Source organism: Salvelinus namaycush, chromosome 3, assembly GCF_016432855.1.
Source record: "Salvelinus namaycush isolate Seneca chromosome 3, SaNama_1.0, whole genome shotgun sequence".
NCBI classification, from domain to species: domain Eukaryota; kingdom Metazoa; phylum Chordata; class Actinopteri; order Salmoniformes; family Salmonidae; genus Salvelinus; species Salvelinus namaycush.
This window is the reverse complement of record NC_052309.1, coordinates 97,143,666-97,279,786: the sequence shown is the minus strand read 5'-3', so window position 1 is coordinate 97,279,786 and position 136,121 is coordinate 97,143,666. Positions and strand designations below refer to the sequence as shown.

At 41.9% G+C, this 136,121-nt stretch overlaps 8 protein-coding genes across 9 annotated transcripts; 5 read left to right on the top strand and 3 right to left on the bottom strand.

Moving 5' to 3' along the window:
* Positions 1 to 9,634: 9,634 nt before the first annotated feature.
* On the bottom strand, positions 9,635 to 14,139 carry LOC120044161 (proton channel OTOP2-like). Its single transcript, XM_038988742.1, has 6 exons — positions 13,737 to 14,139; positions 12,670 to 12,806; positions 12,486 to 12,544; positions 12,151 to 12,278; positions 10,984 to 11,855; positions 9,635 to 9,805 (listed from the first exon to the last, which is right to left on the bottom strand). Exons 1-6 carry the CDS (start codon positions 14,137 to 14,139, stop codon positions 9,635 to 9,637), a joined length of 1,770 nt encoding a protein of 589 aa, XP_038844670.1.
* An 11,690-nt stretch (positions 14,140 to 25,829) lies between these two features.
* Positions 25,830 to 28,962, bottom strand: LOC120044160 (proton channel OTOP2-like). Its single transcript, XM_038988741.1, has 6 exons — positions 28,572 to 28,962; positions 28,107 to 28,243; positions 27,923 to 27,981; positions 27,556 to 27,683; positions 26,425 to 27,287; positions 25,830 to 26,000 (listed from the first exon to the last, which is right to left on the bottom strand). Exons 1-6 carry the CDS (start codon positions 28,960 to 28,962, stop codon positions 25,830 to 25,832), a joined length of 1,749 nt encoding a protein of 582 aa, XP_038844669.1.
* Positions 28,963 to 33,226: 4,264 nt separating this feature from the next.
* Positions 33,227 to 54,603, top strand: LOC120044727 (Usher syndrome type-1G protein homolog). Its single transcript, XM_038989405.1, has 3 exons — positions 33,227 to 33,390; positions 51,323 to 51,779; positions 53,770 to 54,603. The coding sequence occupies exons 1-3, from the start codon at positions 33,227 to 33,229 to the stop codon at positions 54,601 to 54,603; spliced, it is 1,455 nt and encodes a 484-aa protein (XP_038845333.1).
* A 6,047-nt stretch (positions 54,604 to 60,650) lies between these two features.
* Positions 60,651 to 67,921, top strand: LOC120043818 (tripartite motif-containing protein 16-like). The gene is made up of 6 exons (XM_038988414.1): positions 60,651 to 61,961; positions 63,601 to 63,696; positions 64,001 to 64,234; positions 66,181 to 66,352; positions 66,661 to 66,750; positions 67,011 to 67,921. The coding sequence occupies exons 1-6, from the start codon at positions 61,077 to 61,079 to the stop codon at positions 67,634 to 67,636; spliced, it is 2,103 nt and encodes a 700-aa protein (XP_038844342.1). The 5' UTR covers positions 60,651 to 61,076; the 3' UTR covers positions 67,637 to 67,921.
* Positions 67,922 to 68,581: 660 nt separating this feature from the next.
* On the bottom strand, positions 68,582 to 70,196 carry LOC120044726 (protein amnionless-like). The gene has a single exon (XM_038989404.1). The coding sequence runs from the start codon at positions 70,194 to 70,196 to the stop codon at positions 68,760 to 68,762; it is 1,437 nt and encodes a 478-aa protein (XP_038845332.1). The 3' UTR covers positions 68,582 to 68,759.
* Positions 70,197 to 71,052: 856 nt separating this feature from the next.
* On the top strand, positions 71,053 to 84,330 carry LOC120043816 (Golgi apparatus membrane protein TVP23 homolog B-like). 2 transcript variants are annotated; one of them, XM_038988412.1, is made up of 8 exons: positions 71,054 to 71,243; positions 71,435 to 71,552; positions 71,964 to 72,049; positions 72,339 to 72,483; positions 72,722 to 72,811; positions 83,281 to 83,406; positions 83,601 to 83,729; positions 83,949 to 84,330. In XM_038988412.1, the coding sequence occupies exons 2-8, from the start codon at positions 71,541 to 71,543 to the stop codon at positions 83,970 to 83,972; spliced, it is 612 nt and encodes a 203-aa protein (XP_038844340.1). In that variant the 5' UTR covers positions 71,054 to 71,243; positions 71,435 to 71,540; the 3' UTR covers positions 83,973 to 84,330. The 2 variants fall into 2 exon arrangements, with proteins under 2 accessions (XP_038844341.1, XP_038844340.1); XM_038988413.1 differs by lacking the exon at positions 71,435 to 71,552 and having other exon boundaries at positions 71,053 to 71,243.
* Positions 84,331 to 84,459: 129 nt separating this feature from the next.
* Positions 84,460 to 89,941, top strand: LOC120044159 (exocyst complex component 7-like). The gene is made up of 3 exons (XM_038988740.1): positions 84,460 to 85,554; positions 88,355 to 88,460; positions 89,690 to 89,941. Exons 1-3 carry the CDS (start codon positions 85,430 to 85,432, stop codon positions 89,939 to 89,941), a joined length of 483 nt encoding a protein of 160 aa, XP_038844668.1. The 5' UTR covers positions 84,460 to 85,429.
* A 1,566-nt stretch (positions 89,942 to 91,507) lies between these two features.
* Positions 91,508 to 107,678, top strand: LOC120044157 (exocyst complex component 7-like). The gene is made up of 12 exons (XM_038988739.1): positions 91,508 to 91,574; positions 91,761 to 91,859; positions 92,223 to 92,369; positions 94,303 to 94,439; positions 94,996 to 95,148; positions 97,167 to 97,265; positions 97,525 to 97,584; positions 97,856 to 97,991; positions 99,829 to 99,949; positions 103,434 to 103,497; positions 103,648 to 103,689; positions 104,583 to 107,678. The coding sequence occupies exons 1-12, from the start codon at positions 91,508 to 91,510 to the stop codon at positions 104,787 to 104,789; spliced, it is 1,332 nt and encodes a 443-aa protein (XP_038844667.1). The 3' UTR covers positions 104,790 to 107,678.
* Positions 107,679 to 136,121: the final 28,443 nt, after the last annotated feature.

Sequence of the window (136,121 nt, the reverse complement as noted above, 5' to 3'; positions counted from 1 at the left end):
ACCATCAGTAATTTGTGTAAGCGCTGTGCTTGTTGAACGTCCTTCCCTTTAAGCGTGCTTCCCTAAAGTTTACTAAGGGTTGGTAACAGGCTGATTGGTCGGCTATTTGAGCCAGTACAGGGGGCTTTATTTTTCTTGGGTAGCAGAATTACTTTTGCTTCCCTCCTGGCCTGGGGGCACACACTTTCTAGTAGGCTTAGATTGAAGGAATGGCAAATAGGAGTGGCAATATCGTCTGCTATTATTCTGTCATTTTCCATCCAAGTTGTCAGACCCCGTTGGCTTGTCATTGTTGATAGACATTACAATCATATTGCATTTGAAGGGACCATAAGATGTCATATAGAATATTCTGATATCGAGCTTACTTAAGCCTGTCGCATGCTTCCCATTCAACAACTCGTGCACATTTCTATTTAAATTCTGTGACTTTTTTTATTAGTTGCATTTTGAGCACCCACATTTTTTTTCTTGAGGCAAGTCGAAATTCGGTAGCCGAAGTCTACACCCCCTTTGTCGGTGATTGGTCAACAGTACTACTCCTAGTAGGAATGGGAACTATGGACGGGATTCATTCAACGAGACACAACTATTTTTTTATTAACTTACTTCACCAAACATCTTCGTTTAGATGTGCAGCTGCATGACTGAGACCTCCTCGGCAAAAAATGTCAAAATGAATTACAGATTTCTGGATTTATCTTAGAATAATTCAGACTATTTTGAGGAAGTGTATACTGGCTATGTTGTTACGGCATCTCAAGAGTTTTTTTTTATCCCTTTGTTTTTCAAGTTAAGTTCTTTAAAGGGAGTATGTGAGGAACAGATGTTTGCTTTGCCTAGCCGAGGTCTGCTAGGAGTATACCGAACCTCCTGTGGTATATCTTTACACAGTAGTTTTTTCTGCTGTTCATTATTTAGTCCATAGGTGGAAGTGTGACATTATTGATCATAGTCTTCTGCTGGAAAAACGTATGTGTTATGGCTTTACACCCCCTCATGTGTATCACATGAGGGAGCCAACCATAGGCCCTATTCAAATTCCATATAAGTTTCCTTCCTCCCTTCCTTGAAGTAATCACTGACAAAAAAAACATGACTGAACAGGTGAAAGCCTTGTGGGAATCAACCCAATGACCTCACTTTTAATAATGTCATGTAGATCATTCACAGTTTTACACAGCCTTATCGGTGTCTTGGGGAAATAAATTGTAGTGTCACAAAACATCACCTATATCAGCACAACTATACACATTTTGTCTGGTGCAGATAGTTGAGAGAAGAAACTAGCGCAGGTCGTTTCAGGAGGATGTGATGTTCAGTCCTAGCCTGGCTCCAGATCTTGTTTGTGTTGTCTTGCCAACCTGGCAAGGCTGTGTGAATTGTCTATCTGCCACTAACTTTGTCAAGACAGCACAAACATTGCCTACTTGGCACGACAACACAAACACTGTCAACTTGGCAAGACACAAACAGATCTGGGACCAGGTTAGTTGAGTTATGTAACACAAATACTGCTTCTCAATCCACCACATCTGCCGATTTTGCACTTCCGCATCTGCAGTGAAAGGTGGCAGACCATGAGACATCCTGAAAATTGGTCTTCAAACTAATATGACCACTTTATGGAAAGATGAGACTCTCACGACTACGACCCCCACAAGTGTCACTGGAATCGTCTGAAGGTAACCGGTTTTAAAAAATGAATGGAAGTATGGAGGTAGTTTTGTTCCTACCCCAAAAAAGTATTAAATATGTTTTCAAAACACATACAAATATTTCCTGAGGTTTCTTATACGTATGTCCTAGATATAGGACAGACACATCAAAACCTTATTCCTTATGATCCATTTTTTGACTGTCTTTTTCAATGTGTTTTGATAGGCTATAGTAGTAAAGGCCAAATTCAATATTTTATCAAATATTTTTTTAAATATTTGTTAAATATATATTTTAATTCTTAATCAAACAGCTAAATGATCCATGGTATGACCTTCTTAATTTATTATTAGAGTTTAAATTGTTTCCTTTTACTATATAACAACAATGCAATTTAATTACATTTGGCATTAAACAATAACTTGACAGATATGAATATACAGAGCACACGGAAAGCACCCAGACTCCCCGCCCACACGCCGCCACGCCACAGCCCCACTCCAAGACGGACCACATAAAAAACAACCTAATCCATTTTATAACAAGGCTCCAATTCAACAAAATGCAGAAAAAGTCAGGGGGCGTGAACGCCCCCCAAACGCACCGCGCCCACAATGATAGAAAAGGAAACAAACTTTTCATTTTTCACCCACAACCCCCCACCTCCCCCATAACAACTATTACAACAAAAGGAAAAGAGTTTAAAAAATGTAAATAATAATAATAAAATAAATCCCTACCCCTACCACTCATCTATGTATGTCTGTAGTCCATCAGGTCATTACATATTGTTTTCACTTTCTATCTCTGAGAGAAAATGTCCCCAGATGTCAGAAAAGGAAGCGAGTTTACCATTCATTTTATAAATCAATCTTTCATATGAAGCTGTTTCTGCCAAGGCCACATACCATTTACCATTTTTCCGTATTGACTGACCTTCATGTCTGAAAAGTAATGATGGACTGTTGTTTCTCTTTGCTTATTTCAGCTGTTCTTGCAATAATATGGACTTGGTCTTTTACCAAATAGTGCTGTCTTCTGTTTCCCCCCTACCTTGTCACAACACAACTGATTGGCTCAAACGCATTAGGAAGGAAAGAAATTCCACAAATGAACTTTTAACAAGGCACACCTGATAATTGAAATGCATTCCAGGTGACTACCTCATGAACCTGGTTGAGAGAATGCCAAGAGTGTACAAAGCTGTCATCAAGGCAAAGGGGTGCTATTGGAATAATCTCAAATATAAAATATATTTTGATTTGTTTAACACTTTTTTGGTTACTACATGATTCCTTATGTGTTATTTAATAGTTTTGATGTCTTCACTACTATTCTACAATGTAGAAAATAAGAAAAAATTAAGAAAAACCCTTGAATTAGTAGGTGTTCTTAAACTTTTGACAGGTAGTGTATGTCACTCAATTCAGTACGTCCTAGTTCCATGTATCAAACTGTTATTTCAGTTATATTTAAACTAGGAAAATCTAGGTCCTCCCGAGTGGTGCAGTGGTCTAAGGCACTGCATTGATCTCTAGCTGTGGTTCGAGTCCAGGCTTTGACTTAGCTGGCCGCGACCTGAAGACGGGTGGGGGGATGCACAATTGGCTCCGGGTTAGGGTAGGGTTTGGCCGGCAGGGATGTCCTTGTCCCATTGTGCTCTAGTGGCGGGCCGGGCACAATGCGCGCTTACATGGTCGGCTCTCCCGAGTCCGTACTGGAGTTGCAGCAATGAGACAAGACTGTAACTACCAATTGGATACCATGAAAACATTACTGGAAAATCTGAAGAGTCCCCTGCTAATTAAAAACCCAGAAGTTTAATAAATTGTGACAATAAAATAATAACAAAGGTTATAATACCAATATTAAAAACTCAATGCCCCCTTTTCTAAAAATATTTTCAGAATACTTTAAAATCTCAAAAACATCTGGGAAAAAATGTAATAATGGCAATAGGAAAAATAATAACTCCTGATCTACAGCAATTATTTAACCTTTCTCGCCCAGGTGTTCCGCTAGCGGAACACCCACAACATTCCGCTGAAAAGGCAGTGCGCGAAATTCAAAAATATTTTTTTGAAATATTTAACTTTCACACATTATCAAGTCCAATACAGCAAATGAAAGATAAACATCTTGTGAGTCCAGCCAACGTGTCCGATTTTTTAAATGTTTTACAGCGAAAACACAACATATATTTATGTTAGCTCACCACCAAATCCAAAAAAGCACAGACATTTTTTCACAGCAAATATAGCTTTCACAAAACCCACAAATAGAGATAAAATGAATCACTAACCTTTGAACATCTTCATCAGATGAGTCATATGACATCATGTTACACAATACATTTATGTTTTGTTCGATAATGTGCATATATTTAAAAAAATCTCAGTCTAAATTGGCGCGTTACGTGCAGTAATGTTTTGATTCCAAAACATCTGGTGATTTTGCAAAAATACTCATAATAAACATTGATAAAAGATGCAAGTGTTATTCACAAAATTAAAGATAAACTTATCCTCTATACAACCGCTGTGTCAGATTTCAAAATAAACTTTACGGAAAAAGAATAATCTGAGAACGGCGCTCAGAGCACAATCCAGCCAAAGAAATAGTCGCCATTTTGGCGTCAACAGAAGCTACAAAAACACTATAAATATGCACTTACCTTCGAATAACTTCATCAGAAGGCACTCCCAGGATTCCCAGTTCGACAATAAATGACTGAAAAGTTCCATAAAGCCCATCATTTAGCCACTTGTTGTTAGCATGTTCAGCCCACGAATCGATTTTCATGACGCACGAGCAAAAACTCAAAAAGTTCCGTTACAGGTCGTAGAAACAAGTCAAATGATGTATGCAATCCATATCTAGGATGTGTTTAACATTAATCATCAATAAGGATCCAACCGGAGAATTTCATTGTCTGAAGAAAGAGCATTGGAACGAGAGCACTCTCTCTCGCGCGCAAAATGAGACTGAGAATTTCTGAAGACCACTCAGTAAAATAGCTCCTATGAGCCCCTCCTTTATAGTAGAATCATATAACCAAAATCTAAAGACGGTGACATCTAGTGGAAGCCCTAGGAAGTGTTTACTTATCCATAACTATATGGGGTATCATTTAGCACTGTTTTGAAAATCGAGTTCTCACTTCCTGTTTGGAAGTCTTCTCAGGTTTTTGTCTGCCAAATGAGTTCTGTTATACTTACAGACATAATTCAAACAGTTTTAGAAACTTCAGAGTGTTTTCCATACAATAGTAATAATAATATGCATGTATTACCTTCTGGGGCAGAGTAGGAGGAAATTCCGTTTGGGTACACAATTCGTTCAAAGTGGAAACACTGCCCCCTGTCCATAACAGTTTTTTTTTACTTAGGCTGCTTAATAAGTGACAACGAACAACAAATGTATAAAGATAACTTTATTCCATTACTCAACAATATGAAAGCAGATCTAATTAAATGGAACAATCTTCCCATACAGTTTACAGGTAGAATAAACCTCTTCAAAATGCCATGGCTCCCAAAGTTTTTGTATTTATTTTTGGTAATACCAATTACCGTGGCGAATACATATTTTTTTAACTATACTCGGTCATTACAGACTTTATGGGCAAATAAAATTCATAGAATAGAAAGGAAAGTTTTACATCTTCCTAAGTTTGAGGGTGGTTTTAACCTTTCAAACTTGGAATTGTATCAACTCGCTACGCAAGGCTTTTACTTGCGACATATAGTTAAATACACTAAAGGTGAACAATGGGTAAATATTGAAGATGCGCATGCTCATCCCCAAAATCTTTCTACGTGTTTATGTTCAAAGGATAAAGATAAGAGCATTAACAACTTCACAGATAAGAACAATATAACAATATGGAAGAAAATGTAACGTATTCTACAAGAACCAACATCACTTCCTAGAAATACAACCCTATGGAACAATCCTTGGATAGCTTTTCACAATTAACTGATAAATTGGTACACATGGAAAACTAAAGGCATAGAAACTGTAAATTACTTGGTAACAGGAAATAAATGACTTAAAAGTTACATATAAAAAAAATGCAATTTGAAATCGTTTGGACATCAGAGCAACCTTTTTTTTTAAATGTATTCAGAAAATTATGTTCATATGATAGGAAAGATATACAAAACCTTGCAGAGAGCCTATCCAACTGACTATCTCTTAGAACAAAGATATAAGCTCTAGGAACCAAGACTTAAAAATAATTGATGTTGACACAAAAAGGAGGGGAAGTTGGAGCATAGCTAATGAAATGATGCTTAATCCAGTACAAATTAACGTAAAGATATTTTTGATACAAGAGACAGAATTCACAAATTCTTCAGCACAAGGGCAGAGTCATGTCTAATGTGTAAAATTAATAATAACTCAATAATCCATGCTTTCTGGGAATGCTATAATGTCCAAAAGTTATGTACGGAGCTAGAAGATTGGCTGTCAGAAGTATTACAATGTAAAATTACTTTTAATCCATCTGTCTGGACATTTCAAGACATGGCATATGGGAAGGTAGTGAGATACCCAATGGGCTGGAAGATTCTCTTCTCATCACTCATCTTGAAAATATGTATACTAAAAGCTTGGAAATCAATCCGCCATCACTAACACCTTGGAAAAATCGAATGATGTATTATTGAAATGTTGAAATAGCATGGGCTACCGAGAAAAACAAATTGGTACAATTTAAGGCCAAGTGGCAAACAATAATGCAGGCACTAGGGATGGGGAGGTGAGCATGCAGGTCTGGGCAGATGAGATGTAGCTGTTGTTCTAGGGATGGGCATGTGAGCATGCAGGTCTGAGCAGATGAGATGTAGCTGGTTGTTCTAGGGATGGGCATGTGAGCATGCAGGTCTGAGCAGATGAGATGTAGCTGGTTGTTCTAGGGATGGGCATGTGAGCATGCAGGTCTGGGCATATGAGATGTAGCTGTTGTTCTAGGGATGGGCATGTGAGCATGCAGGTCTGGTAGAGGAGATGTAGCTGGTGTTCTAGGGATGGGCATGTGAGCATGCAGGTCTGGGCATATGAGATGTAGCTGTTGCTCTAGGGATGGGCATGTGAGCATGCAGGTCTGGTAGAGGAGATGTAGCTGGTGTTCTAGGGATGGGCATGTGAGCATGCAGGTCTGAGCAGATGAGATGTAGCTGTTGTTCTAGGGATGGTGGTGTGAGCATGCAGGTCTGGCAGATGAGATGTAGCTGGTGTTCTAGGGATGGTGGTGTGAGCATGCAGGTCTGGGCAGGTGAGATGTAGCTGGTGTTCTAGGGATGGGCATGTGAGCATGCAGGTCTGGTAGAGGAGATGTAGCTGGTGTTCTAGGGATGGGCATGTGAGCATGCTGGTCTGGTAGAGGAGATGTAGCTGGTGTTCTAGGGATGGGCATGTGAGCATGCAGGTCTGGTAGAGGAGATGTAGCTGTTGTTCTAGGGATGGGCATGTGAGCATGCAGGTCTGGTAGAGGAGATGTAGCTGTTGTTCTAGGGATGGGCATGTGAGCATGCAGGTCTGAGCAGATGAGATGTAGCTGGTTGTTCTAGGGATGGGCATGTGAGCATGCAGGTCTGAGCAGATGAGATGTAGCTGGTTGTTCTAGGGATGGGCATGTGAGCATGCAGGTCTGGGCATATGAGATGTAGCTGTTGTTCTAGGGATGGGCATGTGAGCATGCAGGTCTGGTAGAGGAGATGTAGCTGGTGTTCTAGGGATGGGCATGTGAGCATGCAGGTCTGGGCATATGAGATGTAGCTGTTGCTCTAGGGATGGGCATGTGAGCATGCAGGTCTGGTAGAGGAGATGTAGCTGGTGTTCTAGGGATGGGCATGTGAGCATGCAGGTCTGAGCAGATGAGATGTAGCTGTTGTTCTAGGGATGGTGGTGTGAGCATGCAGGTCTGGCAGATGAGATGTAGCTGGTGTTCTAGGGATGGTGGTGTGAGCATGCAGGTCTGGGCAGGTGAGATGTAGCTGGTGTTCTAGGGATGGGCATGTGAGCATGCAGGTCTGGTAGAGGAGATGTAGCTGGTGTTCTAGGGATGGGCATGTGAGCATGCTGGTCTGGTAGAGGAGATGTAGCTGGTGTTCTAGGGATGGGCATGTGAGCATGCAGGTCTGGTAGAGGAGATGTAGCTGTTGTTCTAGGGATGGGCATGTGAGCATGCAGGTCTGGTAGAGGAGATGTAGCTGTTGTTCTAGGGATGGGCATGTGAGCAGGGCAGGTCTGAGCAGATGAGATGTAGCTGTTGTTCTAGGGATGGTGGTGTGAGCATGCAGGTCTGGTAGAGGAGATGTAGCTGGTGTTCTAGGGATGGTGGTGTGAGCATGCAGGTCTGGCAGATGAGATGTAGCTGGTGTTCTAGGGATGGGCATGTGAGCATGCAGGTCTGGCAGATGAGATGTAGCTGGTGTTCTAGGGATGGGCATGTGAGCATGCAGGTCTGGTAGAGGAGATGTAGCTGCTGTTCTAGGGATGGTGGTGTGAGCATGCAGGTCTGAGCAGGTGAGATGTAGCTGGTGTTCTAGGGATGGGCATGTGAGCATGCAGGTCTGGTAGAGGAGATGTAGCTGGTGTTCTAGGGATGGGCAGGTGAGATGTAGCTGGTGTTCTAGGGATGGGCATGTGAGCATGCAGGTCTGGGCAGATGAGATGTAGCTGGTGTTCTAGGGATGGGCATGTGAGCATGCAGGTCTGGGCAGATGAGATGTAGCTGTTGTTCTAGGGATGGTGGTGTGAGCATGCAGGTCTGAGCAGATGAGATGTAGCTGGTGTTCTAGGGATGGGCATGTGAGCATGCAGGTCTGAGCAGATGAGATGTAGCTGGTTGTTCTAGGGATGGGCATGTGAGCATGCAGGTCTGGTAGAGGAGATGTAGCTGGTGTTCTAGGGATGGGCATGTGAGCATGCAGGTCTGGGCAGGTGAGATGTAGCTGTTGATCTAGGGATGGGCATGTGAGCATGCAGGTCTGGTAGAGGAGATGTAGCTGGTGTTCTAGGGATGGGCATGTGAGCATGCAGGTCTGGGCAGGTGAGATGTAGCTGTTGATCTAGGGATGGGCATGTGAGCATGCAGGTCTGGTAGAGGAGATGTAGCTGGTGTTCTAGGGATGGGCATGTGAGCATGCAGGTCTGGGCATATGAGATGTAGCTGTTGCTCTAGGGATGGGCATGTGAGCATGCAGGTCTGGTAGAGGAGATGTAGCTGGTGTTCTAGGGATGGGCATGTGAGCATGCAGGTCTGGTAGAGGAGATGTAGCTGGTGTTCTAGGGATGGGCATGTGAGCATGCAGGTCTGGTAGAGGAGATGTAGCTGGTGTTCTAGGGATGGGCATGTGAGCATGCAGGTCTGGGCAGGTGAGATGTAGCTGGTGTTCTAGGGATGGTGGTGTGAGCATGCAGGTCTGAGCAGAGGAGATGTAGCTGGTGTCCTAGGGATGGTGGTGTGAGCATGCAGGTCTGGGCAGAGGAGATGTAGTTGGTGTTCTAGGGATGGGCATGTGAGCATGCAGGTCTGGTAGAGGAGATGTAGCTGGTGTTCTAGGGATGGGCATGTGAGCATGCAGGTCTGGTAGAGGAGATGTAGCTGGTGTTCTAGGGATGGGCATGTGAGCATGCAGGTCTGGTAGAGGAGATGTAGCTGGTGTTCTAGGGATGGGCATGTGAGCATGCAGGTCTGAGCAGAGGAGATGTAGCTGGTGTTCTAGGGATGGGCATGTGAGCATGCTGGTTTGGTAGAGGAGGTGTAGATGGTGTTCTAGGGATGGGCATGTGAGCATGCAGGTCTGAGCAGAGGAGATGTAGTTGTTGTTTGTGTGCGTCTGTAAATGGTTGTTCATATGTATACGTTTGTATTTGTTGTGGGAATAAAATCTATATTTTAATCATATTTAATAAAAAATATGATACAAAAAATAGTTCAGAATTGTTCCTGTAATTCACCTGCTTAGGAGGTTAGGAAGACCTCAAAGAGGCTGGCGACTGAGTGCATACGGTAGAAGATTCCGAAAGGAAGTCCGATATTCACAACAGCCACCCACATGGTGAACTCGTAAAACTCTGCTCCAATCGTGTTGTCAAACTGAGGGCGGGCGCCAAACGCCGGCATGATCCAGAGCTGTCAATGGAAACAGAGTAAGGATGTTCAGTCCAATCTTTCACCTTAAACATACAAGTTACCATCATACTCTACTGTGATGTAGTGTACTGCACAAATAACCAGTAACCCCGTTTGGCTCATGAGCAAGTTATGAAAACATATATTTGTTTTACTTTAAATGATGATTCAGCAGTTTCATCTTATTTTCGACGTACCTAGGGTGTTGAAGTTTTATCCAAATGTTTCTCCCCAATTTCGTGGTATCCAATTGGCAGTTCCAGTCTTGTCCCATCGCTGCAACTCCCGTGCGGACTCGGGAGAGGCGAAGAACGAGAGCCGTACTGTCACGACTCCTACCGAAGGTGGCTCCCCTTCCTGTTCGGGTGGCGCTCGGCGGTCGTTGTCACCAGCCTACTAGCTGCTACTGACTTTTTCCTCGCCCTCCTTATTTGTTTAGTGGTTACACCTGTTTGTGGTTAGGGTGATTAGTGGGGCTTTATTACCCAGCAGCCCGGCCTGCTGGGTGTGCGGGATTGTTTTGTGTACAGGTTGTACATGCTTGTGTGTCACGGATAGTGTACGTTGTCTTTTGGATTATTTTGTTCTCGTTAATGTGTTGGAGCATTTACTTGGAGTGGCGTCGTGTTCACCTACGTGTGATTAAATTAGTACGCTACTCTGAACTCTCTGTCTCCTGCGTCTGCCTCCTTCCTCCACTACACCCCGGGCATTACACGTACGTCCTCCAAAACACAACCCAGCCAAGCAACACTGCCTCTTGACACAACGCCCGCTTAACCCGGAAGCCAGCCGCACCAATGTGTCGGAGGAAACACCGTACACCTGGCGACCGTGTCAGCGTGCACTGCACCCAGCCCGCCACAGGAGTCGCTAGTGCGCGATGGGACAAGAGCTCCCTGCCGGCCAAACCCAGACAACGCTGGGCCAATTGTGCGCAGCCCTATTAGTCTCCTGGTCGCGGCCAGCTGCCACAGAGCCTGGACACAAACCAGGATCTCTAGTAGCACAGCTAGCACTGTGATGCAGTGACTTAGACCACTGCACCCCTCAGGAGGCCCTAGTTTATCCAAACTTAATAAAAACTGTTTTGGATGAAAGGACAACATCCTAGGTTAACAAGCCCTTTAAAAGAGCCATTTTGAAAAGGACTGGTGGGTACTCAGTAGGCTACTCACAAGGATGTTGCAGAGCAGCAGAAATGCACAGATCTCCTTCAGGGCTCTCCTCTTCCATGTCAGCCTATGGCGTTGAGGCAGGGGGGAACCAGAAGGAGCAGAAGGAGCAACATGCATACTGTGAACTGTGAGGGCCGGGGACGTCTTGGTCTCCATGAATGTCCCTGGGAGGTTGTGTATGTCTCTATGGGCTTGGGCTTGAAGGACGTATGGGTTTGTGAATACAGAGGCCTGGTGCATGTCTTCGTGGAAGGGCTCGCGATGCAGGCCCTCGATGATGAAGATGTTCTGCAGGCAGAGCTGGATCACAGTGAGCAGGGAGACAGCCAGGTTGAGAGCGTTGAGGTGGCCCTCGGCCCCCGTTGCCACCACAGCCACGATGGTGAAATAACAGATGGTGAACTGTCCGATTGAGGCGCCGATCAGCAAGCCTACATCCAGGCTCCGTGTGGGGTTCTTCCCCGACACGTGGTCCCTCTGGTCCAGCCGGTAGATGGCGCAACCAGCCACGGTCGAGACGGTCATGAGCGTCACAGCCACCGTGTTCATCACGTAGTGTATCATCAGCACCGTGTCACGTTTCTCCGGGTCCCCCTTCTCCACGTCCACCTCGTAGATGATGAAGGTTCCCAGGCCCGCCCCCAGCATGACCAGCCCGACCGCAGGCCCCACCAGCACGTCCTTCAAGCGGAAATGGAGCGAGTGGTGGTTGTGCTCATCTACCAGGCGGCCCACGTTCTTCCACATGACGTAGGCCATGGCCGAGGCAAACAGGCTGTACTCGATGTTGAAGGGGTACAGGTAGTAATAGGCCTTCTCTAAGACTGCACAGGCAGAGTGGCTGCAGTTACAGCTGCTGTATCCGCCAGGGGCTGAAATTAAATGAAAGATGAGCTTTATTGTTTGACTTGTGAGGTGATGTTTTATTATGTTGGTTTGTTTGTTTTGTTCTTACAGTATTTCATGGTTGGGGGCAATTCTATTTCAATTCAGTAAATTCAGAATATAAACTGTACATTTCTATGTATTTTATTTTTGTGAACCTTCATTTAAACAAGGAATTCCCATTTCAGTTTACATACTGAATTGAAATGGAATTGAACCCAACCCTGCAGTATTTTCATTCGATTTTCTAGAGAGAAGATTCAACAACACAATATTCTCCACCTCTGATGTCATAGGAATGTGTGCTGTTGCCGTCCTCTGGTGGAACAACAGTCTGGTGTAGGGACTCCTCTGTGACTGCTGCCATCCACAACATCAGATTGGTAGACAGAGTCAACATCAGCCCACAGCTTCAAGAGGGAAACACAGGAGTTCAGAACAGAATAGAATACTTTCTATGTTTATATCCTACTTAATTCTGTAAGAATAGAATATAACAGAATATAATAGAATAGACTTTATGCTTTCCAAGGGGAATGTTAAATGTTCAACCATCAATTTACATAATTAAATCGTAATAAATCATCAGTTATACAGTAGCAGTTAGTGACGCTCACCGAGTTATGTTCCGTTGTAGCTGTACACAGTCTTTAGCGTGGAGCCAGAGGAAGTATGTCTGAAAAAGATACAATTATCACCTATACTTGCATTTTTCTCACCAGCCAAATCCCTCAGTGGTTTCCTTAATGTCATATCACCTAATGGAAGGTCCATTTGAGATGTCTGAACTTGTGTTCTTACCTGGACAAGTATGAACACAGCTTGTAGGACAGGGAACACTATCTTCACAGCAGAGTCACAATGCAGGTAGCCTACGTAGTTAGCAATCTTAAACACGTCCATAATCAGACTGCATATGCCAAACAGCACCAGTCCACCTAGAGAGAAAACACAATGAAATCCAATTAGGAACACTCATTCAATAATCACACTCATTCAAGACAATGGGTGAATGTAAAACTTTGTCTAGTTATAGTAAATTATATCCTACTGGAATAGAACTCTTCCCCAATCAAAAGAGAGATGATTTATGTCCAGTGACTTTAACAGAAAGAAATATTATTAAATGGATACTCCGGCATTTTGGCAATGAGGCCCTTTATCTACTTCAATCAATCAATCACATGTATTTATAAAGCCCTCTTTACATCAGCAGATGTCACAAAGTGCTGAACAGAAAACCAGTCTAAAACCCCAAACAGCAAGCAATGCAGATGTAGAAGCACATGGCTAGGAAAAACTCCCTAGCAAGGCAGGAACCTAGGAAGAAATCTGGAGTGGAACCAGGCTCTGAGGGGTGGCCAGTCCTCTTCTGGCTGTGCTGGGTGGAGATTATAAGAGTACATGGCCATGAATGATAGATTGTTCTTCAACATGTTAAAACGTTCATAGATGACCAGCATGGTCAAATAATATTCACAGTGGTTGTAAAGGGTGCAACAGGTCAGTACCTCAGGAGTAAATGTCAGTTGGCGTTTCATAGCCGAACATTCAGAGTTCGAGACAGCAGGTGCGGTAGAGAGAGAGAGAGAGAGAGAGAGAGAGAGAGAGAGAGAGAGAGAGAGAGAGAGAGAGAGAGAGAGAGAGAGAGAGAGAGAGAGAGAGAGAGTGTGAGTGAGTGAGTTGAAAGCAGCAGGCCAGGGCCAACTACTTCCCCGGAGTCAGATGAACTCTTGGATACCATGTCCAGTGATTTTAACAGAAAGAGAGATTATTAATTTCCAGTGATTTTCAGGGAAAAAACTAAAACTGTGAAAATGTAGCAGCTGTAGAACCAGAAGATCAGAAAAACATGTGTCTTCTCTTACCCCTGAGCCACACAGGCCCGGCATGGCTATCCTTGTAGAGCACGGCGTGATTTTCCCTGGATGTGTAGATGGTGTAGTACAGCATCCAGGCAGTGGTGAGGATGACGAGGACGATGAGGAAGATCTGCAGGTTGATGGTGTTGATCTTGACGTTGTTGAAGACACTGCCACTGACCAGAGCAATACCTAGGATCAGGACGTTGACCGTGATGATGCTAGAGAGTAGCCAGCTGCGGTTACGGCCCCTCTCCCTCACCGTGCCCCTGCTGGTCGAGAGGACGTCGCTCCCCCTCCTCATACTCCCCGCCTGGACTCCCAAGTGGATGGAACACCGGGTGGAGGGGAGGGTGGGCGGGGGGGATATGTAGCCCTCCTCAACCGCCATCTCAGCTTCAGATGTCATCTTGCTGGATTCACATGAAAAGAAGCCAAAGGTCAAGTGAATGATGTTTCTCATTCTGTAAAGATCTAGTCCACAGTTTGTTTGTGGTTTATTACAATCCAAGCTCGCTCTGTTCAAAATGTCCTATCCTATCCAAAAGGTAGAAGATCTAATGAGTTCAGAAAGTATGTCTGTACTGATCAGAGTTGTGTGAACACCTAACCGTCCACTCAAAGGCTCTGCCTGTATAAGGAGGTCCCTCCTTCCCGTAACCCAGCTTCTAACCTCATTTCATCATCAATGTCAACCCCATCAGTGATATGACATTGTTTATCATCAGAAGCAGTGCCCGCCCATCATGCTCCTGCTGTAACGATAGACCACGAGGGATACGAACGATAGACCACAATGGGGGGTAATTTCCAATTACACATTAACACAGGAACCAGCATCACCCTTCCTGTCCTGGAGTGGTTTAACAGAGCTGGAATGTCGGCTTCATTATATGATGGGGCCATAAAGGCCGCTAGGGACAATAGCTCATCTGTTCACCCCCTTTCTTTACGACTCTGAATGGCCCTGAGGTTGACAGGAAATCTAAGACAGACACCTTAGGCAAATCAGCTGACCACCTTGATTATCCCTATAAATTACATAACTTGTTTAGAGACGTCAGATCAAGTTTTTGCGAGGCACGGCCACACCCGTTAAATGAATGATCCTGAGTGGGGCAGTGGTCTAAAGCACTGCATCTCAGTGCAAGAGGTGTAACTACAGTCCCTGGTTTGAATCCAGGCTGTCACATCCTTCTGTGATTGGGAGTCCCATAGGGTGGTGCACAATTGGCCCAGTGTCGTCCAGGTTTGGCCGGGATAGGCCGTCATCGTAAATAAGAATTGGTTGCTAACTGACTTGCCTAGTTAAATAAAACAAACAAATAAAAAGTGGGCAGTTCAGTCATCTGCTGTCACGTTCTGACCTTAGTTCCTTTTTTATGTCTTTATTTTGGTTTGGTCAGGGCGTGAGTTGGGGTGGGCATTCTATGTTGTTTTTCTATGTTTTCCATTTCTATGTGTTTGGCCTGGTATGGTTCCCAATCAGAGGCAGCTGTTTATCGTTGTCTCTGATTGAGAACCATACTTAGGTAGCCTGTTCCCACCTGTGTGGTGTGGATCGTTAATTTCTGTTTAGTGTGTGTTGCACCTGATGGAGCTGTTTCGGTTGTCTCTTTGTTGTTTTTGCATTTTAGTGTTCAGTTTCGAATAAACATGACGAACACGTACCACGCTGCGCTTTGGTCTTCACCTTCTTCCACCAACGGCCGTGACATCTGCACCCAATACAGCTAGCCTTCAACATGTTCTCATAGCCTACATATTCTTACCTCCTTGTTGATTGATATCCATTGAATTGTGTCTATTTTCTGTTTTAGAAAGATTTGCACACATATGAAAAGATAGATGGTATCATCTTAAAATGAATGAAGTGGTGAATAAAGAGCTCAGCCATGTGCTCCTTGTCAGTAACAACCACATCATCAACATTTAGGTCAGGTTCCTGCAAGAACCCTCACCAACTAAGGAGGTTCCTCGATGAACCCCACCTCCTATAGGGTTCTTCAAAGAACTTTGAGGATCTTAGAAGAACCCTTGTTGAACCCATCATTTTTAGAGTATACTTATAAATTGTTTACTGTTGCTTATTCATGAAAGTTACTATAACATGTTGCAGAGACATCAAAATTACACTTTTAGACAGCAGCCTAAAATATTATTGGATGGCATTGCTATTTAACATGAATTGTATTTCATGTTTGTATTTGTATTTCATGTTGTGAAATTGCACTCTTCCAACGAGACCTTACTGCTGGGTTCTTTGTAAAGTGGCAATGTGACAAGGTACTGTATCTCTACAGGAACTTGAAAAGGACACTATTGTCTGTTCCAGACTGAAAGAAACAAATATCCAAACCAATTTTATAATACTGCCTCAAAGTCAACGGCTATATCTTACATGTACATGTTATATTTGTCTGCATATTATTCTGCAATCAGCATTGTCCACTGTAAATACTGTGCTTGATGTCTAAAGTAGTATTTTTTTCTTGAATTATACTGTATAATACTATATTATAAATGTTTGATAAAGCAAACCGGTAAAGCCGTTTAATTCCTTTATTTCAGTACAGTCATACTGCATTTGAAAGGACCAGAAGAATCATTTTCTGATCCAGAGCGTAGTTGTACTTTCTTTTCTCTGTTCTTCATTTGGACCATAGATGGCAGTGCTGTCTAACCATCTGCCCCAATCATGTTCCTTAAACGTGCATCCTCCTTTACCTTATTTCACCTGGATTTAACCAGGTAGGCCAGTTGTGAACACCTGTATTTAACCAGGTAGGCCAGTTGAGAACACCTGTATTTAACCAGGTAGGCCAGTTGAGAACACCTGTATTTAACCAGGTAGGCCAGTTGAGAACAAGTTCTCATTTACAACTGCGACCTGGCCAAGATAAAGCAAAGCAGTGCGACACAAACAACAGCACAGAGTTACACATGGAATTAACAAGCGTACAGTCAATAACACAATAGAGGAAAAAGAAAGTCGATATACAGTGTGTGCAAATGGCGTGAGGAGGTAAGGCAATAAATAGGCCGTAGTAGCGAAGTAATTACAATTTAGCAGATTAACACTGGAGTGATAGACGTGCAGATGATGATGTGCAAGTATGATGTGCAAGTCCTCCCTTCCTTGAAGTAATCACTGACGAAACATGACTGGAAAGGTGAAAAACATGGGAATCAACTCAATTGTTGCTGTTAATAATAGCACATAGATATTTCAGTATTTCACAGAGCCTTACGGGTGGCTTCTGAAATAAAGATGGAGCTGTTGCTGCTGTTTAGCGAACTCCGACCCAACTCTGCTATTTTGTGTTTCTTTTGGCATTTATCTTAATTTATTTTCACAAAATGTATACACTATCATTTGTTATAACCGACAAGAACTTCTGAACATCAGATCTGTAGTTACTTACCTCAATTCTGGCTTCAACTTTAACTTCGACTTCGACTCATCTGCCCTGGGCTCTTTCTGTAATTCCAACCCAAAATAAACACCAGCGCAATAGAGGCAGGAGAGGGGGATTCCTGACGAGATCAAGGTGAAGGTAAAACCGGCCACCTCCTCCCTCCATTTTATTGCCCAATGTACAGTCACTTGATAATAAGATGTATGACCTCTATACGCGGATTTGCTACCAACGGGACTTTCGTAACTGAAATATTCAATGCTTTTCTGAAACATGGCTTTCGGACAAGATACCTGCCATGGCTATCCAACTCGATGGATTATCCATTCAACGAGCATATAAGACAGTAGAGTCAGGGAATCGAGAGGGGGAGGAGTTTGCCTCTTCATCAACAACAAATGATGTGCTGACTCATGTGCAGGGGTAGTCTCGACTCATTGCTCACCTGTCTTGGAATACCTGATGGTCAAATGCCAACCCTTCCACCTCCTGAATGAGTGTTCAGCTGTTATCATGACTGTTGTAAACATTCCACCTCAGGACAGGAAATATAACAAGATGGCACTTAACAAACTGTACTAGGCTATAAACAAGCAGGATAACGTACATCCGGAGGCTGCCTTCCTTGTCGCCGGTGATTTAATTCAGTGTCACTATGACACGTTATGCTCAACTTCCATCAACACATCTCCTAGACCACTGTTACTCTACCAACTAGCAAGCATACAAGGCCCTTCCTTGTCCGCCATTCGTCAAATCAGATCATTACTCCGTACTCCTGCTTCCTGTTTTCAAGCAGAAGCTCAAACAGGAAGTACCTGTGACTCGCACCGTTGAGAAATGGTAATCAGAATCAGAGATTATGCTACAGGACTGCTTTGTTTGCACTGATTGAAATATGTTCAGATACTCCGCCGACAACATCGACGAGCTCCTCCGTCACCGGCTTCATAAGGAAATGCATCTGCGACACACAATGTTCCCATTGTGAAGGTTTGTTGCTTCCCCGATCAGAAGCCTTGTATTAACTCTGAGGTTGGCGCTAAGCTAAAGGACAGGGCTACTGCACACAAGGCTTTCGCAGGCAACCCTGAGGCTACGGCTGAGGACAGGAACAAGAAGTCCCGCTACGACCTCCACAGAGTCATTAAACTAACAAAATAAAAATATAGGTATAAGGTGGAATCATACTACACAGGCTCCGATGCCCACCGCGTTTGGCAGGGGCTACAGTCCATTACAAATTACAAATAAAGACCCAGCCATGTTCTACCCAATGATGTCTCTCTTCCAGACAAACTCAATGCATTTCATGCACGCTTTGACAATAACAACACCGTACTATGCTTGAGGGCCCTATGGCACCGTGAGAGGCATGGGCATAGGTGTGGCTGAAGGACTCCCAGTGCAGCACCATGGACAGAGCCACCCACCTCAGCATAGTAGATAGGCGCACTCAATTCAGCACCATGGATAGAAAACACTGGCTGCAGCACTGTGGACAGCGGCACTAAGTTCCGCACTGTGGAACAGTGGTAGGTCATAGGTCATCAGTTTGTGCCGCAGAACTTAGTGCCGCTGCACTACCTTTCAGCACCAGGCCAGCCGAAGACAGCGCCAAAACTCTGCACACCCAACACAGCTGTGCAGGATTACTAATCAGCACACCTGTAAGGCATTCCCTAACCAACTGACTGGCACAAGAGTGCAAGCTGGACCTCCCAGTCCAGTTAGGTTAGGAAGCGCTCTCTCTCTATCTATTTATTTTTTTCTTAATTCAATTCAATTTGCTTTATTGGCATGACGTAACAATGTACATCTTGCCAAAGCTTATTTTGGATATTTACAATATAAAAATAAAAATGAGAATCAAAATTGTCAACAGGACAACAGTAACAACATTAACCAAGTGTCAAAATAACCATACATTCAACAATAACAATAAGCATACAGTAGAGTACATGTGCAGGTTGATTGGTCGGTCAGACACTGTCCCTCAACTTATGGCAGGCAGCAATGTAGTGCACTGCCAACCCACAGCTTTCTGCGTCCTCCCCCAACAGGATGGGTAGCCTACTCTCATCAGAGAGGTCTTTGAAACCTTGAATAAGAGTTTCAAATTTGGGGAAATGTCACTCTCTAATTGTTTTATATTTTTGACATTTTGTCAGGAAATGCATCTCCATCTCAGGTTCTGCTGTTGTGCAGTGGTTGCGCAGCCTTTCCTCTACAGGGAGCCAGGTTTTCCTGTGTCTACCCTTCTCAATGGCAAGGCTGTGCTCACTGAGCCTGTACTTTGTCAAGGTTTTTCTAAGGTTTTGATCAGTAACCATGGTCAAATATTTAGCCATAGTGTACTGTCGATTTAGGGCTGGATAGCACTGCATTTTGCTTTGTGTTTGTGCTTGTGTTTCCCACAAGCACAAATTATTGTGTTTCCCAATAAGCAATGTAGTTTTGTTTTGACTGTGTTGTAATTTGGTTATCCTGATTGATTGGATGTTCTGGTCCTGAGGCTTCAGTGTGTTAGTAGAACAGGTTTGTGAGCCCCAGGACCAGCTGGATGAGGGGACTCTTTTCTTTGCTCAGCTCTTGGCATTGCAGGTCTTGGTAGTGATATGAGAGGGGGTCACTGTATTTTAGATGTTTCCAAAACTTAATTGCTCTTTTTTGAGTTTTTATTATTAGTGGATATTGGCCTAATTCTGCCCTGCATGCATTGTTTGTAGTTTTCCTCTGGACATGTAGGATAATCTTACAGAACTCTGCATGCAGGGTTTCAATGGGGTGTTTGTCCCATTTGATGAAATCTTGTTTTGCAAGTGGACCCCACACCTCGCTGCCAAAAGTGCAATTGGTTCAATGACATATTCAATTAGTTTTAGCCAAATTTTAATAGGTATACCAATTTGAATTTGCTTTTTAATGGCGTAGAATGCCCTGCGTGCTTTCTCTCTCAGTTCAGTCACTGCCTCATTAAGGTGTCCAGTTTAGCTTATTTTTAAACCTAAGTAATTGTAGTGTGTGCAGTACTCTATATATTTTGTACCAATTGAGAACTTTGGTCTAATTCCCTGAGATCTGGATATTCTCTGGAAAATCATTATTTTAGTTTTTTGGGGGTTTTACTGCCAGGGCCCAGGTCTGGCAGTACTGCTCTAGCAGGTCCAGGCTCTGCTGTAGGCCATGTGCTGTGGGTGACAGCAGGCATAGGTCATCTGCGAAGAGTAGGCATTTAACCTCTGAATTGTGGAGACTAACACCAGGGGCTGAGGATTTTTCTAAATATTGAAGAGTGCAGGGCTCAGATTACAATCCTGACGAAGGCCCCGCCCCTGGTTAAAGAATTAAGTTATTTTCTTGCCAATTTTAATGCTGCACGTATTGCCAGTTTACATTGATTTAATTATGTCATTTGTTTACCCCCTACACCACTTTCAATAACTTTGTAGAACAGTCCTGTATGCCGAATAGAATCAAATGCTTTTTGGAAGTCGATAAAGCAAGCGTATATTTTGGTATTATTTTGGTGGACATGTTTATCTATCAGGGTGTGTAGGGTGTAAATATGATCAGTTGTGTGATGTTTTGGTATAAATCCAATTTGGCTTTTACTCAAGACATTGTGCTTATTAAGGAAGTTTAGAACTCTTACATTTATAATACTACAGAAAACCTCCCCTGGGTTACTGTTCACACAAATGCCTCTGTAATTGTTAAGGTCAAATTTGTCTACGTTTATAAAGATTGGGGTTATGAATCCTTGATTCCAGATGTCAGGGAAATAACCTACACTCAGGATCAAATTAAACAGTTTTAATATAGCCAATTGAAATTGTGCACCAGTGAGTTTGAGCATCTCATTTAGGATGCCATCAGTTCTGCATGCTTTTTTAAATTTGAGAGCCTGAAGTTTCTTATAGAGCTCCTGGTCAGTAATTGGGGAGTCCAATGGATTTTGATTGTCCTTTATAGCTTTTTCTAATCCATTCAACTTCTCATGTATTTGGCGTTGTTCTGCATTTGTGTCAATTTGAACAGTGTTGTAGAGTGTTTTAAAATGGGTTGTCCATATGTCACCATTTTGTATCGCTAATTCCTCTTGTTTAGATTTTTTTAGTTTTTTCCAATTTCAAGTTCCTTTCTGGTATTCTTCTGTGCTGTTTTGGGCCCATCTGTATGAATTTCTGATGTTGTACAGCTTACTGGGCTGTAAATGTGTGGTTGTTTCCATGTCTGTTCTTTTGAGGAACAACGTAATTTGGCTGTGATCAGACAGAGGTGTTAGTGGCTTGACAGTGAATGAGCTGAGAGAGAAGGGGTCAATGTCTGTGATCATATAGTCTACTGTACTATGGCCAAGAGGTGAGCAGTAGGTGAATCTCCCCAAAGAGTCCCCCCGTAACCTACCATTGACAAAGTACAGACCCAGGCTTCTACAGAGCTTCTACAGTGCAGATAGTTGAGAAGAGGAACTAATGCAGGTTGTTGTCTGGTGCAGATAGTTGAGAAGAGGAACTAATGCAGGTTGTTGTCTGCCGCAGATAGTTGAGAAGAGGAACTAATGCAGGTTGATGTCTGGTGCAGATAGTTGAGAAGAGGAACTAATGCAGGTTGATGTCTGGTGCAGATAGTTGAATAGAGGAACTAATGCAGGTTGTTGTCTGGTGCAGATAGTTGAGAAGAGGAACTAATGCAGGTTGTTGTCTGGTGCAGATAGTTGAGAAGAGGAACTGATGCAGGTTGTTGTCTGGTGCAGATAGTTGAGAGGAGGAACTAATGCAGGTTGATGTCTGGTGCAGATAGTTGAGAGGAGGAACTAATGCAGGTTGATGTCTGGTGCAGATAGTTGAGAAGAGGAACTAATGCAGGTTGATGTCTGGTGCAGATAGTTGAGAGGAGGAACTAATGCAGGTTGATGTCTGGTGCAGATAGTTGAGAGGAGGAACTAATGCAGGTTGATGTCTGGTGCAGATAGTTGAGAGGAGGAACTAATGCAGGTTGATGTCTGGTGCAGATAGTTGAGAAGATAGTTGCCAACTTGGCAAAGCTGTGTGAATTGTCTATCTGCCGCTTTGCCACTAACTTTGACAAGATCTGGGACCAGGCTAGTTGAGCTATATAACCCAAACAGATCTGGGACCAGGCTAGTTGAGCTATATAACCCAAACAGATCTGGGACCAGGCTAGTTGAGATATATAACCCAAACAGATCTGGGACCAGGCTAGTTGAGCTATATAACCCAAACAGATCTGTGACCAGGCTAGTTGAGCTATATAACCCAAACAGATCTGGGACCAGGCAAGTTGAGCTATATATCCCAAACAGATCTGGGACCAGGCTAGTTGAGCTATATAACCCAAACAGATCTGAGACCAGGCTAGTTGAGCTATATAACCCAAACAGATCTGGGACCAAGCTAGTTGAGCTATATAACCCAAACAGATCTGGGACCAGGCAAGTTGAGCTATATAACCCAAACAGATCTGGGACCAGGCAAGTTGAGCTATATAACCCAAACAGATCTGGGACCAGGCTAGTTGACCTATGTAACCCAAACAGATCTGGGACCAGGCAAGTTGAGCTATATAACCCAAACAGATCTGGGACCAGGCTAGTTGAGCTATATAACCCAAATAGATCTGGGACCAGGCTAGTTGAGCTATATAACCCAAACAGATCTGGCACCAGGCAAGTTGAGCTATATAACCCAAACAGATCTGGGACCAGGCTAGTTGAGCTATATAACCCAAACAGATCTGGGACCAGGCTAGTTGAGCTATATAACCCAAACAGATCTGGGACCAGGCTAGTTGAGCTATATAACCCAAACAGATCTGGGACCAGGCAAGTTGAGCTATATAACCCAAACAGATCTGGGACCAGGCAAGTTGAGATATATAACCCAAACAGATCTGGAACCAGGCAAGTTGAGCTATATAACCCAAACAGATCTGGGACCAGGCAAATTGAGCTATATAACCCAAACAGATCTGGGACCAGGCAAGTTGAGCTATATAACCCAAACAGATCTGGGATCAGGCAAGTTGAGCTATGTAACACAGTGGAATCTGGAGTAGACAGAACAGAAAGAGGAAGCCAGACCAGAATAACTTTGATAATACAGACAAGGGAACACTGGTTAAATATTGTTTTGGGTGTACTGGTTAAATACTGTTTTGGGTGTACTGGTTAAATATTGTTTTGGGTGTACTGGTTAAATATTGTTTTGGGTGTACTGGTTAAATATTGTTTTGTGTGCACTGGTTAAATATTGTTTTGGGTGTACTGGTTAAATACTGTTTTGGGTGCACTGGTTAAATATTGTTTTGGGTGTACTGGTTAAATACTGTTTTGGGTGCACTGGTTAAATATTGTTTTGGGTGTACTGGTTAAATATTGTTTTGGGTGTACTGGTTAAATATTGTTTTGGGTGCACTGGTTAAATATTGTTTTGGGTGTACTGGTTAAATACTGTTTTGGGTGCACTGGTTAAATATTGTTTTGGGTGCACTGGTTAAATATTGTTTTGGGTGTACTGGTTAAATATTGTTTTGGGTGTACTGGTTAAATATTGTTTTGGGTGCACTGGTTAAATATTGTTTTGGGTGTACTGGTTAAATACTGTTTTGGGTGTACTGGTTAAATACTGTTTTGGGTGCACTGGTTAAATATTGTTTTGGGTGCACTGGTTAAATATTGTTTTGGGTGTACTGGTTAAATATTGTTTTGGGTGTACTGGTTAAATATTGTTTTGGGTGCACTGGTTAAATATTGTTTTGGGTGCACTGGTTAAATATTGTTTTGGGAACACTGGTTAAATATTGTTTTGGGTGCACTGGTTAAATATTGTTTTGGGTGCACTGGTTAAATATTGTTTTGGGTGCACTGGTTAAATACTGTTTTGGGTGTACTGGTTAAATACTGTTTTGGGTGTACTGGTTAAATATTGTTTTGGGTGCACTGGTTAAATATTGTTTTGGGTGTACTGGTTAAATATTGTTTTGGGTGCACTGGTTAAATATTGTTTTGGGTGTACTGGTTAAATACTGTTTTGGGTGCACTGGTTAAATATTGTTTTGGGTGCACTGGTTAAATATTGTTTTGGGTGCACTGGTTAAATATTGTTTTGGGTGTACTGGTTAAATACTGTTTTGGGAACACTGGTTAAATATTGTTTTGGGTGTACTGGTTAAATATTGTTTTGGGTGCACTGGTTAAATATTGTTTTGGGTGTACTGGTTAAATATTGTTTTGGGTGTACTGGTTAAATATTGTTTTGGGAACACTGGTTAAATATTGTTTTGGGTGTACTGGTTAAATATTGTTTTGGGTGTACTGGTTAAATATTGTTTTGGGTGTACTGGTTAAATACTGTTTTGGGAACACTGGTTAAATATTGTTTTGGGTGTACTGGTTAAATATTGTTTTGGGTGTACTGGTTAAATATTGTTTTGGGAACACTGGTTAAATATTGTTTTGGGTGTACTGGTTAAATACTGTTTTGGGAACACTGGTTAAATATTGTTTTGGGTGCACTGGTTAAATATTGTTTTGGGTGTACTGGTTAAATATTGTTTTGGGTGTACTGGTTAAATATTGTTTTGGGAACACTGGTTAAATATTGTTTTGGGTGTACTGGTTAAATATTGTTTTGGGAACACTGGTTAAATATTGTTTTGGGTGTACTGGTTAAATATTGTTTTGGGTGTACTGGTTAAATATTGTTTTGGGTGTACTGGTTAAATATTGTTTTGGGTGTACTGGTTAAATACTGTTTTGGGAACACTGGTTAAATATTGTTTTGGGTGCACTGGTTAAATATTGTTTTGGGTGTACTGGTTAAATATTGTTTTGGGAACACTGGTTAAATATTGTTTTGGGTGTACTGGTTAAATATTGTTTTGGGAACACTGGTTAAATATTGTTTTGGGTGTACTGGTTAAATATTGTTTTGGGTGTACTGGTTAAATATTGTTTTGGGTGTACTGGTTAAATATTGTTTTGGGTGTACTGGTTAAATATTGTTTTGGGAACACTGGTTAAATATTGTTTTGGGTGTACTGGTTAAATATTGTTTTGGGTGTACTGGTTAAATATTGTTTTGGGTGTACTGGTTAAATATTGTTTTGGGTGTACTGTACATAATATTAAAGGGGCAACCTGGGATTCAAACAAGAACTCGGTCGTTCCCCCACTTGCTTTGCTAAACACTTGAGGGACGGGGGTGGAGAAATATGCATCCATCAGACTAAAATGATAGTTTTAACCATGTTTGTAATCAATGGGGTAATAAAAGGTTATATGTTGTGTGGTAGGTAAGACAGTTGTTGTAAACTCATGAGATAGTTAAAATAAGTAGTGCCAGTGATTGGTCTGTGTTGTATTACAGTGTGCCACAAAGAAGAATGACTCATATCCCAGAAAATGTATGTGCAATTTATTACAAAGTCATCATCAATTATAATTTAATATACAACTATTTATACAGTTTACTAGATACAGTTTAATAGCTCACTGATATTGACATATTTCATTAAAAATGAAATTGTATTATATAATGTTATCCTTTATATATGTTTCAGTGCTCAGGACAGAACAAAGTAAAACAATAAGAAAATAGATTGTAAAAAAAATAATCTTTATACATTTTCAGAATTGTTTCTGTAATTCGCCTGCTTAGGAGGTTAGGAAGACCTCAAAGAGGCTGGCGACTGAGTGCATACGGTAAAAGATTCCGAAAGGAAGTCCGATATTCACAACAGCCGCCCACATGGTGAACTCGTAAAACTCTGCTCCAATCGTGTTGTCAAACTGAGGGCGGGCGCCAAACGCCGGCATGATCCAGAGCTGTCAATGGAAACAGAGTAAAGATATTCAGTCCAATCTTTCACCTTAAACATACAAGTTACCATCATACTCTACTATGATGTAGTGTACTGCACGAATCCTAGGGAGCCTTTTGGCTCATGAGCAAGTTAGGCAAACAGGGAAAAAAGTGAATTTAAAAGGATGGTTCAGTAATTTCCGTTTATTTTCGACCTACTGTACCTACCCACTGGCACAGACGTCAATTCAACATCTATTTCATGTTGGTTCAATGTAATTTCATTGAAACAACGTTGATTCAACCAGTGAGTGCCCTGTGGGTAGGGCGTTTCATCCAAACTTAATACAAACGGTTTTGGATGAAAGGACAACATCCTAGGTTAACAAGCCCTTTAAAAGAGCCATTTTGAAAATGACAGTGGTGGGTACTCAGTAGGCTACTCACAAGGATGTTGCAGAGCAGCAGAAATGCACAGATCTCCTTCAGGGCCCTCCTTTTCCATGTCAGCCTATGGCGTTGAGGCAGGGGGGAGCCAGAAGGAGCAACATGCATACTGTGAACTGTGAGGGCCGGGGACATCTTGGTCTCCATGAATGTCCCTGGTAAGTTGTGTATGTCTCTATGGGCTTGGGCTTGAAGGACGTATGGGTTTGTGAATACAGAGGCCTGGTGCATGTCTTCGTGGAAGGGCTCGCGATGCAGGCCCTCGATGATGAAGATGTTCTGCAGGCAGAGCTGGATCACAGTGAGCAGGGAGACAGCCAGGTTGAGAGCGTTGAGGTGGCCCTCGGCCCCCGTTGCCACCACAGCCACGATGGTGAAATAACAGATGGTGAACTGTCCGATTGAGGCGCCGATCAGCAAGCCTACATCCAGGCTCCGTGTGGGGTTCTTCCCCGACACGTGGTCCCTCTGGTCCAGCCGGTAGATGGCGCAACCAGCCACGGTCGAGACGGACATGAGCGTCACAGCCACCGTGTTCATCACGTAGTGTATCATCAGCACCGTGTCACGTTTCCCCGGGTCCCCCTTCTTCACGTCCACCTCGTAGATGACAAAGGTTCCCAGGCCCGCCACCAGCATGACCAGCCCGACCGCAGGCCCCACCAGCACGTCCTTCAAGCGGAAATGGAGCGAGTGGTGGTTGTGCTCGTCTACCAGGCGGCCCACGTTCTTCCACATGACGTAGGCCATGGCCGAGGCAAACAGGCTGTACTCGATGTTGAAGGGGTACAGGTAGTAATAGGCCTTCTCTAAGACGGCACAGGCAGAGTGGCTGCAGTTACAGCTGCTGTATCCGCCAGAGGCTGAAATTAAATGAAAGATGAGCTTTATTGTTTGACTTGTGAGGTGATGTTTTGTTATGTTGGTTGGTTGTATTTCATAGTCGGGGGCAATTCTATTTAAATACAGTAAATTCAGAAAGTAAACTGAAAATGTATTTTATTTTATTGATCCTTCATTTAAACAAGGAATTCCCATTTCAGTTTACATACTGAATTGAAATGGAATTGACCCTAACCATTTTTCATTAGATTTTCTAGAGAGAAGATTTGACAACCCAATATTCACTACCTCTGATGTCATAGGAATGTGTGCTGTTGCCGTCCTCTGGTGGAACAACAGTCTGGTGTAGGGACTCCTCTGTGACTGCTGCCATCCACAACATCAGATTGGTAGACAGAGTCAACATCAGCCCACAGCTTCAAGAGGGAAACACAGGAGTTCAGAACAGAATAAAATACTAACTATTTTTAAATACTATTTAATTCTGTAAGAATAGAAGAGAACAGAACAGAATTTAATAGAATAGAGTAGACTTAAGGTCTACAAAATTTAAGGTCAACCGGCAATGTTTAAATGTCCAACCATCAATCAAACATCAATTTACAACATCAATAAATAAATCATCAGTGATACAGTAGCAGTTAGTGACGCTCACCGAGTTATGTTCCGTTGTAGCTGTACACAGTCTTTAGCGTGGAGCCAGAGGAAGTATGTCTGAAAAAGATACAATGATCACCTATACTTGCATTTTTCTCACCAGCCAAATCCCACAGTGGTTTCCTTAATGTCATATCACCTAATGGAAGCTCCATTTGAGATGTCTGAACTTGTGTTCTTACCTGGACAAGTATGAACACAGCTTGTAGGACAGGGAACACTATCTTCACAGCAGAGTCACAGTGCAGGTAGCCTACGTAGTTAGCAATCTTAAACACGTCCATAATCAGACTGCATAAGCCAAACAGCACCAGTCCACCTAGAGAGAAAAACACAATGAAATCCAATTAGGAATAATCACACTCATTCAATCACTCACACTCATTCAATAATCACACTCATTAAAGACAATGGGTGAATGTAAAACTTTGTCTAGTTATAGTAAATTATATCCTACTGGAATAGAACTCTTCCCCAATCAAAAGAGAGATTATTCATATCCAGTGGTATTAACAGACAGTGAATCCTACAGGGTAAGGTTGCAAAATTCCACAAACTTCCCAGATTCAGGGATAAAAACAAACACCTGGGAACTATGGAATTTAGCAGCTGTAGACCCAGAAGATCAGAAAAGTGTCTTCTCTTACCCCTGAGCCACACAGGCCCGGCATGGCTATCCTTGTAGAGCACGGCGTGATCTTCCCTGGATGTGTAGATGGTGTAGTACAGCATCCAGGCAGTGGTGAGGATGATGAGGACGATGAGGAAGATCTGCAGGTTGATGGCGTTAATCTTGACGTTGTTGAAGACACTGCCACTGACCAAAGCAATACCTAGGATCAGGACGTTGACCGTGATGATGCTAGAGAGTAGCCAGCTGCGGTTACGGCCCCTCTCCCTCACCGTGCCCCTGCTGGTCGAGAGGACGTCGCTCCCCCTCCTCATACTCCCCGCCTGGACGGAACACCGGGTGGAGGGGAGGGTGGGCGGGGGGGATATGTAGCCCTCCTCAACCTCCATCTCAGCTTCAGATGTCATCTTGCTGGATTCACATGAAAAGAAGCCAAAGGTCAAGTGAATGATGTTTCTCATTCTGTAAAGAGCTAGTCCACAGTTTGTTTGTGGTTTATTACAATCCAAGCTCGCTCTGTTCAAAATGTCATATCCTATCCAAAAGGTAGAAGATCTAATGAGTTCAGAAAGTATGTCTGTACTGATCAGAGTTGTGTGAACACCTAACCGTCCACTCAAAGGCTCTGCCTGTATAAGGAGGTCCCTCCTACCCGTAACCCAGCTTCTAACCTCATTTCATCATCAATGTCAACCCCATCAGTGATATGACAATATAAAGGTTTCTTATCATTTCCCTGTTTATCATCAGAAGCAGGGCCAGTCTACCATGCTTCAACGAATATGAGTTTATCTTGCTTGATTCGGGTCAATGCCAGTGTTTGATTAAATTGAAATTAACAAAGAAATCCTCACAGTTCATATTTACGAACACACATTGGTATTTTATCTACATGGAGGTCAGGTATGTTTTGTTTCTTGGAAACCAACTTATTATTTTTTTATAAAAAATTGTAGATTTTCAGTTTCTGTCTAATAAGACTGTTTCTACAGCAGCACTGACTGTTCCTTAGAACAACAGTAGGCTACTCCCAACGCCAAAACTGAGGTCTGAAAACACAGTGAATCATAATGTAAACTGGAAATACCATACTGGATCCCCGAATTTCCTCATAATATATTAATCATTACACAGGTGAGCTGGTTCAAAAGTGGTTTTTCAAAATGCCTGTGACGCAGCACTGACAAACTGTCTCGCAGCGGCAAGTTTGTTTGCAATCTAACAATAACCTAGCCAATGTAATGAAATGAAATATGTGGATGACATTTCTGAAATATTTCACATGACGGTGTAGTTATTACATCCACTTTGCAGTTCATAAACATTTATTTTTAATCAGCCCAACTGTAAATGCTGAGAAAAGTCCAGTTTAAATAGTATTTTGTATTTATTTATCACAATACTTTCTTTTACAATGTGTTGACAGGACTTGATATAGCCTAGTTCTCTGTACTTTTAAGATGAAACTGTAATTAGTTGGGTGTACTTATTATAATGCATTGATGGATGTATTAGCATATACATTGTTGTGGAAAATGTAACATTTTATGGATTTTGTGGGTACACGTCTCTTTAGCTAATCCACTCCTTGTACTCCATGTCATGTACAAGAGACTGGCCTTTCTTCCAACTTCAAATTCAGACCTTCTATCAATAATGAGAGGATTTGATCCTGATTCGTTCAACCTCACAGCTATCCTCCAATCACAATGATTATGCAAATATTGGAACTCCACAGAACATGTTGGTATAGCAACCGTTTTTTATTTGTCCAGACTAAAACAGTATGTTCAAAGTTGCTAGCTGAAGTCTAAATTCTCATACTAAATACATACTGCAATTCCAGCCACAAAATGTCGAAATACAACAACTTACCTAGCTAACAGCTAAATGTTGGTTTTTGACTATTTCCAAGGCACCACGTGTTGTCATGGAAAATATGAATGTTATTTCCAACAACCAATGAGCAACTCCACCATAAATCCAGCGAACGTTGAGATTGTGTAACCTAGTAGTCTGGGACTCAGACTACTAGGTTACTTGTGATAGTATCAATTTAATTGGATGCTTATGAATGGGGTTCCAATTGGTCAGTTTGACATTCTATGATTTGATTACAGCCATCCACACAATCTCAATACAAACGCATTAGAGTGGCAGTCTGGTAAACACACTAATGGTGGAAAAAGGCTGCAGTGCCCAGTATTATTTGCTCAGTTTATCAAAAGCAATTGGTTTCCTGAACTTGACAGAATTATTTATCTAACAGGTCAATAAGAGTGCCAGACATAAATGAAGTAACTCAGTAACTCATTAAGTACACACAAATGAAAAATAAATATCCAAGACAAAGGAGATGATTGTGGACTACAGGAAAAGGAGGACCGAGTACGCCCCCATTCTCATCGACGGGGCTGGAGTGGAGCAGGTTGAGAGCTTCAAGTTCCTTGGTGTCCACATCACCAACAAACTAACACGGTCCAAGCACACCAAGACAGTCGTGAAGAGGGCACAACAAAACCTATTCCCCCTCAGGAGACTGAAAAGATATGGCATGGGTCCTCAGATCCTCAAAAGGTTCTACAGCTGCACCATCGAGAGCATCCTGACGGGTTGCATCACTGCCTGGTATGGCAACTGCTCGGCCTCCGACCACAAGGCACTACAGAGGGCAGTGCGTACGGCCCAGTACATCACTGGGGCCAAGCTTCCTGCCATCCAGGACCTCGATACCAGGCAGTGTCAGAGGAAGGCCCTAAAAATTGTCAAAGACTCCAGCCACCCTAGTCATAGACTGTTCTTTCTGCTACCGCACGGCAAGCGGTTACCAGAGCGTCATGTCTAGGTCTAAGAGGCTTCTAAACAGCTTCTACCCCCAAGCCATAAGACTCCTGAACATCTAATCAAATGCCTACCCAGACTATTTGCATTGCCCCCCCCCATTTTATGCTGCTGCTACTCTCTGTTATTGCATAGTCACTTTAATAACTCTACCTACATGTACATATTACCTCAATTACCTTGACTAACCGGTGCCCGCGCACATTGACTCAACCGGTACCCCCCTGTATATAGCCTTGCTATTGTTATTTTACTGCTGCTCTTTAATTATTTGTTACTTTTATTATTATATTTTTTTTTAGTTAGGTATTCTCAAAACTGCATTGTTGGTTAAGGTCTTGTAAGTAAGCATTTCACTGTAAGGTCTACATATTTCGTATCAAATACAATTTGATTTGATAAAGCATGTTTTTGAGTTCAATGAACAACATAAAAATCAGAGTTAATTAGACTCAGGATTAAGTTCATTCAGTCAATCTTATACCTATAGATCAATACATTGATGATCAATATGAGGATGCCTGAGCAGCTGCTTACCTTGTGTGAGGTGTGTGTGATCAGGTTCAGAGTGCCTGGGGGAGCCGTGTCCCTCATGGCTTTTATAGCCGTCCCCAGCCACAGCCTGATTTACAGACAACAACACCAATGTACAGACAGTCATAAATGTCAAACATCTATGAGAAACAACATGCTTTGTTATATGTCCACACACAGGGAGTGTTTTTAATTATTTATCAAAAGAACACTCATGTGTGGACGTATAACAAGCTTCTGCTTAGAAAGACACCTTTTAACATTTTAGTATTTCACTGTCACAACATGGCTCATCATATTGTGTTGTGCTCATCAAAACTCAAATCATACCATCACACCTTTAATGATGAGTCAGTGGATATGATGGTCTGTTCAGGAACACTGGCAGACTGCTGTTATAATGAGGTATAACTTCTTATAAGCGTGCATGAGCCTTTATAATGGCGTATGAAATGTTTAAAAGCATATCGAATGTTATGTTGTTCTATGCATGAATCAACATTTCAACGGACTCTAAATGGCTATTGGAAATGAATACCTACACTCCTAAGCACTATCTAGAACACCAAATGGTACTTTGGCTGTCCCAATAGGAGAACCCTCCGAAGAACCCTTTTTGGTTCCAGGTTGAACCCTTTTTGGTTCCATGTAGAACCCTTTTTGGTTCCATGTAGAAACCTTTTTGGTTCCATGTAGAACCCTTTTTGGTTCCATGTAGAACCCTTTCCACAGAGGGTTCTACATGGAACCCAAAAGGGTTCTACCTGGAACCCAAATGGGTTCTACCTGGAACCAAAAATTGTTCTACTGGGACACAAAAAGGGCTCTGCCATGGCGACAGCCAAAGAACCCTTTTGGAACCCTTTTTCTAAGAGTGTATAGGCTGCATCTGTAGAATATGAATATTGAACTTGAAGTTATTTTTAAAGAAGGCCTATATATTCCAAGCTTTTTTCTTTATTTCTCTATATTCATTCACATTTATATTAGGCTCCGTGCATTTTGTGCACATCATGTAGACCAGAACAATTATATTACTGTGGGACCAGACAAACTAATAACAGCCCCGCCGCGATAGCCCCTGGATACCAAATGCGCGTTCCTTCTCGGCTCGCGCGGCCGTCACTGCAACAGCGTACGCCACAATAACATTTCGGACCAGAGGCACCGCACTTGCTTACAATGAAACACAGGTGGAGGCTGGCAGTAGAACTCTAGCCTGTGGTGCCTTCCATTTAGACCGAGGGATGGGTAGATGACGACCGAGAGCAATGGAGTCGAGGGCCCGTTGATACCATGAATGACAGGTATCACAAGGCGGCCCGGGATGGCTACCTGGACCTGCTGAAAGAGGCTACGCGGAAGGACTTGAACGCGCCGGATGAAGATGGCATGACACCGACGTTATGGGCCGCTTATCATGGCAACTTGGAGGCTCTACGACTTATCGTGGGCAGAGGGTAAGTAGGCTTTTAAGAACTGAAAATGTACTTTTCGTCACGTGTGGAATCTTGTATTCCTTTGCTCAACTCGTGCAGTAGTTAAGGATAGATAGTGTCCATATCTCGTGTGGTTAATAATATTGTGTTTGGTAGACATTGAAGTATTAATGCGCACTCTTATTATGGATAGATACGATAGGTAAAGTTCCCCCTGTGGAAAATAGTTAGTCTATTCTATAGCCAACCTATACTAGCTAGCCTACCCCTTCATGCAGTGCTCTGTGTAGTTTATGTATATTCTCCTAGGGAACGCAACACCTCTGTAGGAATTAGTTCCGGTCTAGTAAGATCTGTAGCGTTAGGTAAGGTCTGTAACATTAGGTAGGGCTAGTATTAAAGGTTTGTAACATTAGGTCAGGTCTGTAACATTAGGTCAGGTCTGTAACATTAGGTCAGGTCTGTAACATTAGGTAGGGCTAGTATTAAAGGTTTGTAACATTAGGTCAGGTCTGTAACATTAGGTACGGTCTGTAACATTAGGTAAGGTCTGTAACATTAGGTACGGTCTGTAACATTAGGTAGGGCTAGTAAGGTCAGTAGCAAGGTGCAGCACCAGTAGTGCTAGAGGGGTGTGCCATAATAACACATGAAAGAGGAGGTCATAGCCTACTGACTGATTCAGGATGCAGGATAAATAAAGTAACAGTAGCCTACTGACTGATTCAGGATGCAGGATAAATAAAGTAACAGTAGCCTACTGACTGATGCAGGATAAATAAAGTAACAGTAGCCTACTGACTGATGCAGGATAAATAAAGTAACAGTAGCCTACTGACTGATGCAGGATAAATAAAGTAACAGTAGCCTACTGGCCGATGCAGGATAAATAAAGTAACAGTAGCCTACTGGCCGATGCAGGATAAATAAAGTAACAGTAGCCTACTGACTGATGCAGGATAAATAAAGTAACAGTAGCCTACTGACTGATGCAGGATAAATAAAGTAACAGTAGCCTACTGACTGATGCAGGATAAATAAAGTAACAGTAGCCTACTGACTGATGCAGGATAAATAAAGTAACAGTAGCCTACTGGCTGATGCAGGATACATAAAGTAACAGTAGTCTACTGACTGATTCAGGATAAATAAAGTAACAGTAGCCTACTGACTGATTCAGGATGCAGGATAAATAAAGTAACAGTAGCCTACTGACTGATTCAGGATGCAGGATAAATAAAGTAACAGGATTTATTGAAGTCATGTATGTTTGTTCCATTGGAATGAACTGTTTTGGCTCGGGGTAAACAAGTAAAAGGTCACCAATACAACCACCACACTAATAGTGTATACTGTAGAGAGGCCTACCTACTGTGAACATTTCCTGTAGTTTTATTGGACAGTATATCTTTTGTGTTTTCGAATACCATAGAATAGAATATCACATCATAGAATATCACATCATAGAATAGAATATCATATAACAGAATATCACGGAATAGAATATCATGGAATAGAATATCATGGAATAGAATATCATGGAATAGAATAGAATATCATGGAATAGAATAGAATATCATGGAATATAATAGAATATCATGGAATAGAATATCATGGAATAGAATATCATAGAATAGAATATCATATAACAGAATAGAATATCATGGAATAGAATATCATAGAATAGAAAATAATATATCTATTGTTCATTTGGATAGAACAAAAATTGCCTTCTCCTTTTCCCCAAATACCCCCAGACATATGTTGACTGGCACAGCTAGGGTCAGCCACGAGGATACAGCCTAGCTGTGTAGACCAGTTTGAACCTTTCCATTGATAGACTATTAACTGAGTAGGTTGATTGTTCCAGACTTTGTGCCATTTAAAGTCACATAGGGCACTGCCAGGGGCCCTGAGGCAGCGGTTCAATCCCCCGTTCTACCAGTCACTCTGTACACTACTGTATCACTCATCTCATAATCTATATCTGTCAATAAAACTTCCAAATACCCCCCCAAAATATCACAATGGATCTGATAAATGTTTTGTTGACGTGATGATGTGCAGTGATTGATATGGCCTCTCCCTACTTTCTTTGTGGAGGGACTACTGGCTCCAACTATAGACTAACCAATGAGCAAGCTACTGCTTAGTTATTATGTCACTGTTTTTCAATTAACCATAAAAAGTGTCATCATGCTCTAATCATATCCTAGCAACATAAATGTTTGCCAAAAAAGGAAGTCTAGCATGATCAGTTAAGGCTGTTGTTGTATCCTCTCCTCAGCTTAACATTGCTTCTTGAAAAAACATCAGAGCATCAGAGAGGGTGAGATTAGAATTCTAGATGTAGAATGCTACTTTACTGGTTATTGTGCAGGTCAGAGTTATGTGATGCAACAATGGACAACTCATCACACATGTCATCATGATAGTTCTTCTTTCAGTAAAAACATGTCAAGTGTAATGCATTTCTATAGACAGACAATGTCACTTCGTTTCCATGTATGTCATTTGTCAGTAGCTATAAATTAATTCAGATCATACATTCTATTCAGGATTAAAAATGAATACATCTAATTTGGGACAATCAGTGCAAATGACCAGTGGCCAATGAGCCTGTTTAGATAACATCAGGTTCAAAACTTATGGCATCCTTGATAAAGACTTTTTTAAACTGTATGAAATAATACAACTGAGATATATTGTATGCAAAAAAAAAAGGGAAAATTATATTATTTTATATACTAATACAATTGATCAGAGAAATAGATTGTGTAGAAAATAAAAAATTGTGATAAACTCTGTGATAAAAAAAGATGTGTAAACATTTCCCAATTTTATTGAGCGTACAATCAAATCATATTTGATTGAGCATACAACAACTCAGTATTTGTATTATTTATTTTATACAGTCTTTTTTGCTTATCTTTATCAAGGATTGCCAATAACTTTGGACCTGAATGTATGTTCGTTTTAGATTAGGAAGCACCAGTAAACTGGAGTACACAAAGCTCTCTTCAGCGTGTTTCTGGCTGACCTGGTTTCCCTTCCTGTCCAGAGAAAGAAGCCCATTAGCAAAGTAGTTAATTGGCAAAAGTTTGGGGGATTCTCTCTCTCTCTCTCTCTCTCTAATCTCTATTTCTCTCTCTTTCTGTCTCTCTTTCTCTCCATAAATGTGTATGCACCTAATATGGGTTGGGAGAGGGGGGGGGGGGGGTCCTGTTTGGGTGTTTAGGACAGGGGCTTTCACACATACCTTGTGTTGGGGGGAGATTGTAACGACAGTGGACACATTGAGAACTAAGTATCCCACCACAAAGTAGTATAGGTGGGTGAAGGTGGTTGGGGGTAGGGTGAGGATCGTATTTATACGATCAACTGACAGAGCAATAGGCTGGTGAGGGCCTCCTCCCCAGCAATAGGCTGGGGTTTCGGACCCTTATCTTTCCATGGCTCAGTTATCTGTTTCACCAGGGCCCTGTCAGGCATCCTATTGGAAATGACACGTAAAGCTCTTACAAGATGCCACCTTTTCTCAAGCGTCCAAGGCTTTTGGTAGAGGTGGGGACAGCGGAAAGGGGAGTCTCTCAGTCAGTGGTGGGACATAGGGAAAGCCCAGATTCAGCCGTTCTGTCAGCAGTATCCAGCTTTCAGAGTCCAGGAGAGAACTGGGGAGCTTGAGAGGTTCATAAGTGAGGTGGAGGCTGAGCTGGTGGGGCAAGGTAGGGCCGGGCTGCTAGATCATCTGAACTACGCTGGGTGTTTTCTTTCAGATGAAAGCAAAAGGAGCACTTGTATGAGCTACATGTTCCATGTTGAGAGGGATGGATGCTCCCAGCTCTTTCTGCTTTGGGTTGAAAAAACAGAGTTTGTCTGATGGTGTAATTTGTTGTGGGGAGATGAGGGAGCCTGACGGGTGTGGAACTCCTGTGTGTTCTCAGGTTCTGCTCACGGACGTTCCCAAACTCAGAGAAATTACATTGATTTTCCCCGGACGTTTCACAAACTCTCGGCTGCCATCTCTAAGATGGCCCCTGACTGCCCCCGCTGGTCGATGGTCTGCCTGTGGACTTTTATAAAAAGTGAATTGGACAGGACTTGTTTTATGTGTTGCGTGAGTGCGTCAGAGGAGTTGCAACTAAGCAGTTGGTGGGTGGCTTGAGTGACCTAAAGAACTGGAGGCCTGTAGCGTTGTTCTGTGGGGACTATAAGGTCTTTGCCAAGGTCCTCTCTAACAGACTGAAGTCCAACTGGGACTCTATTGTAAACAAGGACCAAATGTACTGTGTACCAGGATGCTCAATCACAGACAATCTGTTCAGAACCAGGGACATGCTGGGCCTGTCAAGCCTTTAGAATGTGATCTTTGGACCTTCTTCCTTAGAAAGCCTTTGATAGGATGGACCATGACTATCTGTTCAATCTGTTGTCTGCTTTTGGTTGTGGGGAGAATTTTGTGGCCTGTGTTAAAATGTATGCTGGGGCTTCATGTATGGTGAAGGTGGGCGGGGGGCTAAGTAGGCCAGTCTGGGTAGGCCAGTCTGGGTAGGGCGGGACATTTGCCAGGGATGTCCTCTATCGGGGCAGCTATGCACGCTTACTATTGAGGAACTTTTGGGCCTGCTACACAGGAGGCTGTGGGCAGTGTGTGTGCCAGACAGGGTTGAGGACAGGTGTAGCAGTATCGGCATACGCTGCTGACGTCTCAGAGATGATTAGGGATGAGCAGAACCTACGGGGTCTAGTTTGAGAGGCTCTGTTATGTGGGGCATGGAGGGACAGGGCAGCTTCCAGGGGGGGGTTGCAGTGGGTCTGTGAAGGGCTCAATATTCTTGGGATGTATCTGGGCTTGGAGGGGTGGGTCAGGAAGAACTGCGAGGGAGTGTCACAAGTGGTGGTGTCGAAGCCAGGCGAAGTGGAGGTGGCTCCTCTACCAAGTGTCATACAGAGTGAGGGTGCTGATCAACAACTTGGTGGCATCGTCCCTATGACATAAATTGACCCCGGCGGTCTGCTGCCTGTCCAGGAGGGGGGACAAGGCCTCATGGACCTGGAGAGCAGGGTGGCAGGCTTCCAACTCAGTGGCACAGAGACTATACCACACTGATGATGGCTGGACTGACTTTTAACACTCCGATCCTGGGGAAGTTTGCGGAGGTGGGGGGCAATGCACTGTACACCCTCAGTGTCAAGGAAGTGAGGCACATCAGGAGCTTAGCGGTTGTGAAGGGGCATCAGTGGCAGGGGGTTGTGGGGGCTGAGAGCATGGCAGGGTATAGGTGGAGGGTGCTCAATAAGCTCCCATTGCCGAAAAGGTCAGGTGACCGAGGTATTCCAGCAGTGAAAGGGCCAAATGTGTTGGGTTTAATTTTTTGTCTCTCTCTGTCTCCCTCTCTCTTTCCCCTTCTCTGTCATTTCTCACTCTCTCTGTCAGTGTGTCTGCTTTTGCCAGGCATAGTCCGATCTCTCGTTCGCTCACACAGACTAAGTGGGCCTTGTGTGCATTTCAGAAACACAATTATACTGTAAGCAAACACCAAATTAGGTTTGATGTGGTTCATTAGTCCTCTGTGCATTCCACCATTTTGTTCAGGGTAAATGTACACAAGGTAACACAGTGGCGTGTCCACTTAGACAGTGTGGTGATAAAGTAACTGATAACAACCCTAGTTCTAGGAATTCCCACGGTATACAGCTTATAAAACATTTACTACACTAAATGTGCACTGTACCCATCTCTCACTGATTATGATAAACAGCCATTCTAACACCATGAAGAAGTCTGCGTGACATTTGGTACTAAAAATACTTTCATAGTCACCATAGTTTCTCACAACACCAGTGACTACTAGACGGCAGCACCCTTGAGATCCAGGGAGATCATTTCAATGATGTCTGACAACTTTATTGGGTTTGCTGCTGAAATACAGACCTGGCAGATTTACAGTGGATTTATAGTGGATTTATAGTGAATTTATAGTGGATAGTGAAACAGTAGCAGTAGGGAGCAACAATCTGTCATTCTATGATGTAACACCAAGCATAGTCAGGACACTGAGGACAGTGGAGTCCTTTTCAATTCCATTCCATTCTTATCATATGTTAAGTGAACAGGGGTTATCATGTGTTATTATTGGGCTATGACCTGCAGTAAAAGGTGCCCAGAGAAGAGTGAGGGATGTGTAAAATCATGTAATGTCTAACAACTGGAGCTGTAATTGCATAACAGCCATTATGTATCATCAAATAGCTGGTCATCTGTAGCTCAGTTGGTAGAGCATGATGTGTGCAATGCCATGATGGTGAGTTGGATTCCTGGGACCAGACGTAAAATGTATGCATCAATGTAAGTGGCTTTGGATAAAGTGTCTGGTAATTGGCAGATATTATATAATAGCACTGATATTTAGATTTATTTGAGATTCGTCTGCCCAGAGGCCCGGGCATTTGTGACACAGTCCTTTAAAGCACTTTTTTGAGTCCCCTTTGCACATACATTTGCACCCCAAAACATTTACCAGGAGAGTGGACAAAATAGGAGCCCCAAAAGACGCTGATAATCAAAAATGAGAAGAAAAAAAAATCTTTAAAATCTTTATTTGTCAAAATGCAAATAATGAAGAAAAGTACTCTTGTAACTCAGTTAAACTGTGATACATATTCTTAACCTGTTACGGCTAGACGATCCGCTAGCGGACCCCTCGACAACATCCGGTGAAATTGCAGAGCGCCCAATTCAAATTACTATAAATATTAAACTTTCATGAAATCACAAGTGCAATACATCAAAATAAAGCTTAACTTCTTGTTAATCCAGCCGCCGTGTCAGATTTCAAAAAGGCTTTACGGCGAAAGCAAACCATGCGATTATCAGAGGACAGCGCCCCATCATACAAATGCATGACAAACATATTTTAACCAGGGAGGTGCGACACAAAAGTCAGAAATAACGATATAATTCATGCCTTACCTTTGAAGAGCTTCTTCTGTTGGCACTCAAATGTCCCAGAAACATCACAAATGGTCCTTTTGTTCGATAAATTCCTTCTTTATATCCCCAAAATGTCCATTTATTTGGCACGTTTGATTTAGAAATACACCGGTTCCAACTCGCCCAACATGACAAATTATCTAATAAGTTACCTGTAAACTTGGTCCAAACAACTTTCCTAATCCAACCTTGGGTATCCTAAAACATAAATAATCTATCAAATTTAAGACAGAATATACTGTGTTCAATAGCGGATAAATTCAACGTGGAGCGAGCTCCAGGTCGTGCGCAACAAACAATAAAGTCCACTTGGCTTGACACTCACAACGAACAACTGTACTTCTTAATTTCTCAAAAGAAAAACATCAACCAATTTCTAAAGACTGTTGACATCTAGTGGAAGCCATAGGAACTGTAACCAGGTGTCTCATTAATATACACTGCTCAAAAAAATAAAGGGAACACTTAAACAACACAATGTAACTCCAAGTCAATCACACTTCTGTGAAATCAAACTGTACACTTAGGAAGCAACACTGATTGACAATAAATTTCACATGCTGTTGTGCAAATGGAATAGACAAAAGGTGGAAATTATAGGCAATTAGCAAGACACCCCCAAAAAAGGAGTGATTCTGCAGGTGGTGACCACAGACCACTTCTCAGTTCCTATGCTTCCTGGCTGATGTTTTGGTCACTTTTGAATGCTGGCGGTGCTCTCACTCTAGTGGTAGCATGAGACGGAGTCTACAACCCACACAAGTGGCTCAGGTAGTGCAGTTCATCCAGGATGGCACATCAATGCGAGCTGTGGCAAAAAGGTTTGCTGTGTCTGTCAGCGTAGTGTCCAGAGCATGGAGGCGCTACCAGGAGACAGGCCAGTACATCAGGAGACGTGGAGGAGGCCGTAGGAGGGCAACAACCCAGCAGCAGGACCGCTACCTCCGCCTTTGTGCAAGGAGGTGCACTGCCAGCGCCCTGCAAAATGACCTCCAGCAGGCCACAAATGTGCATGTGTCAGCATATGGTCTCACAAGGGGTCTGAGGATCTCATCTCGGTACCTAATGGCAGTCAGGCTACCTCTGGCGAGCACATGGAGGGCTGTGCGGCCCCACAAAGAAATGCCACCCCACACCATGACTGACCCATCGCCAAACCGGTCATGCTGGAGGATGTTGCAGGCAGCAGAACGTTCTCCACGGCGTCTCCAGACTCTGTCACGTCTGTCACATGTGCTCATGTGCTCAGTGTGAACCTGCTTTCATCTGTGAAGAGCACAGGGCGCCAGTGGCGAATTTGCCAATCTTGGTGTTCTCTGGCAAATGCCAAACGTCCTGCACGGTGTTGGGCTGTAAGCACAACCCCCACCTGTGGACGTCGGGCCCTCATACCACCCTCATGGAGTCTGTTTCTGACCGTTTGAGCAGACACATGCACATTTGTGGCCTGCTGGAGGTCATTTTGCAGGGCGCTGGCAGTGCACCTCCTTGCACAAAGGCGGAGGTAGCGGTCCTGCTGCTGGGTTGTTGCCCTCCTACGGCCTCCTCCACGTCTCCTGATGTACTGGCCTGTCTCCTGGTAGCGCCTCCATGCTCTGGACACTACGCTGACAGACACAGCAAACCTTTTTGCCACAGCTCGCATTGATGTGCCATCCTGGATGAACTGCACTACCTGAGCCACTTGTGTGGGTTGTAGACTCCGTCTCATGCTACCACTAGAGTGAGAGCACCGCCAGCATTCAAAAGTGACCAAAACATCAGCCAGGAAGCATAGGAACTGAGAAGTGGTCTGTGGTCACCACCTGCAGAATCACTCCTTTTTTGGGGGTGTCTTGCTAATTGCCTATAATTTCCACCTTTTGTCTATTCCATTTGCACAACAGCATGTGAAATTTATTGTCAATCAGTGTTGCTTCCTAAGTGTACAGTTTGATTTCACAGAAGTGTGATTGACTTGGAGTTACATTGTGTTGTTTAAGTGTTCCCTTTATTTTTTTGAGCAGTGTAGTTTCCCATAGAAAACGAATTGAAAACACAGTGAACTCAACAACAACAAAAAATCCTGGATGGTTTGTCCTCGGGGTTTCGCCTGCCAAATAAGTTATGTTATACTCAGACATTATTTTAACCGTTTTAAAAACTAGTGTGTTTTCTAACCAAATCGACCAATTATATGCATATCCTAGCTTCTGGGCCTGAGTAACAGGCAGTTTACTTTGGGCACGCTTTTCATCTGGACGTGAAAATAGTGCCCCCTAGCCCGAAGAAGTTTTAATAGAACAGAATGACCCTAGCCCTACCTGATCCTAAACCTACCTGACCCTAACTGATCCTAAACCTAGCCCTAACTGACCCTAACCCAACCCTAGCTCTAGCCCTACCTGACCCTAACATACCCTAACCCTACCTGATCCTAGCCTAGCCCTACCTGATCCTAACCCTACATGATCCTAAACCTAGCCCTACACCTATCTAACCCTACCGGACCCTATACAAGTACAATACGCCCTACCTAACCCTGACCATACCTGTACAGTAGAATAAGCAGGTCAGATGAAGTCAAGGATGTTTCATGTATACAGAATAGTAGAGACCAATATAAAGTATATTTTTTAATTGTTCTGTTATTTTGTATGCGTCTGTGACCCCTCAGTTCCTAGAAGATTTAGACCGTGACCCCTCAGTTCCTAGAAGATTTAGACCGTGACCCCTCAGTTCCTAGAAGATTTAGACCGTGACCCCTCAGCTCCTAGAAGATTTAGACCGTGACCCCTCAGTTCCTAGAAGATTTAGACCGTGACCCCTCAGTTCCTAGAAGATTTAGACCGTGACCCCTCAGTTCCTAGAAGATTTAGACCGTGACCCCTCAGTTCCTAGAAGATTTAGACCGTGACCCCTCAGTTCCTAGAAGATTTAGACCGTGACCCCTCAGTTCCTAAAAGATTTAGACCGTGACCCCTCAGTTCCTAAAAGATTTAGACCGTGACCCCTCAGTTCCTAAAAGATTTAGACTGTGACCCCTCAGTTCCTAAAAGATTTAGACTGTGACCCCTCAGTTCCTAAAAGATTTAGACTGTGACCCCTCAGTTCCTAAATCTTCTAGGCTGTGACCCCTCAGTTCCTAAATGATTTAGACTGTGACCCCTCAGTTCCTAGAAGGTTTAGACCGTGACCTCTCAGTTCCTAGAAGGTTTAGACGGTGACCCCTCAGTTCTTAGAAGATTTAGACTTCCCAGACCACCGTTGTCTTATGTCCCAGACAAGACGACACATGCAAAACAAGACACTAAAATTGGCAGACAAGAGAGACAGCAAATATATTCCGGCGACCCAGTTTGAACCCTTGTAGGTAACACTAGACAGTGAGAAACCAGGGTTGGGCAGGTGATATTTTAATAATTTGGCTGCCCGAGCTAATGCAGAGGCTTTAGCTCAGAAGGCTAAGTAACACAGTAATGTGTTAAAACCCTGCACTCTGAGAAAAAAGGTGCTATCTAGGACCAAAAAGGGTTCTTCAGCTGTCCCCATAGGGGAACCCTCTGAAGAACCCCTTTTGATTCCAGGTAGAACCCTTTTGGTTCTAGTTATAACCCTTTTGGGTTCCATGTAAAACCCTTTCCACAGAGGGTTCTACCTGGAACCCAAAAGGGTTCTACCTGGAACCAAAAAGGTTTATCCTATGGGTACAGTCGAAGAACCCTTTTGGAACGTTTTTTTCTAAGAGTGTGGATTGTCAGATCAGGGCAGGAAGAAATTAAAGTCAGGCAAGTTAGGAGTTGGTTAATCCTATGGCTCTCCTAGCTAATACCTAGGTTTTAGCTCAGTGGGCTAAGACAGCCATATGGCGCGTAGCAGACCTGGGTTTGAATTTTGATCGTTCTCACAGTGGGGGGAAATCAGGATCAGGCAGGTGGGGTGTTAATCTGCTGGCGTTCCTAGTTAATGCCTTTAACTCATTGGGCTAAAACTGTTGTGTTGTGCGCAAGACCCTGGTCGGTCACACAAGAAATCAAGGTCAGGCTGGTGCAAGGTGCTAATCCTGGCTCTGGTTGGGACTAGCGTGGCAGGCACACAGCTTCTCCGCTGTCTGTGAAAACCTTGCAGCTTTGTCCATCAATAATGTATCCCTAGCCTCTGTGACCAGTGCAATGCTAGCTGCACCTGCAGCTCATCAAATATTGATCAAGCCTGTTGGAGGACTAATGCTACAGTATATAGGGATACTACGACTGAGGTCAAATTTTGTCTGTTCAAGCATTTATGTTGGAAAGTCAACTGAAATCAACTCAATTATTGCTTTAAGGTCATCTGGAACTTTTAAAAAAAAACAGTTTACGGTTGCCCCTATCACTTCCATTGATTGTTAGCTAGCTAGCCAGCTGTGGCTAATGTTAGTGAAGGTCCTAATGGATTTTCAAAGAAAACTGGAAAATGACAGACTTGGGTTTTTATATCAGGTAAATCCATTTGAATTCAACCACTTTTTGACAGCATCCCTTTAGATTTATACAGCACTTTCCATACATTAGAAATCCAAGGCTTAAAAACAAAGGTGTCCATGTATGCCGATGACTCAAGTTTTATATTAAGTCCACAAGCTAGATCCCTGCAATGTCTCATTGAAGATCTAGATAACTCTTCTGGACTCTCTGGACTAAAACCTAATTATGATAAGTGTACAATATTACGTATTGGATCTTTAAAACAAAACTTATACATTAACCTGCAGTTTACCTTTAAAATGGGCTTACGGTGAAGTAGACATACTTGGTATTCATATCACAAAATATATAAATGAGCTCGCCACAGTGAATTTCAATAGAAAACATTTGTAAAAATAGACAAGATCCTGCAACCAAGGAGGTAAATACCTGTCTATTTATGGACAGATTGCCCTGATTAACTTAGTCGTATCTCAGTTTACTCACTTATGGCGCTGCCTACTCCTGATGATTCGTTTCTCAAATCATATGAGAAAGAAATATTTCGCTAGCTGTGGAAAGAGGGTTAGCTAGCTAACAATTTTCTGTGCTAACATAATTGCAAAAGGGTTTTCTAATGATCAATTAGCCTTTTAAAATGGTAAACTTGGATTAGCTAACACAACGTGCCATTGGAACACAGGAGTGATGGTTGCTGATAGTGGGCCTCTGTTCGCCTATGTAGATATTCCATAAAAATCTGCCGTTTCCAGCTACAATAGTCATTTACAACATTAACAATGTCTACACTGTATTTCTAATCAATTGATGTTATTTTAAAAATGGACACATTTCTTTGCTTTTCCTTCAAAAACAAGGACATTTCTAAGTGACCAAAACTTTTGAATGGTAGTGTGTGTGTGTGTGTGTATATATATATATATATATATATATATATATATATATGCTACTGCTCGACTAAAATAATCTTGGTTGACCAACAGCCTATCAACCAAACAATCAACCATCGACTAATTGGGTCAGCCCTACTAGCCTTGCCCCACTTGTTAGATATTATGCACATTAATAGCTTGAGAGCAAACGTCCTCGCCATGTGATTTATCATAGTAATAGGCAGCAGCAATCTAAAGGATCAGATGGAAAACATGCCAGGAAAAGTGATTGGCTGAAATGATGAAGTAAGTGGATGAAGAAATGCAGTTGTCAAACAGTTGTCATTTTTTTTGTCTTAATTTAACGTTAAATGTAAAAATAAAACGTTTTATTTTCGTATATGTTGTAACTTAGACCCTACTTTACATCATCTGAGGTTGTGTTGTGCCCGCCATCGGTTGAGACAACATGCATTAAGGTTTAAAAATTATACTTTATAAAAAACATGATTATTTTCAAGAAATGATCAAATAGTTTGACAACCCTGTTTGTAAGCTTTTAAAAGATATCAATCTCAAGCGTTTATCTTTTCCAGTGATGAAGACATGATGTCTCATGGTATGGTAGGTATGCAACATGGGTCAACTTTGAGCACCTTTATCTCTTGAATGTTTTGGTATTCAAGTCAAAAGAGTCACTTTCTGATCACTTCTACAATGGGAAAATATGTATGGAAGGTTTACTTCAAATCAAAAGGGGAGTTGTCAAAAAGTGATTGAATTCAAATGGATTGACCCTGTCGTAACAGGACCTCTTTCACCCCCTCTGCCCGGTTGACACTAATACAGATGATCTTCCATGCTTGACTATGGGGATGTCATCTACAGTTCAACATGCAAGGGATCCCCAGAGAAGCAAGATGGGCTTCATCATTCCACCATTTTGTTCAGGGTAAATGTACACAAGGTAACACAGTGGCGTGTCCACTTAGACAGTGTGGTGATAAAGTAACTGATAACAACCCTAGTTCTAGGAATTCCCACGGTATACAGCTTATAAAACATTTACTACACTAAATGTGCACTGTACCCATCTCTCACTGATTATGATAAACAGCACACATTCACATTTCCACCAATCAGCCTGTCAACGTATCCTCAAGCAATAGAACAGTGCTGAATAATACCTAACCTCTACTGTACAAGTAGAATACACTCTACCTAACCCTATCTGACCCTAACCTGACCCCCTTATGGGCTACCGAGTGGCACAGCGGTCTAAGGCACTGCATCTCAGTGCTAGAGGCATCACTACATACCCTGGTTTGATCCCGGGCTGTATCACAACCGGCCATGATCAGGAGTCCCATAGGACGGCGCTTGGTAGGCCGTCATTATAAAATAAGAATTTGTTCTTAACTGATTTGCCTAGTTAAATTAAGGTTCAATAATAAATAAAACCCTACCAGACCCTAACCAATATAAAGTACACTGCTCAAAAAAATAAAGGGAACACTTAAACAACACAATGTAACTCCAAGTCAATCACACTTCTGTGAAATCAAACTGTCCACTTAGGAAGCAACACTGATTGACAATAAATTTAACATGCTGTTGTGCAAATGGAATAGACAAAAGGTGGAAATTATAGGCAATTAGCAAGACACCCCCAAAAAAGGAGTGATTCTGCAGGTGGTGACCACAGACCACTTCTCAGTTCCTATGCTTCCTGGCTGATGTTTTGGTCACTTTTGAATGCTGGCGGTGCTCTCACTCTAGTGGTAGCATGAGACGGAGTCTACAACCCACACAAGTGGCTCAGGTAGTGCAGTTCATCCAGGATGGCACATCAATGCGAGCTGTGGCAAAAAGGTTTGCTGTGTCTGTCAGCGTAGTGTCCAGAGCATGGAGGCGCTACCAGGAGACAGGCCAGTACATCAGGAGACGTGGAGGAGGCCGTAGGAGGGCAACAACCCAGCAGCAGGACCGCTACCTCCGCCTTTGTGCAAGGAGGTGCACTGCCAGCGCCCTGCAAAATGACCTCCAGCAGGCCACAAATGTGCATGTGTCTGCTCAAACGGTCAGAAACAGACTCCATGAGGGTGGTATGAGGGCCCGACGTCCACAGGTGGGGGTTGTGCTTACAGCCCAACACCGTGCAGGACGTTTGGCATTTGCCAGAGAACACCAAGATTGGCAAATTCGCCACTGGCGCCCTGTGCTCTTCACAGATGAAAGCAGGTTCACACTGAGCACATGAGCACATGTGACAGACGTGACAGAGTCTGGAGACGCCGTGGAGAACGTTCTGCTGCCTGCAACATCCTCCAGCATGACCGGTTTGGCGATGGGTCAGTCATGGTGTGGGGTGGCATTTCTTTGTGGGGCCGCACAGCCCTCCATGTGCTCGCCAGAGGTAGCCTGACTGCCATTAGGTACCGAGATGAGATCCTCAGACCCCTTGTGAGACCATATACTGACACATGCACATTTGTGGCCTGCTGGAGGTCATTTTGCAGGGCGCTGGCAGTGCACCTCCTTGCACAAAGGCGGAGGTAGCGGTCCTGCTGCTGGGTTGTTGCCCTCCTACGGCCTCCTCCACGTCTCCTGATGTACTGGCCTGTCTCCTGGTAGCGCCTCCATGCTCTGGACACTACGCTGACAGACACAGCAAACCTTTTTGCCACAGCTCGCATTGATGTGCCATCCTGGATGAACTGCACTACCTGAGCCACTTGTGTGGGTTGTAGACTCCGTCTCATGCTACCACTAGAGTGAGAGCACCGCCAGCATTCAAAAGTGACCAAAACATCAGCCAGGAAGCATAGGAACTGAGAAGTGGTCTGTGGTCACCACCTGCAGAATCACTCCTTTTTTGGGGGTGTCTTGCTAATTGCCTATAATTTCCACCTTTTGTCTATTCCATTTGCACAACAGAATGTGAAATTTATTGTCAATCAGTGTTGCTTCCTAAGTGGACAGTTTGATTTCACAGAAGTGTGATTGACTTGGAGTTACATTGTGTTGTTTAAGTGTTCCCTTTATTTTTTTGAGCAGTGTATATTTGTTTCATTGTTCTCTATTATTCTGTGTACATCAGTGACCCCTCAGTTCCTAGAAGATTTAGACTGTGAACCTGTCCTTCTGTGTTGTCACATGCCCCTGTCCTTCTGTGTTGTCATGTCTGTCTTGTCCTGTGATTTCAATGTTTTGTTGTTATTTGATTTATTGCACCGCACTTCCTAGTCGTCACTGGCCAGGCCGTCATTGTAAATAAGAATTTGTTTGTAGTCCTTTACAGGCAGCTTTGAACTCTGATAAGGGCCTATATTGTAAGGCAGGGGCTGTATACATGTGCACTTCACATTTCCATATCATAAAACTCATGTAATATAAAGTGTCAACGTTTATGAACACTGATGTACAGTTACAAGATGACATGGTGTCATACCTTGGGTTTGTTCTGAACACAGACAGTGTTTGTTGTATTGGGATAAAGATTTGCCGTGGACCACGCATCTGAACGCACTCATGACTCCATTCTATGTGCAAAATAATTACCATCTGCTGCTCTGAATTGCCCTGTTAAAGCCTTAACACTAATGTCATATTTTATAATTGAGCTTCTCATGTTGGCTATAGAACATACAAAAACACCTTATAGTTGAAGACTCTTCTTTGAGTCATAAAAGTGCATTTAAATGACTTAGGAACTGTGCACACTTTGGAGAGGTGTGTGGCCACTTGGAAACACCAGTTAGACCTCACTCAAACCCTTGTCATTCTTTTGTCTTATGTTGCACCTAGCCCACATTTTCCAAGAATATTCTTATCATGTTACTGAATGTATCCAGAGTATTTTCTGATTTAGTTATCAACAAATGCAGTAAAAAGTGCTGTAAATGTAAAAAGAAAAGTCACATTAAATCAACAGTGTGTCAGGTGAACTGTTGTCCTCACCTTTAGTCTAATAATTGTCCCATAAATCTCCAAACTGTTCCCTTTTAATTGCTAACATGATTATGTATATGCTTTCCATATTTCCTCAGAGGAAAACATTTCATTTAGCCCTATAGGCCAATGCCCACCAGTGTAAGGGATTTTAACTGACTCACCTGGATAAATAAAGGTTAAATAAAATATATACATTTAAAAAAGAACCATGGATTAATGTTTCTCCAGGCCCATAGACTACTTTCAGGGTGAGGAACCATCTAACATCAAGTTGTAAAATCCTGAACTTCCCCTTTAAGATCAGCAATAGGGTTAGTGTACCACCATCCGGAACCATTCCAAATCTGACAGCTGTTTATACACTGCCTCTAAATAAAGAGGAACTTCCTGTTAATATTTAAACCTCTGAAAGGATAAATTGAAGTACAATCTGGCGGTAAACAGGATTTCACCTTTGATGTAATTCCTGTAAAGAATTCCCTTTTCCTGGGAATAGAACTGAAATAGGAATCACGTTGTGATATGTTATCAATGTTTTATGGAACCCATTAGAACTCAAATCTGCCCTCCACCCTAAACAAATATTAGTGACGTTAAGTCATCTGCACTGTCACTACATTGGGAAAATTCAGCGCCAATGCTGCGCGACTGAAGGAATTGAGCATGACGTCACCAGGTATGCACGCCCCGGTAGTACGCTCCTGAGTCAGGGGCAGCCCGACCGGCCCGGGCCTCCCGTGAAACAAGACACTGGTTAGTGTAGTGGTGTTGACAAGCCGGTGTGTTGTGTTACAGGGTGACTGTAGTGTAGAGGTGTTGGTCCTAGTGGAGGCGGAGGTGCCCATGGGGTCATGGGCACCTCCGCCCATGATGGTAGGGGAATGGAAAGCATGGAGAAGCCAGAGAAATCCTCTACACGTAATGACAGCAGGTTCAAACAGTGGTATTGTTCATCTCATAACTTGTGTATCTGCCATCTGTTTGGTGTCATTAAGAATTACTTTACTGTGTTGTTGTTGCTGGTGCTGCGGAGATTTACCAGTGCTAAAGGGTACTGTGATGTAAGGTTAAACATGATTTATGAAGATTCGATGAACAGCCCATGGATGAGATCTCAGTGCTGAAATCATGATTTAAAAAATCTTGGGCTTTATCACAAGGTACCTGCTATGTTTAGGAGTATCTGAGAGTGGGTTATCCTTCTCCTGGTTCATATTACTCACAGATAGCACTTACTGAATTGAATGCCTTTGGAACAGAACAGCAAGACTTGTTGTAACAGCATCATCACCTCTGTCTTGGCACGGGTCTTCGTTGGCACTGTAAATAGTTGGGGATGATCTTGACATCGTTGCAAAATGTATGTTTCAAGTTCAGGTAAGAGTGAAAAAAAGAAAGTATCTTGTTTACTAAGAGCACGTATTTGTGGTGCATTAGATTCAGCTTGATATTTTCACATTTGGGACTACTCCATTGGTTCTGGGGGGAAAAAACGAAATCAGGCACAGTTCAAGTATTTGAAATACTTTTACATAGTCCTATGTTCGTCCCAGGTCTATGTGTACAACATCCATAGTAGGATGAAGACTTCCTAATATGGAGGCCATGTGTGCTATATGCCCGTTGCTTCTTTCAGCCTCTCTGGATCAAAATTCTAGCTGATGTCTGTACTTCCTCTTGTTCTGCAGAGGCAACCCTGATAAGTGTGACATATGGGGGAACACACCTCTCCACCTGGCAGCCGCCAACGGCCACCACAACTGCCTGTCCTTCCTGGTGTCCTTCGGTGCCAACATGTGGTGCCTGGACAACGACTACCACACGCCCCTGGACATGGCCGCCACCAAAAGCCACATGGACTGTGTCCGCTACCTGGACTCGATTGCCGCCAAGCAGTCGGCCCTTAACCCCAAGCTGGTGGGGAAGCTGAAGGAGCGGGCTTTCCGCGAGGCCGAGAGGAGGATTAAGGAGTGTGTGAAGCTGCAGCGGAAGCACCACAAGCGCATGGAGCGCAAGTTCCACAAAGAGGCGGCGTCGGAGCAGTCCATGTCAGACGCCATGAGCTTCTCCAGCTACACAAGCAGCTCAGTGAGCCGCAAGCTGCACCACCTAAACACCACCACTGTCAGTGTGCCATACTCTCAGGTCAGTACAAGCTGCCTCACCTAAACACCACCACTGTCAGTGTGCCATACTCTCAGGTCAGTACAAGCTGCCTCACCTAAACACCACCACTGTCAGTGTGCCATACTCTCAGGTCAGTACAAGCTGCACCACCTAAACACCACCACTGTCAGTGTGCCATACTCTCTGGTCAGTACAAGCTGCCCCACCTAAACACCACTGTCAGTGTGCCATACTCCCAGGTCAGTACAAGCTGCCCCACCTAAACACTGTCAGTGTGCCATACTCTCAGGTCAGTACAAGCTGCCCCACCTAAACACTGTCAGTGTGCCATACTCTCAGGTCAGTACAAGCTGCCTCACCTAAACACTGTCAGTGTGCCATACTCTCAGGTCAGTACAAGCTGCCCCACCTAAACACCACTGTCAGTGTGCCATACTCTCAGGTCAGTACAAGCTGCCTCACCTAAACACCACTGTCAGTGTGTCATACTCTCAGGTCAGTACAAGCTGCCCCACCTAAACACTGTCAGTATGTGTCACACCCTGATCTATTTCACCTGTCTTGTGCTTGTCTCCACTCCCCTCCAGGTGTCTCCCATTTTCTCCCAAATCAGAGTCAGGCAGGCAGGCAGGCAGAAAGGTCAGAACTGGGAAGGCTAAGAAAAACTAGACCACAGGCACACTCTGGTAGGACTTAACGGGACAAGACAAACGGGCAACAGACAAACAGAAAACTCAGGTATAAATGCACAGAGGATAATGGGGAAAATGGGAGACACCTGGAGGGGGGTGGAGACAAGCACAAGACAGGTGAAACAGATCAGGGTGTGACAGTGTGCCATACTCTTAGGTCAGTACAGTACAGCCTCATCCAGCCATTTATTCCCGTTGAATATTTATTTAAAGGGACATTCCACTCCAAAACCAACGTTTGTCAGATGTTTTCAGACCGTAAAAATAGTCCAATGTCAAGATGAGTGGTTGTGTAGCTCCAGCTATTGGTTGTGTAGCTCCAGCTATTGGTTGTGTAGCTCCAGCTATTGGTTGTGTAGCTCCAGCTAGTGGTTGTGTAGCTCCAGCTAGTGGTTGTGTAGCTCCAGCTAGTGGTTGTGTAGCTCCAGCTAGTGGTTGTGTAGCTCCAGCTAGTGGTTGTGAAGCTCCAGCTAGTGGTTGTGTAGCTCCAGCTAGTGGTTGTGTAGCTCCAGCTATTGGTTGTGTAGCTCCAGCTAGTGGTTGTGTAGCTCCAGCTATTGGTTGTGTAGCTCCAGCTAGTGGTTGTGTAGCTCCAGCTAGTGGTTGTGTAGCTCCAGCTAGTGGTTGTGTAGCTCCAGCTAGTGGTTGTGTAGCTCCAGCTAGTGGTTGTGTAGCTCCAGCTATTGGTTGTGTAGCTCCAGCTAGTGGTTGTGTAGCTCCAGCTATTGGTTGTGTAGCTCCAGCTAGTGGTTGTGTAGCTCCAGCTATATGATGCCTCAAGCTAAATGAATACATGGGAAAGATGAACACAGCACATCTGGAGATAATATGGTGCTTCTCTTTTCCTTCATTTAGGATTGTAGTACAAAGCTGCATCTATAAAATGAATGACCTGGGATGTGGACTCATCTCAAGTTTAACAGATGACAAATGATTCATGTTGGAGTGTAATGTCCCTTTCATTTTCAACATGGTGTACATAATTATAGACTGCAAATAACTGTCATTGTATCCTCTCCTTTCTCCACTGATGGGAGATGTTGCTGTTCCAACTGTTGTGCATGTGAAACTCCCCATCTGTTATGTCTGCTGCTGTATCATTTCACATGCACAACAGTTGGAACAGCAACATTTCCCATCAGTGGAGAAAGGAGAGGATACAATGACAGTTATGTGCAATCTAGAATTATGTACACCATGTTGAAAATGAAAGGGACATTACACTCAAACATTAAACATTTGTCATCTGTTAAATTTGAGATGTGTGCTCCGCTATAATTAGTGGTTGAAGCCTGTGTTGCTCTTTGTCCCTGCAGGCTACTCTTCACGCCACAACCCGAGGCAAGACCAAGATCCAGAAGAGGTTGGAGAAGAGAAAGCAAGGGGACGGGACCTTCAAGATCTACGAGGACGGCAGGAAGAGCGTGCGCTCCCTCTCGGGCCTCCAGCTGGGCAACGATGTCATGTTCCTTAAACAGGGAACCTATGTCGGCCCTCGGGACCGCGCAGGGCGCCGCGGAAACCTCCGAGACATATTCCACGGAGACGCCAACGACGACGCCATCTCTCGTGCCATCAGCGAGCCGGACTTGTCTTACCGGCCCAACATGGAATACTCTGAGGTCAGCACCGACTCGGGCCACGACTCTCTCTTCAACCGGCCCGGTCTGGGAACCATGGTGTTCCGACGCAACTATATCAGCGGCGGCCTGTTCGGCATCGGCGGGCGCGACGAGGGGAGCCTCAGCGGAGGAACCGAACGGGCTGGCAGCGCCAACGTGCGGCTGCGCAGCCGGCTGCGGCGTTCGCCCAGCCTGGACGATGGGGGGGACAGCATCGGCAGTGCCCGCAGCCTCCAGGAAAGGAACCGCCAGGATCTTCCCTGGGACGAGGTGGAGCTGGGGCTGGATGATGACTGCGAGGCCGTCACCAGCCCGTTGGAGGTGTTCTTGGCTGCGCAGACCATGGGCGAGTTCCTCACCGTCTTCAGGCGGGAGAAGATTGACCTGGAGGCGCTGCTGCTGTGCTCGGACCAGGACCTCAAGAGCATCCACATCCCCCTGGGGCCCAGGAAGAAAATCCTGGATGCCTGCAAGAGACGTCTGGAGACCCTTGAGGACCCTGACTACATCGAGGACACCCTGCTGTGAATGGTGACTGACACTTTTGGATCTGAAGATGCTGTGTAGATACTGTATACCTATACTACTGTGATGTTCACCTACAGAGTAAACCTACACTACAGAGTAAACCTACACTCCAGAGTAAACCTAACCTACAGAGTAAACCTAACCTACAGGGTAAACCTAACCTACAGAGTAAACCTAACCTACAGAGTAAACCTACACTACAGACTAAACCTAACCTACAGAGTAAACCTAACCTACAGAGTATACCTAACCTACAGAGTATACCTAACCTACAGAGTATACCTAACCTACAGAGTAAACCTACACTACAGAGTAAACCTACACTACAGAGTAAACCTACACTACAGAGTAAACCTACAGAGTAAACCTACACTACAGAGTAAACCTACACTACAGAGTAAACCTAACCTACAGAGTATACCTACACTACAGAGTAAACCTAACCTACAGAGTAAACCTAACCTACAGAGTATACCTAACCTACAGAGTAAACCTAACCTACAGAGTAAACCTAACCTACAGAGTAAACCTACACTACAGAGTAAACCTAACCTACAGAGTATACCTACACTACAGAGTAAACCTACACTACAGAGTAACCCTAACCTACAGAGTAAACCTAACCTACAGAGTAAACCTAACCTACAGAGTAAACCTAACCTACAGAGTAAACCTAACCTACAGAGTATACCTAACCTACAGAGTATACCTAACCTACAGAGTATACCTAACCTACAGAGTAAACCTACACTACAGAGTAAACCTACACTACAGATTAAACCTACACTACAGAGTAAACCTAACCTACAGAGTAAACCTAACCTACAGAGTAAACCTAACCTACAGAGTAAACCTACACTACAGACTAAACCTAACCTACAGAGTAAACCTAACCTACAGAGTAAACCTAACCTCCAGATTACATCTGAGTGTGTAGTGTGGGGATTTTTCACTGGGACATGTTAGTATCGTCGCTGCTCTCCCCTACACATAGTTATGAAGGTAGGCATCTAGTTTTTTCTTTGCTTGATGATAATAGTAACAATCCGGCATAGAATTCATTCCTGTCTGTCTCTGCAAATATGGCATTGCCATTCTTCTGGAGACCACTAGGTGGACACACTGTACAGGTCAAGCAGAATGCTCTTCCTACCTTAAAGGTAGGTCAGTGGAGCATTGTAGCTCAGTCTTGTCAGGGTAATGTCTCATAGGGGTTTGTTGTAGTATATGCAACATTCAGAGACTTTACAGCTACAACATAAATAGCGGTTTGTTGTAGTGTATGCAATATTCAGAGACACGCTTGTCTGACTCTGCGATTATGTAAGGACATTCAGAGAAATGTTGTCATTTCATTCCCTGGGTCAGAAAGGAGGACATTGTTAATGTAAACATCTCAGTGAACAAAAGAAGACAAGTAAAATACAGAAACCCGAGCTTTCTATGGACTTTATAAGTGAAGGAGAAGAGCTGAAGAAATCTGAAAGGTATTTTGGATCGTTGCAGCTTCATTAGAGTGAGTTCTAGAAGTCCACTGCACTGTTGACCAATTTTAATGATCTAAAGGACACTGTTGACCGTTTTAATTAACTAAACGACACTGTTGACCGTTTTAATGCACTAAAAGATACTGTTGACCTTTTTAATTAACTGAACCACACTGTTGACTGTTATAATGATCTAAAGGACACTGTTGAACAATTTTAATGATCTAAAGGACACTGTTGACCGTTTTAATTAACTAAATAACACAGTTGACCGTTTTAATGATCTAAAGGACACTGTTGAACAATTTTAATGATCTAAAGGACACTGTTGACTGTTTTAATGCACTAAACGATAATGTTGACCTTTTTAATTAACTGAACCACACTGTTGACTGTTATAATGATCTAAAGGACACTGTTGACCAATTTTAATTAACTAAAAGACACTGTTGACCTTTTTAATGATCTAAACAACACTGTTGACTGTTTTAATGAACTAAAAGATACTGCTGACCGTTTTAATAAACTAAACAACACTGTTGACATTTTTAATGATCTAAAGGACACTGTTGACCGTTTTAATTAACTAAATAACACAGTTGACCGTTTTAATGATCTAAAGGACACTGTTGACCGTTTTAATTAACTAAACGCCACTGTTGAACGTTTTAATTAACTACAGAGGACCTTGCTGCTTCCGTGAAGGACAGAGAGCTATGGCATGCCTTCTTTTGGAGCATTGCACCACCATACGCAGTCAGCCAAAGACTGCCTGGATCTGTATCCACAGAACACAGTGTTGATGTGGAGCAGTGTTCTTGTATGCCATGTGGCACAGTGTACAGAGAGAAGAACAAGGAGGTGTGGCCTGCCCCCCTCCAACACCTCTCTGTCTGACCCCGATACGTTGTGGGGCATGTTAGGTACCGTACTACCATCCCCTGAGACTGTGCTCCTGGTGTCAGTACATGGGGCATGTTAAGTACCGTACTACCATCCCCTGAGACTGTGCTCCTGGTGTCAGTACATGGGGCATGTTAGGTACCGTACTACCATCCCCTGAGACTGTGCTCCTGGTGTCAGTACATGGGGCATGTTAGGTACCGTACTACCATCCCCTGAGACTGTGCTCCTGGTGTCAGTACATGGGGCATGTTAGATACCGTACTACCATCCCCTGAGACTGTGCTCCTCGTGTCAGTACATTTGTTTGGTCAATTGTTTGTATTTGTTTATTAATCCATTAGACATAGGGCCGGGATTCAATACAAGACGTGTTTTAGCGCGGTGCACCGTAACAGGTTTTTAAGGTAATTTACTCTGTAGCCTGCATATGCAGCTTTTACAATGACTGCGATCTCCGCGAACTTCTGGGGAAATGCCTTTAAACAGCACATTGTCGGCTGTATAGTGAGTGCTATAACGCGCCTTGCGTAGAATCCCAGCCAAGGTCTCAAATCCATAGTTTTGTATAGATACTTCCATTGTTGATGGAGATAATGTATCACATGTGTAGGGTGGTTACGAGTCACAGTCAGGCTGCCTCACCAATTCGCTACAATATTACCATTATTTGTGCATTACCAGCTCTCTGCTACTAAGGCATTTTTTGTACCTGTTGATTGGTTTGGCTCGGGTCATTCAGCTTGCTATGCATTTTGTACCAGTACATTTGTTTACACACAGTATGCCAGGTCAACCACTTTCAGTTTGGTTCACTGATAAAGGAGGCCAATTGCTTTTTTTCATTGAAAGTTGACGCTATGTGAGAATGGTCAACTAAACACGTATTGAGTGGATTATTTAATGTTTCGATAGGTAAAACTCACACAAAGTTAAATCCATTGTCACAGTTATTTTCCTGCTGATTTTCTGATACAGTATGTAGATGTCCAGCGTATAGGTTTACCCCCATGAGGTATTGAATTACAATGTTGTCATGTCATGTTGATCACATAATTAACCATGTTACACTACACTATGGAAGTTTAGTTACTAATTGTTTACGTCAAATTTTGGCTTGAAGGTTGGCTGTATGGTTACACATGTTTGTTTGGTATGATGCTATAGTAACTGTCCAGTGAAAATCTCACTTTTAAAAGTTCATATTCTGTTAACTCATACCCAAATAATGTTGTTGACTCATCCTATGAGTATTTGTGGCCAAAGCATACATTTGAGAAAAACCCCCACTTACAACCCCACCTCAAACAAAAAATGCTTGCTATTTCCTCGTAGAGGATGATGTCATCCTCCTAAGGAGGATGAGCTGGCCAATCAGCGGTCTACTAGCGTTCTATTTTGAATGATGGGTATATGGCCACACCGTTTTGTTGTTGGGGTACGGCCACACCATTCCAACACAGAAAAGCTGCTTTTTAACATATTTCATTAAAACATTTGGGAAGGAAAAGTATATTCACTCATTATATTGTAATTCATTATCGGTCCTATTTCATAGAAACCTGGAACACTGGATATTACTTTAATCCATTTCATGAAAATAAACAAGTCTTGAATTTTAGGCAGGTAATATGTTTTGCTTTTTCTCATGGTTATGGGGACATGTGCCTCTTTCTGTACAATGATGTCATTTCTGGAAACTATTTCTGTCCATTTAGATGAAAGGACCCATTTTGTCTGAAGAGCACCATAGAGGCTAAAAGTTCTCTATTGCCTCTAACCATCATTGGAGTCTTCAGTCTGCACTGTATGTCTATGGTATGTTCTGTATGTCTCTGTTCTGATCACGTGATGAAGTCTTCCCAATAATATTGTATGTGTCATTGGTTTTGGTGGTTGATATTATCAGATGCACTTGAAACCTAAACAATGTCCACATTGAATGCCTCATATTTTTTAAAGACTCAAACAGTGTTTTTAAATAAACAAAAATACTAATATGTCCTTCTCTGCATTGTGTATGTGAAGCTGCAACAGACAGGACTCTGACTGAGGCAGGCCGCTCCAGGGTCTAGGATCAGCTTCCCCTACTACAATCCTAACCTTAACCATTAGTGGGGGAGCAACTAGGAGCAACTTCACCCTGCACCCGACAGGCCTGGGAGTAATTCTCATTAACTTCGTCAACCTGCATCCCGATTCTCTGTCCTTTCCCCCAAAGTGTGCAATTGTGCACTCCTCAAGCATGTAAATGCATTTTCACAAAATGAATGATGCCAACCCTCAGTTTTAAATCCATGAAGGGAAATGAACTAGAGCACACTTCCAGAAAAATGAACATTGGGATAGAGGGAGAGGGGAAACAATGGGGGAGTCAGAGGTTATGGGTCATTTAAGTAAACTGATACCCAGAGGTCCAAGGTCATTCCCACTGATTAATATGTATACAGTAGGTAAGGACTGTTTTGTCAATCAAGGATATTATTGAGTCATTTTCCAAGTATACATTAAATTAGAACTAACTGGATCACAACATGAGCTTGGATTTTTGGTCATAACCGGTCATTGTACCTGACTTCGCAGACATTCCTATTCAATGTTCTGTAATTCTTTTTCTATGCCAGACTTACTCTCATTGTTTACAACGGCTCTATATCCAGACAATCTAATTCCTGTTTACATTTCCTGTTTATATTGAATCTAGCCTAGTCTGGATCTAAACTGAATTGTTCCATTTCAACAAAAGTGAAACAGAGCAAATTAGTCAGGCTTAACCTAGCCCCTCCCCGAGCTGTATTTGTATATGAAAGACAAATGTGTGTTAGATAGATTTCCAAAATGTCAAAATAATTCTGTTACCAATTCAGTCTCTCACTACATTATTGTAAGATAAGTTGGAGTATGGTTATAAATAGTCGCAGGAAGTTAGGGTGCGGCGGGAAAATAATGTTGTCTAGAAACATCCCTTGTCTTTAATCAGAAGGAAACACTAGGTAAGGCCTGGTCACTGTGGTTCCTTGGCTTCCTTAACTTTGCATTAAATTAGTGATACAGTTTCTCCAGACATTGGATGACTCTTCTGTGATCATGTCAACCATAACAGCATCTGAAAAACCTTTTATCTCATTGTATGTCCGTTTGTTAGTCATTCTCCTTCATCTACTGTGAACATATAATAACTTTAGTATAGGACCAGTCATTCCAAACACATTGTGATGACTCCTGAAAAGCTAACTGTTCAGAGACAGGTTTCTCCAGGATGTTCCAGTTTTCACAGATTATATTGCAGAAGGCATCTCAGCTGACCCAGATCCTCTTTGTTGATACAACATTATTTTTCTTCTACGAAATGCTATTATTAGATAACAACTTTGGAATTGCCACGTCTGGGATGTGTACAGTAACGATTTCATGATTCATAATAATAATAATCATTTTGGGGGTGCTTATATTGTATTTGTCCTCCAGATCTCCACATTCCTTGCCCTCAATACCCACTTCCCCCTTCTCTCCACTCAAACCAACTCAGCCTTCCCTGAACCCAACTGAATGAGGGAGGAGAGAGTGAGAAAAGGAGAAAGAGAGAGAGAGAAGGGAGGAGTGTAACAAGAGGAGGCTCCTGCTGCTGCCGCTGACTCACACGGATCAAGTTATTAAGGTGCGGTCCTCAGTTCTGTTCTTGTCTTCTCACTAAATTATCTTGAGTTAGGGAGCTGGACAGAGAGTTAGAGAGGAGAGACTTACAGAGAAACAGACAGACAGTCTTAGGGTGTGAGAGTTAGGGCGAGAGACGGTGAGAGTGAGAGAAACAGACAGAGCGAGAAAGTGTTTTTGAGAGAGATAAGAGTGAGAAAGCGACTTACTGAGCGAGAGAATAGGAATTATAAGAGTAGTGAGGCCATGATAGGATGTCATGATAGACTAAGACGTGAAGAAAGATCTGCACCGTCTGCCTGTTCAGACCCAGACAGAGGCCCAGCAGTCACACCCTGCAGCCTGAAGTAGAGAGGAGTGAGTGAGGGAGGTACTGTGTCTTGGCACACCAGCAACACACAGGACATCCACAAACCAGAGAAAGAGAACATGGAGACCCTCGTCATCAAGAAGGAAGAGAATACAGAAGAGAGTCATCCCACAACTGGAAGCAAAGATGTCACCACATCCATGAAAGACATGTGGGATCTGAACCTAAACCAGGAACAAGAGGACCCAACAACAACGCACAATAAGCCAGGGGAGAACACCCAGCCTCAGAACCAGGAACAAGAGGACCCAACAACAATGCACAATAAGCCAGGGGAGAACACCCAGCCTCAGAACCAGGAACAAGAGGACCCAACAACAACGCACAATAAGCCAGGGGAGAACACCCATCCTCAGAACCAGGAACAAGAGGATCCAACAACAACGCACAATAAGCCAGGGGAGAACACCCATCCTCAGAACCAGGAACAAGAGGACCCAACAACAACGCACAATAAGCCAGGGGAGAACACCCAGCCTCAGAACCAGGAACAAGAGGATCCAATAAGAACGCACGATAAGCCAGGGAAGATCACCCATCCTCAGAACCAGGAACAAGAGGACCCAATAAGAAAGCACGATAAACCAGGGGAGAACATCCAGCCCCAGACAATCTCTAGCGGGTTTACTGTCACCGCAGAAGATGTGCTGTGTGACTCCTGCATCCAGATCCCGTGCCAGGCCCAGAAGTCCTGCCTCACCTGCCTGGTGTCGTACTGCGAGGCCCACCTCAGACCCCACCTGGAGAACCAGAGGTTCCAGAATCACCGACTGGTGGAGCCCTTACAGGACATCGAGTGTCGCACCTGTGAGGAGCACCGGCTGCCGCTTGAACTATACTGCCTGACGGACGGCTGCGGTGTGTGTGTGTGCTGCGAGTGTGAGGGACAGGGGCATCTGGGGCACAGTACTGTACCTGTAGAGGAGGCTCGAAGACAGATCCAGGTATTGGTAACATTTATATTTTACCAGGGGAGGCTGGTGGAGCGAGAAATAGGGAGGACTGGATTCTTTGTAATGGCTGAGCCCGTCCTCCCCTTTCTCCCTCCACCAGCCTCCACTGACACATACAGACACACAACACACTTACATTTCACAGACAGTGAGTGATAACTGTATGAGTGCTCCCTTTTTTCTGGCATGGACATGTTGTTTTGGGTCGTTCCACGAGAACAGTGCCTTTTGCATCCCTTTGATATTTTAATTAGAAATTGTGCACCAATATTGAATTTTAAAAGCTTGTTATATTAAATGAAGTGTCCTTTAATATAGACCACATGGAGAATTCAATAAATATTTAATATGAATATAATCTTGATAACACAAAAGGGAAATTCTCGCAAAAGTTGATCACATGAATCTGTCCACGGCAGAGTAATATGAAAAATGATTTGTTAACGTGCCAAAATTCACAATTTTGACATGTCACTCCTTGCACCCGCTGTGACTTCTGGGAAGATTTGAACCCACTTAACCTCAACATCCAGCATCATTGTAAAGCCCTGGTTATGTTGTTGACAAAGTCATGTCTGGAGAGGATTATTTATTTCATGTGATTAGTGATTCATTTACGTCAGCCCCTCATTTTAAGGTCAACCCTGTTAAGCGAACTGAGCTCTCGATTTAATATGGTGAAACTATTCAAGAGGAAATCGTCTACCCGGTTACATTCAACTCTGTTGCCTTATTTGGCACTCAGCAGTTGAAACAATAATAAAGTGTTTTCCCCGCCCCTGTTTCGGTACAAAGCTGAAGCCTGGAGAAATATATAACCGCTCTCAATTTCATAGACAGAGCTATGGATGAAAGGACTGACTATCAATGATATGAAAATTATAGTTTTAAACATGTTTTGAGGCTAAATAGTGCTTTTACATTTACTTAGTTTACAAACATTGCAGTAAAACACACTTATATTTTGGGTTCTGATGGGGTATGACAGTTGAACTAAGCTAATGAAACATTTATAAGTTATATTCTTCAAGAATCAATAGGTACATATAATTCATTTCTAAGTTAAAAAATGGCTTCAGCAACTGCCGATTGCCCCTTTCATAGGTACTTCCTGTTGTCTTTTTTTTTTACCTCTTAGATGGGAAAACTAGTTTTGTATTAAGTTCTTTCTGACAGAATGTTAAAATTTGGTAAAACCAAACTTTTTTTTTATACCAAGTTCCACTTCTCAAAAGGCATCGGGTTGGTGGAACGACCCACACGCTGTTGTTTTGAGGTCCAGAACTCCTCTTTTTAGTGTCAGTATTGTCTAGTGATCCAGGACACGATGGAGGGAGCATAGGATAGGGAGTCCCCAGGCAAATGAGTTTTTATGACATCATTTGTTTATCACAAGACTTCAGTACATTTCCCTGTGATAAGAAACCTTCTATGTGACATGTGATACGTACAGCCTGCCCACTGCTCTGTTCCAATAGGTTGCTCTCTCTCAAAGCTATAGTAGTAAATAAAGCAAATGCATTTCCCATGGGCTATGCTGGTAACCTTCTGGCATTGGTCCCAACACATGGTACTCTTTAAGAAACAGAGCCCTGAATGTGTGTGTGTGCGTGCGTATGATCGTCTATAGACAGAGCTGCAGAAGAAACAAGGGGAGATTATGAAGACCGTCTCAGTGGCAGAGAATGCCGTTGGCAAGCTACAGAGCAACACTGCATCCATAGAGGTACGCCACTGAAAAGTCATTTGTCACTACACCCGCGTTACTTTAACCATTTCCTCTGACCGTAATGAACCTTAAACACACAGCTGATACAACTAAGCACCTCCTCCTCTCCCTTAAAAAAAGGTATGTTGCACATTCTCTCCATACATTCTTTCCCCACGTTCGCCTATTGCTCATTTATCACTTAAAACATCGTCTCTGATCTTAATGAACCTCGAAACACACAGCTGATACACATTTACAAAGTACTTCTCCATTCCTCCTCTTTCTCTATCACATATTCTCTCCATCTTTCTCTCCCCAGAGCTCGGTGGCAGGGGTACGTGCTGTGATGGAGCAGCAGTTCTACCTGCTGCAAGGGGCCGTGGAAGAGGCCCGGAGGAGGGCCACGGAAGTTCTGGAGGGGGAGCAGAGGCAGGCGCTCAGCCAGGCCGAGGGCATCCAGGCCCACCTGGAGCAGAAGAGCCAAGAGCTGAAGAAGACCCTGGCCAGAGTGGAGAGACTCTTCAGGAACAAGAGGGACGTGGACTTCCTGCAGGTGAGAGACTGGAGCTCTGGGGTGAAACGTATCCTATGTACAGACCTTGGATCTTCTCCAACCTTAACCATTAGTGGGAAAAATGCTAAACTGACCCAAGATCAGGGTCTAGGCCGGTGCAACTTTAGAGTGCACCAGAGAGGGTTGGGTTTAATTCAATTTCAATTCAGTCAATTCAGGAATTAAACTGAAATGTGTAGGAAATCATTAAAGAAAATGAACTGACTGAATTGAAATTGAATTGATCCCAATCCCTGGTGAGTGTCACACATGAAATGAAACAGAACGCATGCAGCTAGTGTTGCTGAAAAGCACAATATCAACCTGCTGCCTTCAAGTCTCCTGTGTCATGATACTGTGAGAGGTATTTTATTTATTTTGACATTCTATTGGTTGATGGTATATACCGCGTTGAATATTTATTGACAAGACATTTCAGCTTAAAATGTTTAATTGATTTGTAAAAAGTTTGAAAAACATAATTCCACTTTGATATTATGGGGTATTGTGTGTAGCCAGTGACCAAAAATCTAAATTGAATCCATTTTAAATTCAGGCTGTAACACAACACAATGTGGAAAAAGTCAAGGGGTAAGAATACCTTCTGAAGGCACTGTAGATGTACATGTATTTTATAGGTTGATGGTATATACTGCATCCTACTGCAGTGTTTGGAAATGCCTGACTGCTCAGGATAGGACTCATCCTGAGCCCTATACTGGGACTCATTCTCAGCCCTATCCTGGGACTCATCCTGAGCCCTATACTGGGACTCATTCTCAGCCCTATCCTGGGACTCATCCTGAGCCCTATACTTGGACTCATTCTTAGCCCTATCCTGGGACTCATTCTCAGCCCTATCCTGGGACTCATTCTCAGCCCTATCCTGGGACTCATTCTCAGCCCTATCCTGGGACTCATTCTCAGCCCTATCCTGGGACTCATTCTGAGCCCTATCCTGGGACTCATTCTAGGCTCAGAATGAGTCCCAGGATAGGGCTCAGAATGAGTCCCAGGATAGGGCTGAGAATGAGTCCCAGGATAGGGCTCAGAATGAGTCCCGGGATAGGGCTGAGAATGAGTCCCGGGATAGGGCTCAGAATGAGTCCCAGGATTCTGAATCCTGGGACTCATTCTGAGCCCTATCCTGGGACTCATTCTCAGCCCTACCCTGGGAGGACTAATATAGGAACCCATGTCCCTCTTACCCTTTGCCTCAGCTTTCCCCTATGATTTGTTAAATATTGTCTCGGTCAGTAATTTTGACTCGTCTCGGTCAGCGATTTTGTAATGTACAGTTAAGTCACCACAATGGTTATTGTGGCAGTCAGTGTGCTGACAGTGTCCACAGTGTGAGGGAAGTGACAGGTGGGAGGAGCTATAGAATACCTATAAAATACATGTAAATCTACAGTGCCTTCAGAAAGTATTCTTACCCCTTGACTTTTTCCACATTGTGTAATGACTGGAATGGAAGTTAATGGTTTCCATATGTTTGATGTGTTTGATACCTTCCATTGATTCCATTCCAGCCATTAGAATTAGCCCGTCCTCCTATAGCTCCTCCCACCAGCCCCCACTGCTTACCATAGACACTTCCATAGACACTTCATTTAGATTTTGAAAGGATTTGATAGGTATTAACAGTATAGCCAAGAACCTACCAAGCCTATTCAAGGGAAAGCAATACTACCATATTGCTTTAACCTATCTGAAATTTCTCGGGGGTAGAGGTTTGGGGTTATTTCTGAACGGGACCCTATTGTGCATCCCAAATGGCACCCTAGTTCCCATATAGTGCACTACTTTATTGTACACTACTTTCATGTTGTGATGGAGCAGCAGTAGTGCACTATAAAGGGCATAGGGTGTCATTTGGGAAGCAGATATAGCTGTCTTAGTAGTGTGACAGTAGTGTGAGTGGCTCCTCCTGCTGGTGAATGTAGGAATACTCAGAGTGGAAGACGGGGGCGGTGGATGTCTGTCTGCCTGGGCTCTACGTCGGCCTCACAGATCGCCTGGCCTCCTTCAGCTGCCTGCTCACTGAGTCCACCCAGGAACTGTGTGACCAGCTCAAGGCTACCTACAGAGACAAACTGAAGGACATCTGCAGGACTGGTGATGAGTGTACACATCTTAACCAGGGCTGTGTTCATTAGGCACCAAACACAACAAAACTATAGAAGCCTGGAAAAACTGCTCATTTTCCTTTTTTTGTTTTGTTGTTGACATATGCTGTTTCATGACATAATGAAAACGACCCAAGTTGTTATTGTAAAAGAGAATATTCTCCCAATGACTTAGCTAAATAAAAGTTAAATAACGGTTGAATAAATATCCATAGTCTTCCCAATGCATAGTATTATAGAGAGTACTCTATGTATTACCTGGAGGATAACTTTGCTTCCTCCTACACTGACCTACAGAGAAACTGGGCGTTACAACCATGGTCCATCCCAAGATGTCAAGGTCTTTTTCACTGCCTGAGCCTGAGATGCGAGACGACTTCCTCACGTGTAAGATGTCTTTTTTATTGCATTAGCAACCATTTCTAATTTGATTTGCATAGCTAGTGCTCTTCACAATGAGCTAACCCTTTTGAGAAATAGCCTGACTTGCTGTAACCTTTCACATGTATTATAGCGACTTAGGTAGCCTTTGAATAAGGATGTGTGTTTTTGTATTGTCCCTGCATGTGTCCTGTGCTGGCGACAAATCCATTTTCCCCTCTGACGATTAATAAAGTTTATTCAATTAAATGTGTCTTACTTGGCAGATGCCAGCAGTCTGACCTTTGACCCAGACACTGTCCACAAGTTCCTGAGACTAACCGAAGACGACAGGAAGGTGACCAACACCACGCCCTGGCAGCACAGCTACCCAGACATGCCCGAACGCTTCGAGTACTGGCGCCAGGTGATGACCTCAGAGAGCTTCTACCTGGGCCGACACTACTTTGAGGCAGAGCTGAGTGGGGAGGGCGTGCACGTGGGACTCACCTACAAGAGCATCGACCGGAAAGGCGTGGAGAGAGGCAGCTGCATCACAGGAAATGACTTCTCGTGGAGCCTCGGAAGGGAGGGGCGGAGCTTTTCCACTTGGCATGCTGATATGGAGGCGGTCGTGGAAGCCACAAGTGTGTTCACGAGGATCGGCGTCTACATCGACTTTGACTCGGGCTCATTAGCTTTCTATGGTGTGACTGACGTCGCTATGACACTCCTCTACAGGTACAAGGCTGAGTTCATGGAGCCCTTGTATCCTACTGTCTGGCTCTCAAAGAAGGACAGTGTGGTGTTATTGGTTGGTCCTAAGGACCCCCCACTAATGAAGAGCTCAACTCTGCCTGCCACCCCCATCACTCCCATGGCAACATCAGCTCCTGTCACTCCGGAATCATAATACTTTGACTGCAGTAGTGTAGTTAGGTTAGAGAGGCGGACCAGTACACATTTCTGTTTCTCACAAATACAATAAAGTATCTAGTCTATTCATAAGCAGTTGCCTTAAGTGACTGATACTGTACTTATTTAACAGGACACAGAATCAAGTATCACAAGACAACAGACAGGGACTTTACAGGGGGTGTCTGCACTCATCCAGGACCTATATACTAGGCAGTGTCAGAGGAAGGCCCAAAAAATTCTCCAGACTCCAGTCACCCAGCTCATAGACTGTTCTCTCTACTACCGCACGGCAAGCGGTACCGGAGCGCCAACTCTAGGTCCAAAAGGCTCCTTAACAGCTTCTACCCCCAAGCTATAAGACTGCTGAACAATTAATCAAATTTCGACCCGGACTTTGTTTTTACACTGCTGCTACTCGCTGTTTATTATCTATGTACAAAATTACCTTGACTAACCTGTACCCCCGCACATTGACTCGGTACCGGTACCCCAAGTATATAGCCTTGTTATTGTTATGTCATTTTATTGTGTTACTTTTTATTTTACTTTTTACTTTAGTTTATTTAGTAAACATTTTCTTAACTCTATTTCTTGAACTGCATTGTTGGTTAAGGGCTTGTAAGTCAGCATTTCACGGTAAAGTCTACACCTGTTGTATTCGGCGCATGTGACAAATACAATTAGATTTGATATAGAACAAAACATGACACTGAGGGACTGAGTAATAACTTTTTAACTGCCCTTTTTATTGGAACAGGTTAGCAAGTGACTGACTTGCTAACTGCTGTGATTGGTCTTTCATTGGCAAAAACATACTATGTTTATTTGACATTGTGCTGAGTACTAACTACCAAGATGAGTTCAAGGGCTGCCTTTCATTGTTGTGTCAATGGTCAATCCAATGTAAATCATATTAACAATGTGACAAAGCTTTTGTAAAAATCTTTTCAGAATTGATTTACAAATATGAATTGCTTGACTTTTTAAAATACCTAATACTTAATATGAATTTAAGCATGAAACATATTATTTTTACATTTCAGATACATTACAACACATAAGAAATTATTCTCATAAGAATGTGCACAAAATATTTACAGATACCATGACACACAGTCTCAGGCAGTGAAATCGATTGAGGTCTCGTTCTCATCATACGCGGGATTAACAAAATGCACACCTGACGGCGTCAGGGAGATAGAGTTGGCGGCTTCAGTCCCATAGATACCTGGTACTTCGGGCATCATGGTGGGCTTGTCGAAGATGGGGTTTTCAAAGCCGTGGTCCGTGAAGTCCTCTATCTCCTCCTGGCTTCTCCTTAAGCTGCTCAGAGAAGGGATGGAGATGGTGGGCATGGTTGGCATTTTTATGACGCCTCTGCGGAAGAGGACAGCCAGGAGGGGAAGACCAGCGACTACTATCAGGACCCCGAACACGGCTCCCACCACAACTCCTGCGTTGTCCCCTGCCCCGTCACCACTGGTGGCCCCAGAAGAGGCCTGGAACTCAGCCCCGGTTATGCCCAGGTTTGAGCCTTGGGCTTGGACGTCCTTCAATATGTCCCGAGCCAGGGCCTCTGCCACCGCACCAGACTCCCCATCCAGGAGCACGATTTGGATCTCGGCTGCAGCCACACGTGGGATCACCCCGAGGAAATACTGAGATTTGAGCACCTTGGACATGCCTAGCTGAATGGACTGGTACGAGGGCAGACCAAGGAAGAGGTGCTGCAGTCGATTCCGATAAGACTCAATGTTGAAGCCTGAGGAATACTGGATGGTGACGATGGCGCCGCACACTTCGCAGCAGTGTCCTGTGGGGTACAGTGGCTTCTTACAGCTCATAGGAGCGCATGTCACGGTGCCACAGATCCTGTTGTGATTCGCAGAGTTCCCACAGTCGCAGCCAGAGGCATCACTGCAGCCAGAAGCCCCGACGCTGGGGGATGAGGTTCCGTGGAACTGCAGCCGGCCAGAGTGTGACCCCAGATAATGGGTGAACTCCGAGCTGCTGCTGAACGTCTTCCCCAGAACGGACACACTCTGGACAGGGACGCTGGGCTGGTTGGAGGTGGTGTCCACGCGGAACGAGGAGCCAGCGCGGAACAACACGTTGTCATACTGGCAGGGTACGCTCTCCTCGTGTACCGAGAACAGGAAGCGACCTTTCTTCAGGTCGTCTAAAGACTCTGCCGCCTGCCACAGCGCCGGGTCGAACCACTGCAGAGACTCTGCATCTTTGAACTGGGCGGTGACGCCCGCCCCGCAACCGGGGTCCCCTCCATTACTGACCGTGAAGCCGCCCCCCGAGGGAAGGATGAACTCTCCGTCCACCGGTAGCCGCATCTCCTGGACGGAGTGGACCGTCTCCACATACACGGACACTTTCCTCTGAGCCGAGAACTGCACTATGTCGTTACCGCAGGGCACGGACCCTTTGTCCCAGTTGGTCTGGTTTTCATAGTTAGTGTCGGGTATCCACTGCTTGTACAGGGCGTCAGCTGCCCCGAACAGACAGAGACCGAGGAGAAGAAACACGGCTGGTGTTTTTGGCATCCTGAATGCTTGTGACAGAAGTGGATGAACTACGGGGTGACCTTTGTCTCTGACAGTGTGACTGTCACATGAGGGAGTGAGTGCACAGGTTCCCAGATTAGGAAGTTGATGAGCTCTGGTAGACACTCATCTTTACCGGCTGGTCACCAGCTTGGTCAAAGATTAACTGCAGCCGCAGCAATAATGCCCCAAAATAACAGTGTAGATGTCTCTATGAAAGATTTGTGATTTGATTTAGGCCTACACCTTTTCATAGCCTTTATGCCTAAAAACTGTATGTGACAACTGTATAGTGTTAAAAAAAATTGCATCTACAGTAAAAGTAAAAGCTGCGATAAAAAGTAAAAGCTGTGATGTTTCTTCTGACCAGCGGTGGAATTGAAATTTAAAAAAAGTCATTGGGAACTCATCAATGTTAAATCTAAACATTCTAAAAATAAAGATTTGTCAAACTCTGTTCCCATATACTTCCTTGATTGCGACCAGTCATTTAAGGCAGAGTTTCCCAAACTCGGTCCTGGGGCCCCTCCTGTGTGCACATTTTGGTTTTTGCACTAGCACTACACAGCGGATTTAAAATAACCAACTCATCATGAAACGTTGATTAATTTAATCAGCTTTGTAGTGCTAGGGCAAAAAACTAAATGTGCACCCAGGACCGAGTTTGGGAAACCCTGGGGTGCGTTCAGTATGTTTTTACGTTCTCGAACGTTCAATTGAACAGAAACATTTCTGTACTGAACGACCAGTTGAAAAACAGGGAGGGGTTGTGTGTTGGGAAACACTGTCCGCATGTCCACTGCCCTTTAAATACGTCACTCATTGCTTCAAGCCACACCCACCAAATGGAAGAAAACCTTCATATTCACGGTCATTGGCGCAAACATACCTCAAAGTCTGTTCAATAACGTTTTGGGGAAACGTGTTGTTCAGAACTAACCGCTCTGCAACAATTGAACGCACCTCTGATATAGGGTCGTGTGGGCGCTATACATATTGGTGGTGGATTCCTTTTCTTGGGGGTGAGACGCTTTGCAGATGATCAAGGTGGGTATGAAATGAAACCATTAAAAATTAAAGACCTGAAAATGATCATTCTAATCACAAGAGTAAGTTATGTTCAAGTTGAGGTAAAGATATCTCGATGAATATATTTTTTAAATTAATTAATAAATTCATTTATACAATTAGTGATATCACATTTCACATCACATAAGATTTTCAAATCTCCGGTTCAGATCTTAACAAAGTTGCAATCAGGCAACTTATTCTGCACCCATGAGTGGGGTCCTTCATACAAGCATGTTTGTTTACCTACACGTCATCCGGAAGTGAGTGTCAAAGATGATGAGACTGGTGAGATCTCTTACTATTTTCAAACAAATAAGTTGTTTTATATCTTTAATTATTGATGACACTATGCCTGGTAACGCTTTACTGTTCAAGTTGCTCTCATGGAGTTTTTCTTAGCTAACTTTGTGTTGCCCTACTTCAGTGAGCCTTACTAGCTAACTGTTAGCTAGCTTGCTCACTTAACTTCACTTGTTCTTTTAGCTAGCTAGCTACGTTTTTATGCAATTATTTGAATAGATAAACCTTTGTAATGTTTTAAACCGAACTATTTAGCTAGAATGCACAAATTACCCCAGAGCCATCTAATTACTGTGTCCCTCACTGTCATGTCAGTTAGCTGTACAGTAGTAGCTATCTAAGTAGCGTTAGCCACCTCAATGAGCCTTGTTTGACAGCTCATTTCTTTCTTGAAAGGATTCACAGGAGGCAGATGCTCCACTCTTTGGTGACGACGATGATGATTCCCCCACCGCCACCAGACAGAAGAAATCAGAAATCAAGTGCGTTTTGGAAGTTGATTCACTAATTGATGAGGAGTAACAGAACAAACTGATATTGTCATTTCAACCCGTATCAGCTATTCTGATCGACCAGAACAAGAGATGTTGTTTTGCTGTAAATGTGAACTATTTCTTTCTCTCTCTCTCTCGTGTGTGTGTGTGTGTGTGTGTGTGTGTGTGTGTGTGTGTGTGTGTGTGTGTGTGTGTGTGTGTGTGTGTGTGTGTGTGTGTGTGTGTGTGTGTGTGTGTGTGTGTGTGTGTGTGTGATCAAAACCTGCTCTTGTTTTAGGCATCCCCTGGCCACGTTTTTCCATCTCTTCTTCCGCACCAGTGCCATCTTAGTCTACCTACTGTGTGAAATCCTGAGCAGTAGTTTCATCGTCTGTATGGTCACCATCATCCTCCTCCTTTCATGTGACTTCTGGACAGTCAAGGTGGGTGGGTTGTCACAGTTTGTGGTACAACTTAATTTGGTCATACCCTTTTCACACTATCGTGTTGGCCTGGATATTTTCTTTTCACATGGCCCTTTCCCACATTTTTCCAGCAATTATGTTGGATGTGTAACCAGGCCAGGCTAGCACAGCTTGACAGAGTAGTGTGAAAAGGGTAAAAGTTGCCTTATTTTTATAGGTACAGTTGGTGAGTGATCCCATTGTGTTTCTTTCTCAGAATGTGTCTGGCAGGTTGATGGTGGGCCTCAGGTGGTGGAACCAGGTGGATGAGGATGGACAGAGCCACTGGGTGTTTGAGTCCAGACCAGTACGGTTCCAGTATAGTCCATGACTGTATTTGTATTTATTACGGCTCCCCATTAGCTGCTGCCAATGCAGCTTCTACTCTGCCTGGGGTCCAAACACATTAAGGCACTTACATATAAAACTAAATATAAAACAGTACATCATATAACCACTACATATCTACAATACAAAATGTATAATACCATATTACAATATACGTGTGTGCTAGTACTTGTATGCGTGTGTCTGTACATTTGTGTGTCTCTTCAGTCCCCACTGTTCCATAAGGTATATTTTTAGCTATTTTTAAAAGAAAGTCTGATTCTACTGCTTGCATCAGTTACCTGATGTGGAATAGAGTTCCATGTAGTCATGGCTCTATGTAGTACTGTGCGCCTCCCATAGTCTGTTCTGGACTTGGGGATTGTGAAGAGACCTCTGGTGGCATGTCTTGTGGGGTATGCATAGGTGTCTGAGCTGTGTGCTAGTAGTTTAAACAGAAAGATTGGTACATTCAGCTTGTCAACACTTCTTACAACAACAAGTAGTGCTGAAGTCAATCTCTCACGCACTTTGAGCCATGAGAGATTTACATGCATATCATTAATGTTAGCTCCCCGTGTACATCCAAGGGCCAGGCATGCTGCTCTGTTCTGAGCCAATTGTAATTTTCCAAAGTCCCTCGTTGTGGCACCTGACCACACTATTGAACAGTAGTCCAGGTGTGACAAAACTAAGGCCTGTAGGAGCTGCCTTGTTGATAGTGTTGTTAAGAAGGCAGAATAGCACTTTATTATGGACAGACTTCTCCCCATCTTAGCTACTGTTGTATCAATATGTTTTGACCATGACAGTTTACAATCCAGGGTTACTGCAAGCAGTTTGGTCACCTCCTTTTCCACATTATTCATTACAAGATTTAGTTGAGGTTTAGGGATTGATTTGTCCCAAATACAATGCTTTTAGTTTTGGAAATATTTAGGACTAAGTTATTCCTTGCCACCCATTCTGAAACTAGCTGCAGCTCTTTGTTATGTGTTGCAGTCATTTCAGTCGCCGTAGTAGCTGACGTGTTGAGTCATCCTCATACATAGACACACTGGCTTTACTCATGTCGTTAGTAAAGATTGAATAAAGTAAGGGGCCTAAACAGCTGCCCTGGGGAATTCCTGATTCTACTTGGATTATGTTGGAGAGGCTTCCATTAAAGAACACCCTCTGTGTTCTGTTAGACAAGTAACTCTTTATCCACAATGTAGCAGGGGGTGTAAAGCCATTACACATACATTTTTCCAGCATCCGACTATGATCAATAATGTCAAAAGCCGCACTGAAGTCTAACAAAACAGCCCCCACAATCGTTTTATCAATTTCTCTCAGCCAATTTGTTTACTGTAAAATAGCATTGTATCTGGTCAAGAAGGTTACTAAGGGTTGGTAACAGGCTGAGAGGAGTTGTAGTTGTTCCTGTCTATTAGTTTAGTTCATTTATTTATTCACACCCACAAAATACAAGTGAAAGACAAACAGTTGTCGTGGAAAATCATCTCAGAAATATAACACTCGTAAGAACTTGTGAAATCAATTAGACTTTTTTAATACAATTTGTATTGCAAGCCGGAATGTCCCGCAGAACACCCACCGCTTCCCAGCCCCGGTTCCAACATTTATACACAAATAGCATATGGGTCCACCCCATATGCAAATAAGCATACTTCCCCTAATTCTTCCTGCCATCATTATCTTTTTAGTTCAGGCTTCCTACTTGTTCACACCCAATAACGCCCATATCTGCTTTCAGTTCGATTATAATAGTGACCAGACCCATGCTTGTCTTAAAAATAATATATGTCCATCTATCCTATAGGCCTATGACTTAGCCCTGTAATTAACTCAATGCCTCAGCATGTTCTCTGGTATGTGTGTTTATTGGAATTGGCAGACTATGTGTCTCTTCTATCATTAGTATCCAGTTGCCTTAGGCATATTTCTCTGGTATGTGTGCTTATTGGAATTGTCAGACTATGTGTCTCTTCTATCATTAGTGTCCAGTTGCCTTAGGCATATTTCTCTGGTATGTGTGCTTTTAGTGGAATGGGTAGACTATAAGTCTAGTGTCTCCAAGTGCCCTAGGTGCCCATGTGTCTGGTCAGTCTGTCAGCACAATGGAGAAAATAAGAGGGCCAGGACGTCCCTTAGTAGATCTCTATTATCACAGTCTCATGATCAACGTGAACATGTGGTTCGTTACTTTAATGTTCAGCTGTCTTATGTCTTTATATGTTATCCATGTGTCTCATGTTACTCCTACAATCCCCCCTCTGGGGCTAATTAGCCACATAAATGATACAAATAAGACTTTGGGATAGTAAATGAGAATACCTATGATAAACAAGAAAATACAAAAAATAAAAACAAAGTGAAGCATATAAACCAACTAGACCAAACATCTCCAATGTGAAATAGGAGTAAAAGATCCAATCAGAAACATTAAAGAAAACCTAACTAGACCAAACATCTCCAATTTTCATAAGAGTAAAAGATCTAATTAGAAACATTAAAGAAAACCTAACTAGACCAAACATCTCCAATTTTCATAAGAGTAAAAGATCTAATTAGGTATAAAAATAAAAGATAATACAATGAGTATAATAATAAATTGAATATGAGAAAATCAAAGACCTCCATGCAGTTATAAAAGAAAATTGACACAACATCATTCTAAATTTAAGCATTTCAACATGATCCTCCCTCGCAGACACCTCTCTAATAAAGTGATATCAATGATACCAACCTTTGTTAAGAAGATTAAGGACATGGTCCATAGACACTTGTAACCGGAATACCCTCTGTTACCTAACATGTTTTTGAAATTAACCTAGTTTTTTAGAAGGCATAACTAGCTTTAATTAAAGGAAACCATATATATTCATCAATATATATATCTAAAAATTCAAAGATCACTCCTTCTTCACTACTTCTTCTCGTGTGGTGTCCTTGAGTGGTTCTGATTCTGATATATCTAATTCTGTCGCTTTTACAATGTTCTTATCTTGGGGTAGATCATTAGAGTTTATCAGAAAGTTCCAAATGTCAGTAAAAAAACTCTCCTGACTATGATGTCTCAGGTTGCTTTGTGGATACGGTGGTCTGCTTGGTAAGGGAAGTCGATGTCATCTTAGTGGTAACTACTGTGGTCGTCACAGCAGCCGCCACCCTTGTTATTGTCACAGGTTCTTCCTGTTCAGGTGCAGGAGTAGGATCAATCTTAATGACCGTGGTGCTACTCCCTTCGGTCACTGTTGTTCTTGTTATTTCAACTATTAATTCTTCACCTTCAACTGGTTCAATCTGATTCATGATGAGCACCCTCTCGTCCTTTTCTTTGATTAATGTCAGGTCACATCCTTTCGGATCCCAAACGACTTGTCCCTTTGTTTGGTGATGTGTCCATCCACAGAGTGCCATCTCCGGTAAGGGTTTGATCCTTATGATTGAGATAGACTTCAGTTCTCCTGCTTCTGTTATAAGTTGAGGTGGAACAGAGATTCTAACCTTGTCAGTCTTTTTGGATTGTTCAGCTGATTCCTTTCTTCTCTTCCTGCTTCCACCATACATCTTGATTGTGCGTGAGTCTGTTGTTTCTATACTAGCATTCACTGTTACTTCTTGTTATGTCAATGTCATTATTCTTTTGTTGTTCTAACTTCAATTGTCTGTAAAGGAGACCATTCAAGAGTTGAAAAGTCAATTGTGAGGAAATCCCCATTTTCTTCAGCTTGCGGGACTTTTCCTCCTCTTTCTTCACCTGAGGCTCCCTCCTCAGGCCGGACTTAGCTTCCATCTGGAAGGGTTTCAATTTTAGGGAAGAAATGTTCTCATTCTGTTCCTTGTGAGGCCTCTCCTCCTCTTCTGGGTGCATTAGTCGGTGCACCTGTCACATTTTGGCTTTCACTTGATTTGCTGTTTTCTTGGCTCCTCCCTGGTGAATCAGCATCCTCTGTGTCCTCATCTCTATATGGTTGTATCCTTCTCTCTGTTGGGACTCAGCTGCAGTGGTTCAGATGGTACCACGTCTGGCTTCTTTTCATTTGGACGGCCGTTCTTGTTGCTTTGGCCACCTCATAGGGTCCTTCTCTCCTCGGTGGATCCCACTTCCTCCGGAACACTCGAACGTGGACTAGATCTCCTGGTATCACTGGGAGAGGTCCTTCTGGTCCCCTTGGATCATCAGACGCAGAACCTCTCATCCTGGTTCAGGTTTCTGCCTACTTTCTGTGAGGCATTCATACTTAGAGACTTATGGCCTCTGTTCTATGATTGCACCATACTTCCTCTTACTTCCATCACTCATCACACAACAAACAGACATTCCAGCTGAAGCTGGCGAACCCCTCTCCTTCTGGTTTCCTAAACATAAGACTTGGAAAACGACAAAACATAACAGCATTGACAATGTTATTTGTTATGCATAAATATATTCATGAAAACTGAAATCTGAGACCATGACAATTCCCACTCTCTCTTCACATGACTCTATGCCTCCAGGATACTTTTTCTGCTGGACTCCACAAAAATAAAAGCCCTAAAAAGCTTCCTCATGCTTCCACCCAGTCTTCCCCTTTCGGCCCCAGGTTCTGAGAGGTGTTCCCAAATCATGTCATTTTTACTTAGTTTTCCATCTGCTCCATTTTAACTGATAATCATGTGCATAACCTTAATCAACATTATCTCTTCTTGACGTAATTCAACACTGTATATGCTTTCATATCAATCCCTTTAACATGTTTGTTTAGAGTATCATATCCTATCATCTATTCTTTTTCACATGATGCATTAAAAAATGAAACAAGTAGCCTCCAAACACAACCCAGTATGTCTATAGTGGAATCTAGTCTCTCTCTCTCTCTCTCTGATTCCACATCCTCTGTCATGGTGTTTTCAAGCTCACCCATTATTCAGCTGGACCTTACTTCTCGTGAGACTTATGCACCCACCAAAGAGAGACATGAAGATCTTTACCACTGCAGTGTTGTAAGAAGTATACCACCAGCCTGGTGTATCTTGATGTACACTCAGTCTCCAGAATGCAGCCCAAGCCCTTCCATTTCTGGCTGTTTTTTCCTGAGGACATACACACTAACACATGGGTTATTCCCTGACAGACTTTCTTCTTATAGCAAGATCACTAAATCTTAATTTTTAATAACAGCCCTATGTAACCATTCTGCCTCAAATACCTGGCCTCCTGCCACAGAAATATTCATAATGATAGTCAAATGATGGTCCCTACAGCAACTGCTGTAAAATAACATATAATCAGTCAAGTGTCTTCCAGTTGGATTAATATCCAATCCTAACAAAACTAAGTCATAAGTTTCTTAAACTTTTGCTCTAATGTTCAAAATGCCACCACTTATTCTTTTTACCATATCTTTAGATATGTGAATTGTTCTATTTACTTTAGAATTGTCCCTATATTTTACACAGCCAGCTGTCTTTCCTTTTCTGTGAATTATCTCTATTATTATACATAGTTTCTAGAAATAACACCCCTTCACTACCATTACCTTCATTTATGAGTCCCCTAACCCATAACAGCCATTGTTTGATACATACTTAAAACATCCTTAAGTCAATTTATATATCATTTATATCAGTATCAGTCCCTCCTCAGGAACATATACACAACATTATGTTCCTCAAAACAAAAATAAAGTGACCAAACGAGAAAAAGAGAAGAAAAAAAAAAAAAATTATAATTACACATTTGCAATAAATTTCCACTATTTGTAATGTAATTAAACCTGGAGAAAACGTCCATCTGTTTCATTCTATGCCCATGTTATTATTGGTCTCTTTCTTCTTCATTCTTGGGTATCATCGCACAACAGACTACCTTTTTATTCAATTAAACATTACATTTTATCATTACAATTCCAATGACATTATAAAACAAAAGAAACAAAAAAAAACTTTAATCTAATATTCTGTAAGTTTTGGCAACCACCTTGTCTCAGGATTAGATTCCAGAGCGGCCCTAGGCCTATTAAATTTAAACAGTTCTATATCTAAATAACTAAACAGTTATTTTTTTTTATACATTTTCCAACCCAATATTCAGGATAACAATCCTTAGTGTTTACTTTAACTCACATTTGACCTTATCTATTCAATACACATCATCCCTTTAATAATTAACATTTATACTAAACACTTTAAATACCAGTATTATCTATTGTACAATATCCCTTTTGTCTCAGTTTTTCTCTCATGAGTGGCCTGATAATAAAAGGTCAGTACCCCAATTCCTTTAAGTCATTATTCACCCAACAAATATATTTCAGCATGTCTATTTTTAAACACAGTTCACAGGTCATCAGACACAGTTGTCCCTTACCATTCAGTCGGTCAGGGTGGGTTTGAGCTCCACACCCACTTGTGGTGATATTCTCTCTCATGCCTTAAAGCATTCTGTCGTCACCTTTTATGATAACTCCCTTATTCTACTGGTGATCTCTCAGATGAATTACAGATGATGTATTTATCAACAAAACCCTCACAGAAACCCACACTCCAATAAACCCTTTGGAGTAACTTTCATCACTTTTTATATGCAGAATGAACAAAGCACATTTGTGTATTTACCCAAAGACCATAACCCCAGGGAACTGATAGTTTTACCTATGAACCCATGTTATATCAAAATTAAAATTAAAATAAACCTATTCGAATAACTTATTCAATTTAAGGGTACAACTCTTCATAATTTTCCCAGGGACATAATAGATTTTCAAAGTAATTATACAGTTTGAATAGAGTCTGGTGTCTTTTATACATTTTATAAGTAAATCCCACCTGTTCCAACAATTTCTAGTAAAAGGTGATCAGTCTTTCACAGGAAATTCTTAGGATTCAGGGCATTTTGACACCATTAACATGTTTCCACTCCCCCTTTCTTTAGGAACAACTTAAATACATTTTTCAAAAACATTTCCATCCTTTTGCATACCCAATTTGAAACTGAATTGGAAAAAACCCTTCCAATAAATCTACTAATGCATATTCATTCCCAGTACATGGTGTACTTACTAGTGAACCATAAGCCAATAACGCAAAGGGACTGGACTCACTCATCCAGAACTCCATTTTTGAGCCTTATCCAGATATTTTTATTTTTAAAGCGGCTGACTTTAATTAACTGCTTTCCACAGTAATGCAGTCTCCAATGATATTTTGACCAGAGAAGATTAAACCTTTTTTTTTTTTCCTGGAAAAGAAAGTATACATATCGTTAATATTCACAATGTTACCTTTTGATCAGCAAATTGTTTTTATTCCATAAACGTCTTAACAGTTTTCAGAGAATGACGGTATAAAATGCCTAACAATTAAAATTCCATCTGTACTCTACTAGATGTCAAGTCAAACGTGATCTAATACTTCTTCTTGACCACATATAAACTGTAATCTCTATAAAACACTCATTGTTCGCTCAGAGACTATACACCGCCAAGTAAAAAAATTCCATTCTCACTAACCTCAAACCGATTAGTTTTTTGTTATTTTGACAAGGATATAAACTCTTGTATAGCGGCATTTCCTGCTACCGCACTAAGTTCTAGTGTCACATTACACTAATTTTCCCCATACCCATATTCAAAACAGAGAGCTATTTTCTTATTCGTTCTTAGATATTGTCAATAGTTCTGCTAATCACTATTTATCTTAACTAACCTAGATTCGTTTTTAACTTTATAGTACAATTTCAATTTATCGACGATTCTACTTTCTGTTTTGTTACCACACTGTTCTATTCATATTATACTATTCGGTTAACGCCTCTTTAATTATTTTTATTCATTATTTATTTTGACACCTTTTTAGTAATTTTACTATGGTCGCTTACTACTTTATCACGTCAGTGTTTTTATCCTTGATTATAACTTATTTTACTTCGATGTTCCTTAATTTCGTTCCCTCTGCCTAACAGTAGTTAGAGGCACCCTTCCTCAACTTTCTACTCTGTCACAGGAGGGCTGCGCGCTCCCTCTTCTGGAAGCTCTGCCTACACACACACACAACCTGTCCTTTCTTTCTTCCTAATGTTCTATCTCTACACAGATCTACTCATTTCTTACAACATTTTCATTCATCCTTTTATGTTTCATCCGTTCATTCAATCCCTTTGTTTTTACCTCAAAACAACTTAGTCTTTCTTTATTGACTTAATTCACTTCCTCCTACATAAGCCTAGACTTCTAGGATTTCTACAATATGACGAGACTACTGTCTAATCGGATCAGCTTGTCTTCATATCCTATTCACCCCCCCAATACTGATCTTTTCTTCTATTATTAGAGTAGTATTGTGGCGTGACCTACTGAATTACAAAACCCTGTTAGCTAGACAGAGCGGTTTTTTATTCGCAGGATTTCTTTTGCATTTGAACGCCGCACAATCGGGCCAACGTTTTTCCTGCAACCTAAATATTTCACCCGTACAGTCCTCCTTTCAGAGCGGTAACTATGAATATTTATTTAACTACTGATTTATGTTTTGACCGTATAAGCTACTTTTGCAGTTGAACGCCGCACAATCGGGCCAACGTTTTCCTGCAACCTAATATTTCACCCGTACAGTCCCCCTTTCAGAGCGGTAACCATGAAATATTTATTTAATTACTGATTTATGCTTTGACCGTATAAGCTACTTTTGCAGTTGAACGCCGCACAATCGGGCAAACGTTTTTCCTGCAACCTAATATTTCACCCGTACAGTCCCCCTTTCAGAGCGGTAACCATGAAATATTTATTTAACTACTAAATATTCACCAACAGACCCTTCTGCCGTGAATATCCCACCCAAGCAGACCTCTTTAAAAATGTTCCTTTTTTAAAGAGCGGTATCGTGGCTTCCTAACTACTTATTTATGCAGTTCTCTGTTATCTTTAGAGCCGTTATTCATAAGTAACCTGTCCAAGCATTCCTTCTACTAATTTTATTGAAGAGGTATCACAGGATTTTCTACCTACATTATCTGTCCCTTATTATAGCCAGCCATCTCAGCCAGATTCGCAAACAACCGCATCATTTAAGCTACACATTCGAACGGTCTGATCAGAACGAGCGCATGCATACCCACTCCGCTAAACACCTAACACAAGCAAAGTTCACAGCGCCTATTCACTCAGTCTCTATACTACATGCGCATACATTTATATTTAATACAATTCCCCAAATTACACATACATGCAAATTCATTGAATTCAAAAGTTCTTTAGTATTTACTGGTTTCTTTTTAGGAAATTTGAAAGAGAGACTTACGTGGCGCCCCTCTCGCTGAGACAGGATCTCTGAAGCAATCCATACAAACATTTCAACTATGTAAGAACAAGCTTACCTTGTTATAGTTGTGGCCATATTGTTTGCAGGATTGTCCAAAGAAACTATCACCAGCCCTGAACGCCATTCCTCAGTCCCTGTCCCTCCTGGCTAAGCTCGCCAAATATGTCGTGGAAAATCATCTCAGAAATATAACACTCGTAAGAACTTGTGAAATCAATTAGACTTTTTTAATACAATTTGTATTGCAAGCCGGAATGTCCCGCAGAACACCCACCGCTTCCCAGCCCCGGTTCCAACATTTATACACAAATAGCATATGGGTCCACCCCATATGCAAATAAGCATACTTCCCCTAATTCTTCCTGCCATCATTATCTTTTTAGTTCAGGCTTCCTACTTGTTCACACCCAATAACGCCCATATCTGCTTTCAGTTCGATTATAATAGTGACCAGACCCATGCTTGTCTTAAAAATAATATATGTCCATCTATCCTATAGGCCTATGACTTAGCCCTGTAATTAACTCAATGCCTCAGCATGTTCTCTGGTATGTGTGTTTATTGGAATTGGCAGACTATGTGTCTCTTCTATCATTAGTATCCAGTTGCCTTAGGCATATTTCTCTGGTATGTGTGCTTATTGGAATTGTCAGACTATGTGTCTCTTCTATCATTAGTGTCCAGTTGCCTTAGGCATATTTCTCTGGTATGTGTGCTTTTAGTGGAATGGGTAGACTATAAGTCTAGTGTCTCCAAGTGCCCTAGGTGCCCATGTGTCTGGTCAGTCTGTCAGCACAATGGAGAAAATAAGAGGGCCAGGACGTCCCTTAGTAGATCTCTATTATCACAGTCTCATGATCAACGTGAACATGTGGTTCGTTACTTTAATGTTCAGCTGTCTTATGTCTTTATATGTTATCCATGTGTCTCATGTTACTCCTACACAGTGCAGATAAACAACAAGGTGAGTTTGCATATCAAAGAGGGCTTATATGAAAATTGCAGCCCCAAAAGAAACGGTATATAGAAAATCAGACTGTTCAATCAATTAAACAAAGCACAGAGTCTACGACTGAAAGAATTGCAACAATTAAGACTTCTGTAGAACATCATCATGTGCTTAATTTTCCCAACTCTCTGTAGGCAACCAGTAGAAAAGTTCCAACCAACTCTGAATCACAGATCTTCTGGCTGGGTCTGGTTGTGTGTCCAGTCCTCTGGGTCATCTTTGTGTTCAGTACTCTCTTCTCCTTCAAGTTTAAGTGGCTGGTGGGTTCAGTGCCTTTCCTTTCCCCATTTGAATTTAGACATCTCTAATTTCCCACTGGATAATTAATATGTCAAACCTAGTATGAAGCTAGCTATATGATTTGAACTTAAACAGATACATGCATTGTTTTGGGTTCTCAAAGAAACATAAATAATCACAACGCATTGCATTTTTATGTCATGTCCCCTTGCAGGCAGTGGTGATCATGGGTGTGGCCTTGCAGTGGGCCAACCTGTATGGATATGTGCGATGCAAAGTAGGCGGGAAGACCAACTTGAGGAGCATGGCAACCAACTACCTTGGCAGCCAGTTCTTCAAACGGGTATATAGTTCTTATTTAAAAGCAGATCATATTAGACATTTCAGCTCATGGGTAGCAATTCAGAGGATAATAAACACCAACAAATGTTTTATTTAGACTACAATTGTATTTCCCATTTGAGATCGGGTTCAGTTGCAACATGGACCACTTTTGTCTGTGATAATATAGTTATATGATATTTCTGCCATCTAAACATTCATGTTTGTTTTCTTTATATAGGCAATGGCCAAACAGGGACCCTAGAGGTGGATGTGCAGAGAGAAGAAACATTAGCATTTCTGCTAATGTAATATTTTATGTTATCAAGAGGATCTTGCCTTGCTTTAACTGAGGCATAGGCTACTGTTATTTTTCTTAATTCCTGTTGAACAGGTGGAAGGCATCTCTCTATTCTGAGGGCACAGGGTTGTTTCCTACAGAGTCCTACAAACTAAGATACTACTAGGTTTCTTTGTATGTTTTCTTCATTTGTTTTCCTGCTAAATATTCAAATACAACCTTGTTAATGATTGATAACTGCTGATTGTAATATAAGAAATTTGTAAATATTATATTTACATAAAATGTCTGGGTGAATGAATAAAACAAAAGTGTATGTCAAGTGAGTTGTAATAATATCATGCAAAAAATGTCCACACTAAATGCAGCCAAGCCAAGCCAATGGAATTTGTCCTTGGAAGTTTGGTGCAAAGAAGCAGAAGCCACTTGACCAACCGTCAACAACCCTTTTAATCTGTGGTTCAGTTGGCTAACTAATTTACCTGGCAGGGGGTGAACTGTTTTACAAATGCTTGACAATAAAATAGTAAAGTTATACCTAAGAAGGGAATTGTTAACAGAATGACTGCGACAGATGAAACATATTTGTGGAGAGAGAAGATTGAGGAGAAGCTCAAACGGGTAACGTTAGGCTCGCTGGCTAGTTACAGTAGCTAGCGTTAGCAAATCAAGTTATCCATGAACTAGGACTAACGTTAGCAGTTGTAGCTTGCTAGTAACTCCTGGGTTAGGGTGTCAATCAGACCACACAATGGCTAGTGAACACTTCACATGTCTGTCCTAATATTATATGACATTGCTTGCTAGAGTAGTAGACTTACTATTAACGTTTTGACTATTTGTATGAGGACTCACTGTATCCTCATTAAAAGGGACAATAATATTCGCTATAGGAAGAGCTAACGTTAGCCAAATTAGATTAAACTAGCTAGCTACCAATCCGTTTTCTTCTCAAGGATCAAGATCTGCTGACATTCGTTAGCGACAGCCTTAAAAGAAGTGATCAACTGACTAAAGGCATGGTAAGCTACACCTGAAAGCAAAGAAAACTTACATAAGCTAGCTAACTGTTAGCTACCTGACTTGTGTCCAACTAACGTTACTGTGTCACAGATATTAATTAAATCAGTGCTTGACTTGGGCAGGAGCTCACTGGAACTGAGTAACGTTACCACACCTCAAATATGCTACTACTTGAGTTCCTGCACTTCTCACATAATATTATTAGCTAAAACGTATTGGTGAGTTAATGTATTGAATTGCAAATAAAGTAGAGTTCAAATGCCATGTCTTATTAAGATAGCTTCAGTTCTATGCAAGCTTTAACGTGAGACAGTGTAGCTCAAGGTGTGGTGTCCTAGGTGTCCATTCTCTCATCGTTGGAGGGCCGTTTGGAGCACCTGGAGAACTCGGTCGTTCCCATGCACGAAAGCACACAGAACCTGTTGCAGCTGAAGGGGACAATGCAAAAGACATTATTCTACCTGGACGATGCCATCTGCCATTACCAAGCCGTCCGAGACACAGACAAGATCATCATACAGGGGTGAGAGTAGGGAGAACGATGACACACACACACTCACACAAGCCCCATATTTGACCTCGTATACCCTATTCACAATACTGTGTGGAGTTGGCCTGCACTGGCCTGGTTAGGTTACATTTATTTGCTGGAATTATATTGGAAAAGGACAATGATCCAAGCCAGCACAGCTTGTTTTGGGAAGCCACGAGAGAGTGAAAAGAGTACTACTGATGTTCTGTTAATTGAGGTTCAGTATGATGTTCTGTTAATTGAGGTTCAGTATGATGTTCTGTTAATAGAGGTTCGGTATGATGTTCTGTTAATAGAGGTTCTGTATGATCTGTTAATAGACGTTCAGTATGATGTTCTGTTAATAGAGGTTCGGTATGATGTTCTGTTAATAGAGGTTCAGTATGATGTTCTGTTAATAGAGGTTCAGTATGATGTTCTGTTAATAGACGTTCAGTATGATGTTCTGTTAATAGAGGTTCAGTATGATGTTCTGTTAATAGAGGTTCAGTATGATGTTCTGTTAATAGAGGTTCGGTATGATGTTCTGTTAATAGAGGTTCAGTATGATGTTCTGTTAATAGAGGTTCAGTATGATGTTCTGTTAATAGAGGTTCAGTATGATGTTCTGTTAATAGAGGTTCAGTATGATGTTCTGTTAATAGAGGTTCAGTATGATGTTCTGTTAATAGAGGTTCGGTATGATGTTCTGTTAATAGAGGTTCGGTATGATGTTCTGTTAATAGAGGTTCAGTATGATGTTCTGTTAATAGAGGTTCAGTATGATGTTCTGTTAATAGAGGTTCGGTATGATGTTCTGTTAATAGAGGTTCTGTATGATGTTCTGTTAATAGAGGTTCGGTATGATGTTCTGTTAATAGAGGTTCGGTATGATGTTCTGTTAATAGAGGTTCGGTATGATGTTCTGTTAATAGAGGTTCGGTATGATGTTCTGTTAATAGAGGTTCGGTATGATGTTCTGTTAATAGAGGTTCGGTATGATGTTCTGTTAATAGAGGTTCAGTATGATGTTCTGTTAATAGAGGTTCAGTATGATGTTCTGTTAATAGAGGTTCAGTATGATGTTCTGTTAATAGAGGTTCTGTATGATCTGTTAATAGAGGTTCAGTATAATGTTCTGTTAATAGAGGTTCGGTATGATGTTCTGTTAATAGAGGTTCTGTATGATGTTCTGTTAATAGAGGTTCAGTATGATGTTCTGTTAATAGAGGTTCAGTATGATGTTCTGTTAATAGAGGTTCTGTATGATCTGTTAATAGACGTTCAGTATGATGTTCTGTTAATAGAGGTTCAGTATGATGTTCTGTTAATAGAGGTTCGGTATGATGTTCTGTTAATAGACGTTCAGTATGATGTTCTGTTAATAGAGGTTCGGTATGATGTTCTGTTAATAGAGGTTCGGTATGATGTTCTGTTAATAGAGGTTCTGTATGATCTGTTAATAGACGTTCAGTATGATGTTCTGTTAATTGAGGTTCAGTATGATGTTCTGTTAATTGAGGTTCAGTATGATGTTCTGTTAATAGAGGTTCGGTATGATGTTCTGTTAATAGAGGTTCAGTATGATGTTCTGTTAATAGAGGTTCAGTATGATGTTCTGTTAATAGAGGTTCAGTATGATGTTCTGTTAATAGAGGTTCAGTATGATGTTCTGTTAATAGAGGTTCAGTATGATGTTCTGTTAATAGAGGTTCAGTATGATGTTCTGTTAATAGACGTTCAGTATGATGTTCTGTTAATAGAGGTTCAGTATGATGTTCTGTTAATAGAGGTTCGGTATGATGTTCTGTTAATAGAGGTTCGGTATGATGTTCCGTTAATAGACGTTCAGTATGATCTGTTAATAGAGGTTCGGTATGATGTTCCGTTAATAGACGTTCAGTATGATCTGTTAATAGATGTTCAGTATGATGTTCTGTTAATAGAGGTTCAGTATGATGTTCTGTTAATAGACGTTCAGTATGATGTTCCGTTAATAGACGTTCAGTATGATGTTCTGTTAATAGAGGTTCAGTATGATGTTCTGTTAATAGAGGTTCAGTATGATGTTCTGTTAATAGAGGTTCGTTATGATGTTCTGTTAATTGAGGTTCAGTATGATGTTCTGTTAATAGACGTTCAGTATGATGTTCTGTTAATAGAGGTTCTGTATGATCTGTTAATAGAGGTTCAGTATGATGTTCTGTTAATAGAGGTTCAGTATGATGTTCTGTTAATAGAGGTTCTGTATGATCTGTTAATAGAGGTTCAGTATGATGTTCTGTTAATAGAGGTTCAGTATGATGTTCTGTTAATTGAGGTTCGGTATGATGTTCTGTTAATAGAGGTTCAGTATGATGTTCTGTTAATAGAGGTTCAGTATGATGTTCTGTTAATAGAGGTTCAGTATGATGTTCTGTTAATAGAGGTTCAGTATGATGTTCTGTTAATAGAGGTTCGGTATGATGTTCTGTTAATAGAGGTTCTGTATGATCTGTTAATAGAGGTTCTGTATGATGTTCTGTTAATAGAGGTTCAGTATGATGTTCTGTTAATAGAGGTTCAGTATGATGTTCTGTTAATAGAGGTTCGGTATGATGTTCTGTTAATAGAGGTTCGGTATGATGTTCTATTAATAGAGGTTCAGTATGATGTTCTGTTATTAGAGGTTCAGTATGGGTCAAGGGAGAAGGAGAGGGAGAATGGTCATATTTGTGTAAACTATGTGTGTCAAATACATGACTGATCAACTGATAATTTTAGAATGAAATACGTAATTTTTTTCTGTATGTACATGTGTTTCTTTGCAAAGGCCTACAGGAAGACTTTCTGACTATCTAGCCTGTGTTCACCGACTCAAGAAAGCAGAGGAGTACTTTCAACAGGAAGACCCGGACGGGCCTGAGCTGAATATGCTGGTAACACTATCTTCATGTATTTCTGTTTCCATCTCTAATTCAATCAAGCCAGGTTCTCTTTGTAGAAGTATGAATACTATCAAACAGTTGGACAAGAGAATAGAGTATGCTTCGCTTCAGTGAAAGGGTGCTCATTAGTCACAAGATACCTTATTTTACTAGAAGAGATGGTCGCTATTAAATCACTACAGTCACTATCCAATAACTGTTAGATTTAAATCACTACAGTCACTATCCAATAACTGTTAGATTTAAATCACTAGATAGTCACTATCCGATAACTGTTAGATTTAAATCACTATATAGTCGCTATCCAATAACTGTTAGATTTAAATCACTATATAGACACTATCCAATAACTGTTAGATTTAAATCACTATATAGACACTATCCAATAACTGTTAGATTTAAATCACTATTTAGTCACTATCCAATAACTGTTAGATTTAAATCACTATATAGTCACTATCCAATAGCTGTTAGATATAAATCACTATAGTCACTATCCAATAACTGTTAGATTTAAATCACTATATAGTCACTATCCAATAACTGTTAGATATAAATCACTATATAGTCACTATCCAATAACTGTTAGATATAAATCACTATATAGTCACTAACCAATAACTGTTAGATTTAAATCACTATATAGACACTATCCAATAACTGTTAGATTTAAATCACTATAGTCACTATCCAATAACTGTTAGATTTAAATCACTATAGTCACTATCCAATAACTGTTAGATCCTCCGATTTGAACGTACAGCACACACTGAGTGTACAGAACATGAACACCTGCTCTGTCCATGACATAGACCGACCAGGTGAATCCAAGTGAAAGCTACGATCCCTTATTGATGTCAATTGTTAAATCCACTTCAATCAGTGTAGATGAAGGGGGGAGGTGACAGGTTAAAGAAGGATTATTAAGCCTTGAGAGAATCAAGACATGGATTGTGTATGTCTGCCATTCAGATGGTAAACGGCAAGAAAAAAATATGTAAGTGCCTTTGAACGGGGTATGGTAGTAAACTAAGATCTCTAAACCACGGTTGGGTTCAATTCCAGTCATTTCAGGAAGTCCCCTAAAATTATAATTCCAATTCTCTTCAATGCTTTTCAATGAGGAACATTTGGAATAGGAACTGACATTTGGTTTACTTTCTAATTTGACTGGGTTTGAAATGGAATTGACCCCAACACTGCTCTAAACGTTTTTGCAGAGAGGCCGTTTAGAGAGTGCCAAGTCACAGCTGGAGTCCCAGTTCCAAGTCCTTTTGGGGCGCTACAGCAAGCCAGTGCAGACAGTCAAAATCCTGGATGTCCTGGCCAAAAAGTACCTGAATGGGTCTGCAGGCGGAGTGGAGGAGGTACAACTCATACCCCAAACTAGGCTTCAGGACATCATCTCCATCTCCACCTGGCTGATAGGTAAGGTAGTGGTGCTGCCCATCTCCACCTGGCTGATACTGTAGGTAAGGTAGTGGTACTGCCTGTTCACCTGTAGTATGTCTCTGTCACTAACAGGAGGAGGTCCCTACTCTCAGCATTGTTGTCCATGTTGTAAACCAGGGTTGGGGTCAATTCCAGTAAATTCCAGAAGTACACTGAAATTCCAATTCACTTCAATGCTTTTCAGTGAGGAAAATTTGCAATTGGAATTAGTTTTTTTACTTTCTATATGGAATTGATCCCAACCCTGGTGTAAAGTTAAACAACATAATTCAGTGGATTCTTGGGTCGTGTTCTTTAGGGGGAAAAATAACTATTTTGAAACATGTCTAATAAGACGTTGCAAATATGTGTTTTACATTGCTTTCCCCTACTGAACCAAACCCTGATGTTAAAGGCAGAGTGCAGCAAATGCTAATGATGTCAGTGTTAATCCAGGTGAGGATGCTAATGATGTCAGTGTTAATCCAGGTGAGGATGCTAATGATGTCAGTGTTAATCAAGGTGAGGATGCTAATGATGTCAGTGTTAATCCAGGTGAGGATGCTAATGATGTCAGTGTTAATCAAGGTGAGGATGCTAATGATGTCAGTGTTAATCCAGGTGAGGATGCTAATGATGTCAGTGTTAATCCAGGTGAGGATGCTAATGATGTCAGTGTTAATCCAGGTGAGGATGCTAATGATGTCAGTGTTAATCCAGGTGAGGATGCTAATGATGTCAGTGTTAATCAAGGTGAGGATGCTAATGATGTCGGTGTTAATCCAGGTGAGGATGCTAATGATGTCAGTGTTAATCCAGGTGAGGATGCTAATGATGTCAGTGTTAATCCAGGTGAGGATGCTAATGATGTCAGTGTTAATCCAGGTGAGGATGCTAATGATGTCAGTGTTAATCCAGGTGAGGATGCTAATGATGTCAGTGTTAATCCAGGTGAGGATGCAAATGATGTCAGTGTTAATCCAGGTGACGATGCTAATGATGTCAGTGTTAATCCAGGTGAGGATGCTAATGATGTCAGTATTAATCCAGGTGAGGATGCTAATGATGTCAGTGTTAATCCAGGTGAGGATGCTAATGATGTCAGTGTTAATCCAGGTGAGGATGCTAATGATGTCAGTGTTAATCAAGGTGAGGATGCTAATGATGTCGGTGTTAATCCAGGTGAGGATGCTAATGATGTCAGTGTTAATCCAGGTGAGGATGCTAATGATGTCAGTGTTAATCCAGGTGAGGATGCTAATGATGTCAGTGTTAATCCAGGTGAGGATGCTAATGATGTCAGTGTTAATCCAGGTGAGGATGCTAATGATGTCAGTGTTAATCCAGGTGAGGATGCAAATGATGTCAGTGTTAATCCAGGTGAGGATGCTAATGATGTCAGTGTTAATCCAGGTGAGGATGCAGCTCTGACAGCTAAGAGGAGAGTCTCTGCCAGCAAATTCAAAACACGGTCACTGGAAAGAAACCCATCCTACCACTCTCTGGGAAAATTGGAGCCCAGCAGCTTTTTCACCAAGAAGTCCTACTGCTCCAAACTCAAAACACAGTCTCTAGGCAGAAAGCCATCAATAGAAAACAAGCCATCAATGGACTCTCTTGGAAAACTGAAAGCAAACAGCTTGTTCACCAAGATGCTCGGCCTGAAGTCATTTGGTATATTCAAAACGCAGTCCCTGGACAGAAAGCCATCACTAGACAAGAATCCATCACTAGACTCCCTCGGAAAACTGGAATCCAGTAGCTCTTTCACCAAGGTATCCACCTCGAAGCCATGCAGCAGACTAAATATTCCCCATATTAGGCACCCATCTTTGGAGTCCATCCCATTTCTGCCTACAGACTCCACCTCCCATACCTTCCCATCCTGCAAACCCAAGCCCCCAGCTTCCACCTCCTACATCCTTCCATACTTCAGACCCAAGCCCAGCTCAGCCTTTGGTAAGTTAAACGCAGCCTAGGAGGCATCTCTTCTATTGAGAGGGTGGAGGCGTATCTGCGTCAATTAGCTTTCTTAAATATACGTAACTGAACTGACGTTTTGGTGAGGGCCAAGACCCTCCCACATGTCCTCTCTGTGGGGTTTCCCTGACATCTCCCTGCACAATTATCCTTCACTTCATTGTATTATATGTTTGTTGTATCTGTTTCTTTATGTTCTAGGGCTTGTGTATCTGTAACACGGTTTATCTCTGCCACAGCGGACCTAGGATTTGAACCTGCGTCCCAACAGCACAACATAAACACCCTTTGCTCCATTGATCAGTGGTCATGGTAATCAATCGTGCTGTTATTGTTCTACAGACATCAAGGCCCACTATGCCATGGTGCGCTCCAATCAGTTGGACTGCTCCATGAAGGGTTTGAAGGACCACAAGAGTAGGAACCTCCTCTGCCCGGTGCTGCAGAGCAAGCGTGTGGATTCTGCCGTCAAGAAGAACAAAAAAACAGGTAATGAAAGTCCACCTTGCACACCACCTTCATGATGGTTATACAGTGCCTTGCAAAAGTATTTATCCCCCTTGGTGTTTTTCAATTTTTTTTGCATTACAACCTGTAATTGAAATAGATTTTTATTTGGATTTAATGTAGTGGACATACACAAAATATTCCAAATTGGTTAAGTGAAATGAAAAAAAAAAATTGTTTCAAAAAAATTAAAACTGAAAAGTGGTGCGTGCATATGTATTCACCCCCTTTGCTATAAAGCCCCTAAATAATATCTGGTGCAATCAATTACCTTCAGAAGTCACATAATTAGTTAAGTAAAGTCCACCTGTGTGCAATCTAGGTGTCACATGATCTCAGTGTATATATACACCGGTTCTGAAAAGCCCCAGAGTCTGCAACACCACTAAGCAAGGGGCACCACCAAGCAAACGGCACCATGAAGACCAAGGAGCTCTCCAAACAGGTCAGGGACAAAGTTGTGGAGAAGTACAGATCAGGGTTGAGTTATAAAAAAATATTAGAAACTTTGAATATTCCACGGAGCACCATTAAATCCATTATTAAAATTGTTAAAGAATATGGCACCACAACAAACCTACCAAGAGAGTGCCACCCACCAAAACTCACGGACCAGGCAAGGAGGGCATTAATCAGAGAGGCAACCAAGAGACCAAAGATAACCCTGAAGGAGCTGCAAAGCTCCACAGCGGAGATTGGAATATCTGTCCATAGGACCACTTTAAGCCGTACACTCCACAGAGCTGGGCTTTACAGAAGAGTGGACAGAAAAAAGACATTGCTTAAAGAAAAAAAATAAGCAAACACGTTTGGTGTTCGCCAAAAGGCATGTGGGAGACTCCCCAAACATATGGAAGAAGGTACTCTGGTCAGATGAGACTAAAATGTAGCTTTTTGGACATCAAGGAAAACGCTATGTCTGGCACAAACCCAACACCTCTCATCACCCCGAGAACACCAACCCCACAGTGAAGCATGGTGGTGGCAGCATCATGCTGTGGGGATGTTTTTCCATCGGCAGGGACTGGGAAACTGGTCAGAATTGAAGGAATGATGGATGGCACTAAATACAGGGAAATTCTTGAGGGAAACCTGTTTCAGTCTTCCAGAGATTTGACTGGGACGGAGGTTCACCTTCCAGCAGGACAATGACCCTAAGCATACTGCTAAAGCAACACTCAAGTGATTTAAGGGGAAACATTTAACTGTATTGGAATGGCCTCGTCAAAGCCCAGGCCTCAATCCAATTGAGAATCTGTGGTGTGACTTAAAGATTGCTGTAGACCAGCAGAACCCATCCAACTTGAAGGAGCTGGAGCAGTTTTGCCTTGAAGAATGGGCAAAAATCCCAGTGGCTAGATGTGCCAAGCTTATAGAGACATACCCCAAGAGACTTTCAGCTGTAATTGCTGCAAAAGGTGGCTCTACAAAGTATTGACTTTGGGGGGGTGAATAGTTATTCATGCTCAAGTTTTCAGTTTTTTTGTCTTATTTCTTGTTTGTTTCACAAGAAAAAATATTTAGCATCTTCAAAGTGGTAGGCATGTTGTATAAATCAAATGATACAAACTCCCCAAAAATCTATTTTAATTCCAGGTTGTAAGGCAACAAAGTAGGAGAAATGCCAAGGGGGTGAATACTTTTGCAAGCCACTGTAGACACAGTTACAGGGGATGCTTTTCTGTTTGCAAATTTTTTTGTGAACATATTACTAAACATGCCATAGATCCAGGTTTCCCTAAAAAAATGACCCTAGATTTCTTATATCAAAGTTCTTCCTGGTTAAATAAAGGACTTTTTATATCAAGGTACTCCCTGGTTAAATAAAGGTTTCATTAAACTATAGATAGATGATATATAATGTTAATGATATTTCCATGGCATTCACCCTTTCACTCCTGTCTTGTGTCACTAGGGCGGGACAGCATATTAGACAATGAGACCTACATGGCCTGCATCACAGCCTTCTTGTCCCTGGCCAAGAGTGAATACACCATGGTGTCCAAAGTCTTCCCTCTGAACTGCTCCAATACCTTTGAAACTCTCATCCAGGTCAGAAGTGAAGGATATTAAAATGTGATGAATAAAATATTACAACTTTATTGTCAATGTCGACACAAATGTGGACATTTGCTTTTGGCTATTATAAGGCTTCACAGTGGCCAGATGATACACAAAACAAACATTTAATATGGGGAGCTCTTCATAATGGAGATCATTACAGGTGTATAACCATCATGTTTATATATACACATGGTTCTACATCTTACACTACCGGGGAGATGTGGCTGTAAGGTATCTTGATGATTCTAGTTGAAGTCTTGATGATGATTATAGTTTTAGACCAATGATGTCATTATGTACATGTCATGTACATGGTGTTATGTACATGGTGTTATGTACATGTTATGTATGTGGTGTTATGTACATAATCTGTCACTGCAGCACTTTTGTACTTTGTTTATGAGTTTATTTAATGGTCTTGAGAATGATGTGCTCATGAGGGTGTTTAATGTCTGTTTTTATGTGGTGAAGCCGAAGACAAATGTCCACTTTGCGTGGACAATAAAGTTGTTCTAATTTGTAATTGTAATCTTATTTCCTTCAGGTGGCTCTGAACCAGCTGATCCAGAATGGGGAGAACATTGTGTCCTCTGTCAGACGAGCCTGTTCACGTCACGACTACACAGCCCTCGTCACCATGTTACCTGTCCTGGGCCGTCTCCTGGAGGAGGACAAAGAGTTTAACACATTACTAAAGGTGCCATATAATCCTGAGAGGACAGTTTAAAGTTGAGCTTTCTCTCTATTGTTGTGTGCTCAGGGGGGTGTCATGGTCGGCGGGGGTCATGGAGAGGGTCATGGTCAGTGGCGGTCATGGTCATGGGGGTCAGGGTTGGAGTCTTGGTTGGGGTCAGGAGGTGTCATGGTCAGCGGGGTTGGGGTCAGGGGGTGGTCATGGTTGGGGTCATGCTCAGGGGTGGGGTCAGGGTTGTCATGGTCTGGGGAGTCAGGGTCAGGGGTTGTAATGGTCAGGAGGGGTCAGGGTTGGGGTAAATTCTATTTCAATACCAGTCAATTCAGAAAGTTAACCAAATTCCAATTCCAAACTTTCCTCCTTGAAAAGCATGGAAGAGAATTGGAATTTCAGTGTTCCTGAATTGTCTGGAATTGGGGTCAGTATACTGAGGGAAATGTACAGTGGTGGCCAAAAGTTTTGAGAATGACACAAATATACATTTTCACAAAGTCTGCTGCCTCAGTTTGTATGATGGCAATTTGCATATACTCCAGAATGTTATGAAGAGTGATCAGATGAATTGCATTTAATTGCAAAGCCCCTCTTTGCCATGCAAATGAACTGAATCCCCCAAAAACATTTCCACTGCATTCCAGCCCTGCCACTAAAGGACCAGCTGACATCATGTCAGTGATTCTCTTGTTAACACAGGTGTGAGTGTTGACGAGGACAAGGCTGGAGATCACTCTGTCATGCTGATTGAGTTCGAATAACAGACTGGAAGCTTCAAAAGGAGGGTGGTGCTTGGAATCACTGTTCTTCCTCTGTCAGCCATGGTTACATGGAAGGAAACACGTGCCGTCATCATTACTTTGCACAAAAAGGGCTTCACAGGCAAGAATATTGCTGCCAGTAAGATTGCACCTAAATCAACCATTTATCGGATCATCAAGAACGTCAAGGAGAGCGGTTCAATTGTTGTTCAATTGTTTCTTGGGCTTCAGGGCGCCCAAGAAAGTCCAGCAAGCGCCAGGACCGTCTCCTAAACGATTCAGCTGCGGGATCGGGGCACCACCAGGACAGAGCTTGCTCAGGAATGGTAGCAGGTAGGTGTGAGTGCATCTGCACGCACAGTGAAGCGAAGACTTTTGGAGGATGGCCTGGTGTCAAGAAGGGCAGCAAAGAAGCCACTTCTCTCCAGGAAAAACATCAGGGACAGACTGATATTCTGCAAAAGGTACGGGGATTGGACTGCTGAGGACTGAGGTAAAGTCATTTTCTCTGATGAATCCCCTTTCCGATTGTTTGGGGCATCTGGAAAAAAGCTTGTCCGGAGAAGATAAGGTGAGCTCTACAATCAGTCCTGTGTCATGCCAACAGTAAAGCATCCTGAGACCATTCATGTGTGGGGTTGCTTCTCAGCCAAGGGAGTGGGCTCACTCACAATTTTGCCTAAGAACACAGCCATGAATAAAGAATGGTACCAACACATCCTCCAAGAGCGACTTCTCCCAACCATCCAGGAACAGTTTGGTGACGAACAATGCCTTTTCCAGCATGATGGAGCACCTTGCTATAAGGCAAAAGTGATAACTAAGTGGCTTGGGGAACAAAACATCAATATTTTGGGTCTATGGCCAGGAAACTCCCCAGACCTTAATCCCATTGAGAAGTTGTGGTCAATCCTCAAGAGACGGGTGGAAAAACAAAAACCTACAAATTCCAAGCATTGATTATGCAAGAATTGGCTGCCATCAGTCAGGATGTGGCCCAGAAGTTAATTGACAGCATGCCAGGGCGGATTGCAAATATTGACTCTTTGCATCAACTTCATGTAATTGTCAATAAAAGCCTTTGACACTTATGAAATGCTTGTAATTATACTTCAGTATTCCATAGTAACATCTGACAAAAATAACTAAAGACACTGAGGCAGCAGACTTTGTGAAAATTAATATTTGTGTCATTCTCAAAACTTTTGGCCACGACTGTATTATTATGGCTGACTGTGTGATGTCATGTATCATATTCCCTGTCAGTGCACAACAAGCGGCACCTTGGCCAAGCTTTCCAAACTCGTTACATCTATGAAGACCCTGGCAGCCAGAGCACTGAAGGATTTTTCTGCTCACGTCAAGGTACGACATTCTAACCACTCAAAGATTGTTTTAGTTGGAAGGACTTTCAAATATTTCATCATCCAGCAAGGAAACCTCAGGAAACCTGACTGGATCGTTGTAATAATATTATTTCATCAGACAGTCGGCTGAGTTTCCCAAAAGCTTCATAGCACTGAGATTTTTTGGGGCGTGATTGCATACATTCCTATAACGTAAAATGATCTGGAAGCTTTGAGAAACTCAACCCCAAATTGTAATTTTCCCCTTTCTCTCACAGAGCAACCCTGATAGGGAGAGTATGTCCAAGGATGGAACGGTTCATGAATTCAACAGCAATGTAAAAACTCTCTTTTCTGATGTTTCATGTCCATCAGTTTCCATTGAATGAAGTGAATCTGTAATGCTGATGTGCTTACTGAGTAAAGACACGGGTGTTCTGTTCCAGAGGGGGTTTGTTTCCTTATATTGTTGTATCATGGGATACTAGACAGAAGACACATGTCTGTTTCTCACTAAATATAGAATCAAGTATATTTTATTTTTTATCCCATTTGAACTGACCTAACTAAAGATGTCTAATATGTTAATTGTTCTCTTACTGTCTCCAGACAATTCTATTCCTGCAGCAGTTGCTGTCCTTTGCAGATGTTGTTCGGTCCATCCTTTATCCTCATGATGTAGACAGTGACACAGTAACTATGGAGGTGTCCAGTAGTGTTCAGGTGGACGTTCAACATGACACTGGTACGGAGTCTTTCTCTTTGTTTATTAGATAGAGTTTTCGGTTACAAAACTAGATGGTTATTAGATGGTTGGTTTTTCCTCATTGAGATAAGATGTGTAGATATAGAATAGTTTTGTTCACCAGATGCAGATGAATCAGAAGAACAGCCATCAGACAGTCAGGAGTCCAAGGGGAATGACAATCAGAGAGCACTGAGTCCTTATGTCTGTGAGTGTTCAACATGGCTGTGTCTAATATCCAGAATGACACCTTTGACAAGGGCAAGACGCTGAACCGTTGGGTCTTAAGGCGTCCGCATGCTTCAGTTCAGCTGGCGGCTAGCCAAAGTCGAGTGGGCTCGCATACCTTCGCTTAAAAATGAGAAAAAAGTGGCAGTAGTATGGTTTGTCCATTTTGAGACACCGTAGCCAGTTTACACTTCCCCAAAATAATCAAATAAAATTTTATTGGTCACATACACATGGTTAGCAGATGTTAATGCGAATGTAGCGAAATACTTGTGCTTGTAGTTCTGACAGTGCAGTAATATCTAACAAGTAATCTAACAAATTCACAACAACTACCTTATACACACAAATGTAAAGGGATGAATAAGAATATGTACATATAAATATATGGATGAGCGATGGCGTGCGGCATAGGCAAGATGCAGTAGATATAGTGTAGAATACAGTATATACATAGGAGATGAGTAATGTAAGACATGTAGACATTGTTAAAGTGGAATTATCTAAAGTGACTAGTGATACCTTTATTAAATCCATTTATTACATTTATTAAAGTGGCAAGAGATTTGAGTCTGTATGTTGGCAGCAGCCACTCTATGTTAGTGATGGCTGTTTAACAGTCTGATGGCCTTGAGATAGAAGCTGTTTTTCAGTCTCTCGGTCCCAGCTTTGATGCACCTGTACTGACCTCACCTTCTGGATGATAGCGGGGTGAACAGGCAGTGGCTCAAGTAGTTGTTGTCCTTGATGATCTTTTTTGGCCGTCCTGTGTCATCGGGTGGTGTAGGTGTCCTGGAGGGAAGGTAGTTTGCCTCCGGTGATGCGTTGTGCAGACCACACCACCCTCTGGAGAGCCTTACGGTTGTGGGCGGAGCAGTTTCCGTACCAGGCGATGATACTGCCCGACAGGATGCTCTTGATTGTGCATCTGTAAAAGTTTGAGTGTTTTAGGTGACAAACCAAATTTCTAGTCAGAATGAATCTAAGATAGCTCAAGAATTCTGTCATTAATTTGCACGCTTTTGCAGAGATCTTAGTTGTGCAACTTTACATCTAACTAAGATGTTTGGTGCAGTGTTTCTCAATGAAAAAATATAAATAAAAACGAGTCATCTCTCATTGAATGACAACAAAGTCTTTACTGAAGAATCCCTACTATTGACCAATCACCGCCGAAGGGGCGTAGACTTCAGCTACTGACTTCAGCCTGCCTCAAGAAAAAAATGTGTGTGCCCGAACAACTGAAAAAACCCTTACCGAAGTACAAAACGAAGAAAAACGTCACAAAATGTTGTCATAATATATGCATAAACTCTTCTGAACTGTTTCGGCTGGGAAGCATGCAGACGCCTTTAAGCTAAGGCAATATGCTGGCTTCTGGCTTTTGGCTCCAATGAAAGCACATTTGATACTGGAGGTCCCATACTGGCAAAAAATGTAATCTCCTTTCACCCCTGATTGTGAGTCAGAATCAGCCACAGGTGGTGTTTAGTTCAAGTGCCTTGACTGCCCCCATGTGGTGGCTATGTGGTTTTACATGAGGAACCTTGACTGCCCCCATGTGGTGGCTTTGTGGTTTTACATGATGTTTATGATTTCCCTTCTCCAGGTAAGGTGCTGGAGCATCTCCAGTACAACCTACAGAGTAAGGCCAAGGTGTACGAGGACCACGCTCTCGGGGCCATCTTCCTCCTCAACAACTACAACTACATCCTCAAGTCAATGAAGAAGTAGGCCCTCTCTTTGTACATTTCCAAAGTGTGTGTTAGCTGTAATACACAGTGTGGATGAACCGTTGCTTGAGTCTGGCATTAGGGCCTTGCACATTAATGAACAGGGTGTTGTGGAAAAATTCTTACACAGGGACACTCGAAGTGAATCTTAAATGAATCATTGTTTATTGTCAGCGCGCTGGAGAGGTTCCAACCAACTCAATGCACCATAGAACACATGTCAATCAGGAGCTCTACTGGGGCAGTCCCAGCCCAATGCACCATAGAACATGTCAATCAGGAGCTCTACTGGGGCAGTCCCAGCCCAATGCACCATAGAACACATGTCAATCAGGAGCTCTGCTGGGGCAGTCCCAGCTCAATGCACCATAGTACACATGTCAATCAGGAGCTCTGCTGGGGCAGTCCCAGCCCAATGCACCATAGAACATGTCAATCAGGAGCTCTGCTGGGGCAGTCCCAGCTCAATGCACCATAGAACACATGTCAATCAGGAGCTCTGCTGGGGCAGTCCCAGCTCAATGCACCATAGTACACATGTCAATCAGGAGCTCTACTGGGGCAGTCCCAGCCCAATGCACCATAGAACACATGTCAATCAGGAGCTCTGCTGGGGCAGTCCCAGCTCAATGCACCATAGTACACATGTTTAATCAGGAGCTCTGCTGGGGCAGTCCCAGCTCAATGCACCATAGTACACGTGTCAATCAGGAGTTCTGCTGGGGCAGTCCCAGCCCAATGCACCATAGAACACATGTCAATCAGGAGCTCTGCTGGGGCAGTCCCAGCCCAATGCACCATAGAACATGTCAATCAGGAGCTCTGCTGGGGCAGTCCCAGCTCAATGCACCATAGTACACATGTCAATCAGGAGCTCTGCTGGGGCAGTCCCAGCTCAATGCACCATAGTACACATGTTTAATCAGGAGCTCTGCTGGGGCAGTCCCAGCTCAATGCACCATAGTACACGTGTCAATCAGGAGTTCTGCTGGGGCAGTCCCAGCCCAATGCACCATAGAACACATGTCAATCAGGAGCTCTGCTGGGGCAGTCCCAGCCCAATGCACCATAGTACACATGTCAATCAGGAGCTCTGCTGGGGCAGTCCCAGCTCAATGCACCATAGTACACATGTCAATCAGGAGCTCTGCTGGGGCAGTCCCAGCTCAATGCACCATAGTACACATGTCAATCAGGAGCTCTGCTGGGGCAGTCCCAGCTCAATGCACCATAGTACACATGTCAATCAGGAGCTCTGCTGGGGCAGTCCCAGCTCAATGCACCATAGTACACATGTCAATCAGGAGCTCTGCTGGGGCAGTCCCAGCTCAATGCACCATAGTACACATGTCAATCAGGAGCTCTGCTGGGGCAGTCCCAGCTCAATGCACCATAGTACACACGTCAATCAGGAGCTCTGCTGGGGCAGTCCCAGCAGTTGTCTTATATACGACTATACACAGACAAGTTATATTTGCATGATTTAGCATAATTCATTAATCATTACCGTCTTGTTTCATTCATGTGACCGGTCAATACTGTTTCATAACATGTGACCGACCAATACTGTTTCATAACATGTGACAGACCAACACCTCACGAGGATTCTTTCTCTCTAAGCTGAGACCTTGAAATGGAGATATATTTTGTTTGTTCTCAAAACACAGTCGTTTGTTCTCAAAACACGATCTGGGCGTACTGCCAAATTGCAGCTACTGATAGGTGATTTGTACAGTCTGCCACTTGCATGAACACAGAAATTGGTTTATAGAACAGCAGATGAATAGAACACAGAAATGAGTTACAAGAAAAGCACAAACATTAATATTCCCATTACAAGGGTCATGTTCATTAGGCAACAAATGGAAGAAAACAGTCAAACAGGGAGGGGAGGGACCATCGGGACTTAAGAAATGAAAAACGCACATTTTATTTTTCAGTTACAAAACATTTTAAAACTTTCTGTGGCGTGCCCTAATGAATACGAACCTGGTCATGCAGTTTACCAGAACGCGTTCCAGAACAGTCCGGAACTATAATAAATCTTTATTTGAGACATTAGAGATCCCTAAAGTTGCGATATTAACTAGGCCTACACAACATAATGATCACTCAAAGTGACCTACATTTTGACTTTCCATGTACTTTAGTTCAGTGTTGTAAGTGAATTTGTCACAGCTCACAGGGGTTATGACAGGGACATCTACCTGCAGGTCATCTCTGTTTGAAGTGGTTAAAACCAGCGGCAGGGATCCGGAGGTTGAGTACGGGGAACTGATTGAGCAACAGAAGCAGGCGTACCAGCACAGGTGAGGGACCAGGAATCCAGAGGAGGAAGAAGGGAGTGATGGAATCTAACATTGTCTAACATTAGTCCTGATCATTATGTATTATTAGACGAGACTAGCTGCCTCCTGCTAGCCTGAAATCCACAGCCTTTTCTGCTAACATTCCACTCTTTGTACTCCCTGTCATTGCTAAAACATGTTTTGCATGACAAGGAGTGGAATGATGACAGGAACAGATTGGTAACCAGGTTAGCATACTGCCCTTATGGCCGGGGAATCATTGTAAATCATTAAATGCAACTTCCTCTTCAAAATGATATTCATCTGTTCAGTTTTTCGGTCTCTGGATATGCTGCTAATATTGTCAACTCTGGAATATTTTAAAAACACCCTATTTCCTGTGAGATCCTGGCACTTGCTTTCCCTTGGAAATCTAATGTTTTGAATCAAATTCCCCCCTCTCCGGTGTGAGTTGACTAATCTACCAGCTCATGTTTGTTGCCTAGGTTTACAATATTATAATATAGATTTTATGGTGGTCATACATGCTCATGACAAGTGTTATAATGCATTGTAACTGCATCAAAATGCATTGTAACTGCATCATAATGCATTATAACTGCATCAAAATGCATGATCCCGGCATTATAACTGCATCATAATGCATGATACATGCAGGCTTTAAGTGAAGCGTTACCATTACTTCACACGGGGACAATGCTACGTTAAATCAAGTATCTTATGCTACAACTCAAATACAATTGTATTTGTTACATGCTTCGTAAACAACAGGTGTAGACGAACAGTGAAATGTTTGCTTGCGGGACCATCCCAACACTGCTGAGAGAAATAATACGAAAATAATAACAGGAGGAATAAATCCACAATGAGTAACGATAACTTGGCTGTATATACGGAGTACCAGTACCAAGTCCATGTGTAGGGGTACAATGTAATTGAGGTAGAGAATAAACAGTAACAGCAGTGTATTCCATAAGTCAAAAGAGTTCATGCAAAAAGTGCCAATGGAGATAGTCCTTGTACCTATTGGTTAACTATTTAGCAGTCTTATGGCTTGGGGGGTAAAGCTGTTCAGGCTTGTTGGTTCCAGACTTGTGGGCAGTCCAATAAATGATTATGCTACTGAACATGACTGATCTGTGCAGTGAATGTGTGCTGCTTGTGTGTTGCAGTTGGTTGAAGGTGACCGAGTGCCTGACTGAAAAGAATCTGCCCACCTTTAAGCCAGGTGACAAGGTGAGGGTAGATGTTTTGATACTGTATATTCAATTAAAAAGGATATTTCTCAAATTACACTATCTACCTTTAAGTGGATTTGCTTGTTGTTTTATTCAAACCTAATCACACCTTTTCTATTCTTCATATGTCATCACCATCGGGCTTCAGTTGAAAGAAAAAGACTGTCAGGTGATTAAAGACAAGTTCAAGGTAAGGCAAGGAGGCCAGATTCCTCCATGTACCTAAAGGATCTGTTTCAGTACTAGTGATGGGGTGGGGGGGGGTCGATACAGATACATATCGAGATATTATCTTTGACGATATATCGTATCGTTTTGACAATATTGCAATATTATATTTGTGCTAGTTGGCTGTACCTGCACCAAAACTCCAGTATTTTTCCTTCATAGCTTGTTCTCCATCTTCATTTTAAATAAGGCGCCAATTTATTAGGGAAACAATTTGTCAGCACTTTTTTATTTCCATGACTGATCAAAACTAGTTTTCTCATGTCTCTCTCTCGTCTCTCTGCAGCAGATATATGGTGAGAAATATGTTTGGAACATCGAATCGCAATAAAATCACAGTATCGAATTGCAAAACAAATAGAATCATGAGAATCACAATACATATAGAATCATGAGAATCACAATACAAATAGAATCATGAGAATCACAATACATTGAGAATCGTAATACATAACATATTGGCATCTAAGTTACGTGATAATATGGTATCGTGAGGTCCCTGGCAATTTCCAGCCCTAGTCAGTACCATCTCTACACAACAACCCTTATTCATACTCACAAACAGAATGATCACAAACGTCTAAACCCAACATGTCAGCTTATTTTATATTTTTTTTAGATGTTATATATTTTATGACTGCTGCAAGATGAATTGCCTCTTTGAGGACATTAAAGTTTTCTGAATCTGAATGTCAGCTTAGGGCTCGTATTTATGGGGCACCGTTTGTAACATGCTATATTTATGGACACCAAAGATTGTATGTTAGCATTTTCTGTTACAAAACAGTGCCCCCATATGTGATAACATGATGGTCCAAAAACTTTTTCTATGACCTTTGACATCGTGTCGTCCAGAGCTTCAACGAGGGCCTGGAGGAACTGTATAAGGCTCAGAAGGCGTGGGCCATCCCAGACAGAGAGCAGCGCCAGGCCATCTGTCAGGCCCAGAGAGAGATGGTGTCCAAGGCCTACACAGCCTTTCTGCTGAGGGGAGTCATGGCATATCACATAGCTTATTACTGGAGACTGCTGCTGAATTCAGAATCAACCCCTATTCCATAGCCCCTATTCCCTCGCCCTTACTCCCTATACCCTATTCCCTAGCCCGTATTCCCTATCCCATACTCCCTAGCCCTTACTCACTAGCCCCTATTCTCAAGCCCCTACTCCCTAGCCCTTACTCCATATTCACTAGACCCTATTTACCAGCCCCTACCACTCATGTAGATCTGAGCGGATTGGATGGATAAAAGCATTATGGTAATACCTTCATCTTGCCTTCTGATTGGCCTAGTGAAAATGTTGTCGTATTGCTTCTACCTATCCAATCCTCTTAGATCTGCTAGGGAATAGGGGGTCCATTTGGAATTCAGCACACAGGTGGTTGAATAACTGATGCTTTTCAAATACTGTAGGTGAAACATGTATGTTTGGTCTCTATGTACAAGACATTTTTTTTATTCAGCACTGTTCAATAGTGATGTGCAGTAAGAATGTCATACAGAACGCTGGTACAGGGATATTCCTTTATTATGGTCCTTTACCTGTACTTTACACAGATGTGACCATGCTGATTTCTCCAAACACCCTGAGAGGTACCACAAATACAGCCCAGCGCAGGTGGAGGAGATGATCGTGAAACTATTTGATATCTCATCCTGAGGTTGAGAACCTGCTTAGATAGGAGATAATATAAGGCCTTCACACTGCCTCTATAGGAAATAACACACTGTTGATTTGTTTCCACACTACTAATACTACAGCTACAGTCCCCATTACATGTATTCATTAGAGTTCTAAGGTTCTATTCTGGGGGATTATAGCACTTCAGTCCCCATTACATGTATTCATTAGAGTTCTAAGGTTCTATTCTGGGGGATTATAATGCTACAGTCCCCATTACATGTATTCATTAGAGTTCTAAGGTTCTATTCTGGGGGATTATAGCACTTCAGTCCCCATTACATGTATTCATTAGAGTTCTAAGGTTCTATTCTGGGGGATTATAATGCTTCAGTCCCCATTACATGTATTCATTAGAGTTCTAGGGCTCTATTCTGGGGGATTATAATGCTTCAGTCCCCATTACATGTATTCATTAGAGTTCTAGGGCTCTATTCTGGGGGATTATAGCACTACAGTCCCTGTTACATTTATTCATTAGAGTCCTAATTGCTAAATGTATTATTCCACATGACTGGCTAGTTCTAAACATGTTTAAATAAATATTGTTAAAGCTCTACTTAAGAATAAACACATTTATTTATTTTACCCAGAAACTCAAAACAACTAGCTTTTTGTTAGTGCTCGCAAAATTTCTGAAGACCCAAATACACCAATATTTATTGAAATATGGTTGTTAAAAGCGAATAAAGAATTTATGACCAGAAATCTAATTGGTTGATCTGACATTCAGAACCAAAGGAGAAATATAAAATGACAACTGCGTAAACAATGAGGACAGTGAGATAGATACAGAAACAGATCAAGTCCACTTTGTTGGCAAAGCAAAGGTGTATAGCTTTTTTCTGGTCTTGTGCAGCCATTTTGTTGAGAAATTTCACCACCTTCTGGAGGGCTGTATTCTCTTCCTCTGAGGCTTTAATATCAGACTTGGATTCTAGACAAAAGTAAATGAGAGAAAAAAGGATAAACTATTATTAATATAACATGATTAAATAAAGATGTAAAATGACATCGTTTTCAGTGACAGATTAAAGATCAAATGGCGTAGCTGGCCAGACCAGCGTACACGCAAGACAAATGATGGTAACAAGAAAATATGCTGGGAAAGACATCAACTGCATGCTCTAACTGCAGCTAAGGGTAAGAATGAAAAGGTTGTGCATCAATAAAATACAACGAATAGTTTATGGTGATGAAAGTAATTTATGGGGTACCAAGTAAAACTGGTTGCAATAACATCATTATGACATCATGGTCAGGTTATAACTGATTGTATAATGATGTTTTGTTAATGTCTTTTGCAACCATAAAAATATATCTTGCTCTGTGGGTAACTGAGATGAGGGAAGAATGAAAAAGTTTACCCTCTGTGTCTTTAAGCAGCGAATCTTTGGACTTGGAGAGGCTGCAGGGCCGGAGAGTGCCACACTTAGCCAGACGTGTGAGCACCATAGACTGCAACGTGCTCATCACCAGGATGACCAAACAGAAACAGAAGTGCTTTCCTATGGAGAACAACGAGAGAGAGAGATGTGTGAATGTTATATGGTGGCAGAGAGGTACTGTATACATGAAACCGACATCAGTACGCTGCTAACAGTATAGCTTCCTTTACTGTCCCTGTAACATACCGGGCTGGAAATAGTGAAACTCTGCTCGCAACGGATCAATAGGATCACTGTTGCTGTTCAGGATCATTGCTCCCAAACACATGTGACCGTTTTCCTTGACAACATACCACACAATTGAGTTACAGAAAAATATCAAATTTGATAGCTCCCGTGGCGACATTTCAAGCTAGCTGTGAAATAAGCTTATGGAACGTTCTTAACTCTGTTACATAAACACCCGTTACAACAAAATGCTGTTTCATTCTGGTGCATTACACACAGGACACTCACGGATGATGGGGCTGCACTGGCCTCCTCCAGGCAGTAGGTCGTTGAGGATGATGAGGAACATGATGAAGCTGAGAACCAGTGTAACCTTGAATGAGATACGCTCGCCCCCTCCCAGCGGCAGGGCGAAGCTCACCACATCTGCCACAATGATCAGTATACTGGGCAGGACCAGGGACATAAATGGGTTTTCGGACCGCATTTTCAGTGACACCTGTGAAGACAGATGGGTAGGCAAGAGAGAAATAATTTGTTTGAGTACTTGCATCTAAACGTATAGCATTTGTTTAAAGTTGAAAGGGAAGAGCATTACATTCCAAAATCAGACAGATGTTTTCAGAACTCAAAAGAAGCCGTATGTCAATGAATCCACATCCTTCACCATCGGTTGTGCAGATCCAACTGCCTTAACCCCAAATTAATGGGAAAAGAAACGCACTGCAAATTTGGACTGCAAATCTTTTTTCATTCATTTGGAATTGTGGCATGTAGCTGGATCTACACAATAGATAGCCTGGGATGTGTATTTATCTCAACGGAACACTACTTATGAAAGGTATGAAAACATCAGATACATTTTTATTTAAGTGTATTGTATTTTTTCGGTGTAAATGTTTAAGCTTTGCCCTTCAAAATAGGAAGAGTAAAGTATCTTTACATGTCCCCCCAAAAAACTACTGAAATCACCCGGAGCACTCACTAACCAAAAGATAGTTGCGATCATCTCTGCCTCCTTTAGCATCGAGTTTCACTTTCTCGGTTAGCCAGTCCCCGCGGTTTGCACTAGTTGTGCTCACTTTCCCAAAGTTCAGGAACATACCACATCCTGGAAAGGCAGATATTTGATACTAGTTCAGTCATTCAAAGATCATACCATAGTTTATAACAAAAACCATAGCTTCACACCCTCTATTGTTTCAGGGGTGTAAAGATTGACATTTTTTGTTCGGTTCATTTCTTGTTTTGGTTTTATCTTGGTTCTCAGAAGAGGATGGAAAAACGATCACATAAATTAAAAGATTTTTTTAAATCATTTCAATTTATCTATAATAAAGATCTATAATATTTTGATCCCTATTTCAGTGGTGGTAGCCTACTGTAACACATATCTCAGAGCCACTTTGGTGAAACAACCTCACGTTTAGATCCATAAGAAGCTGTTTGGTTCATTCTGGCAGCCATATCCAAACAGAACGTCATTGTTTGTTAGCGTGGGGTCTCAGAGAGAAGTGCCACATTATTTGCAAAGTGCTATAAAAAAAATAAAGTCTCCAAATCCCCAAACTTCTTGTCAATAGGGGGGCGCTATTTTCTCTTTGGAAAAAATCGGGCCCAATTTAAACGGCCTCGTACTCTATTCTAGATCATACAATATGCATATTATTAATACTATTGGATAGAAAACACTCTCAAGTTTCTAAAACTGTTTGAATTATATCTGTGAGTAAAACAGAACTCATTTGGCAGCAAACTTCCAGACAGGAAGTGAAAATTCTGAAAATGGGGCTCTGTTTCAGGGCCTGCCTATTCAATTGCCTTATATTTATCGATATGCATGCACTTCATACGCCTTCCACTAGATGTCAACAGGCAGTGGAAGGTGGAATGGGGTGTCTAGCTTGATCTGAGGTCGAACAAGAGCTTTTGGAGTGGCAGGTCAGGAATTTCCTTTCTCTACCAAGGCGCGAGGCGGAGCTCGACATTAGCTTCTGAAAAGCTTTCGGTTTACACGGCGAATATCTCCGGCTCTGATTTTATTTGATACATGTGATAATATAATCGTAAAGTAGGTTTTTTTCAACCGAGTTTTATCAGTTTATTCAACGTTTATTGGGACTTTGAGTTTTCCATTCTTTGCGTCAAGAGAGGGTGGGAACGTTATCAACCTTGGCTAGCATTGTTGGCGCGAATTCGACAGAAGAAAAGGACATTCTAAAACCAAACAACGATTTATTCTGGACCAAGGACTCCTTGTACAAGATTCTGATGGAAGCTCAGCAAAAGTAAGAACAATTTATGATATTTCGTATTTCTGTGGAAAATGTTGATTCCTATTCTCTGCCGTTTTGGCGAGCGCTGTCTCGCAATAACGCAAGCTGTTTGTTATGGTAAAGTTATTTTTTTAAATCTAACACGGCGGTTGCATTAAGAACCAGTGTATCTTTCATTTGCCATACAACAAGTATTTTTATGTAAAGTTTATGATGAGTTCTTTGGTCAGATTAGGTGAGTGTCCAAAATATCTCTGGAGATTCTGGTGAATCGATGCTACGTATTCACAATGTATAATCAGGATTTGTAGCTCTAAATATGCACATTTTCGAACAAAACATAAGTGTATTGTATAACCTGATGTTATAAGACTGTCATCTGATGAAGTTGTTCAAGGTTAGTGATTCATTTGATATCTTTTGCTGGTTTTTGCGATAGCTACCTTTTGCGGTGAATAAATGCATTTGTGTGTTTGGCTATTGTGGTAAGCTAATATAAATACATATTGTGTTTTCGCTGTAAAACATTTTAAAAATCGGAAATGATGGCTGGATTCACAAGATGTTTATCTTTCATTTGCTGTATTGGACTTGTGATTTCATGAAAATTATATTATATGATATCCCTGTCCCATTAGGCTAGGCTAGGCTAGGCTATGCTAGTCAGCTTTTTTGATGAGGATGCTCCCGGATCCGGGATGGGTATCACTGAAAGGTTTTAAGTAACATCAAACTAAATATGGAGTTGATTTGGCCATGAAATGTTGACAATTGCACGATTGCCCCGATCACTCCCATAGATTTTTTTTGTTAGCGGTGGCTAAAGTTAGCTAAAGTTTCTAGTTGTTGTTCAGAGAGAACTGAACCATGGATTAATGTTTCTCCTGGCCCATAGACTACTTTCAGGGTGAGGAACCTTCTAACATCAAGTTGTAAAATCCTGAACTTCCCCTTTAAGGCTAGGCTAAAGCTTACAGGAGTAATCAAATAATAAGAATATGGAAGATTTCTAGAGTGTTCTTGCTTTCAGCATACACACTAATAAAACACTGACTCCTCTCATCCTGTTTCATACCGCTCGGAACACAGTTTTTGTCTTCCACCGGGTGCGCTTTTATAACACCCCCAGTTCTCATCTATCGTCATGCAATACTGCTAAAACCATTTACCCCAGTCTATTTCACTCTACTGACTTGAACTCTACAACACATAAAAGCTTGCATTTGTTTAGATAATTCTTATTCTTGAATAACTTATTAATTTACCTTATTTAATTTGGGAGATAACTTAAGCCTACATTAAAGATTGTCCATCGTTATTATCATTTACAAAGGATGGTATAATGGTAGTTTTTTTCCCTTCTGAAAACTGAGCCAAAAATCAAGGACTGAACCAGATCAAAATGTTTGAACCATTACACCCCTAATATTCACTGTGTCCAGCCCAAAAGGCCAATTGGGTCTGCAGCATGCTACACCGGCCCAAACGCCTCTGTTACCACAAACCTGAGTGTCAGGTACAATGATGTGTTTAATATACTGCACAGTTGTGGCCAAAAGTTGAGTGACACAAATATTAATTTTCACAAAGTTTGCTGACTCAGTTTGTATGATGGCAATTTGCATATACTCCAGAATGTTATGAAGAGTGATCAGATGAATTGCAAAGTCCCTCTTTGCCATGCAAATGAACTGAATCGCAAAAAAACAAACATTTCCACTGCATTTCAGCCCTGCCACAAAAGGACCAGCTGACATAATTTCTGTGATTCTCTCGTTAACACAGGTTTGAGTGTTGATGAGGACAAGGCTGGAGATCACTCTGTCATGCTGATTGAGTTTGAATAACAGATGAAGCTTCAAAAGGAGGGTGGTTGCTTGAAATCATTGTTCTTCCTCTGTCAACCATGGCTACCTGCAAGGAAGCATGTGCCGTCATCATTGCTTTGCACAAAAGGGCTTCACAGGCAAGGATATTGCTGCCAGTAAGATTGCACCTAAATCAACCATTTACCGGATCATCAAGAACTTCAAGGAGAGTAATTCAATTGTTGTGACGGTGTGAGTGCATCTGCACGCACAGTGAGGCGAAGACTTTGAGGATGGCCTGGTGTCAAGTAGGGCAGCAAAGAAGCCACTTCTCTCCAGGAAAAACATCAGGGACAGACTGATATTCTGCAAAAGGTACAGGGATTGGACTGCTGAGGACTGAGGTAAAGTCATTTTCTCTGATGAATCCCCTTTCCGATTTGTCCGGAGAAGGTGAGCGCTACCATCAGTCCTGTGTCATGCCAACAGTAAAGCATCCTGAGACCATTTATGTGTGGGGTTGCTTCTCAGCCAAGGTAGTGGGCTCACTCACAATTTTGCCTAAGAACACAGCCATGAATAAAGAATGGTACCAACACATCCTCCGAGAGCAACTTCTCCCAACCATCCAGGAACAGTTTGGTGATGAACAATGCCTTTTCCAGCATGATGGAGCACCTTGCCATAAGGCAAAAGTGATAACTAAGTGACTCAGGGAACAAAACATCGATATTTTGGGTCCATGGTCAGGAAATTCCCCAGACCTTAATCCCATTGAGAACTTGTGGTCAATCCTCAAGAGGCGGGTGGACAAACAAAAACCCACAAATTCTGACAACCTCCAAGCATTGATTATGCAAGAATGGGCTGCCGTCAGTCAGGATGTGGCCCAGAAGTTAATTGACAGCATGCCAGGGCAGATTGCAGAGGTCTTGAAAAAGAAGGGTCAACACTGCAAATATTGACTCTTTGCGTCAATAAAAGCCTTTGACACTTATGAAATGCTTGTAATTATACTTCACTATTCCATAGTAACATCTGACAAAAATATCTAAAGATACTGAAGCAGCAAACTTTGTGAAAATGTATATTTGTGTCATTCTCAACTTTTGGCCACAACTGTACAGTAGATGACCAATGGGGGTCGCTGTGTTGAAGCCAACGTGCCTCCGTCTTGACACTCCCCCCACCATTGTATAAAATAAAATACAAATGGAAGCATTTATTAATGTCTACTTTCGTATTTGCAACATTTATTATTTTACAGACTCCATAGAAACATATTGAATAACAGCTTTATACATGGATACACAGATAGTATTTAGCCCCTTATTTTAGGCACTAAACTATCTCCATTTATTCTTGCATACATTTTTAAAAAACCTTTAAACTAGTCTTGTGAGGCTTCTGGGTGTTCGTGAGAGACTCACCTTTCCATAGAGGGGTCATATTAGTGTAGCCCAAACTGTTCGGATACTACAGACAGAAGTTGGCATATCGGCTGTACTGACTTCAGACGAGTCCTGTGACACTTGTGGGGGTTGTAGAGCAATGTTCGCGAGAGTCTCTTTTTAACAGTTTGTAGGCCAAACTGTATGGACGCTACAGACATTTTTGTGATAAGACTGATTTTCGGGATGTCTCATGGTCTGATAAGCACCGCCCTAGCTCTGCCACCTGTCATGCGCCTTTTTCTCAGGAGTGGCTTCCGTCTGGCCACTCTCCTATAAAGCCCAGATTGGTGAAGTGCTGTAGAGACTGTTGTCCTTCTGGCAGGTTCTCCAATCTCAGCCAAGGAACTCTGTAGTTCTGTCAGAGTGGTCATTGAGTTCTTGGTTACCTCCCTGACCAAGGTCCTTCTTGCCCGGTTTCTCAGTTTAATTTGACAGCCAGCTCTAGGCAGTGTCTGGGTAGTTCCATATTATTATTTTTTTTAATGATGTAGACCACTGTGCTCTTGGGAACTTTCAACACTCTAGAAATGATTTTATACCCTTCCCCAGATATATGCCTCATCACAATTCCCGGAGATCTACGGACAGTTCCTAGGACTTTATGGTATAATTTCTGCTCTAACATGCACTGTCAACTATGGGACATTACATAGACAGGTGGACTCCAATCAACTTGTTGTGAAATCTCAAAGATGATCAAAGAAAGTTGGATGCACCTGAGCTCAATTTGTAGTGTCATAGGAAAGGGGTGTGAATAATTATGTAAATTCAATTTATGTATTTAAGTTTTTATAAATATGCAAACATTTCTAAAGACTTTCTCACTTTGTCATTATGGGGTATTGTGTGTAGATGGGTGAGAGAGAAACAATATATTTAATCCATTTTGAATTCAGGCTGTAACAACAAAATGTGGAATAAGTCAAGGGGTATGAATACTTTCTGAAGGCAATGTACATCATTGGTCAGGTAGGGAAGACAGTCAGGGAGCATATACAATTTCAAAGATGACAAATAAACTGAATTGCATTATATACGGAATTGCAGTAGGCTATACAGATAAAACAAAACCAAAAATGGTTTTGGTAACATCTTGTTTTTAGTAAGATCTTTGGTAAGTAATTGTATGTAACTGTTTAGCAGACAGAATGAGGACTGAAATGATGCTCTTACCGTTAAGTGCCCATACATTGATGGCGATGGGGCAGAAATCTGAAGCGAAGGGGTAGTTGTACAGATTGACCTCACAGCCCACCACAGTGTTCATGATGACCATGTGCTCTACAGTCCCGTTGCTGTGCACCAGCAAATCCTTGTTGCCGTGCTTCATCATTGTTTGCACTCTTTAGACATGAGAGTGTTGAGGACAGACAACTGAGGATTGATCTACTAAAACTGTCACACCTAAACATTTGGCCACTTAAAACATATTAGTACTGTCTCTAATTCTGTCCATGTTTCACTAGCTATTTAGAAGATTACACATAAATTGACTGTAATGTTATAAAATCTAAATGAAAAATGATAATGAAACATAGCATAAGTTATTGTATTCTGTTGTAAGTGGACTCACCCATTAGTCACATGGAGTTCAGGAGTCCAGATTTTGCTGACAGGCAGGACAACCATATCATGATGATAGACTGATGTGTCCCACGATAAGTCTGGGTCTTCCCAAGACTGTAGTTTAGAATCAGAATGAGTAGTATTACAAAATGTCACATTTACTTGAATGTCTCGCCTAATTTATTTATGTATACTTACCAGCCTAACTTGCAGATGACTCTCGAAGCGGAGATCTTTTGTGTCCTATTTAGAAGATAATAAGGGATAAATGCCAACGTTCTGTACATAACCTTGGAAAGAAACGGTGGAGCATGTGTCATATTGTTGTAAGTATTGTAGCGACCCGCACACCGTCCATTCGTAAACTCAATCCTCTGTCTGGACAGTCGTTCTTTTATGATCTAGTCAGGTCATTACAGTATGTTGAAGAGAGGGAAAGATGGTAGTGTTTGGTCATTGGGGTTGGGAGGGTTTGGAAGGGATTTGGGGGATGGGGAGGGTCTATTAGAAGTTAGTAGGGCTCTTTTTTCCCACAGAAGTACTAAGTTAGGTAGGATGATTTAGAAATGTTGTAAACCGTGATTGACCTCACACTTCAGCACAGTAGGTGGCGGCATGCACCTTTAACATTGGTTTGCGGACCCTGTGTCTAGAGATGAACGTGCTTTGGTGCGAAAAGTGCAAATCAATCCCAGAACAGCAAAGGACCTTGTGAAGATGCTGGAGGAAACGGGTACAAAAGTGTCTATATCCACAGTAAAACGAGTCCTATACCGACATAACCTGAATGGCCGCTCTGCAAGGAAGAAACCACTGCTCCAAAACCACCATAAAAAAGCCAGACTATGGTTTGCAACTGCACATGGGGACAAAGATTGTAGTTTTTGGAGAAATGTCCTCTCGTCTGATGAAACAAAAATGGAACTGTTTGGCCATAATGACCATCATTGTTTGGAGGGAAAAGGGGGAGGCTTGCAATCCAAAAAACACCATCCCGACCGTGAAGCACGGGTGTGGCAGCATCATGTTGTGGGGGTTCTTTACTGCAGGAGGGACTGGTGCACTTCACAAAATAGATGGCATCATGAGGTGGAAAATTATGTGGATATATTGAAGCACCATCTCAAGACTTGCTTGCAAATCTTTGTTGCTTGCAAATCTGCCAATATGGGAACCTAATTCAAAAATACCAGTTGCTGAAAACAGCTGGTCAAACTAGAAACGTGGGAGGATTTGACAACATAGCGCCGCCGTCATGACTGCAAAAATGTATTTATCAGATGATCAAAATAAGTCTGCAAAAACCAAATCAATGCTGGCTAGGTAAGTTCTTCCTCGTTGTACCTGCGTTTACAATGTATCCAATTTCGGTTTGTGTGGTTGTTGGTTTAGCTTTCTGTAACTAGCAAGTACGGTCTGCGTGTGTAGGCACATCATACATCATGATTGCAAGGTGTCCCTATTTATTTTCCAATTGGCACGATATATTTTTCAACTGTCCCGTTAGCTGGTTTTAATGTCCATTTTAGAATGCCCTTTTAGCCAATTAGAAATGAGTTTTCAACAATGTTGTGGTATAATTAATCATCACAATGATATAACTGTCAATATGTTATCTCTGAAACTCATCACATTGTACAAAACTCAATTAAAAAGAACAGAAAATGACTTACGACAGACAGCGTTTCATACACTATTAACGGCACACTGATATTTGAGATGCATGATGGAGACTGTGGCTGACTCAGAGCTTCTTTCGCAATCAGCATGCTGGCCAGACATCGACGTGTTGTACAGGATGGTGTGGTTGCACTGGATGAAATGGCTACGTTGTATGGTTGGTTTGCACTAGCTGTGTTGGATGGTTGGTTTGCACTGGCTGTGTTGGATGGTTGGTTTGCACTGGCCGTGTTGGATGGTTGGCTTTCACTGGCCGGGTTGGATGGTTGGTTTGCACTGGCCGGGTTGGATGGTTGGTTTGCACTGGCCGGGTTGGATGGTTGGGCTGCACTGGCTGGGTTGGATGGTTGGGCTGCACTGGCTGGGTTGGATGGTTGGGCTGCAGTGGCTGGGTTGGATGGTTGGGCTGCAGTGGCTGGGTTGGATGGTTGGGCTGCACTGGCTGGGTTGGATGGTTGGGCTGCAGTGGATGTAGTAGTGGATGTATTGGATGCTTGGCCTGCACTGGCTGTATTGGATGCATTGCCTGGAGTCATTTCACTAGCTAAAATGGCTGCATTGGATGCAGGGTCTGCTGCAGACACTGTGGAACCAGAGACAGGTATAATCATTTCAGAATAATACATTGGATTTATATATCTATTTTCTAGGAACCAATGATGCCTTCCAATATTTTAACCACAGTTCAATAAATAAAAAACGCAATCTAAATTCAATCGGATAAGGTTGTTGCCTTGCTTCATGGTAGCAGAAATACTTGAAGAAATGAGGAGATAGGAATCTCATTGGTCAATGAATGGAGGCACGTATAACGCTCCGCCCATTAGACAATCGCGTTCACGTTGGCATATGCTGTGTCATGCGGTTAAACTAATCGTTCCGAAATCCCTTGTAGAAAGTTAGTTCCTAGACTCGTAACCTGTTTATTTTTCTTTAAAAGTACGTAGTGTCACAAATCAAAAACTAGGTAAACAAGTTAAATATCTCAGATCTCTGAAGATATTTCTAATGTTGTGCTTTCTTTTCATGTAATTCATGCTAATGTTGGGTTTTTGGCTTAGCGCCCAATTGACTCCTATTCACTCATTGAAGGAGTGCACTCCTTGTCCCAGATTTACCCAGAATGCACTGTGCGGCCAATTGACAACGCATGGACATTGTACACAATGGGCGTTAATACGAATCCAATGTAGTTTCCCATCTCCCCATTTAGAGTATTTCTGATGACTTCATAGTAGTGTCTCAATAAGTGTGAAAAGTGATCTAAACCTGGTACTCCAAATCAGTTATATTGGAGTGATAATGAACTAGAGATGAGTGTACCAGGTTTAGATCAAACAACATACTACTTGGCCAGCTTTTAGTGCAAAATGTTATACAGCTTAAATACACTTAAATGTATTTGAATATTTTATTTCTAATTGTTTTCATGACTTTAGTAAGATAATCTGTTTGAAAGGCAATGTGCTGCATTTTTTTCACACACAGCCCAAGCAGTGCGTCAAAATGATCCGTTTAAAACATGTTTTGAATATTTCAGCTTGCGATAACCGTTTGAAATGCTTGTTTCGCAATTTTAACTTAAAATCTGCTAATAGGAACGATAAAGACGTTATTCTTCTAGTGTAATTTGTGCCTGTTTAAGAGGAGTAAAATGGAGCCAAATGTCTTACCAGTTAGCAAGAGTAGAGAGAGACATTTCATCATGCTGTGGTCCATGGGTCTCATCCCTACACGTCCTCCTGTCACAAAGTACATGGTCAGTTGGACATTGTTGCACAGTCTTAGTAGAAATGATGACGAGTTTCCTCCAATGAAACTGTTAGAAGAACTGAAAACCTACCTTTAGCTGCTTAGTGATCACCACTTGCCTTCTCCTGTCCTCTCTAGCCAATGCCTCACCTGGGATGACCCTTATAAAGGCTGCTCTGGAACATTTTGTCACAGAAGTCTTCCACGAGAACATGCACACCCCCACAAACTGTCTACGTGTGAATATGATATTCGATATTGTACAGGATGTGCTTGGCTATAATCCCAAAATAATGAGTTATTAAATGAACCTCCCCGGATTCATTTCACCATCTTGTGTAAACAACAACCACAACAGACAGGTAATTACTAATTACTGTGACTGGTCAGAACCGGATATACTGTACCTCCACCTGCCTCTAAACCCTATAGTTGGCTATATGTTTCACTGGACCTCAATAGACCGTATGCTGTTATCATATTGTTGAGCATACAGACTTCATACAGACAATAATACAAAAGGGATTGAGTTGGTTTATTTGAAAAGGCATCATGCATGGGCACCAGACAGCATTGTGGTTTCACTGGTACTGCTTTCTCTCTGGGTAATGGAGAAAGGTTGCTATCTCCTCACTAGTGGTTCATAAAGCAGCTTGTTTTGACAGCTGGTTGTGGACTAATTGTCTGGACATATGCATCTACCCACAGTTTAAATTAGAGAGTAACTCTGATATTTATGTATAGCATCAGAAGGGTTAGCACAGTGGTTCTTCCTCTGATGAAAGCATCAGGAACAACTGAATAATTTGCAGACTTTTCTGTTGAGAATAACCAGATGTACTATGGGGGTCCACATGTAACATGAGCGTTTTTTGGCTCAAGAGTAAAAATAAAAGAAAGTAAAACACAACAATCCCAGTCCTAATTTCAATGTAGTAAATCTGGCTCATTTGCCCCTGGTTGTGAAATGGACCCATATTATTTGACATATTAGCAACCAGAGTGCTAAAAGGTTCTAGCTGCTCCCACAGGATATCCTAATGTTAAAAATGTACACCGCTGAACGTAGAGACTGGGTTTAAAAGCTCTCGTAGGGTGTTTGACATTACATTTTTGGTGGGTGCTATGCTGACCCAAAGGTTCCATGGCCACAATAAAACTAAATAATGAATGAGAATGTCATAATAATTTTAGTGGCAAGTTGGAGAATAGTTTGCCCCACTATGGCTGTACCTACCTACATCTACTCAGTGTAATATTTCTGTTGCTGCTAATGTACACAGATTGAGGCTAGTCCTAGACTAAAAATCAAGCTCAATGGAGATGATTTATTGAAAGTGCTTTTTTGTCTAGAACTAGGCTTAATCTGTGTCAAGGAAACCAGGGCTGCTGTCAGTACGTTTTTACGGTCTGGAACGTTCAATTGGATGGAAACGGTGCTGTACTGAACGATCAGTAAAAAAAGTATATGGGAGGGGTTAGTTTGGGGAACGCTGTCAGCATGGCCACTGCCCTTTAAATATGTCACTCATTGCTTTAATTCACATTTCACCGCACCCACCAAACGGGAGCAAACATACCTAAAAGTCTGTTCAAGAACGTACAACAGCATTTTTGGAAAACGTGTCGTTCGGTACAAACCGTTCTGCAACATAGCAAACAGAACGCACGTCTGCCCTTAATGTTTATTTAAATTGTTTTATTTAACTAGGCAAGTCAGTTAAGAACAAATTCTTATTTACAATGACGGCCTACCCCTACCGCCCTATGGGAACTCCCAATCACGGCCGGATGTGATACAGCCTGGATTCGAACCAGGAACTGTAGTGACGCCTCTTGCACTGAGATGCAGTGCCTTAGACCGCTGCACCACTCGGGAGACCATGGTTACCCTTTACTCTAGTTGTTTTCTAGACAATCAATCATATTTTATTTGTCACATATGCCGAATAGAACAGGTGTAGACTTTACAGTGAAATGCCCCACCCAACAATGCAGTTAAAAAGTAAGAAAATTAACAATATCATTTTTTTTTTAAAGGGCAACAATAAAATAACAATAAAGAGGCTATATACATGGGGTAAAGTGACTATGCATAGATAATAAAGAGTAGCAGGGAGTGTAAACAAAAGGGGGGGGGTAATGTAAATAGTAAGGCTGGCCATTTGATTAGCTGTTCAGCAGTCTTATGACTTGGGGATAGAAGCTGTTAAGGAGTGTTTTGGACCTAGAATTTGCACTCCGGTACCGCTTGCCATGCGGTAGCAGAGAGAACAGTCTATGACTACGGTGGCTGGAGTCTTTGGCAATTTTTAGGGCTTTCCTCTGACACTGCCTGGTATAGAGTTCCTGGATGGCAGGAAGCTTGGTCCCAGTGATGTGCTGGGCCGTACGCAGTACATCACTTTGTGTGCATGTTATGTGTGTGAGTGTATGTAGTGTGTGATGCAGTGACAACGTATGTGTGAGTGTGTGGGTAGAGTCCAGTGAGTGTGCAAAGAGTCAGACATCTCCTGGTGCAATGTATATAGTGTTGCATATTGTTGTATCTGTTTAGCCATTTTATGGTTGTATTGCTCACTTTTTGAGAGTATAGGTTCCTTGTACTACCACTACATTTAACACATGTTCGAGTAGAGATACAGCTATACTAAACAAAAATCTAAACGCTACATGTAAAGTGTTGGTCCCATGTTTCGTGAGCTGAAATAAAAGATCCCAGAAATATCCCATAGGCACAAAAAACACATTTCTTGCAAATTTTGTGCACAAATTTGTTTACATTCCTGTTAGTGAGCATTTCTCCTTTGCCAAGTTAAACCATCCACCTGACAGGTGTGGCATGTCAAGAAGATGATTAAACAGCACGGTCATTACACAGGTGCACCTTGTGCTGGGGACAATAAAAGGCCACTCTAAAATGTGCAGTTTTGTCACACAACACAATGCCACAGATGTCTTAAGATTTGAGGGAGCGTACAATTGGCATGCTGACTGCCCAGGACCTCCACATCCGGCTTCTTCACTGCAAGGTCGTCTGAGACCAGCCACCCAGACAGCTGATGAAACTGAGGAGTATTTCTGTCTGTAATAAAGCCATTTTGTGGGAAAAACCAATGGGTGGGCCTGGCTCCTAAGTGGGTGGGCCTATGTCCTCCCAGGTCCACCCATGGCTGTACCCCTGCCCAGTCATGTGAAATCCATAGATTATGGCCTAATGCATTTATTTCAATTGACTGATTTCCTTATTTGAACTGTAACTCAGTAAAATTGTTGCATGTTGCGTTTATATTTTTGTTCAGTATATAATATGACTTGTACTTTATACTTAAAAAACATCTCTGTCAGTATGATGTCTACTGGCTTTTTTGGTACTTCAATTATCAACTGGTGTCTGATGATCTCTGGCTCCTTGTCTGTTGTTTGTGGAGATGCTCTGAAAACAGAAAGTCAGGCTTGAATGCATTGAGTTGCACATTCTACAAGTTACGTTGGCAACTAGGCAGTATGTCTACAATAGGAGCCTTAAAACAGCAATAAAACTACCACTGCAGTGCTATAATATAATGAAATGTGTGGTTTGAAGCAATTATAGTCATTTTCTAGTGCATTTCTTTAATGGAATTTATATCCATTACATCAGTCCAGAAATGAACACACATGCAAACACACGCACCAGGGTCAGGCTTTTCTTGCCTCACCATTGACCACACACACTTCTTTAATGAGCTTCAAAAAACATTTTGGGGCAGATAGAGGATCCGTTTGGCTTTTTCTATATTGTATTGACAACATTTGTCAGGCACGCCTACATCGTCCAAGACTTTTATGTGTAAGTGCACCCAGTCATCTGTTTGTTGTTTGTGCTTGTAGGTTCGGGCCTTGGGCTATGAATCTTTATCACTCTACTGCCATAATCATGCAGTTGCAGCAAACCTTTCACATTAGAAAATGCCCAGTGAGACAGTGTCATGACAATTTATTTAGGTTACAATGGTAGAACATTACTGCCATCTAGTGGATAAAAAACACACTTGACGCAAATTGAAACATTACATCGATTTAATCAAAGTGCTGTTGAACTAGAGTGAGTAAAATTTAGGATGAGGGGTGATGTGACTTGCATTAATGTGGTGACTGTTATTTATCGAATCAACTAACTGTGTTTAATTGTTACACAATTAAATGAATCATGTAACAATTAACTCATTAGGAATTTGGGGCACCACGTAAGAAGTTGATTATTCAGTACTACACAAATTGATTAAATTATTTATATACTAAATAAATAACACAGAATACACATACACACTTACATGAGACAAAGGTCCCTACTGGACTGACAAGATATGACGGCTTGGTACACATATGGAGAGGGAGGGGTAGATAAAGAGTCAAACTTATTGTACATTTGGAAACTACCCTCGAAATAATAATAATACTTTGCTCACGAACCACCGGCCATTTAGGTAAGGACTGTAATGTATTTACGTGTAGATGTCTTTGTCATCTCCCTGAAACCAATCGATCCTTCCATAGGAAGTGGCTCGATGGGTGTAAGGCTCTCGTTTTCAGTTTTTTCACTCCGTTTTGACTCGGAAATCAAAATAACAAAATGTACACCCCATGGACCGAAAAGGAATTGCAAACATGATATTGATTTATAATTTGCCCATTGCATTTAAAATGGAAGTTGTAGAAATACTTCTATAGTGGTTGGCTAAATTATATGTTTCAAATACTGTAGCTGAAACTGAGGTGTACCATGTATGTTTTGACATCTACAGTGGCTTGCAAAAGTATTCACCTCCCGTGGCATTTTTCTGATTTTGTTGCCTTACAACCTGGAATTAAAATTGATTTTTGGGGGGGTTTGTATCATTTGTTTTACACAACATGCCTACCACTTTCAAGGTGCAAACAATTTTTTATTGTGAAATAAACAAGAAATAAGACCAAAAAAAAACAGAACTTGAGCGTGCATAACTATTCACCCCCCCAAAGTCAATACTTTGTAGAGCCACCATTTGCAGCAATTACAGCTGCAAGTCTCTTGGGGTATGTTGCTATCAGCTTAGCACATCTAGCCACTGGGATTTATACCCATTCTTCAAGGCAATGGCTTCCGCTGGTGTACAGCAATCTTTAAGTAATACCATAGATTCTCAATTGGATTAAGGTCTGGGCTTTGACTAGGACATTCCAAGACATTTACATTTTTCCCCTTAAACCACTTGAGTGTTGCTTTAGCAGTATGCTTAGGGTCATTGTCCTGCTGGAAGGTGAACCTCTGTCCCAGTCTCAAATCTCTGGAAGACTGAAACAGGTTTCCCTCAAGAATTTCCCTGTATTTAGCGCCAACCATCATTCCTTCAATTCTGACCAGTTTCCCAGTCCATGCCGGTGAAAAACATCCCCACAGCATGATGCTGCCACCACCATAATTCACTGTGGGGATGGTGTTCTCAGGGTCATGGGAGGTGTTGGATTAGCACCAGACATAGCGTTTTTCTTGATGGCCAAAAAGCTCAGTTTTAGTCTCATCTGACCAGAGTACCTTCTTCCATATGTTTGGGGAGTCTCCCACATGCCTTTTGGCGAACAACAAACATGTTTGCTTATTTTCTTCTTGAAGCAATGGCTTTTTTCTGGCCACTCTTCCGTAAAGCCCAGCTCTGTGGTGTGGCTTAAAGTGGTCCTGTGGACAGATACTCCAATCTCCGCTGTGGAGCATTGCAGCTCCTTCAGGGTTATCTTTGGTCTCTTTGTTGCCTCTCTGATTAATGCCCTCCTTGCCTAATCCGTGAGTTTTTGTGGGCGGCCCTCTCTTGGCAGGTTTGTTGTGGTGCCATATTCTTTCCATATTTTAATAATGGATTTAATGGTGCTCCGTGGGATGTTCAACATTTCTGATATTTTTTTTATAACCCAACCCTGATCTGTACTTCTCCACAACTTTGTCCCTGACCTGTTTGGAGAGCTCCTTGGTCTTCATGGAGCCGCTTGCTTGGTGGTGCCCCTTGCTTAGTGTTGTTGCAGACTCTGGGGCCTTTCAGAACAGGTGTGTATATATACTGAGATCATGTGATACTTAGATTGCACACAGGTGGACTTTATTTAACTAATTATGTGACTTCTGAAGGTAATTGGTTGCACCAGATCTTATTTAGGGGCTTCATAGCCATTTCCGTTCTAAAAAAAAATTTACATTTTAAAACATGTTATTTTGTTCATTTCACTTCACCAATTTGGACTATTTTGTGTATGTCCATTACATGAAATCCAAATAAAAATCTATTTAAATTACAGGTTGTAATGCAACAAAATAGGAAAAACGCCAAGGGGGATGAATACTTTTGCAAGGCACTGTATGTCAAGTATATTTTTTATTCAGCACTGTTCAATAGTGATGTGCAGTAAGAATGTCATACAGAACGCTGGTACAGGGTTATTCCTTTATTATGGTCCTTTACCTGTACTTTACACAGATGTGACGATGCTGATTTCTCCAAACACCCTGAGAGGTACCGCAAATACAGCCCGGCGCAGGTGGAGGAGATGATCGTGAAACTATTTGATATCTCATCCTGAGGTTGAGAACCTGCTTAGTTAGGAGATAATATAAGGCCTTCACACTGCCTCTATAGGACATAACACACTGTTGATTTGTTTCCACACTACTAATACTACAGCTACAGTCCACTGTCCATGTATTCATTAGAGTTCTAGACCTCTATTCTGGGGGATTATAGCACTACAGTCCCCATTACATGTATTCATTAGAGTTCTAGGGCTCTATTCTGGGGGATTATAGCACTTCAATCCACTTTCCATGTATTCATTAGAATTCTAATTGCTAAATGCATTATTCCACATATGACTATCTATTTTTAAACATGTTGAAATTTAAAGCTCTAGTGAAGAATACACAAATAAAAAAAATTACACACAGAAGCTGAAAAGGTAGCTTTTTGCTAGTTCTTCCAAATTTGTGACGACCAAACCATAGAGAATGATAGAGACCTCTTGTGGCCAAAAGCCTGTATTAGCATTGGCAGCAGCATGGGACTTTAACCATTTTGAAGGAAGGATCACATGATTCCATTCGGGTCATCAGTAGGGATCAGCCAATTAATTATTGTGAGCAAACATTCCATAACTGCATGTGGTAGTAAATCGCCAACCTTAACTTTATACCTGTACACACTACATGTGGCAGTATGCACCCTTTCAGTTTGTTTACAAAATCATAGAAATAGTAGAAGAAGAAAATGGACTTCTTCAAAATGGAGATTGCCTCAATGGCACTGCCCGTGCGCTCACAGACGCCATAATGGGAACGATATAGGAATGCTTTCTCTATCATTCTTTATGACCACCATTTCTTTAAATATTTTTGTTAAAAGCAAATAAAGAATTTAGTATTCCCAGAATTCTAAATGGTTGATCTCACATGAAGAACCAAAGGAGAAATATAAAATGACGACTGCGTAAACAATGAGGACGGTGAGATAGATACAGAAACAGATCAAGTCCACTTTGTTGGCAAAGCGATGGCGTCTTGCTTTTTTCTGGTCTTGTGCAGCCATTTTGTTGAGAAACTTCACCACCTTCTGGAGGGGTGTATTCATCTTCTCTTCCTCTGAGGCTTTCAGTTTGATGACAGTAATATCAGATTTGGATACTAGACAAAGTAAGAGAGAGGTGGTTAGGTGGTTCGAGCCCTGAATACTGATTGGCTGACAGCCTTGGTATATCAGACCGTATACCACGGGTATGACAAAACATACATTTTTACTGCACTAATTTTGTTGGTAACCAGTTTTATAATAGCAAAAAGGCCCCTCTGGGGTTTGTGGTATATGTCCAATATACCACGGGTAAGGGCTGTATCAAGGCACTCTGCGTTGTGTCGTGCATAAGAACAGCCCTTAGCCGTGATATATTGGCCATACAGTATACCACATCCCCTCAGGCCTTATTGCTTAAATATAACACTATTAAATAAAGAGCTAAAAAATGAAGGCATTTTTGTTAAAACTATTTGTAATCGTATCCGTTTTATCACAGTTGATCCTTGTAATCGGATTTACTCGTGATCCGAAAACCCAGAAGTGTGCTTTAAATGCAGGTAAAGAACATACCTCAATTGCAAATTACTGCGCTGTCATTCAGAGCACATCTCACAACGCATCTGTATGTTCCTTCATTCATTCACGCATTGTTCAAAGCTAAGAAACTATCCCGACAGCTAAAAATGCACAGAATTTAGTGGGGAATTTAAGATGAATAATATTAAACTCATATCTGTTGATGACTTGTTAAACTGCCAGTATCAAATGTCTGCCAGTGTTGAATGTTATGGTTAAAGTTTGACGCCATTCTGGGCCGGAAACACACTGATAATGTATCTGTGACCCTGTGTGATTCTATAGCAGCTGATGTTGTCTGTACGGCGCCAATAGCCAGGGTTGCTGTGCCTTGTTTAGAGTTCCTACATGATTTAGTGACATTGTTGACAGAACACTTGTTCCTGAAAGTGGTTTAAAGGTTCTTCTCTAGGTAGGTGTACAACACAGGAGGCTGCTGACAGGAGGACGGCTCATAATAATGGCCGGAACAGAGCTAATGGAATGGAAACCATGTGTTTGATGTATTTGATACCATTCCACTCCAGCCATTACCATGAGCCTGTCCTCACCAATTAAGGTGCCACCAACCTCCCATAGTGTACAACTACAACAACTTAGGAAGTCGGAATTTTCTGAATTTCCTAGTATCGATTAGCACGTGAACCTAGCATGTGTGACTGGTGCCGGGGACAGTCAGGAAGTGAGGGAGGGAGAGATGCGCTTGTTCTAATCCAATCGTGACAGCAGCCTTAACCTATAACTCGCCCGTTTCTTTACAGACAATTTAGTTAGGCTATTTACAACACTTCACACTATTTGTGACAGAGAGATGCGTGCTGGGAGCTGAAAATTTTCCGATCACAGGTAATTACAAAAAAGACTCGTATCATTATTGCATTTGGAAGTTTCCATATCCATTACGATATTAGTTTTGTCCGAGTACTCGGCACACCCTTCATTTAAACCTTAAACCATTCATGACATCGTTTTCAGTGACAGATTAAAGATCAAATGGAGTAGCTGGCCAGACCAGCGTACACACGAGACAAATGATGGTAACAAGAAAATATTCTGGGAAAGACATCAACTGCATGCTTTAACTGCAGTGAAAGGGTAAGAATTAAAAGGTTGTGCATCAATAAAATACAACTTGGTGATGATTTTTTTTTTATGGGGTACCCAGTAAAACTGGTTGCAATAATGTCATTATGACATCATGGTCAGGTTATAAATGGTTGTATAAGGACGTTTTATTTTATGTCTTCTTTGGCAACCATAAAAATATATTTTGCTCTGTGGGTAACTGAGATGACAGAAGAGTGAAAACGTTTACCCTCTTCATTGTCTGTGTCTTTAAGCAGCGAGTCTTTGGACTTGGAGAGGCTGCAGGGCCGGAGAGTGCCACACTTAGCCAGACGTGTGAGCACCATAGACTGCAACGTGCTCATCACCAGGATGACCAAACAGAAACAGAAGTGCTTTCCTATGGAGAACAACGAGAGAGAGAGATGTGTGAGTGTTATATGGATGCACTCTATACACACAAACACACACATTGTCATGTTGTGGTGGATTTTATATTGTACATTTGTAATAATAGAGTAATGTGATGTCTTGTATGATGTAATGTTTTATTGATAATCTAGGCTGTTGTGTTTTGATGTAACTGATGTAACCCTGTTTAAACAGGACACTCACGGATGATGGGGCTGCACTGGCCTCCTCCAGGCAGTAGGTCGTTGAGGATGATGAGGAACATGATGAAGCTGAGAACCAGTGTAACCTTGAAGGAGATACGCTCGCCCCCTCCCAGCGGCAGGGCGAAGCTCACCACATCTGCCACAATGATCAGTATACTGGGCAGGACCAGGGACAGAAATGGGTTTTCGGACCGCATTTTCAGCGACACCTGTGAAGACAGACAGATAGGCAAGAGAGAAAGAGTTTTAGCATCTAAACGTTTGTTTGACATTGAAAGGGAAGAGCATTACACTTCAAAATCAAACTGTCAGATGTTTTCAGAATTCTAATGTCCATGAGTCCACATCCTTCACCATCGGTTGTGTACATCTAGCTATGCTAATGTTGATTCAAGCATATTGTCTTTTTTGAGTGTAATTGTTGTTCAAGCTTCGCCTTATAAAATAGAAAAAGTAGTGTCTTTACATGTCCCCCATAAATAAATAAAAAATGAAATCACCCGGAGCACTCACTAACCCATAGATAGTTGCGATCATCTCTGCCTCCTTTAGCGTTGAGTTCCACTGCCTCGGTTAGCCAGTCCCCACGGTTTGCGTTAGTTGTGCTCACTTTCCCAAAGTTAAGGAACATGCCACATCCTGGAAAAGCAGATATTTGATACTAGTTCTCTCACTCAAAGATCATAACATAGTTTCTAAAAAAAAATGTTTTATATCAATAGGCATTAGGGGTGTAACGATTCACAACATATTTGGTTCAGTTCATTCCATGATTTTTGGCTCTTGGTTCGGTTTTATCTTGGTTCTCAGGAGAGGATGGGAAAAACTAAATGGATGGAAAAACCATCACATAAAAAACTGTTGTAAATGATTTTGAGTAAAGTAGTCAACATTTGAAACCCTACTCCAGTGGTAGTAGCCTGACTAATATTTCTGAGGGAGCCACTTTGGTGTAACAACATCACTGATAGGTCCATTCTTACAGTGGCTCTGGTATCTAAGGTCATAAATATCAAAGCAATGTTTCTCAAGTTCATCCTAGCTGTCAATCATGGCCCTAAGAAGCTGTTTGATTAATTCTGGCAGGCATTTCATTTGGGAGATAACTTGCATTAAAGATTGTCCATTGTTATTATTATAATTTACAAACAACGGTGTAATGTTATTTTTTTCCTTCCTGAAACCGAGAAAAAACAGAGCCAAAAATCAGAGGACTGATCCAATCCAACATTTTTGTGAACCATTATATTCATTGTGTCCAGCCCACTAATGAGCACCAAAATGATATTCACTGTGTCCAGCCCCCTAACATGTACCATAATTATATTCACTGTGTCCAGCCCCCTAACAAGTACCATAATTATATTCACTGTGTCCAGCCCCCTAACAAGTACCATAATGATATTCACTGTGTCCAGCCCCCTAACAAGTACCATAATTATATTCACTGTGTCCAGCCCCCTAACAAGTACCATAATTATATTCACTGTGTCCAGCCCCCTAACAAGTACCATAATGATATTCACTGTGTCCAGCCCCCTAACATGTACCATAATTATATTCACTGTGTCCAGCCCCCTAACAAGTACCATAATTATATTCACTGTGTCCAGCCCCCTAACAAGTACCATAATTATATTCACTGTGTCCAGCCCCCTAACAAGTACCATAATTATATTCACTGTGTCCAGCCCCCTAACATGTACCAAAATGATATTCACTGTGTCCAGCCCCCTAACATGTACCAAAATGATATTCACTGTGTCCAGCCCCCTAACAAGTACCATAATTATATTCACTGTGTCCAGCCCCCTAACAAGTACCATAATTATATTCACTGTGTCCAGCCCCCTAACAAGTACCATAATGATATTTACTGTGTCCAGCCCCCTAACAAGTACCATAATGATATTCACTGTGTCCAGCCCCCTAACATGTACCATAATTATATTCACTGTGTCCAGCCCCCTAACAAGTACCAAAATGATATTCACTGTGTCCAGCCCCCTAACAAGTACCATAATGATATTCACTGTGTCCAGCCCCCTAACAAGTACCATAATGATATTCACTGTGTCCAGCCCCCTAACAAGTACCATAATTATATTCACTGTGTCCAGCCCCCTAACAAGTACCATAATTATATTCACTGTGTCCAGCCCCCTAACAAGTACCATAATGATATTCACTGTGTCCAGCCCCCTAACATGTACCATAATTATATTCACTGTGTCCAGCCCCCTAACAAGTACCATAATTATATTCACTGTGTCCAGCCCCCTAACAAGTACCATAATTATATTCACTGTGTCCAGCCCCCTAACATGTACCATAATTATATTCACTGTGTCCAGCCCCCTAACATGTACCATAATTATATTCACTGTGTCCAGCCCCCTAACATGTACCATAATTATATTCACTGTGTCCAGCCCCCTAACAAGTACCATAATTATATTCACTGTGTCCAGCCCCCTAACAAGTACCATAATTATATTCACTGCTTCCAGCCCCCTAACAAGTACCATAATTATATTCACTGTGTCCAGCCCCCTAACAAGTACCATAATGATATTCACTGTGTCCAGCCCCCTAACAAGTACCATAATGATATTCACTGTGTCCAGCCCCCTAACAAGTACCATAATGATATTCACTGTGTCCAGCCCCCTAACATGGCTGGATGGGTTAATTGAGGACGATGAGGTTGAGCTACCAGGTTATACTGTTCATAGAATTGACCGAAACGGTGGTGGCGTGTGTGTTTTTACTAGGAATGATATGCATTTTAACCCTCGTTCAGATCTGAAAATGGATGGTCTTGAGGTTGCATGGGTAGATATACTTCTTCCTTAACGTCATCCTATACTTGTTGGTGTGTGCTATCAGCCTCCTTAGCAGAATCATTTCTATGATTTACTTGAATCGAATTGCTGTGATCACTGTCACGACTTCTACCGAAGTCGATGCCTCTCTTTGTTCGGGCGGTGCTCGGCGATCGACGTCACCGGTCTTCTAGCCATCATTGATCTATGTTTCATTTTCCATTGGTTTTGTCTGGTCTTCTTACACACCTGGTTCCAATCCCATTCATTAATTGTTGTGTATTTAACCCTCTGTTTCCCCTCATGTCCATGTCAGAGATTGTTTATTGTTATGTTCGTGTTTTATGGATTGGTGTGCGACGGGTTCTTGTACCCAAATTTATTTTATTATGGACTTTGCTTTTGAAGTTTATGTTTTAAGTTATTAAAATACTCAATTTATACCAAGTTTAATTCTCCTGCGCTTGACTTCCCTGCCACCTACATACACGATGTGACAGATCACAATGTATTTGCTGATAGAGAATGTATTCTGCTTGGTTATTTTAATACAAATGTGCAGTTATCACCCAAGAAAAGTACACTAGTAAATGCCCTATATAACTTTAATCAGTTATTTGGACTAAAACAACTGATTGTTGAGCCAACCCGGATGTGTATTGACAGTAAACTTTGGATTTGATTATTGTATCAGATCAAGAGAACGTCTGTCAGTCAGGTGTGATCATATGGTAACCTACTGTACCCGTAAGAAATCCAAAATACTACTAGAGGCAGGTAATAAATACATGAAGGTCTATGAAACAATACTCAAAAGAACGTTTTGTAGAAGTACTTGTAATTTTGTATTGGTCTCCTGTACTAAACTGTGATGATGTTGATCAAACTTGGTATCTTTTTAATGATCTGTTTCTGTCTGCACTCGACTCTCTGGCTCCAATGAAACAAATTCAAATCAAACAGCGGTCAGGGAAATGCATAATTTCCGAGATCTTAGACCTCATAAGGAAAAGGGATCGCTACCTGGCCAGATTCAGAAGGACAAATCTACAACAAGATTATGACGGTTATATTAACTGTAGAAACCAGGCAAGATACAAAATGGAAAAGGCCAAATCCCAACATTATATAGACGCCGTTAATGACAACTTACATCTGTCTCGTAAACTGGAACATTTTAAAGGAAATTGGCTTAAAAACTCCCCATAAGGTAAAATCCTGTAGTATTGGCCTGGATGTTGATTATGTTTTATGCTATCAGCAGGCAAAGGTTGCAAATTATTTACACATTTTACACATTTTTTACCACAATAGCCTCATCTCTGGTTAAGACTGGCCATAGTGAAGTTACCCACCTGCTCTGGACACTATGGCCAGTCTTTCATTAACAACTTTTACCATAGCAAAGGTATCACAAATGATTTGTTTGAGCTGTGCATGGTAAGAGGACAACGTTTCCAATCTACTATGCTTAATGAGCACAAACAAAGCAACTGGGCTGGATAAACTTCCTGCAAGATTCATAAAGGATAGTGCTTGTGTCACTGCTAAAATGATAACGCATATTGTAAACCTTTCTATTAGTAGTGGTACATTTCCCAAGGATCTCAAAACAGCCCGGATGGTTCCACTCCACAAGAAGAGCAGTAAAACAAATGGCCTGTGTCAATCCTCACCACCTTCCAAAGTTTTTGAGAGATGAGTTTTTAATCAACTTGAGAGATACCTTCTGGAGCACAAACGTCTTCATGAACTCCAATCTGGCTTTAGAACAGCTCATTCCACTGGTACTTGACTTATCCACCTATCTGACCAACGGAACACAAGTATGTAATGTTGGTGATGTTCTGTCAGAGGCCAAAGAAATATCCCGTGGAGTACAACAGGGATACATTTTAGGGCCTCTCTTATTTCTTATATACCAGATACAGTAAAGTGCAAACTCTTGCTTTATGCTGATGATTCAGCCATACTGGTATCAGGGAAGGATACAGTTTACATAAAGGAGACCCTGAGTAAGGAATTGCATTTTGTTAGAGATTGGTTGTCTGACAACAAATTGTCACTACATTTGTGAAAAACTGAATCGATTTTGTTTGGAACAAAACGTAGATTGCTTAGGGCGGTAAACTGAGATAACGGTAAACTGTGCAGATAATGGTAAACTGTGCAGGCAAGGAGGTTGAATCTCAAACAAGTGTATCTTATCTTGGTGTGTCCCAAGATCAATCCCTTTCTGGAGACCTGATTGCCATTTTAGAAAGAATTTTAGCAGCAAACAAATTTACATTTTTATATTGTAACACTAGATATTTTAATATTCAAGTTAAGAAACTGCTTGTCTCAACCTTGTCACTACATTGAATCACAGTGTCATTTTGATTATGCTGCTCTGCTTGGTATAGTGGGCTATCAAAAAAGCTGAAAAAGAGAATGCAGGTCATGCAAAATAATGTTATCAGGTATATGCTGAATGTCCCCCCCTAGGACCCACATAGGGGTACAGGAGTTCTGGGAGATGGGCTTGTTGTCTTTGGAGTCCAGAGTGGACCAACTTAAACTTAATCATATGTTTGACATGTTAAATGACCGTGCCCCAGGTTACATGAAAAACCACATTGAAATGGTCTATAACCAACACAGTCACAATACCAGAGCTGGTGTTTTGTCTTGTAAACTCCCAAGAGGAAACAGTACTGCGAGGAGCATGTTTTTCCATACAGTCATTTGTCTACGGAATAGCCTTCCCTTGGAGATCAAGCAAATAAAAAGTAAAAATAGCTTTAAAAGCAGGCAAAGGTTTTCCTTTGGACAAGGTTGTCTAAGTAAGAGAAACCACTCCACTGCCCCTTGTGGCCCCTACTGCTGGTCAGGTGTATTTATTTGAAGGATCGGTATGACGTGCAATTAATAGATTGTTTTAATGTGAAATGAATATGGTTGATTTTTAAGGTTAGGGAGAAGGGCAGTGAATAGTGCCACTTTTTTAGGATGTCAATATAAATGAATGTATTTATGGTGGTTTATAATTTTGTCTTGTCTTTTAATCATTATATGTGTTATTGTTTTTACCATTGAGGACCACTTTGGAAACGCGTTTTAATTAATACTTTCAAATGATATCCTCTGGGTCCACTTTGTGCATTTTGCTGTATATGTCTGTTGCCCAAAATAAATTCAATTAAAAATCATTTAAAAAAATAATTATAATATTTACTGTGTCCAGCCCCAAAATAAAAACTAGACAGTCAGGGAGCATAGAAAATTCCAAAGACAACAAATAAACTGAATTGCATTATATACTGAATTGCAGTAGGCTACACAGATTAAAAAATGTTTTTGTTGTTTTTGGTAACATCTTGTTTTTAGTAAGATCTTTGGTAAGTAATTGTGTGCAAGAGCGGTTTAGCAGACAGAATGAGGATTGAAATGATGCACTTACCACTAAGTACCCATACATTGATTCCGATGGCACAGAAATCTGAAGCGAAGGGGTAGTTGTACAGATTGACCTCACAGCCCACCACAGTGTTCATGATGACCATGTGCTCTACAGTCCCGTTGCTGTGCACCAGCAAATCCTTGTTGCCGTGCTTCATCGTTGTTTGCACTCTTTAGACATGAGAAGTTGAGAACAGACTGAGGATTGATCTACTAAAACTGTCCCACCTAAACATTTGGCCACTCTAAACAGACAACTGAAGATTGATCTAGTAGAACTGTCACACCTAAACATTTGGCCACTCTAAACAGACAACTGAAGATTGATCTAGTGAACATGTAAAAGTCGGTTTGGCGTCTCTAGCTTGAACAGTTCAAGAGTTATTGTTGGTGAGTTTTATTTCATGCTAATTTATGCAACGCTTATAGTTGATAAACATTTTGAATAGCTTACTGTGTATTCCTATGGTTCTCATTCAAACCCATGTTCATTTAAATGGTTATAGTTCAGAAAGTATAAATAGTATAACAAATCTGTATAAAAACAATCTAAGTTGGCTCAGTTTGAACATGTCAACGCTGGTTGGTGTTGATAGCTTGACTGGTGTAAGAGCAGTGGCAAATTAAAATACTTTCCATTCAACCCTATGGAGCTTTTATGATCATTTAAAATACTTTCCATTCAACCCTATGGAGCTTTTATGATCATTTAAAATACTTTCCATTCAACCCTATGGAGTTTTTATGATCATTTAAAATACTTTCCATTCAACCCTATGGAGCTTTTATGATCATTTAAAATGGTTATAGTTCAGAAAGTCTAAATGTTATAACAATTCTGAATGCAAGCACTCTGTTGGGGGCAGTCTGGACATTTGGAAGTTGGTTTGGTGTTAGTAACTTACATGGTTTAAGCTCTAGAGTGGGAGGATGATATATAATAACCATGATACTAATAAGACTGAGATAAAACTAGAAGTGGGAGGATGAAATATAATAACCATGACACTAATAAGACTGAGATAAATCTAGAAGTGGGCTTTTCCATCACCAACCCACATAAAAAATAAATGAAACGTAACAGAAGTTATTGTATTCTGTTGTAAGTGGACTCACCCATTAGTCACATGGAGTTCAGGAGTCCAGATTTTGCTGACAGGCAGGACAACCATATCATGATGATAGACTGATGTGTCCCAAGATAAGTCAGGGTCTTCCCAAGACTGTAGTTTAGAATCAGAATGAGTAGTATTACAAAATGTCACATTTACTTACATGTCTCCCTGGATGTTTTGATGTGTACTTACCAGTATGACTTGCAGACGACTCTCGAAGCGAAGGTTTTTTGTGTCCTATTAGGAAGAGAATAATTCCTCATCACATAATGATATAACTGTCAATAGGTTATCTCTGAAACTCATCACATTGTACAAAACTCAATTAAAAGGAACAGAAAGTGACTTACGACAGACAGAGTTTCATACACTATTAACGGCAGACTGATATTTGAGATGCATGATGGAGACTGTGGCTGACTCAGAGCTTCTTTCGCAATCAGCATGCTGGCCAGACATCGACGTGTTGTACAGGATGGTGTGGTTGCACTGGATGAAGTGGCTGCGTTGGATGGTTGGTTTGCACTGGCTGCGTTGGATGGTTGATTTGCACTGACTGTGTTGGATGGTTGATTTGCACTGGCTGTATTGGATGCATTGCCTGGAGTCATTTCACTAGCTAAAATGGCTGCATTGGATGGAGGGTCTGCTGCAGATACTGTGGAACCAGAGACAGGTATTTAATTTCAGAATAATACATTGGATTTATATAGTGCTTTTCTAGGAACCAATGATGTTTTCCATTAGTTCAACAACACAGTGCAAGAAATGACCAATGTAATCTAAATGAAATGGGATAAGGTTGTTGCATGTCTTCATAGTAGTGACTCAATATCTGTCAAAAGTGACCTGATCGCTAGTCCATTATCGCCCCAATACACTAAAACACACATGACCAAAAGTATGTGGACATTTCATGAAGCTCCCAGCAAACAGTTATTGTGCTGATGTTTCTTCCAGAGGCAGATTGGTGTTGCAACCGAGGACAGACAATTTTTACAATAACAGCACTTACAGTTGACCGGAGCCACATTGAAAGGCACTGAGCTCATCAGTAAGGGCATTCTACTGCCAATGTCTGTCTATGGAGATTGCATGGCTGTGTGCTTGATTTTATACACCTGTCAGCAACAGGTGTGGATGAAATAGCCGGAATAAACTAATTTGAAGGGGTAGCCACATACTTTTGTACATATAGTGCATTCGGAAAGTATTCAGACCCTTTCCCTCTTTCCACATTTTGTTATGTTCTCAAATGGATCAAATAAAAAATGTTCCTCATCAATCTACACACAATGCACCATAATCACAAAGTGAAAACAGGTCTTTAGAAATGTTTGCAAATT

Coding starts and splice junctions, on each gene's coding strand:
- LOC120044161 (XM_038988742.1), bottom strand. CDS start 14,139: ATGACATCTGAAGCTGAGATGGCGGTTGAGGAGGGCTACATATCCCCC. Junction 12,545..12,669: donor CTGTGTTCATACTTGTCCAG/GTAAGAACACAA, acceptor TATCTTTTTCAG/ACATACTTCCTCTGGCTCCA. Junction 11,856..12,150: donor ACATTCCTATGACATCAGAG/GTGGAGAATATT, acceptor ATTTAATTTCAG/CCCCTGGCGGATACAGCAGC.
- LOC120044160 (XM_038988741.1), bottom strand. CDS start 28,962: ATGACATCTGAAGCTGAGATGGAGGTTGAGGAGGGCTACATATCCCCC. Junction 28,244..28,571: donor CGGGCCTGTGTGGCTCAGGG/GTAAGAGAAGAC, acceptor TTTTCTCTCTAG/GTGGACTGGTGCTGTTTGGC. Junction 26,001..26,424: donor TGCTGCTCTGCAACATCCTT/GTGAGTAGCCTA, acceptor TTCCATTGACAG/CTCTGGATCATGCCGGCGTT.
- LOC120044727 (XM_038989405.1), top strand. CDS start 33,227: ATGAATGACAGGTATCACAAGGCGGCCCGGGATGGCTACCTGGACCTG. Junction 33,391..51,322: donor CGACTTATCGTGGGCAGAGG/GTAAGTAGGCTT, acceptor CTTGTTCTGCAG/AGGCAACCCTGATAAGTGTG. Junction 51,780..53,769: donor TCAGTGTGCCATACTCTCAG/GTCAGTACAAGC, acceptor TTGTCCCTGCAG/GCTACTCTTCACGCCACAAC.
- LOC120043818 (XM_038988414.1), top strand. CDS start 61,077: ATGGAGACCCTCGTCATCAAGAAGGAAGAGAATACAGAAGAGAGTCAT. Junction 63,697..64,000: donor GCAACACTGCATCCATAGAG/GTACGCCACTGA, acceptor TTCTCTCCCCAG/AGCTCGGTGGCAGGGGTACG. Junction 66,353..66,660: donor GAAGGACATCTGCAGGACTG/GTGATGAGTGTA, acceptor ACTGACCTACAG/AGAAACTGGGCGTTACAACC.
- LOC120044726 (XM_038989404.1), bottom strand. CDS start 70,196: ATGCCAAAAACACCAGCCGTGTTTCTTCTCCTCGGTCTCTGTCTGTTC.
- LOC120043816 (XM_038988412.1), top strand. Junction 72,484..72,721: donor GTGACTTCTGGACAGTCAAG/GTGGGTGGGTTG, acceptor TTTCTTTCTCAG/AATGTGTCTGGCAGGTTGAT. Junction 83,730..83,948: donor GCAGCCAGTTCTTCAAACGG/GTATATAGTTCT, acceptor TTCTTTATATAG/GCAATGGCCAAACAGGGACC.
- LOC120044159 (XM_038988740.1), top strand. CDS start 85,430: ATGCACGAAAGCACACAGAACCTGTTGCAGCTGAAGGGGACAATGCAA. Junction 85,555..88,354: donor GACAAGATCATCATACAGGG/GTGAGAGTAGGG, acceptor TTCTTTGCAAAG/GCCTACAGGAAGACTTTCTG. Junction 88,461..89,689: donor GGCCTGAGCTGAATATGCTG/GTAACACTATCT, acceptor ACGTTTTTGCAG/AGAGGCCGTTTAGAGAGTGC.
- LOC120044157 (XM_038988739.1), top strand. CDS start 91,508: ATGGACTCTCTTGGAAAACTGAAAGCAAACAGCTTGTTCACCAAGATG. Junction 92,370..94,302: donor CAAGAAGAACAAAAAAACAG/GTAATGAAAGTC, acceptor TTGTGTCACTAG/GGCGGGACAGCATATTAGAC. Junction 94,440..94,995: donor CCTTTGAAACTCTCATCCAG/GTCAGAAGTGAA, acceptor TATTTCCTTCAG/GTGGCTCTGAACCAGCTGAT.